Raw genomic sequence first — 110,866 nt, 5'->3', positions numbered from 1 at the left:
GCTTGGCCAGGTGCACCTGAGGCCGCGCAGAGGCCGCGCAGGTGCCCGATGAAGCTGGGAACGGAGGCCCAGCCTGGACGCCGCGGCGGGGTCCCAGGACTGAGCCCTGGTGTTCTCCTAAATCAAACGGCAGAGGCGATGGCCACGTTTTCAGTTGCTATGGAAGTGGGGTTTCCCTCTGGCTCGGCTGGGCTGTCGGTCAAGCCGGCGGGCGTCGGGAGGTCCCGGCACCTGCTCCAGAGCCCACTCGTTCCGGGACGCCCTGAGGACACAGGGTGTTCTCCAGCCGGGGGCTCCTGTCCCGGGGACACACAGCTGGGGGGAGGCTCTCCAGGCCCCAGGCAGGCCCCCCGCCCCAGGGCAGGGCCGCATGCTGGGTGGGGCCGTGCCTGCTGCAGCTGGCGTGAGACGGGAGCTCTGTGATGGCCCTGGCGCTGCCCCTGGAGTGGGTCCCACGGGTGCAGGATGCCCTGCAAGGGGGCCCAGCCATGGCCGTGACTCAGGGTGGGTGGACGTGGGCCACCTGGGAAGGTGAGGCCCGGGCTGTCACCCTTGGCCACGCTGAGGTGGGCAGGGGTGGGGACCCCCGTTTGAGGATGTGGTCCCAGGCTCATGTGACATCAGCGCCCTCAGTGAGGCAGCGCTGAGCGGGCGCCGTTGCCAGGTGAAATCCCGTTATTTTCCCAAACAGTGAGCCATCGCACTGATGTCATAGGGCCTGCGGAAGGCCCAAATCAGATCGGTTCTGGTGCTGGTGCGGCTTCCTGTAACACGACCCCAGGCCGAGGACAAGCCTGGCCCGCCCCCAGAAGCAGTGTGTGTGTGTGTGTGTGCTGCGGCCTCCAGGTGGGGGGCCCTGTGTGTTTCTGGGGTCCCCTTTCAAAATTGCCCATGCGGAGGAGGGAGGAACTTAGCTAGAATACCCCCTAGGGCACCAGAAGATGGTGTTTCTGTGACCCTGGGTGCCCACCCACAGAGCCGCCTGGCCCCGGGGCGGGGGGAGGTCCCAGCGAGACCCAGGATGGAGGCGCAGCCCGGGGGGCACCCACCCCACAGCGGCTTCAGGCCTGGCTGAAATCCAGTCCCCATTCTTGGGCCCTCCTGTCTCGGCCTCACCGCGCCTCCCAGGAGCTGAGTCCGTCAAGCCGTTTCCCTTCTCTTACCCCAGAGGAAGGACCTCGGCTGATGAAGTCATGGGAAAATGCAGCTCCCTTTGCCCCGACAGCACTGGAGCCGGAAGTGAGCTCGCAGCCGCCCGACGTCCAGGCCGCTCGGCCAGGCCGTCCACGCGCTCCGCGCCATCACTCTCAGGTCATTCTGCAGACGCCGAAGGTGGGACTCAGACCTGGGCTCGGCTCCAGGCTGTAGAGCCAGCCAGTGTAGCCATGGCCAAATCCAGCCCCCATACGAGGACCCCACACCACCGCCATGAACATTCACCGGGTTCACCGCTGCTGGCACAGGCTGAGGGTGGGGAGTGAGCCCCGGCGTCCTGGAAGGCGGCGACCTCCCCGCTCTGCAGGGCCGACTGCCGATTCCTGCTGGTTGTCTCTGTGTTCTCAACGACCAATTAAACACCAATCCCTGTCTCACTCTCAGCCGGACACAGAGGTGGACACTGGTGGTCCTGTTTGCCCTTTTGGTAAGAATCACATTCTTTTTCATTTGAAGATTTATTTTATTGGGGCTGATGCTGTGGTGTAGCAGGTGAGGCTGTTGCCTGCAGTGCCCACATCCCATATGGGCGCCAGTTCGAGTCCCGGCTGCTCCTCTTCCGACCCAGCTCTCTGCTATGGCCTGGGATAGCAGTAGAAGATGGCCCAAGTCCTTGGGCCCCTGCACCTGCATAGGAGACCGGAAGAAGCTCCTGGCTCCTGGCTTTGACCTGGCCCAGCACTGTCTATTGCAGCCATTTGGGGAGTGAACCAGCAGATTGAAGACTCTCTCTCTCTCTCTCTCTCTGTCTCTCTCAAACTCTGCCTTCCAAATAAATAAATAAATCCTTAAAATTTATTTTATCTACTCGAAATACAGAGTTACAAAGAAAGAGAGGGAGGGAGAGAGATCTTCCATCCGCTGGTTCACTCCCCGATGGCCCCAGTGGCCAGCACTGGGCCAGGTCAGCCCAAGTCCAGCCTGGGAACAGAGCTGATCCTGCCCTGCAGAAGCAGCAGGGCCCAGGGATCCCCCCACATACACTCAGAGACCCCAGAAGCCCCTCTGGGCCCCGAGAGGGTTCAGGCCAGAGCCAGTGGGCTGGTTTTGGAGAGAAACCCAGATCCCGTGGGCGACAGGCACTGCCCAGGGCCATGGCTGGCGCCAGCTGCACCCAAGCCTGCCCCCAGCCCCGAGTCCTGTGTTGGGGGCCCTGACTCTCAGCGGCAGGGAGTCCTTTATTGCCTCTTTGGTTACAGACACGCTGCCCGTTAGGACAGGAGAGACGGCGCCAGGAGGCGGAGCCAGCCAGACTCGGGGCGGGGGGGCCCTGAGGCAGGCGCGCCCACCCTGGTGATGCTGCTGCGTGCTGGCTGGATGCCACTTCCCTCAGGGGCTGCTGGGAGCCCCCCACCCGCGCAGAGCCCACGAAGCCACGGTTTTGTGCCCCTCACTGTGCAGACAGGCGCTCTCCTTGCCCCAGGCCCGCCACCCCCTTCCCAGCTGCTGTCCTGGGCACCTCCTGGGACCCCGGAAGCAGATTTGGCAATGGCACCAGCTCTGGGGATGGTGGACGAGCAGCCTGAGCCCAGTGCTGCCCCCACCCCAACAGCCTCAGCCTCCGAGGCCACTTCCAGGGCCCCGGGACAGGAGAAGACGAGAATTTGGAGGGCGCTGTCTGGACCCCCGGGCTCCCTCCTCTGGGGTCTCCCGGCCCCTCCCCCGTGCTCCCAGCCCAGGCCCTGCTGTGGGCAGTGGGGCGTCCGCTGTGGTGGCTCCAGAGACCAAGGCTGCGTCTCTGAGCGTGCCCTCGATGGCCCCTGGTGGCCAGAGCCCAGCTGAGCCCTGGAGCGGGCGGCGGCTGCGGGAGGAGACCAGACCAGAAGGTGGGGTGCGTGGGGCAGGCCCCGCCTACTGCTCCTGGGCGGGGCTGAAGGGCTGAGTCCACTTGGAGACGTCCAGGAAGACGGCCGAGGCCCCGTGGTAGAGCCAGAGGCGGGGCAGGGCGCCGTGGCGCGTCCAGGCGTCGCGCACGGTGTCGTAGGCCTCCATCTCCACGCGGTAGTCGCCGTCCATGCCCTCCCAGCGGCCGCCCGTCACGTACAGCGCGTCCCCCAGCGGCACCAGCGCGCCATTCTCGTGCAGGCTGTGCTGTGACTGTACCTGAGCAGGGCCAGTGGTCAGTGTCCAGGGGCGGGAGCCCGGCCCCACCCTGGGGGGCGCAGGGACCCCGCCTGAGGCCGCAGGCCCAGCGCCCCCTGTCCAGCTGAGCGGCCCAAGAGGTGCTCCAGCCCCCTGGGGTCCCAGGGGCATGGGGAGGCTGGGCCTGCGCCTGTCTCGTCTCCACACAGGATGGCGGTGGCAGCTGTCCCACCCCCAGGCCTGGAGAGGGCCCAGGGGAGACCCACACGGGGGCTGGGAGGGCCCGGGGGAGCTCGGCCTGGCAGGGCCGGCCTGCACCTGTTTCCCGCAGTCCCGGGGGCCCCAGGTCGGCGGGGTGCTGACGCCAGGGGACAGCTGCAGGCAGCAGCGTTGCGCAGGCCCTGCTGTCCGGGCACTGGGCAGGGCCCCTGGGCACTGACCCTCTTCCCCAGGACAAAGGCCAGGTGGCTCACGAGCAGGGGCAGGGGCAGAGCAGGATGGCGAGGGGGTGGCTCCTCCCCGCCTTGACTGCCCCCCGGGACAGGAAGCTCCCTCCTCCTGGTCACTGCAGCCCGTGGCTGCCCCGGGAGCACCTGCCGCTGTGCCCAGTTTTGCCACTCGAGGGGAGGACGGGCCATCCCTCTGGGACACTGGGCCTGCAGGGGACAGAGCACTGGCCGTGGCTACCACGCGCTCTCTGGTCACAGGGGCCAGGCCTGTGTGTGGGCCAAGCCTCGCCCCAGCGCGCAGGCCTGGTGCGGCGGGGGTGGGGGTGGGGGGCGCTGGTCACGGGGAGGGGCTGGCGCGAGGGGGGCTCACCTTCTGCCACAGGTTGGCCCCCGGGTCATACACGTACACCTTCTTGGTGTTGTCCCCGATGAGGTACAGCGCCCCGTGCAGGGCGGCACAGCGAGGCGACGACAGGTACTTGGGCAGGAAGGGGGAGGCGATCAGGCTCCAGGCATCTGCGGGGGACACGGGCGCGGGGTGGCCTTCACGGTGGCCTTCACCACCAGGGGGCCGGGGAGGTGCCAGGCCTGGGTGAAGCCAGCTGTCTCAGCCCTGGGTCGGTGCCTCGGCCCCGCCCCCGGCCCGGGGCCCACCTGTGACTGGGTTGTAGCACTGCAGGGCCAGTGCGTTGTACTTGCAGGCGCTGGATCCCACCAGGTACAGGCGGCCCCGGCAGCCGGCCGCCGAGAAGTTGCTGACGTACTTGAGGGCCGGGCTCACGGGCGTCCAGCTGTCCGTATAGGGGTCGTAGCTCTCCACCTCCACCACGTCCAGGGTGGTGCCTGTGGGGAGGGGAGGGCCGCAGGGCTGCAGAGGGCTGGGGTGCGGGAAACGCAGGGTCCAGGCTATGTAGGGCAGCAGGGTCCGCCCTGGTACCCAGGAGGTCTGGGGGGCAGTGAGCGGCAGGGAGCTGTTCCCACCTATAGCCGGTGGTGCCCGCGGCCCCAAGAGGGCAGGCTTGCCCACGGAGGCCTGGAGGGGCAGCGGACCCAGGGAGACCCCACCCCAGGGTGCGAGACTCCCTGCCACAGCCACAGCAGGGTGGGGCCTCCCTGGAGGAAGCAGCTCCAGGGGCGCCGGTGGGGAGCGAGGCCCTGGCCCCGAGCAGCAGCCCACAGCCCTGCCCCTGATGGAGCCTGCAGGTGACGGTGACAGGAACCTGCCGCCAGGAGAGGACGGTGACAGGGACCTGCCGCCGGGGGAGGCCGTGCCTTGCTGTTCTCAGGGACCCTGCTCTTAGGCTGGGGATGGTTGGGCTGGGGGGAGCAGCCTCCCGTGGGTCATCCCCTCCAGAGCTCCGGGGCTGAGGACACGCGTGGCCGTCCTCGCTGGTGGCCTGAGGCCCCAACTCCTGCTGGACGCCGTCCCGAGTCCCAGCATCGCCCCGCTCCATGTCTGAGGAGCCACGCCCAAGGCAGCAGTGGGGGGCAGCATTGCCACGGCCCCCTGGAGGGTACGGGGTGCAGGGGTGCACAGGGGGCCTCACCACCGATGGCGTAGATCTCCCCGTTGAGCGCGGCGCTGGCGTGGTTCGTGCGCGCCTTCCGCATGGGCGCCACGGGCTTCCAGGCCGCCTCCTTCAGCGGGAAGCACCAGGCCTGGGTGGTCGACCACGTGTCCGTCTTGGTGCCCCGTGAGCCACCTGCGAGACAGGATCTGTCCACATGGGTGTCACCAGCCAGGGGCCTCGGGACCCGTGGGGCTAGAGGCCCCTCCCCCCATGCCCTGCCCCACGCACAAACTGGCTGCCAGGCCCCTGGGGGCGCCCTAGGCCCGGTCCCTCCACCCCCACAAATTGGGGCCACACCCGTGGTTCCAAAGCCCCGAGCATGGAAGCTCCGCCCCCCAGGGAGTCTGAGTGTGTGCGACGCGCAGGAGTGGGAGACCCACCCCCGACACGCACCCCTCTGGGATTCAGCTTCCCTCGCTGGGGTGCTCGTTCTCGGAGCCCCCAGCCGCCCACCTGTCACGTAGATGTGGTTGTTGAGAGCCGCCAGGGAGAAGCCCCACTTGTGGTAGTCGGGGAAGTCGGGGAGCGCCATCCACCGCCCTGGCACGGGGAGAGAGCGAGGGCTCAGGGCCAAACCCCAGCCTCTGTTTGCCCATCTGCAGAGTGGGCGTAATCCTGGCCTCTCAGGGAGGCGTGAGGACACGTGGGGACGGCACGTGTGCCACATGGGAGCTGCTCTGTGGCTGGGACAGAGGCGACTCCGGCTGGCCTTTGTGGAGCGCACGGGGTGAACCGCGCAGGAGGGAGAGGGCACTGTGACGGTGCAATGCTATGCGTGGACACATTGCGCGTCGGGGTGCCCGGGGCACTGCCAACTGCTCACGGGGCTCTGGGCGGGCGCTGCGGGCAGGGACGGAGTGTCCCCCTGACTCATGTGTGTGTCACCCGAGGGTGGGGCTGTCCAGCGGCCAGCAGCCCTTCACCTGCCAGCACCCCCCACGCCGGGGGATCAGAGGCACAGCTGCTCTGTGCTGACGTCAGCCCCAAATCCCTGTGGGGCAGCCCCTGCCTGGGGCAGCCAGCCTGCTAGGGTGGACACTGGCCAGTGGGCACCCGTGCCTCCCAGGAGCGTCCCCGGGGCCAGTGCAGCCCGGGGGGGCCTCCCGCCTTTGCCAAGCGGGCAGAGGAGCCCATGTCTATCTGTGCGCAGGCCTGGCCTCAGCCCCTCCCACCGAGGCCAAGAGAAGCGGGGACTGGCGCTCCGTGCCGGCCGGCCTGGAAGCCGGGCCTCACGGCCTGGGCTGCGCCCTTTCTCCCCCGGCCCAGGCCGGGCAGCCAGGCCGCCCCCCGCCCACGCAGTGCCGTCTGGCGTGGCAACCTTGACACCAGCCCCCCAGGATATAGAAAAAGACCCGGGAGGCGCCGCCAGGTGTGGGAGGCACGCAGGGCGAGGCCAGGATGGGCGGCTACTCACGGGCCTTGGTGTCGTAGAAGGCGAAGTTCCCGGAGTGGGGGGCGGGCTCCTCCCCGCCCTCCTCGTCCTCCAGTGCCCGCCCCCCGACCACTACCAGCACCTCTTCCAGCTTCTGCGGGAGGGCAGGCAGCACCTGTGGACAGCAGCGCGGCTCAGAGCAGCCTCTGACCAGCACCAGGGCCTCTGTGCAGCCCCCTGGGTCAGGGGGCCAGGTGTGCATGTGTGTGCATCCATGGGTGCACGTGTGCCCTGTGGCCAGCCTTGCCATGGCTGGCGACGGCAGCGGAAGGGCCAGGCAGGGAGGGCCCCACGCTGCCCCTGCACTGACCTGGGCTGACCCCCAGGACCTGTCCCCAGTCTCCCCATGAACCTCCCCTGCCCTGGAAGCCCCTGCGCCATGGCCGGCCCGCAGCAGGCTGCACCGGGTGGCCCCGGCCAGCTAGACCCCTGGAAAGCGTCCATGTGGAGCCGTCAGTAAGCAGCTGCTGCTCAGAGCCCCCAGGCTCTCAGGGTCCCCCACGCTCCACCCCGGTCCCTCCGGCACTAGCAATTGCGTGGACCACCTCGCAGGGGAAGACCCCAAGCCAGCCCAGCCCTAGCCGGGCCTCGCCTGTGGGCCTAGGGTCCTGCCTGCCATAGGCCGCCCTCGGCCCGAGTTGCATTTTCATGACCAGATCTGACCCCAGAGGAGGCCCCAGGAGCGGCACACGGCAGCCGAGCCGCCACCTCTGGCCCTGTCTCAGCCACACCCGCGCCTGTCACCTCCCCGGGAGGCGCCTGCCCTCTGGGCCTGCTGCCAGCGCAAACTGGAAGTGGCACCCTATAAATTCTGGAGCAGCTTCCTCTGTGCCGTCTTCCTGGGTGCTTTCCTCTCCTGTGCCGCCTGCTGAGCTGTTCCTTCTCTAAGAGCCTGCCTCTTCCAGAGAGCCCTCCGGGACTGCAGCCCCTGCCAGGAGCCCCCAGCCTCTGCCTTCAGGACAGGGTGTGGCACACACAGGGACACGATCCATACTTGAGGGGTGACCGGCTCCAGGCCACCTCGAGGATGCCCACTGCTTACCCACCCCCACGCAGGGGGAGCTCTCGGGCCCCTCTGCCTGCCCCCCCGGGTGGGAGCCCCCCGGCCCCTCACTCACCTCCCCATGGCTCTGGGACAGCGCAGCCCGGCACGCCTCTGACGCCTGGATCAGCGGCTCCGTGGCCAGCAGCTGCTGCACGCAGGGCTTGGGCACAGCGTCCAGGCGCACCAGGCCGAGCAGCTCAGGCAGGTGGGCGGCCCGGGCCGGGGGATCGTGGCGCACCCAGCGCAGCAGGGCTTCGAGCCGGCTCTGCTCCGCCTGCACCTGCAGCAGGTCGCTGGCCAGGCAGGTGGCCAGCCGGTCCCGGGGCAGCTGCAGGAACTCGTCCTCGCGGGCCACGGCCTCGAAGTTCTCGCGCAGGAAGGCCCAGGCCTTGGCGGCCACTCCCAGCAGCCCCTGCTGCTCCCCGAACTCGCAGATGCCCAGGCAGTTGGCGGCGTCCAGCTGCTGCTGCAGGTAGCGGCCGCAGACCTTCTGCACGGCCGGGAAGTGCAGGCGGGCGGCCGTGCGCGTCAGCGCCTCCACGTTGGCCTGAGTGATGGTCAGCCGGCCCGTGTACACGAAGTCCACCAGCTGCCCCACCACGGCTGGCTCCACGTCCTGCAGCTCCACGCGCGCCGAGAAGCTCTCGGCGAAGTCGCCTGCGAACATGGCGTGGAAGTAGGGGCTGCTGAGGGCCAGGAGGCCGCGGTGGCAGGGCAGCTCCCGGCCGCCCACCAGCAGCGTGAGGTCGGCCAGCTTGGGCTGGGAGCGCAGCCGCTGGAGGCCGTCCAGTGTGTCCTGGGCGTGCGAGGGCAGCCGGAAGTCCAGGTCGTCCACGGTGCGCACCATGCTGCCAGGGTCAGGGGCCTCCTGCGGGGCGGGGATGGCAGCGTGAGCCAGGCGCCTGTCCGGCCTCCCCAGCCCTCAGGGGACCCAGGAGCCCACAGGGACCCCCGGCTCTGGGCTGTACCACACAGACCCCAGGGCCTGGGACCCGCGGCTCCCAACCCCCAAGAGGCCGCCTCTGTGCTGGACTCCTCATGGCGGGGACATCTGAGGGGTTCCTGCTCCTCTGCCTGCTGCGACCTTGCTGGGTGACCTTGGGGGGCCCCAGTTCCCTCATCTGCTGATGGCTGGGGGCGTCAGGGGCTCAGACCTCAACCCCCACGGCCACGCGGGGCTCCCCGCAGGCTGGGTCTCATCCCTGGCCCGCCCCACAGGAGCCCTGGCAGGTGGGCGCCACCCTCACTCCCTTTACGGCGGGGAAACTGAGTCCGGGGGGCTTGCGTCTCGCCCCACAGGTAGGAAGTGGTGAGGCTGGGATTTGAACTCAGAGCCCCTGTGTGACTCCTGCCGAGCGTAGCTGGTAGAGACGCAGCCAAAACAACTTCTGGAGGGAGCGTCCGCAGCCCAGCGTGCATCCCAGCATTCCTGGCGGCTGACCGCGACGGCCCTGGGCAAACCCCCCAAACCCCGACCGCGGAGAAGCGGCTTGTCCACCAGGGGGCGCCGTGCGGACCCCTCAGAGGGAGGAGAAGCGGCTTGGGAAACCGTGACAGCAGCAAGAGCAGGCCCCACCCCGGAGCCGGCGAACGTGGACGCTGTGGCCTGGGATGGGCAGGGCGCCGGAGGCCCTTCCGCTCCCAGCCTCTGCCGGGGCAGGCGCCCACCTGGGCCTGGGCTCGCAGCTGGCAGGGCGGCGGGGAAGGCGGCCCGGTCTGAGCGTCCATCCCGCCTGCTGGGCCTGTGCGGCCCGGGCTGTCCCTGGGCTCCGCCCGCAGCCTCGCATTCCTGTCATTCTTGCGCTCCCTGGGCAGTGGTGGCCAGCAGGCGGGGGAGGGGGTGCCCAGCCGCCCTCCCCAGGGGCCGGGGTGCCTGCTGACATCCGCTGCCCGAGGTCCTCGCCTAGGGAGGGGGTGTCTACAAGGTCTCTGAGCCTCCCACCCCCACGCCCCCAGTGTCTGTTTAGCTGGGAGGGGAACAATGAGCCCCAGGCCTGACCCTGCTCCGGCCGGGACTGACCGTGTGGCCCTGGCTGCTGAGGCGTGGCCCGGCCCCCGGCCCACCCCCTTGCCAGAGCCCCGAGGGAACCATATTTGCTGTGCCCCTAGCCTACCCCAGGGCCAGGCTGGGCCTGGGGGCCCTCAAAGCACTCAGGCTGGGACCCCCAGGCTGGCAGGACTGCCCGAGCACAGCCCCCCCCAGCCCTGCCTCCCTGTGGCCCGCGCCCCCTTGGAGACCCCGGCTGTACCTCTCAGTGGGCTTGGGAGCCTGTTGTGGACAGCAGACCAGAGAGCAGGACTGCCCAGTCAGAGCGGGCGGAGGGCTGCGGTCTGGGCACCACGTGGGGAGCCAGGGGGTATTTTTAGCCACCAGTCTGCATGGGGGGGTCCAGGGAGGAGGGAGGCGAGGCTCCGCCCAGGCTGTCTGCTCTGAAGGCCCCACTGGCCAGGCCACTCTCGGCGGGGGTGGGGGAGGCCTGAGGTCCTTCCCGAGGACCAGGACAAGCTGGGCAGGGCGGGGTTCTGCCCCTCTGGGGAGACGGCGAGGTGGGGCAGGGGAGCCTGTGCTGGGGACCTGGGGGCTCGCGGGGACCCCAGTCCCGGTTGGACCCCTGACCCCCGACACGTGCTGGCCTGGGGGACGGAGGTGGCCTCTGGTTCTCGGGCCGTTGGGAAAAGCAGCACCGTGAGTAGTGGCAGGCTGATCACGAAGTCTTTCCAAGCCGGGGGCTGGGCGGTGGGGGCTGCCCTGGGGCAAGAGGGGTGCCCGGGCCCCCTGCCAAGCTGGTGCAGGGATGGGAGATCCCGGGCCACCTTCTGGGGTATCACGACCACGGCGTGGCCCCAGCGCTGCCCTGGAGGCCACACTCGACGTGAGTGCCAAAGACGGCGAAGAAACAGGGTCATCTAAAAATACGGCCACCATGGCTCGGGGCCTGTGGCACGGCGCTGGGCCCAGCAGTCACAGGGGCGTCACCACCAGCTATGAGCGCGGCTGAGGGGTGCCTCCGGGCATTCCTCAGACCAAGGGTCAGACACAGCGGCCTGGGGGGCCTCACCTCTCAGCTTCTCTTCCATCACCCACAGATGCACTTCCGGGTGCAGCCCAGCCTGACTGTGGCCTCCCTGTGCCCCCTGGGCATTGGCTGTGCTTCCAGACCCCAGGGGCCTGCTCTGAGGGTGTTGGGGTGTCTGGACAGCCAGGCGCCGGCTCACACACTCCTGCCCCACCAGCCGCTGGGGCAACGGCTGGGAGCTGGGGACCGCGGTGCCCACTCCCGTAGGCGCGTCCTCGTGCACATGTCACAGTGACCGTGAGCCAATTGCAAGGTTGCAAAGCGCTTCCAGCCTCCCTTCCACTCCTCCCCCAAATCCAGCGCAGCTGTGGCCAGCCCTGCCCCTGCTCGCTCAGCCCCAGGACTTCCTCCAACTTTGGGGCTGCCCAGGGATGTCCTCAAGTGTCACGTGTCCAGGAGCGCCGTGGGACGGGAGCTGGAGCCGGGAACAGAGGGGTCGGGTTGTCCACCGTCCCCGCTGCTGGCGGCACACGGAGGGTTCATGCACTGGTCTGGGGGGAGCGAGGACAGGGGCTGCCGCGGCTGCTGTCGCCGGGAGCTGGCTCTGGGCAGGCGCAGTGCTGTGCCAAGCCTGCAGGGGAGCTGGGACCCAGCGCCTCGGGCGAAACCCGACACCAGGGGCTCAGCTGGGATCCTCAGTGACACAGGCTCCCGGGGTGCAGTTTCTGTTCAAGACGATAAAAATAATGCTTGTTCATTTTGGAAAACACGGAAGACGTGAAGCACAAACCCCCCCCGAGAAAGGCAATGGCCGTCAGCAGAGGACGATGTCACCATGCGTGCGTGTGTGCGCGTGTCCGTGTGCGTGCATGGGTGTGCACACATGTGTGAGTGCATGTTGTGTGCATGCCCGTGTGTGTGTGTGTGTGTCCCTTCATCACGTGCTGCTCTGTCCTGGGCACTCCTGCTCTGGTCAGCATGTGAAACGTGCTTTTGCTTTTCACCTCGGTGGGGACACAGCTACTTGCCGGAGTCGGAAGGGACGATGACAATGACGGTGCGTCACCTCTGCGGTCCCTGTCCCAGATCAGCCTGAGTAAAACCCTCACGTTAAAATGTGCAGTCATTTAAGAACAACCCAGCCACGCACAGAGGGACACTCGGCGTGGGGGCAGCCGTCTCCTTGCTGGCCCAGGCTGCCGGACGGCCACGTGCTCTGCTGGGCTGGCCGGCCTGGCCCAGCCACAACATCTCCTCTTCCGAGAATTGTTGGGGCTCGGGGTGCCTGCCTCAAGGTCTTATCCTCCCCCCAAAATGAGGGGAATGTCAAAGTGTTTGTGGGAAATTGAATTAAGGAGTAAGTTTATGTTGGTGCAGACAACTGTGAAATCCGTGCACATTTTCCAGGGACTTTTGGAGCCCCTCGCGTGTTCCGACCCTCTGGGCCTCCACCCAGCCCCCGCCGAGCCCGGCCGCTGCTGTCTGGGCTGTGAGGAGTCGCGCCCGTAGCCTGAGCGGTGGACCTGCCCGGGCACACTCGGGGTCGGGTCCAGCTTGCCCGGTGGGTGCCTGCTTCGCCGCGACCTCCCTGAACGACCAGCCTGGCTCGCCCTCCCGGGCCGGAGCAGGTGTCGGCGGCTGCGTGACCGGTGGCTGCATGACCAGCGGCCCCCGCTTCCAGTCTCCTGGAGCCACGCTCACCCTGAGCTGCGCCAGCCTCCTGCTTCCGCTGAGAGTGTCCGGTCAGGTTGCACCAAGCCTTTGTCCCAACCGCAGTCACTTTTGGCTGGGCTGGGCAGGGCCCCACAGCCTCCCCACACGCCTCCAGGGCACCCCTGACATGCAGGCCGAGCAGGAGCTGGAGCTGCAACCTCCATCGCCCAGTCACGTCACCCCCATCACCCAGTCACGTCACCCGTCACCAAGTCACATCACCCCTGTCACCCAGTCACATCACCCTGTGTCACCCAATCACGTCACCCTATCACCCAGTCATGTCACCCCATCACCCAGTCACATCACCCCGTCACCCAGTCAGCATCACCCTGTATCACCCAGTCACGTCACCCCCGTCACCCAGTCATGTCACCCGTGTCGCCCAGTCACATCACCCCATGTCACCCAGTCACGTCATCCGTCGCCCAGTCATGTCACCCCTGTCACCCCGTCTCGTCACCCTGTCACCCAGTCACATCACCCCGTCGCCCAGTCAACATCACCCTGTATCACCCAGTCACGTCACCCATGTCACCCATTCAGCATCACCCTGTATCACCCAGTCACGTCACCCTGTGTCACCCAGTCACGTCACCCTGTGTCACCCAGTCATGTCACCCCATCACCCAGTTACGTCACCCCTGTCGCCCAGTCACATCACCCTGTATCACCCAGTCACGTCACCCTGTCACCCAGTCATGTCACCCTATCACCCAGTCACGTCACCCCCGTCGCCCAGTCACGTCACTCTGTATCACCCAGTCACATCACCCTGTGTCACCCAGTCATGTCACCCCATCACCCAGACACATCACCCCTGTCACCCAGTCACGTCACCCGTGTCACCCAGTCAGCATCACCCTGTATCACCCAGTCATGTCACCCTATCACCCAGTCACGCCACCCTGTGTCACCCAGTCATGTCACCCCATCACCCAGTCACGTCACCCCTGTCGCCCAGTCACATCACCCTGTATCACCCAGTCACGTCACCCGTGTCACCCAGTCAGCATCACCCTGTATCACCCAGTCATGTCACCCTATCACCCAGTCACGCCACCCTGTGTCACCCAGTCATGTCACCCCATCACCCAGACACATCACCCCTGTCACCCAGTCACATCACCCTGTGTCACCCAGTCATGTCACCCCATCACCCAGTCACGTCACCCGTGTCACCCAGTCAGCATCACCCTGTATCACCCAGTCATGTCACCCTATCACCCAGTCACATCACCCTGTATCACCCAGTCACGTCACCCTGTGTCACCTAGTCATGTCACCCTGTATTGCCCAGTCACATCACCCTGTATCACCCAGTCACGTCACCCTGTATCACCCAGTCACATCACCCTGTATCACCCAGTCACGTCACCCTGTATCACCCAGTCACGTCACCCGAGTCGCCCAGTCACATCACCCTGTATCGCCCAGTCACGTCACCCGTGTCACCCAGTCAGCATCACCCTGTATCACCCAGTCATGTCACCCTATCACCCAGTCACGCCACCCTGTGTCACCCAGTCATGTCACCCCATCACCCAGTCACGTCACCCCTGTCGCCCAGTCACATCACCCTGTATCGCCCAGTCACGTCACCCTGTGTCACCCAGTCACGTCACCCTGTGTCACCCAGTCACGTCACCCGTGTCGCCCAGTCGGGGTGCTGTCCACGGCCCCTGCCTCATTCTGAGGGACATCGCGGTGGGCGGGGTGGATGCCGTGGCTGCCTGGAGGAGGCTGGCGTCCCTGCTGCCCTCGCTCACTTTCCTCTTTGCATGAACCTCACAAAGCCCGCTGGGTGGCCTCAGGGTGCTGGCTGTGCTCGTGAGGAAGCCTGCATGCCCATGGGTGGGGCCAGGGCCTCCTTTCTCCCGGGTGCTCCCGGCCCCTCGCTGAGGTCCAAGGCCTCCGGGGGCACAGAAAGGGGCTCCATGGCCTCGGGGCCTCGGGACCGCAGATGGACAGGCAGCACGCAGCCCCTGCAGCCCAAGTGTGGCCTCGCACACTGGCCCCGGCCTGTTCGGGCTCTCAGGCTGCTAAGAGAGCAATTTTCCCAGAATCCCCAGGGCGGCTCCCCCAAGCAGCCTCCACCTTACCCCCTGCCCAGCACCCCCCCATCTCCAAGTCCCCCTGGGGCCTAGGAGCTTGTGGGCTGCCCCCGAGCTGGGAACATGAGGCTTGGGGTCTGTGGAGGGGCTGCCCGAGCCTGGGGGGGCGCCCTGACCTGGTGAGGAGCCCCCCCCGCCCGGGAGCGACGGGAGGTCAGGCTCTGTGCTTGCTGCCAACACCGGTCACCTCCTTTGCAGGGCCTTGGAACCCCCTGTCCAGCAAGGGGGCTCCAGGAGACACCGGAGTGTCCACTCTGACACTCCCACCGCAGGGCTCCCCAGTCCCCTGCCAGCCCGGGCAGTGGCTGTGCCCAGTGGACCCTTCATCCTCCTCTATTGGGTGCAGGTTACAGCCAAGAGCCAGGACCCCCCTCAACGACCAAGAGAGGCCATCCGGGACGCTCTCGTGGGCACCCTGCGTGGCAGAACCTACCCTCTGGCTGTCTGAGATGCCCACGGCCCCCAGTGGACACGGGGGACCTGTCCACACCCCCCCGGGGCAGGCAGACCACGGACTCCCCTGTACCCTGTACGGGCTCGGTGGGCCTGGGCTGCCGTCCTGGCGCTCTGGCAGGGTGAGGGTCAGCCAGGTAGGGGGTCTTTAGCAGGTGCAGGTGCTCCATGGCGAGTGTCCCCAGCAGGAGGAATCCAGGGGAGCCCGGCCCCTGGCCAGCCCACTGCAAGCAGGCCCTTGGAGGACAGCCACCAGGCACTGGCTGACCACACTGCCCTGCGGGCCTGCCAGCCCTGACCGCCCAACGCCTCTCCCGACTCCGTATCTCCCTGGGAGCACCCCCTCCTTGCTCTGACAGCGCCCAGGAACCGGGGCTCCCCTCTCCCCAGCAGCAGTGGGAGACGCAGCAGGGGACTCCCGAGGGGGCCTGTCCCTGCCCCAACTACCTCTGTCCCACTCCCTCATTGTCCGTCAAGGCTGGCTCACACTCGCAGCCCCTCCCCAACGTTCCCTCGGCCCAGCCCTCCTGGACCCCACAGCCTGGGTGGTGGCCCACCCTCCTGACGGCCACCGGGAGCAGGGGACAAGCCACACTGCACAGTGAGTGCCCAGCTCACGTGACGCTGCACACAACCCCACGGCACCCTCTGCCCACGTGGGTGAGGGCTGCCCCAGGGACAGTCAAGTGCTCATCAAGGTGCAGCCCATGTGTCCCACCCTGTTGTGGGCTGTCCCTGGGGGCCGGCGGCTGGCCTCTGAGAGGGGGGCACTCTCTAAGGACCACATGCAGCCCGTCTGTCCTGTGGCCCTGGGAGGTGCTGGCAGCTGTGGGCCGGGCAGCCACATCTCTGAGTGCCCTGGAGCAGGGTCCCCTCCCAAAGGCCCTCTCCTGGCCTGGAGACCCGGGCAGCCCGGCCCCACCTGGTCTGACCAGAGGCCCATTGAGTCCTGTCCCCTCCACTGTCCCCAGACGGAAAAGAGAAGTGTGGGAGGGGCCGGGTTGTGGCCCAAGTCACCAAGACAGGTGGTGGCAGGAGGGCCCAGGGCTGCCGGCCCAGGCTCTGCTGGACAGTGGAAGGCAGACCGAGCCTCAGGGCCAGCAGCAGGGAACCGACGGACAGGGTGCCGGGCAGTGCAGGGCTGGGGAGGGAGGGGAGGCGGAGGAGGCTGGTGTCCCAGGTGCCCAGGGGATGGCCCCAGAGGGCCAGGCCGGGACGGCAGCCCCTGGCTGCAGGGTGGACACAGGGAGCGAGGCGGTGTGAGCGGGGTGGGTGGCTGAGCCCCCGCCCAGAGGACCTTGTGAGCAGGCCCCGGCCAGCCTTGCCCTGGCCACCAGGCGAGAGAAAGGAAGAGGCCCCAGTCAGTCCCCGAAGCTGAACATCTCAGCTTCCTTCTCCTTCCAGAAGGCAAAGCTCCGGTCGATGTAGCCGCAGATGTCCTCGCTGCTGAAGCTGCCCCACCGCGAGCCGGAGCCCAGCCACCGAGCTGCCGGCTCGGGGCCGGGCGCCGGCGGCCGCGGCCCCAGCGGAGTCAGGCCCGACTTGCGGCCCGGCTCCGAGTCCCAGGCGGGACCCCGGCCGGAGCCGAAGAAGCGGGCTTTGATGTCCTCGAAGCCATCGGTCCAGGCACGGCGGCCGGCAGCCACCTCATCGGTCACGGCCTTGTGGAAGGCTCGCACCGCCTCCCAGCCGTGGGCGCCCAGGTGCTCGAAGACCTCGAAGCAGAGCAGGTGGCGCATCTTGCGCTCCTCGGCTGGCAGGTCGCACTCCAGGAGCTGGAAGTAGCCCAGCATGAAGAGGTCCAGCGACAGGCTGCCGTAGGGCACGGGCGCCCCGTCCACGTGGGGCAGGAACTGCTCGGGGGACAGGGGCCCGCGGGGCTGCCGGCTCAGCCGCCGCAGCTGCCGCGCCGGCACGTGCGCCATGATGGCCTTCCAGGTGCCCAGCAGGTGGGCGATGATGCTCCTCTGCTGCCACAGGTGGCTGAGCCGGGGCTCGCGGGGGCCCCCGGCTGCGCGGCGGGCCTCCAGGGTCCTGCAGGCCGCGGCCTTGAGGGCCGGCGTGTCGGCCGACCTCTTCCAGTGGCTCAGGAAGAGCGTGACAATGCGCTCCTTGCGCAGGCTGGCCAGGTCCGGGCTGGAGGCCGCGCCCGCCTCTGACACCGCCTCCTCGCAGCTGATGCCCGAGTCGCTGGCCTCCTCCGCGTCGGCCGGCCCGCCCTGGGGCTGGGGCTGGGGAGGAGCCGCCCAGCAGCCTCGGGGGCACTGCCCAGGCACGGCTCCCGGCTCACAGGGGCCTGGGGCTGAGGCGCAGGGCGGGCCGGGCGCCGACTCGAAGTTGCCGCGCAGCGTGTGCACGGAGACGCCCCACTCCTGGATCTCGCGCTGGGCCTCGCTTCGAGGGGCGCCGGCCGGGGCCTCCCTAGGCGGGGGCTGCGGGGGCTGCGGGGGCTGGGGGCCTGGCGTCTCCTCGGCCTGCACCAGCCCGTTCACGCCCTTCAGCAGCAGGGACAGGCTACGCACCAGGCGGCCGGTGTGATTGCACCAGAAGGGCAGGGGCTGCCCGCCGGGCGCCGCCTCCGCGGGGCCCTGGAGCACGCCGGCCAGGGCCGGGGCCTCCTCGCCCTCGGCGCCGGGCGCCCGGGGCAGGAAGCGGCTGTTGACGGTGATGCTGACCAGGGGCTCGGGCAGCAGGGCCTGCAGCTCGGCCGCCAGCCGGCCCAGCTGGCTCTCGTACTCCTGGCAGCGGCGCCGCAGCTGCAGGTCCGTGATCTGTTTCTCCAGGTGCAGCAGGTCGTCCTCGGTCAGCAGCTCCCCGAAGGGGCCCAGGATGGCCTGGTGGGTCTGCGAGTAGCGCCACGCCGCCTGCTGCGCGGGGCCCGGGCCCCCACCGCCGTCCTGGGTGCGGAAGGGGCGGGGTCACACGCAGGACAGGGCAAGTTTGTGCTGGACACCAGCTGGCCGGCTTTGCCCTCTTGGAAGTGGGGCGGGGAGGGGGGCTCTGCTCTGCCCTCCTCCCCACATCAGCTCAGGCTCCATCCTCAGCGCCCTCCCAGCCCCTTCCCGCCCACTCCCGGCAGGCTGGGCAGCCCCAGACACTCGCGCTCCCTGTCCCCCTTCCCCTGCCCCCAGCAGCACCGGCTGAGCTGTGACGGAGCCAATACCCCCAACCCCTTCAGCCTGCCTGCCTGTTTACTTCCCCAGGTGCTGGGCATCTCTGCAGGTCCTTGGGCCCTGCCCACCCCGCCTTGCCCAGCCCTCAGCCCCTGGGGCTCCCAGCCCCTCTGGCCGGGCCAGGCTGCAGGCGTTAGCCCCTGTGAGCAGGTGACAAGCAGGCCTGTGCCTCTTAGTGAACTCTGACTGCGCGTGGCTGGAGCCATGGCGCTGGACAGGACAGCTCCAGAGAGGGCTGTGGGACACACGGCTAGGGCTCCAGGGTCACAGGCGGGGGCCACCGCCCTCCGCAGCCAGAGGGGGCTGCCGGGATCCAAGCTGACACAGCCCAGCTCTGCTCGGGTGCTCGCTGCTGCCAGCTTCCACTGCCACCTCACCCCGCCTAAGCCCCCTGCTCAGCCCGCCTAAGCCCCCTGCTCACCCCACCTGGATCACCTGCTCAGCCCCACCTTGGGACACCAGCTCAGCCCACCAAGCCACCAGCTCAGCCCACCTTGGGACACCTGCTCAGCCCCGCCTTGGGACACCAGCTCAGCCCACCAAGCCACCTGCTCAGCCCGCCTCGGGACACCAGCTCAGTTCCACCTTGGGACACCAGCTCAGCCCACCAAGCCACCAGCTCAGCCCACCTTGGGACACCAGCTCACCCCCACCTGGGACACTAGCTCAGCCCACCTAAGCCACCAGCTCAGCCCCACCTCGGGACACCAGCTCAGTTCCACCTTGGGACACCAGCTCAGCCCACCTAAGCCACCAGCTCACCCCCACCTCGGGACACCAGCTCAGCCCACCTAAGCCACCAGCTCACCCCCACCTCGGGACACCAGCTCAGCCCACCTAAGCCACCAGCTCACCCCCACCTGGGACACCAGCTCACCCCCACCTCGGGACACCCGCTGGCCTGAGCCCCTCCCTCATTTCTTCTGCCTCCAGCTCAGGGTCTCGGGCACAGAGGGCACCAGCCCTCCCGCACACACCTGGGTGCACCTGCCACCTGTCTTCCTGCTGCAGAGTGCCAGGCGAGAACAGCACCTGGTCCTGGTGGGCAGCTATGTGAACTCCATAGGTGGGAGGACAGTGGGACTGGGACCCTGGCCCCTGAAGCTCAGGACCCCGGACCACATCTAGCCTCCTCGTGTGGCACAAGACAGAGCTGAGCCCTAGAGGGGCAGGGAGCGTGCGCTTGGGGTACAGGTCTGGGCTGGGCACCCCCCCACTTCCACCTGCTGGGACACGGTCTCTGCCGCCTGCCCTGCCCCCAGCCTCATGCTGCCCCTCTCTGCAGGCCCCACCTGGGCCTGGGGCTCCGGGTCGGCGCCCAGGCGTGCCTGCAGCTTCCGCACCATCACCTGCCGCTTCCACTCGGGGATGGGCTGGCCGTGCTCGTCCTGCGTGGGCACCAATCCGTCGAGGTCGCCAGAGGGCAGCTCGTCTAGCTGCAGCCCGGCCAGGCCTTCGGGGACGTCCCTTGCTGCCATCTCTGGCCCCTGTGCAGAAAGGGGTCAGGTCACAGGGGCCCCGAGGGGAGGGCAGACCCACCGGGTGGGGGTGGGGGTGTGGCCCAGGGAGTCGGGGAGCAGGGGCAGTGGACCCCTCCTGCAGTGGCTGCTTCTTTGCGGTCACAATGGCTTCCAGGGGGCACGGCCGTCTCCGGTCCGGGGGTGGTCTGGGCAGCCAGACTCTGGGATGATGGACGAGGACCTGCGTTTCCTGTGGTGGGCGACAGCTGTGGCCGCCCCACTTTCCCGCCCCTCAGAACTCTGGGCGCCAGCAGGGGCCAGCGGCACTATCCAGGCTGCGGGCCTGGGGCCACGTCCAAGGACACGACACGGGACGGGCTGGCTGGACGTGGTGGAGGCGGGGACGCACCGTGGAGGTGGCCGGGGCACTGGTGGTGACCCTCGGCAGGGCTTCGCAGGTTGTCTGCTCCCTCAGTGGGGGCTGGGCCGGCCAGGTTGGGCTGAGAGAGGCAGCTGCAGAGAGGAAGGGGGATGGAGTTGTGGGGCTTCCACTGAGGCCGAGGTCACAGGGCTGGAGGCCTCTGGCATGGAAGCAGCCCTCCTGCCAGTGTGCAGGGCTTGTAGCCCAAGACCCAACCAGCCCTGCCCAGCCTGTCATCCTGGGCCTTCCTCCTGGGGGACATCATGAGTCCACGCCAGGCCCCTTCATCCACCCCACAGACCCTCCTTGGCCCCCTGCAGACTGGAAGGAGCTGGGAGGGCAGGGGCAGCCCAGGCAACCCCACACGGTCACCTCCTCACTGCCTCCCGTGCCCCTGCACACAAGACACACACACACCCGTGCCCCAACCCTGAGCCAGAAACACAAAGACACACACACATGCACACAATATCACATGGCCACACATGTGCACACATAGCCCTGCAGAAACAGATACACATTCATATATACACAGCCCCACATGGACACTCCCACAAGGGCCCCGCAGGTGCAGCAGGCCCCATGGACTCACGGCTGGGGCTCCTGACACCTGAGCTCCCTCTTCCTTCCTCCTCCAGGGAGTGCCTGGCAGCGGACAGCGGAGGTGGTGGGAATGGCGGGGGCGGGGGCGCCATGAGCAGGGGCACCTGCTGGGGGTGGGCGGCCTGGTCAGCAGGAGGGCTCCGTCCAGCTCTGCCAGACAGGGGTGAGGCAGGCGGGCGAGCCAGGGAGCTGTGTGGCTCAGGCAGGGCTGGGGGACTGGCGAGGGTAGCCCAGCCCCGCGGTCCCCTCGGCTCCCCGCATGTCTGGAGCACCTGTTTGAGGGCAGACCCACCACCTCCAGCAGGAGACCCCTCCCGCGGCCAGGTCTGGCTTGTGCTCCTCTCTGTGGCCCTATGAGGACACGTGCATGTGCACCCACACGTGTGTCCCCCACCGTCCGACTCGTGCTGACCTCGTCCTGGGGTGGTTCGGGGAGAGCGGGGAGGAGGGGGGTGGGCTGGGAGGGGTCCCTGGGTGCCCAGCGGAGCCTGCTCCTGGCCTGAGACCCAGCCACCTCCTGGCAGGGGGCTGTCAGGGCTCTCTGCCCCCCTCGCCCCCCCGGGAGGACAGCGGTGCAGCCAGGACACAGAAAGCAGCCTCGGCACACCCGGAGGCCTTCTCAGCCCATCTGTGAGAGCCGTGTGGGCGGCACCTGCCACTCACTGTCCAGGACTGTCACCTAGAAGTAGGGACCACCAAGAGGCACCACGCCCTGCCTCTGCCCTCCACGCCTGGCCGGGGCCACCTGCCCTGTCCTCAGACCCTGACCGCTGGACAGCCACAGAGAGCCCTTCACTTGAGCCCTGCTCAGCCTGCACACCGGGGTCTGACCCAGGGGGTCTGCAGCTCTTGTCTGGGCCAGGCCGTGGAGCCAACCGAGGTGAGCAGGCGCCTGCCCGCCTCCACCTGGTTCTGAGCTGGTTCTGACCCGAGACTCGGAGGCTGGTTTGGCCCTGTCTTGGGTGCACACTTGGGCTCCTGGCCGTGCCCCCGACACCCGTGTCTCGCAGCACAGCCACAGGCTGCCGTGTCCCCTCAGGCACACCCACCTGCCCACCAGGGCAGCAGAGCCGGAAGAGGCCGCCGGCATCTCCCACGGATGCTCATGGGCCCCCCGAGGGCTGCAGGGCCCCAGCTGGACTCTGCGTGTGTGGCCAGGACCCACGCTGCGGCTCAGCCTAGCACTCTGCTGCTCAACCCTTGCTGAGCCGGAGCCCGGACCAGTCTCCCGCCGGGGTGAGCCCTGGGCCTCCCCGGCCTCCCTCTCCCACCTCCCAGCACGGAGCACATACAGCCCCTCCGCCGGATGCTGGCCGGGATCCTCTGCCCACCGGGGTACAGGTTGGGGAGCACAGCCTGAAACCGTCTGCCGCCCCACACACCTCACTCCTGGAATCTGCGCCGACAGCCCAGCAGCCCTGGCACGCGCAGGTTGGGAGCCAGTGCGGGGCTCAGAGCTCGGGAGCTGGGAGGGCGGGCGGGGGCTGTCGAGGGGGCCGCCCCCAGCAGGAGGTACCACATGAATATTTAAAGGCCCCAGTGTCAGGTGGCCAGGCGGGCTGGGCAGCTGTGGATTCCCTTACCACCTGCCTTAAGTCTCCATGGGGTAGGGCTAGGGCCAGGGGAGTGGGCCCTGGGTGGGGAGACGCCGAGATCCCTGGGCCTCATGGGAAGAAAGAACACCCGGAGGAACCCCCTCCCCACCCCACCCCACCCCAGCTCCCTGGGCGCAGCTGGGCAGACCAAGGCCCAGAGAAAGCGAGGGCCCCCCGAGGCCCCCAGCTGGGCTGCCGCAGGGCTGGAGTCAGACACCGAGAGGCCGCAGCCCATGGCTCCGTGGGCTCCGTGCGTGGATGTGCCTGCCAGTCTCTCCCCTCCGTCCCAGGACAACAAGCCCTGGCGGCCTTCACGGCCATTCTCAGGGCTCTGTGCAGGGAGCCGCCCGGCAGGACGGTGCCCACGATGGGCACAGGACGCGTGCTCCCTGCCGTGCCCCCCAGGCCAGCAGCGGGCAGGCTGGCCGAGGAGCAGGATGGAGCTGAACCCCAGAACAGATGGGCACGGCTGGAGAAGCTGGACACGAGGCCACGGGGCAGCCCCTCACCCTCAGGACACAGCTGGGGGCCTGGTGGGCCCTCCACCCTCCCCAAGTGGGATGTGGGGCCACCCCTCTCCTGTGGCCCCGGGGAGAGGCAGGAGGTTGGGGGGGGGCTCCCTGGAGCACCTGCAGGCTGCCCCGCTGAGTCCCTGGGGCCTCGCCAGCGAGTGGCCGGGAAAACGAGGGATTGCGCGCTCACCGGGCCTGGCCGAGGCGGGACGCCCTCGCCCCTGTCGTCAGCCCTGGCTCTGTGAGGGCCTCTGAGTGACAGGGAGCAGAGTCGGCTACGCTGTTTCCCAACCCCCACATGAGGCGCGTCCACGTGGTCGGGAGCAGCAGGTGCCAGGGTCTCGTCCCTGCGTCCTACCAGCTGCCCGCGCGCTGCCCCAAGCCCGGCATGGACAGGGCCCTGAGGGTGGCCGCTGCCCCTGTGCTCCTGGGGAGATCTGAGCAGCACTGCCGGTCCCATGCATTATACATGGAGGGCAGCCGTGGGCAGCCGGGCTACAGGGCTGTAATGCACCCGGCCGAGAAAATCATGACCCAGAGACGAGAGCCGGACACCCAGCGCGCGGCTGAGATTCCGTGACTGGCCCAGCAGCCCGGCTCCACGCTGCCCAGGGAGTCCTTGGCTCTCTCAGGCCTCCGTTTCCCCGTCTGTAAAATGAGGGGGTCCGAGGGCCCAGCCGGGGCAGGCACCTCGCTCACTCTCAAAGCAAAAGTTCTGCAGCCCCACTCTACAGACAAGAAGACCGAGGCTGAGAGGCATGTGCTGGGGCAGAGCCAGCTCTGACCCCGGTGGGCACGGGCTCAGAGGTGAGGGTGGGGATGAGCAGGTCGGCCCGGGGCCTGGGAGGTGCTGGGGACTCGACGTTCACGTGTGGGGACTACACGGTGGCACAGCTGCAGCCCAGTGCCTGGTGCCTGGCAGCCCAGCAGCCCAGGTCAGTGAGGCCCAGCCCCTCCCCGGCAGAGCGAGGCCTGGCTTTGCTGAGCCCCAAGTGCTGGCTCCCAGCTGGGCCACGAGACAGATACGTGGAGGGCAATCCCGCAGGCGCCGATGGTCCAGCCTCAGTCCCCCAGCCGCCTCTCCCGACACCTACGCGTCCTCGAGGAGGGGGCACAGACCCGGGCTGGGTGTCAGCGGACAATGACGGATTCCAAGGCCGACGTGAGTAGAGGCCAGCGCCGGCGACCTCTGCGTATCACGTTTCCATCAATACTGCATCAGGCGGCTCACCTACCTGCCCGGCCCGCAGCTGCCGGCCTGCCCCCTCGCTGAGCAGAGGCGGCCGAACCCGAGGCAGGTGGCCTGTGGGGACAGCCCGGGCAGTAGGGGAGGCTGGCACCCCTGCCGTCACTCGCACTTGCTGAGGGAGAGGCAAATGTGGCTGCAGGTGTTGACCTGCGTGCCTAGAGGCTCCAGTGAGCCCCAAGGCTGAGGGTCCGGTGGCAGGAGCTGAAGGGGCACCCCAATGCGGGCAGGAAGGGGCTGCGGTGGGAGAGGAGGGCACACCCGACGTGACTTGTCCCCACCTCAGGGGAGGTGGCCCTGACCCCATGAAAGCCAGGATGGAGAGACCCCAGGTGCCCAGGGACCCAGCTGTCGGCTGCCGACATGCCGAGGTCTGAGTGGGTGACTGTGACCCCACCTGGACACAAAGCCTCGGCCACAGGCGGGACAGGGCCAGGGGTCTGGTAGCAGGTGCTGGTTGGGTGAGGCCGCTGGCAGACTGGCTGGCTGCCCACCTCCTAGTCTGAGCTGCCATCCCCGGGCAGGGGGACAAACAGGCACCCAGAAAAGGCCCCACAGCAGACCCAGGAGGCCAGCGTGAGGGCAGGGCGCTGGGCCCTTCGCAAGCTCGTGGTTGTGAGCCTGTGGTCTGCACCGAAAGCCGGCCGAGTGCCACCAACTTCTCGAGCCCACGGCGGGGCGGCCTTCCCCTGCGCAGTGGCCGGTGGGGCCTGGGTTCCTGCTCCGGTGAGAGGCTCGCTTCTGAGGCTCCTGCGCCAGCACGGCCCAGGGCCCCCCGTGCCGCCCCAAACCGCAGCAGGCCTGGTGTGGGTTTCAGCTGGCGGCCCTCAAGGGAAGAGGGGGTGCAGCAGCCCCTCGGGGACAGCCAGGGCTGGAGGCCAGGGTGCCCTCAGCTGAGGCCGGGCCCAGCAGTGGGGCAGGCAGCGACCCCAGGGCTCCTTCTTGAAAGGAGTGTGGCCAGCGCTGTGGCAAGTGGGGACGGACATCCCGGTGGTGCCCCAGGGCTCGGACAGCGAGGGCACGGCCTCCACCACACCACCAGCCACCCGGTCCTGGCCATCGCCTGCTCCGCCCACCACCAGGCGCCCGGCCCTCCGCCCGTGCTCTGCTCTGCCAACCCTTCACCAAGCACGCGAGGAGCCCGGTCGTGCGCAGGGCTGGCACAGGCAGGAGAGATCGCGTCCTTACGGATGGGGGTGGTGGGTGGGCGCGAGGAAGCGCGAGTCCGGGAGTCACGTGATGAGCTGCCCCACCCCACCCCACCCCCACTGCACCAGGCTGCCCGCTGCTGAGGCCACCTCGGCTGGGGCCTGGGCCCTGGAGCTGTGGTTTCTGGGGCCCAGTGATGGGCGTGACCTGGTCAAGTTCCAGCCACAGCCAGACCCTGGCATAGCCTGGCCACAGCCTCTGTCACGGCCCTGTCACGGCCCCATCGTGACCCTGTCACAGCCCCCACAACCCCTGCCATAGACTCCACCACAGCCTGGCCTCAGCGCCTGCCGGCAGCTGGTGGCGCTGGCTCCCTCTATCCTGCCCCGGCCCCTGTTCGTGGCGTCACGTGGGGCTCGGTGTGGGCCCAGGCCTTCCTCCCGCCCTCCGGGACAGATGGGACCCTTACCGGCCGGGCCATCTCCCGCAGGAACTGGGCACACTCGCGGTGTCCGTGGTACTCGGCCAGGTCCGCCGCTGTGTAGCCGTCCTCATCCCGCAGGGAGGGGTCCACGCGGTGGGAGACCAGGGTCTGGCAGCACTGTGGGAGGAGACACCGTGGGAGACAGGCTGAGGCTCGGGGCTGCACAGCCACACCCACAGCCACGCTGCGCAGGGTCCTGCCTGCCCCACCTGCTCCCGCCCAGAGGCTGGCTCTCCCGTGAGGGCCCAGCGCCCGTCCACCCTCACCACCGAGGCTTTCAGTGCGAGCGGCTGCCATTCTCACAGCCACTCTCAGAGCTGTGTGTCCCTCAGTGCAGCCCTGGGCTGGGGAGCCCCGCCCCCGACCACGCCCAGGACTCCAGGCCCTCCTCTCCCCACCCAGGCCCTGGCCTGGAGGCGAGGAGGCATGGACTGTGGGGTCCTCACTCTGCCCCAGGCCCAGGCAGCTCCCTGAGGCTTCCGCAGCTCTCTTTCCCTCCCTCCGTCACTCCCTCTTGCTCTGCCTTTCAAATGAATTTTTTAAAAAACTTTAAAAAACAAGCAACTCTGTATGACCCAAATTTCCCAAATTTTAATCCTAATTCATGGCATAACCTAAAAACCAAAATCCAACCAGGATGGAATAAGAAAGGGACATTATAGGCCAAGTTTACTTAAGAATAATAGACCAGGACCAGTGCTGTGGCGTAACGGGTAAAGACGCCGCCTGCAGTGCCGGCATCCCATATAGGCGCCGGTTCTCGTCCCGGTTGCTCCTCTTCCATCCAGCTCTCTGCTGTGGCCTGGGAAAGCAGTAGAAGATGGCCCAAGTCCTTGGGCTCCTGCACCCACATGGGAGACCTGGAAGAAGCTCCTGGCTCCTGGCTTTGGATCAGCACAGCTCCGGCTATTGCGGCCACCTGGGGTGTGAACCAGCAGATGGAAGACCTCTCTCTCTGTCTCTCTCTCTGCCTCTGATTCTCTGTAACTCTGCCTTTCAAATAAATAAATAAATCTTTAAAAAAAAAAAAAGAATAAATAGACCAAAATCCTCAACAAAACATTAGCAAGTTAAGTTGAGCTACACAGAAGGAGCGCTAACTACGCCGCGACCAAGTGGGATTTACCCCCGGAGTGCCAGGCGGCTTACCAGGTAAGAAGTAATGGGGTGAATGTAGCGATTCTACTGGGTTCAGCGGGGCCAGCACGAGCCGTAGGGGTCAAGCTGCCACCTGCCGCTGGGGGGGAGCACCCGAACACCCCCGAATGCTCAGGGGACGCAGTTGGGACGCCTGGTCTCCACAGGGAGGAGCGCCAGCCTGAGTGACAGAAGCGTCATGAGGTCGGGGACTGCGGACCCCACTCCCGCGAGGGAGCAGGAGGTGGACGGGAAGCAGTGCGGCTGGGAGGGTCGGGTGCGTGGTGGGGACAGAACTCCAGCTCTGTGAGGAGGGCAGGTTCTGGGGATCAGCTGCGGCATGACCGCACCCGGCACCCCCAAAACTGCACGCAGAGAACAGTGACAGCAGCAAACGTAGGGGACCTTTTAGTATAACCAAAAATTGTAAAAGCCAAAATCAATGTAATTCATACCACTCCAAGACAAAGACTGATACAGCGAAATATAAAACACACTGAGCCCCTCTGGGGCTGCTAGGCACCGAGCCATTCTTGTTTTAAACGTTTATCTATCTGAGAGGCAGAGACATCCAGAGGTCTCCTGTCTGCTGGCTCACTCCCAGATGCCTGCACTGGCCAGGCTGGGTGAGGCTGAGGCCAGGAGCGGCGGACTCAACCTGCTTCTCCCACGTGGGTGGCAGGGACCCAGACACTGGAGCCACCCCTGCTGCCTCTCAGGGCGTATGTTAGCAGGGAGCTGGAATGGAGGTGGTGTCAGGGCTGAACCCAGCACCCCGACGTGGGAGGTGGAGCCGGGGCTGAACCCGGCACCCCGACGTGGGAGGTGGAGCCGGGGCTGAACCCGGCACCCCGACGTGGGAGGTGGAGCCGGGGCTGAACCCGGCACCCCGACGTGGGAGGTGGAGTCGGGGCTGAACCCGGCACCCTGACATGAGATGCCAAGTGCTCCCCCTTGTTTCTAAAATGGGGGAGGACCTGTCCCAGCCAAGAGGAGTCCAAGGAGGCGTGGCAGCTGAATGCCGTGTGGGCTCTGGGACAGAGAGGGGTGGTGGTGAAGGGCCTCTGAACAAGTGGCCTCAGCTGGTAACACTATCAGCTGTGGATCAGTACCCGCACAATTCCCTGAGCCATTAAGGAGAGGAGGGATGGGTGTGGGCCACTGGGAACTTCTCAACTTCTCTACAAGCCCCAAACCACTGAAAACGGTTCCTTTTTTTCTTTAAATAAAAAGTAATGTTATCTCACCTTTTTGAAAGGCAGAGTGACGGCGGGGTGGGGGTGGGGGGGTGGATTTTCCACCTGCTGGTTCATTCCCCAAACGCCTGCAAAAACCAGCGCTGGGCCGAGCCAAAGCCAGGAGTCGGGAGCTCCGTCCGGGCGGTCGGCAGAGGCCAAGCACGGAGCCACCACCTGCTGCTTCCCAGGGGCAGCAGCAGGGAGCTGGGTCAGCAGCGTGGGCCCGGGCCGGAACGGGCGCTCTGGTAGGGACGCGGGGTCCCAGGCTGAGGCTCGGGGCTGCACAGCCACAGCTCGGCGTGGGTTCCACGGTTTTCTGCACCCAAATGAACTCACCTTCCAAACCCGCATCCCATCACCTCCCCAAGTCCCTCACGCTCGGGGCACGAGAACGTGGCTCCCTGCTCCCTCCCGGGGCAGCTTCCGGGTTCCACGGAGCATTTAAGAGGAAGAAGCCCTGGCTCGGAGGCGCCGTGGGTTTATCTTCCCACGAGGGAGGGGCGAGCCAGAGCACTCGGCTTTTCTATGAAACGCTCGGCTCCTACAGAACATTTCACTTGAAAACAGATCTTGCTGCTTCAATGAACACGTGTGAGAACCCTGCCCCCGCCCCCACTCAGGAGGCCCAGCTGGGTCCCCCAAGAGGCTGCCTGGAGCCACAGAGCACTGGGCTCAGAGCCCTTCCTGCCGCCAGCTGCCCGTGGGGCCGCTCTTCCCGCCCTGGGCATCTACTCCCAGACTCTTTGTCACTTCGCAGGACAGGGGCAGGGGACAGAGCTGGAGGGGCCGAGCTGGGGCTGTGAGCTGTGCAGGGCTGAGGGGTGAGGGCGGCTCAGCCTGAGGGTGGGCAGTCAGGGAAAGACCACCCCCACCCCGGCGCTACTGTGGCTGGGATCCCAGCCCCCATCACCTGCTCTGTGCATGGTCCTTCCAGCTCCGACCACTGAGACACGCCCACCTGCCCGGGATACCTCGGGTTGTGGCTGGGAGCTGCTCCCAGACGTCTGCCCCGGGCATGGGACACCCTTGGCCCCTCCAGTCACAAGGTGGGGGGAGGCCTTGGAGTCGGGTGGGGGCCGGCTGTGAGCGTCCTGCCCGTGCTAGGTCCCTGGGTGCTCTCTCCTTGAGACTGCGCCAGGGGAGCTCCCAGACTGGTGTGGATGGGAGCAGAGGGGCTGACATTGTACCCCAGCCGCGCAAGGCTGAGCCCGCAGCCCAGGTGCCACAAGCCCGGGCCCCAAGCAGGCAGCAGAGGGAGGGGACTCTGCACGGGGGGAGCGTGGAGTTTGGATCCTGCCACTTGGCCTTGGGCACAGGGCTCAGTGCCTCTGAGCCCCGGCGTACCATGTGTCAAAGGGGAGCGGCAGCCGCCGGGCCCGGGGCTGCTGTGGGGGTCTGAAGGCGCGTTGACAGGTGCCTGCCCTACCTCCATGTGCCCGTTCTCTGCAGCGTCGTGGAGGGGGGTCCCGCCCCAGGAGTCTCTCAGGATGGGGGCGCCCATCAGCAGGAGCCGGTCCAGGATGGGCGTGTGGCCGCCGCGAGCCGCGAAGTGCAGGGCCGTGGCCCCCTCGTTGTCCCGTGCCATCAGCCCGACGTCGGTGAACGTGACCTGGGGAAGCAGGTGCCAGAGGCTGGACACAGGGTGCTGGCTCCGGGGAGGTGGGGCCAGAGGGAGGGGAGCCCAGTGCGGAGGTGAGCGTGGCCTTCGGGCAGGGCAGGGCCGGCTCACATGTCCCCTGGGCATGCCCCTCTAGCCCCAGGGCAGCGTGTCACCCATGGCCAGCACGGGTGACACGAGCAGCAATGATTTGGAGACCCCATGGTCCCCGGTCTCAAACCCAGGGTCATGTCCCACGGACAAACGCCGCCCCTGGCTCCTGAGGACAGTAGGGCAGCTGGGGGCCCTGAACTGGGCTCCAGCAAGGGCGTTTTGTGGGAGAAGGGCTGTGGGCCAGGAGCTGGGGACCCCAACAAGTGCCAGGCCAGCCCCCAACTCCCGTCAGCCCTCAGGTCCTACCCCGCAGCACCCGGCTTCTCGGGGTGTCGGAACCAACACCCACACCCGGCCTTCTACAGGCCAACTCTCTGGCTCACGTGCGGTGACAGCCATTGGCCGAGCTCTGCCAAGGAGATACGGGCGCTGCTGGATCGATCCTGCCTCCCTGATGGAGGGGTGGATGGGTGTGTGGCCGTGGCATCTCCCCACACGGGGCAGGCCGTGGGCATGGTGAGTGTCGCGAGCATTAATGACTGACCCCATACGCTAACGTGCTTGCGAGGGCCAGGATGGCGGCCTGGGCGTGAGGTCCTCCCCAGGCAGCCCTGCCCTTTTCTGGCCCCGACCCCTCTCCCCAGGACAGGTCACTCAAGCCTCGGCGGAGGCCCCTGCTCCCTGCCAGCACCTCGACCCCCAGGGCTGCTGCTGTGTCCCCTGCACAGCCCGTAGCTCGAGTCTGTCCACGGGGCCAGTGATGGCAGCAAGGGGACCAGGCACTGGAGGACTGAGTGGGGGCAGGGCCTGCACAGGTGGGGTGCTGGGGGGCTGCAGGTGCTGCCAGGGAGGCCGGCAGCCCCGCCGGACAGCATCCTGGGGCCGGGGCAAGCTTTGCTCTTCCTGCGTTGGCTCATCCATCCAGTGAACACCTCCTGAGCCCGACTGTGGGCCCGGCACTGGGAGTGCAGCAGGTGGACAAGGCCCCTGTCCTCACAGAGCTCCTGGGACTACACTGCGGGGTGGACAGAGACAGCCGCCCAGGCAGAGTCAGGCGCTGGCTTTGTGGAGGACGCCTGGGAGCTGGGCGGACATGCAAAGGCCCTGAGGCAGCAGTGAGCTGAGGAAGAGCTGGCTTTATGGGTGGAGGGGACTCAGGAGAGGAGCCCCATGTGTCGTGGGGGGTCTCAGTGGAAATGGAGCCCCTCTGGGATGACAGGGTGACTCAGAGCCCTCCACAGCAGCTTCCGTGGAAGGCACCCTCAGGCAAGGGGAGCCCTGTCCTCCCTGGCTCCTCCACCCCCAGGCCCCCGGCCAGACTCTTCCGCCTTTGTGTGAGCTGTGCTTCCTTCTGGAAACTTTGAGGCCCCCCCACTTGTCCCGCCCCCTCGCCCGAGCGGCCCTCCCCTACTCCTATCTCCACGGGTCTCTCTGAGGGGCTCCTGGAGCTCCCTAGACCCTGCTTTCCCGTGGTGGAGGTAGGAGCCCCCCCACCCCAGCCACCTTGTGCCCTGGGGTCTCAGGGTGGGGACTGGTCCAGGGATCTGAACATGTGACCAAATGGCATGGGCCAGGCACTGCCTGTGTGGGCACAGGTGACAGCAGTGACCCTGAGAGAGCCCAGGAGACTGCCCAGGGGCAAGGGGACCTAAGATAGCTTGGAGAGGGGGCTGGCATGGCCCCCAGCCCTGCAAGCTCTCGAGTTGGAGCGGAGGCTGGAGGCACAGAGCAGGTGTCCGTGCTGGGGGCCCCGGCCTGGCACATCAGATGCCCTGTGTGCCCCAAGTTCACCCAGGCTCTGTTTGCTGCAGGGCTGACTTCCCGGCATCCCCCTCCCCGACCCTGGCTCCCCCTTACCAGCCAGACGACGAGCGAGTAGTGGCCGCGGGCGGCTGCGGCGTGCAGGGCGCTCATGCCGTCGAGAGCTCGCAGGTGCACGTCGGCGCCGCAGTCCTTCACCAGGAACTGGGCCAGGTGCAGGTGACCCTCCTGGCAGGCCAGGTAGAGTGGGGAGGCACCAGTGCGCGTGCGCCGGTTCACGCTGCTGCAGGGGAGGCAGGGCGCGGAGTGACTGGCCAGGGGCTGGTGGAGCCAGGGTCCCGATGGAGGGGGCTGGGGTGGCCTGGCCACCTGGCCCATGGATTAGTGCCCCACCTCCCTCCTCCATAGCCAGCGAAGTGCACATGCTGTGCACCACCCAAGGGCACCGGCAACAGGGGTTGGGGGTGTCCTGGCCGCTGGACTCCAGCTGTGCCCATCCCCCATCAAGCTGGCCCTCACCAGCAGGGGGCACTCTGCAGGGCTGGTGAGCACAGTGGGGCCTGCAGGCTTCCCCCAGCCCCAGGGCATGGAGAGCAGGCAGAGCTCGGCCCCCCTGCGGCTGTCAGCCCCAGGTGTGTCCTTGGTCCCCAGCGGCCAGTCACTGGTCCCTTGCCCAAGGCTGACCCTGGCTCCCCTCTCCTTATGGACTGGATCGCCCATGTTCCTTCAGCTGCTGCCCAGGCTTTCGGGTCCCCTCCCTGAGCCGGGTCCTCGCGTGGTCCCGCACGCCTGTCTCTTCTCCCTCCTTTCCTGGGTCTGGGTTACTAACATCAGCCAAGAGGGTCACAGTTTCAGGCTGGTGCGGACTTGTCAGTCGTCCCCAGAGGCACAGAACTGACACCAACTCTCAGTGAATGTTCCGTGGCTGGAGTGTCCCCACCACAGGAGAGCAGCTGTGCTGGACCAGGGCTGGGTCACAGTGCCACACAGAGGGCAGGAGCCACAGGGCCGCCGAGCTCGGCTCTCCAGGCTCCCACGTGCTGCACACCCAGCCTCACCCCGGCCCAGCCCCTGTTCCCCGGGGGCCCTTGAGCCTGGACGCCTCTCCTGAGCCCCCAGAGCTCACTCGCCACTCCTGTCACATGAATCCCAGTGACCTGGAGCTGCCCCACCCCCAGCAGAGCACGTGGGCCACTCATCCTGGACAGCCACAGGCCTCAGCCAGCAGAGGGGAAACAGAGGCACAGAGCTGCAGGATTTTCCCCACTCCCCAGCACCCCCACCGTAGTTCCTGCCAGAACCTGTGCCTGCTCTCCTTGGCTCCCAGCGAGGGCACAAAGGAGCCGGTGGTCAGCGCCTGGCCTGTCGGGCTCTGGGTGTCCACTCCAGGAACGCACCCTAAGGGGCAGCACACGCACATCGGTGCCTTTCACGAAGGGAGGGTGCAGCTTCCACCCGACCGTGCCGGGGAGCCGTGGCCGGAGCCAAGGTTGGGATAAGCAGCTGCCAGTGCAGCAGCCAGCAGGCCGGGGGCCCTGGAGCACACACACTGTCCCAGCTGCTGCGGTCAGGGCCAGGTAGGCTGTGGGCCAGGGCCAGGGTCTTCCCTCAGGGTGTGTGCGTGAGCTGCTCCGTGACTGGCTAGGCTGGGGGGCGAGGTGGACACCCTGGGGAAGAGCTGCAGAAGCGAGTCCCAAAGGCCTTTTGGGTCCAGAATGGGGAGACCAGGCACAGGAACCCTGTCCCACACAAATGTGGGGACGTCAGGTGACTAGACTTCCAAACGGGGTGCTCCCTCAAAGAGAGGTGGCACAGGCCAGCGCCGCGGCTCACTAGGCTAATCCTCTGCCTGCGGCGCTGGCACTCTGGGTTCTGGTCCCGGTTGGGGCACCAGTTCTGTCCCAGTTGCTCCTCTTCCAGTCCAGCTCCCTGCTGTGGCCCGGGAGGGCAGTGGAGGATGGGCCCTGCACCCGCATGGGAGACCAGGAGGAAGTACCTGGCTCCTGGCTTCGGATAGGTGTAGCTCCGGCCGTGGCGGCCATTTAGGGGGTGAACCAACAGAAGGAAGACCTTTCTCTCTGTCTCTCTCTCTCACTGTCTAATTCTGCCCGTCAAAAAAAAAAAAAAAAAGGCCGGCGCCGTGGTTTAACAGGCTAATCCTCCGCCTTGCGGCACCAGCACACCGGATTCTGTCCCGGTTGCCCCTCTTCCAGGCCAGCTCTCTGCTGTGGCCCGGGAGTGCAGTGGAGGATGGCCCAAGTGCTTGGGCCCTGCACCCGCAAAGGAGACCAGGAGAAGCACCTGGCTCCTACCTTCGGATCAGCGCGATGTGCTGGCCACAGTGCGCAGACCGCGGCGGCCATTGGAGGGTGAACCAACGGCAAAAAGGAAGACCTTTCTCTCTGTCTCTCTCTCACTATCCACTCTGCCTGTCAAAAAAAAAAAAAAAAAAAAAAAAAAAAAAAGAGAGAGAGAGAGAGGAAGCGTGGCCAGAGGCAGGGGCTCCTGGGGGGTGTGGAGGCTCCTCTCTGAGCCGGGACACAGCCTGGGCACCCACAGTGCACTGCAGTATGGAAGTGGTCCTTGCTGCAGTGGGCTGGGCCTTCGTGCAGGACAAGGACCAAGGACCAGGACAGGCGAGGGGTCCTACTGCCCTTGGCTCGACCAGCCTGTCCAACCCCGGCTCCCTTCCTGGCACGACCAACTCCTAGGTGACAAGGCCAGTTCCCAGCCCCAGGGGTTCCCAGTTCAGGTGACGAGGCAGTGTGAGGAGGGAATCAGGGCTGGCCGGGGTGGCCTTTGTGCCCTCAAGCCCCCTGAACCACCTCTGCTCCCCTCGGCCGAGGGCAGGTGTCCACAGTGCCACCGGCAGGCCCGTAGTCCCCGCAGTCTGCAGCCCCGAGATGCCCTAGGGGCTGGGAGTTGCCCTTAGCACCCAGAGTGCCCCAGCCATTCCCACTGCCCCACCGAGGCCCCTTGCACGTGCCACGTGTCCTGCTGGACCCGGCCGAGACTCCCCTGCTCTGCTCCTGCCCACCCTGAGGCTTCAGACTGACTTTATGGTCTCTGCATGCTTGCCCCCGGGTCCTCCTTGGTGGAGGCGCTCAGTGGTCAGCTGGCCGCCGGGGCACCACCCCCACCAACCCGGGTCCTCCTTGGTGTAGGCGCTCAGTGGTCAGCTGGCCGCCGGGGCACCACCCCCACCAACCCGGGTCCTCCTTGGTGTAGGCGCTCAGTGGTCAGCTGGCCGCCGGGGCACCACCCCCACCAACCCTGGTCCTCCTTGGTGTAGGCGCTCAGTGGCCAGCTGGCCGCCGGGGCACCACCCCCACCAAGGAGGGTCTCTGGGCTCTCACCTGCTGTGGGCGGCCGTCAGGAGCTTCAGGCAGGTCAGGTTCCCACTGACAGCAGCGTGGTGCAGAGGCAAGGCCCCCTCTCGTGTCTCCAGGGTGGCCGAGTGGCCCTCGTGCAGCAGCCACTCCACCAGCGTGGGGTGTGCAAAGCGGGCGGCCAGGTGCAGTGGGGAGACGCCTGAGGCATCCTGGTCCTACTGAGGCACCGGCAGAGCATGAGCTGGGGGCAGACCCCAGCCCGCCTGTGCTGGTGGCCTGGGGCTGGCCGGGGCGCAGGTCCTGCTGCTGGACAGAGCAGGGCAGCCTGCTCGAGGTGAGGCAGCGCCGACTCCAGTCCAGTCTTGGGAGTCCCACACCCGGAATCCTGCCCATCCCTGCCCCCATGGCCCTGCCCACTCTGCTCGTGGTCGGTCAGAAAGCCCCCCTTGCCCACACGGTCCCTACACTCCCGCCTCCAGGCCTCTGTCCCTCCCTCTCCGCCACGGGTCCCTGAGGCCCGGGAGCATCTCCAAGTGGGTGCTGAATGTCCAGGAGACCTGGGCATCCCCCCAAAGGCCCCATGATCCCAAACGAATCCAGAAACAGGCGCAGGTCCCGCCACTGCCTTGGGGTCATGGCAGGAGCTGGGGGTCTGACCCCAGCGTGGGTGCCCTAGGCCTGCCTGAGACGGGCTCAGCATCCTCCCGGGATGGCAGCCAGAGCGACCCACAGCGCCACGGTCCTTTGCCTGCTTGAGGGGGACTGGGCAGGGGGAGGGGGGAGCCCTGGTGGAAACGCCCTGGACAGGATAGTCCCTGAGCCCTGAGTGCCTCCTCCTCACTGCCCCCACAGCCTGGCAGGCCTCCCCAGCCCGACCTCACCAAGCACTCTCAGTTGTGCGGAGGGGTGGGAAGTGCCTGGGGGGCGTCTCTGTACTCAGCTGCGGCAGAGGGGGAGATGGGAGGTGGTCTTCCCTCCCAAGGGTTTTGCAATGTTTGGGAGGATGGGGAGGGGCGGGGGGTGGACACCGCCCACCAAGTCCCTGAGAGAAACAGGACCCAGGGCGACGGGCGTCCGGCCTCCTGGCCCACCCTTTTCTCGCTCCACCCCTGTGGGTTAGAGAGCAGCTGCCAGGCTGTCCCCTCCACTCACCTGCAGGCCGCAGCCCCCATCACGGACGAGCCAGCACAGCTCGGCCAGGCTGCCTGTGGCAGCGGCGTCGTGCACCGGCGTGGCCCCGTTGTGGGCCCGCTGGTCGCCGGGCAGCTTGGCCTGCTGCACCAGGAACTTGACGCAGTCTAGGTGGCCAGTCCGAGCGGCGTGGTGCACCAGGCCGGCCCCCAGGGTGTCTGTGATGCCCGGGCCCAGGGCACCAGCCTCCAGCAGCCGTTCCAAGGTGGCCACGTCCCCATCCTGGGCAGCCTCCAGCGCCCGCTGCTCCTCCATGCTCCGGCCAGGCTCTCGGCGGCAGCTCATGGCCAGGCCCGGCAGGCTTCCTGTTTCAGGCGTGGACGCAGCTGCTGGCTCTGGTTACCCGATAAGCAGGCACAGGCAGATGGGAGGCGGCAGCAGGAGGGGCCAGGCCCTGGGGACCGGCCCTTGCAGCCTTGCCCAAGCTATTGCTGGCGCCCACGGGCCAGGTGCCCAGAGCTGGGGGGTGGGAGGCGTCGGAGGGGAAGGGTCTGCACCAGGTTGGCCAGAAGAGGGAGGCGCGCCCCGCGGCCCAGATGTGCAGTGGCTGGGACCTGCCTCTCACTCCCACTGCAGAGTGGGAGTAGAGGGGGCGCCATCAGGTGTCTCGGCATGGAGGGACTTCCAGCAGGGCGACGCAGAGGCGTCCACAACCCCCTTCCTTCCAGAAAGCACAGCCCCCGGAGCGCCCCCCTGGCAGCTCTCACAGGCTCCCTCCAGGTCTCAAGGGAGGCAGACTCACCACAGTGCCCCTCCTTGGTGACATCATCACCAAGAGAACCGAGGGCCCCTGAATCTACGCTGGGATCCTGGTTGTCAGCCCTCGTCCCTGCAGGCTCCCAAGACCCTCCCGGGACGCGGGAGCCTCTGTGGGGCCTGTGATGGGGACAGGCAGGCCTCTGGGGGGAATGGGAGTCCCACGGCTCGGCCTCATCCCAGCCTCTGCCCCCAGTGGCCGAGTCTTTGCGGCTGCAGCCAAAGGCCCAGGTGAGCCCTGATTCCAGACTGTTCTCTTCAAGGGTCTGGGCGGGCCAAGGTGCTTTGCTGGGGAAGCCAGGGCCGCACAGCCTCTTCCAGCGCCAAGAGGCTGGGGGCCCCTGGAGATTACAGTTAGACAGGAGCTGCTGCACCCCTGCCACCTGTGGCTCAGCCCCAGGGGAGCACCTGCCATGCCCACCAGAGAAACCCGGACACGGCCACGCCAAGTGTGGAAACCATTTATTAGCTCGCCCCATTTCCCACGGGTGGTTCCTCGGTGACAGCACGTGGCTCTCTGTGCCACAGAGTATGCATTGGAACTCTCGGCCCTGACGGTCACTCCTATGTCACATGTCAGAACTGTCAGCCATGACGGTGGCTCCTATGTCACATGTCAGAACTGTCAGCCATGACGGTGGCTCCTATGTCACGTGTCAGAACCGTCAGCCCTGACGGTGGCTCCTATGTCACGTGTCAGAACCGTCAGCCCTGACGGTGGCTCCTATGTCACATGTCAGAACCATCAGCCCTGACGGTGGCTCCTATGTCACGTCAGAACCGTCAGCCCTGACGGTGGCTCCTATGTCATGTGTCAGAACCGTCGGCCCTGACGGTGGCTCCTATGTCACGTGTCAGAACCGTCGGCCCTGACGGTGGCTCCTATGTCACGTGTCAGAACCGTCAGCCCTGACGGTGGCTCCTATGTCACGTGTCAGAACCGTCGGCCCTGACGGTGGCTCCTATGTCACGTGTCAGAACCGTCGGCCCTGATGGTGGCTCCTATGTCACGTGTCAGAACCGTCGGCCCTGACGGTGGCTCCTATGTCACACGTCAGAACCGTCGGCCCTGACAGTGGCTCCTATGCAAATCCCCCTAGGCCGCAGGATGCTGTGTGAAGATGAAAGTCCTTCTGCAGCAGGGTGGGGATGAGAGCCGGGTGGGGAGATCCGATTTCCCACCTCGGGAATGGCACAGACACCGGCCACCCACGCCAGTCGAGCAGATCGGAAGCGGAGCCAGGAGAGGTGGTGGCTCGGGGAGGGGAGGTGCCCAGTGACCTGCAGCCCACATGGCAGCAGAAGGTGCTCGGCCACCAAGGGCGCGTCCTGCCCTGGTCGAGGCAGGGCCCACCGAGGCGGCAGGGAGCCCCCGGAGCCAAGCTTCCTATCTTCCTGAGTGGCAGTGACTTATCCGTCCCTGGGTTTTATCTTGCAGATAAAAACGCCGCTTCCGGGCAGGCGCTCAGGAGAGGCTCACCGATCCCTCGAGGGGCGTGGGTGTGGCTGCAGCCTGTCCGCTCCAGCCGCTGCCCGTGGCCAGGGGCCGTGGGGAGGGCTGTCTGTGCGCCTGGCAGACCCAGTCCGTGGAGGAGGCACTCGCACCAACGCCCATGCTTCACCACGCCACGCCGGGGCGGGATGGGATGAGGAGAAGCCAGACGGCTGGCGGGGGACTCCCACGAGCGGCGCGGCCCGGCACTAGGCCTGGCCCTCCAGCCGGGCCACGGCCTGCTTCAGGTCCTGCACGGCGAGCTCCACCTCGGCCCTGGTGGTGCTGCGGCCCACGCTGAGGCGCAGCGCGTTCTTGGCCACCGCGAAGGGGATGCCGCAGCTCAGCAGCACGGGCGACGGCCTGGGGACGAGGCGAGGACGTGAGACACTGCCCACCGTGCTCTCGGCCAGGGCGAGGGTGCCCTAAACCTCTCCCACAGGGCCAGGCCACAGCGTGCCCATCACGGCTCCAGCCCTGCGAGTGGACGTCCTGGACAGGGCTGCGGCCAGCCTCATCTCGTGGGCCTCTCCCTCTCTCATCTCCATGGCTAAGACCACAGTTTCTGCATGTCAGTTTTCTCTTATGAGAGACAGGCGACTACAGAGCCTGCAACGCAGGGCCTTGGGGGACGAGCCCTGAGCGACAGCCACCTCAGTGACATGAGGGGTCCCTGTGCCACAGGCGGTCTGTGCCTCTCACTTCCCCATCGTACTCCGGGCTGGCCTTGGCCTCTCTGCTCCTGCCGGTGGCTCCTGGACTCACCTGCCCTCCACGTGGTCCCTCGAAGCCCTGCCCACCTTCCCTCATCTACTGTGTGGGCTGGGCTGGGCCCACCCACCCCTACCTGCCCCACCCACCCCTACCTGCCCCACCCACCCCTACCTGCCCCACCTCATTTCCCACAAGCCCCACACAGCCCTCCCAGAGCCTCCCACCCCAGCCCAGCCCCACAGGCACCTCACCCTGCAGCAAGCCAGGAAGTGACCTCGCCTGCCCCTAGGCGGTTCCACTGCTTGGTGCCCACATCCCCAACCCCACAGCACTGGGTGTGGCGTGGGGGTACTTACTGGTCCCCGAGGTCCGAGTGGCATGCGGCCCCCACGCTGGCCAGCAGCGTCCGGCACTGTGCGAGCACCAGGCGGCCTGCGGAGACAGAGCGTGGCCTGCTGAGACAGGGCCGGGGCAGGCTGCCCTCTGCCCTGCCCGGGGCGGTGTCTCCCCGGCTCTCAGGCCAGTGTCCTGCTCCCGCGGCAGGCTCCAGGCAAACACACACGGCAGATTCCTCTGCCTCACATGGCCTGGGAGGGGAGTCTGCTGCTGGCTTCTGAGCCAGAGACCCCGGGAGCTCACCCCCCGAAGCCAGAGGCTTCTCCCTCTTTTCTCAAGGACAGAAAGGGAACATTAGAACGCCTACTGCTGACACAACTAAAATGAGAATCCCTGGGACTCTCAGTGAGACGAACCCAGTGGCCACTGAGCAGGGGCTGCTGGGAGGAGCCGGGGAACCCACAGGCTCCTGGCAGGGACGATGCGTCAGGGCAGGAGGCACCAAGGCTTCTCCAGGACCCCAGGGTCCCTGTGTTAACCCAGGAGCCTGAGGGGCCGCCATCCTCCCCTTCAAGGAAGACCAAAGCCTGAATGCAGCCACGTCACATCTGTGCCCCTGACAAGCCCCAGCTGGCCAAGGCCTGGACTTGGGCCCCCAGCGAGCCCTAACTGCTCCTGGCGTGCAGGTGGAGCTGCAGGAAGAAGGAAACACGTGGGCTTGGCTCCGGCCGGTTTTCCTAGACACAAGGATGACTTGTAAAGACTGCTGGCAGAGGTGGACAAGCAGCCTGGAACGCAGTCCATCTGTTTTCCTCCTGGGGGCCCCAGCTCGGCGACAAGGACCGGTGTGCGACCCGCACGCGTCCACACTCAGCACCTTAGTGCAGAGCTCAGGCAGGGAGAAAGCGCGGTGACAGGAGCCCCGCGGGACAGCGACCCAGGGCCACGGCAGCTCTCGGTGCAGACCCGGGGGAGCGGTGTCACAGCCAGGGCAGCCATGGGCGAGGGGGAGGTGCGGGCTCAGAAGCAGCTCACGGCACAGGAGCAGCACGTGCTATGGGGGGGCAGGGGAGACAGGCAGTCACCTTGAAGCTGGGGTCCCCGGATGGAAACGTTACAGGTGTTCGGCAGCCGCTCGGCCCCTGGAAACCGGTTATTGAAATGGATTCTCTTTTTACCAAATTCAGCCTGAAAAAAAAAAAATGTGATTGGGCGACAGCTTCACAAACCCCTCCACTTTATAGCCTTTGCTAGAAAACAAAATCCAACATGCACGTTTCTCTGATCAACACGCATCCACGTGTACTAGTTAGGGACAGACAGGCTACGTGAAGCACGGTTAGGATGCAGCGTTCTAGATCCCTACGGGCCTCCTGCACCCAGCCACTACACACATGATCTCTGGTGTGTTTTACCGGGCTCTGTGGTGACGGTCCTGCTGGGCGAGGGACCTTCTTCGGGTGTCTCTCAGCGACCCCCCACTCCAACACTGTGATGCCCACGCTCTCACTGCCCATTTTCGCCCGGGCAGCCTGGGCCCCCAGGAGCACCCCCTCCAGCCTCCCCGCTCACCTCCAGCCTCTCCTCTAGGTAGTCTCGGACGTCTCTCATGTGGGCCTCGTAAGCCTCACAGTTCTTGGTCACCAGCTCAGCGGCCTGGGGAGACACATGGCAGCGTGGGGAAACCCATTCAGTTACTGCAGAACAGGGGATCATGACTTCAGACAGCACAGAGACACCCCGGGAAGCGGCCCCTCCTGGGACCATCGCAAGCAGACACAGCGTTTGGGTGGTGACAGTGCCAGGGGCTGTGACAAACGCAGGGGGGAGCCACCTGCCCTTCCCAATGGCTTCAGGTATTGGAGACACGGCAGCAAATAAGCCCCCAAAGGATCCCCTGGGAAGTAGGTGAGAGTGGGGGGGCACAGTAAGGGAGGAGGTGCATGAAGGCGGGGGGGGGGGGTCTGAGAGGGGCTGCACAGGGCATGGGGAATCGCCCAGCACAGACAAAGGGGCCATTAGTGGTGAGTGGGCAGCCAGGGACAGGCACTGCAGTTGGATCCGAGTAAGGGACAGGTGATCATTTGCGCGTTAACGGCCACGGCGGCTGCTGTGCACAGAGGCTCAGTGGCCAGGGCAGGCGTCCACAGCAACAGGCAGGACTTGGTGGTGGCCACGCGAATGGACGAGGCAGGTCCTTGCTATCTTCCAGACAGAACACACAGAACGCTGCTACATTAGGCGCGGGCAGCAAGACACGGCAGGGGCCGAGGGCAGTCTCAGGTTTCTGAAGACCCTGCGGGGTGGGGGTCTTCAGGGTGAGAGGGAGGCTGGGGGACAGAGGCTGGAGCGTGTTCTGGAACCGGTGGAAATGTCCAGTGTGCGGCAGGGAACACAGGCATCCGGGAAGGGTCAGGACCCGCCCTCCAGCCCTGCGAGGCCGGGTTCGAAGGCAGGGGCAGGGGCTGGTGTTACGGTCACAGACCAGCAGCAGGGGTGAAGAGCCACCGGCTGGGCATGACGGCAGAAGGGAACACGGAGGGAGGGGCGTGCCGGAGAGGGCGGGGCCTGGCTGCAGCCAGGGTCTGCCACGGCCAACGCTGAGGCTGAGAACACGGCAGAGGCTGAGGAGCTGTGACGTGGACGTGGCCTCAGTGTGGACACGGACCCAGTCCAGGTGGGCAGGGAGGGAGGGGCTGAGACTGAGCCATGCCTTGTGCAGGTACCTGGGAGCCAGGAAAAGGTCACGGCTAAGGAGCCGCCAGCCGAAGCTTTGTCTGGGAAGCGGCCACTCCAAATCCTACTGTGCTGGCAGGCACAGCACGGGAAACCTTGACCAGGGACGTGAGCCCGGTGTCTCGGAGCCCGTGGGCCTCGTCTCTAGGAGCCGGTGCTGGGCTCCCACAGAACACATTGACTCCCAGTGAGTGCAGCCGTAGTTATCACAGCACAACGCGGCAGCCAGGTAAGACCGCAATCCCGAATGTTCCGAGTCACGGTGCACGCACGCCCCTCCGAGCACCTGCCATGTGCCAAGGCCAAGCCCCTGCCCGCGCACAGCTGCTGGGGCGACAGCCAGGAGAGACACAGACGCTGGCATGCTGCAGGGAGCAGCTGTGTAGGGTGGGGACTGACACGCCAGCGCTGCACACTGCGGCTCCTGACGCTGGGAAGCACAGGGAGGCCACAGGTAGCTGGGTTCCCGCCGCTCCCCTGGGAGGCCTGGATGAGTCCCTGGCTCCCACCGTGGCCCTGGCCAGTCCTGGCTGTTGTGGGCGATGGGGTGGGGGTGGGGAATGAACCAGCAGAAGCCCAGACGGGGAAAGAGGAGGGAGGGGCCTGAGGGAGGCAGAGGGGCCGCTCTGCCTGAGCAAACTCCAGGCCCCCCACACCCTGCTTCCCGTCACGACCGCCGTCTGCTGCAGCTGCGCCTGGGCCCGGCCCGGGGAGAGCTGGCAACGGGCTGCCCTTGGCCAAGATGGCCTCAAGCCCTCCAGGTGAGCCAGGGCGCAGGGGCTGCCTGCAGCTGCGGGAAGGGGCCGGACGGCCTGTTGGGAGGATCTCACAGCCGTTCCTTGGGAGGCTAGAGCGGAGAGCCTTTTCCTTTGGAAGGCTGCGCATGTGCAAGCTGCCTCCCAGCTCTGGGAAGGGGGCTCTCCGGGCGGATAAACCAGCTCCAGGCTTCTCCGTGAGTCCTGGTGCCTGTGGCCATGCAGGGGCCCCCGCGGCGAAGGCGCCGTGGCTTACCTTCCCAAGGCCGGCAATCATCGGGGTGTTCTCCGTCCTGCAGGTGGAGCGAGAACAAGTGCACGTGAACATCGCCGTGTCAGAATGGAGACAGCCACACCTCGGCCCCCCAGCCTGCGCCACCCAGGCACCCCGACGGCGCCCCCAAACCATAACCCTCTCCGCGGCTTCTCCTCCTGGCCCAGTGACGGCCACACGGCCCACGGGGGTGACACACCTCTCGACGGTCCCTACAGCGTCAGGTAGGACGGGGCGGAATCCTCTGAAGCAGGGGTGAGAACCCTCTCCTGCCGCGGGCCGTTTGGATATGGACCCCATCACCCGCCTGCTACAGGTGCGCTGAATTCCAAGCCGGGCCAGACCCAACGGCTCGGCAGGGCCAGACCCAATGGCTTGGCAGGCCTCACACGGCCTGTAGCCAGATGGCCTAAGGCACCAGCAGACAAGACCCGTGTGCGGGCAGCAGAGGGGCGAGGGACCGACAGACCCGTGCTGCTCATACTGTGACCTGAAAGACTGCGCATCGGAGCGCTTCTCCCTACTTTTAAGGGGAAAAGCGCACTAACGTTTACTTCTGAGTAAAACCTCTCCAGGCCCTTGGAGCTGGCTGCCGTCTGGACTTTCTGGTCAGCGTGGGTGCCGACAGCGCCCTGTGGCCGGCATCTCCCCGGGGGCGGGCGCTGTTGCACACGGTGTCACGTGCCGGCTTAGCTAAAATGGGTATCTTCTCTGGTGAGAAGTCCCCTGTGTCTTTTGCCCATTTTCGGGCAGGTTTTCTTTTCCTGTGGAGTTCTCTGTGTTCCAGATCCCTCGTCAGATGCGCTTGTGTGGCTTATCTTTCCTGAAGCAAAAGTTGTATTTTCAGGAGGTTGGATTTTTCCTTTCTTGGATGTTTGATATTGAGTTTAAGAACTCTGTCTCATATACACACTGAACATTTCCTCTTTTTTCCCAGAAGTTTCAAGGCTTTGTGTTTTACATTTAACTTCCTGGTCTATTCTGAGTTAATATTTCCTTAGGTCTGAGACTTCGGGAAAGTTCAGTTTCCCCCCAGGATGTCTAATTGCTGACACGCTGTCGCTCTCCAGTCACCTGGGCTCATTTCTGGTGTCCGACCTGTTCCATGACGTCCCTTGCTGGGGTTTCGACAGACATCGCGTTGGGCCTGGATAAAAACCCGGCCTCCTCACTGAGTTGGATCTGCCGCCCATCTGTTTACATCTTTGCTTTCTTTCATCCACGCTGTGTAGTTCCCAGCCCACAGGCTCAGCATTTTGTTGGATTCACATGAGCATTTGTACTACAGTTGGTATTGTTTTCACTGTCCATGGGTTCATTACTGATACTGAAAGCTACGGCAGATCTGCGACTTGGCTACGCTCACTGATCGGCGCTAGTTTTCTTGCGCATTGCTCGGGACTTTGGACGGGCAGTATCGCGTGAACGGATGAGGGACAAGCGCGCCTCCTCTTTTCTCATCTGCACACCTTCGCTTCCTTTTCTTGCCTTACTGCTCCGACCAGGAAACTCCCAGGCTCTCCTGCGCGTGGGCCTCGCCCTCCTTCCCACAGAGGGAAGGCAGTGGGCTCTCACGGAGGGCAACGTCAGCTGGAGGTCTTATTTAGTTCTTTGCCTTCATTCTGAGCATTTTTTTTTTTTTTTTTTGACAGGCAGAGTTAGACAGTGAGTGAGAGGGAGACAGAGAGAAAGGTCTTGCTTCTGTTGGTTCACCCTCCAAATGGCTGCTACGGTCAGTGCGCTGCGCCAATCTGAAGCCAGGAGCCAGGTGCTTCTCCTGGTCTCCCATGGGGTGCAGGGCCCAAACACTTGGGCCATCCTCCACTGCACTCCTGGGCCACAGCAGAGAGCTGGACTGGAAGAGGAGCAACCAGCACAGAATCCAGTGCCCCAACAGGGACTAGAACCCGCCGGCTGAGCGTTCTTCTTTCTTACGGTTGCTTTGTCTGTGCCGGATTCCGGACATTCCCGTAGCCCCTTGTCACCTGAGAAAACATGAAGGCAGTTAGGACTTGCACAGGGATAGCGTTGAATCTGCTGATGGCTTTGGGGGAGTGTCTCCGTCTCACTGTCCACATGCCCAAGGCAGCTTTCCGTTCATTTCAGGTGGTCCTTAATCTCCTGCAGTAATGTCTTGTAGATGTCGGAGTGTATGTCTTGTAGATGTTGGAGTGTATGTCTTGTAGGTGTTGGAGTGTATGTCTTGTAGGTGTCGGAGTGTATGTCTTGTAGGTGTTGGAGTGTACGTCTTGTAGGTGTTGGAGTGTATGTCTTGTAGGTGTCGGAGTGTATGTCTTGTAGATGTTGGAGTGTATGTCTTGTAGATGTTGGAGTGTATGTCTTGTAGATGTTGGAGTGTATGTCTTGTAGATGTTGGAGTGTATGTCTTGTAGATGTTGGAGTGTATGTCTTGTAGATGTTGGAGTGTATGTCTTGTAGGTGTTGGAGTGTACGTCTTGTAGGTGTTGGAGTGTATGTCTTGTAGGTGTCGGAGTGTATGTCTTGTAGATGTTGGAGTGTATGTCTTGCACTTCTGCTGTCTTGGATTTTCACTTTTCTTCAGTTCAACGTGTTGGACCCACAGATTATTTAGAAGTGAGTTGCTTGTTTCCAAGTGCCTGGAACTTTTCCGATTATTCTTCCATTACCAACTTTTACTTTGATTCCATGGTGGTCAGGGAAAACACACTATATGATTTCAATTCTGTTCAAAAACATTTTAATGAATTTTATTCATTGGAAAGGCAGGGAGATGGACAGACAGACAGATGGGGGGCATGGAGGGGTCCCCCACTTGCTGGTTCTCTCCCTAAATGCCTACAACAGACAGGGCTGGGCTAACTCAAAGCCAGGAGCCCAGAACTCAATCCAAGTCTCCCACGTGGGCAGCAGGGACTTAAACCTTGAGTTATCACCTGCGGCCTCCCAGAGCGTGTGCTGGCAGGAAGTGAGTCAGAAGCAGGGTTCCGGGGCTTGAGCCAGGCGCTCTGATACGGGACTCAGGCACCCTGAGCGGAGACTTAACTGCCGGGCCACACACCTCCCCCCGACAACTTTCAGAGTTCCCTTGGCGAGAGCTGGGTCTCCTTTTATGTTCCTTTACCTTCGCCTTTCTGTATCTACGTTAAATACTTCCTGTATTTATTTCTAGGACCCCATCAGGCATTATGACAATTTTGCTTATCAAACAGAATTTAGAAAACTGGGGAGGGGAGGTCACCGCTGTGGGACAGCAGGTTAAGCTGCCGCTCGCCACGGGGGCACTCTGTGTCAGCACTGACTCGAGTCCCGGCCACTGTGCTCTGACCCAGACCCCCAACAATGTGCCTGGGAAGGCAAGGAAAGGCGGCCAAGCTCGGGCCCTTTTCACGCACGAGGGAGACCAGGCTGCAGCTTCCTGGCTCCTGCAGCCTCTGGGGAGTGAACCAGGCAATGGAAGACCTCTCTCTGTCTCTGTCTCTCTATCACTCTACCTTTCAAATGAATAAACAAATACATCTTAGAAAGGAAACTGAAGAGGAGAAGGAAGACGCTCTGTACTTGGGAGGGAGCTGCTAGTTTTTCCTTCATCTCAGAGTGCCTTGCTTCCCCGTCAGGCCAGAAGGGTGCACCTGCTGGGTCCAGGGCTCCGGGACAGGACACCTTGGAGCGCCTGGCAGACACTGACCACTTTCTTCCGGTCTCCGTGTTTCTGACGACAGACTCTCTGCTTCCCCATCGGGGAAGCCTCACTTCTCTCTGGGTGCCTTCAGCACTTCCTCCTGTCTCCTCCATTTCGAGAAGTGCGGCTGTAAGTCCTGGCATGGATTTTGTGGTGGGGGGTGGCTTCTGTTTGGGGTTGCTCAGCTCCTCAGCACGCGTGTGCGTGTCTGCCGAAGCAGGGGCGTCTCCGGCCAGGATTTCAAGTCACTTTTCCAGCCCTGCCCACGTGTTCTCCTGCAGGGCTCCCGACAGCGCAGTGCCCAGCTCCCAGCGGCTGCACACGTCTCTTCCAGTCTCTGTCTGGCGCTTGGACTCCTGTGGTCTTTCATTCCACGGATTCTGACCTTTGTCCTCCCACCCTGCTGTCTAACCCATCCGCTGGGCGCCGTTACTATACTTTCCGGGTATACAATCTCCACTTGGTTCTTTGCTGCCCGTTATCTGTAACACTTGCTGCTTCTTTTGCTTCACGCGTGTTCTTGGTTTCGCACTGAAGCGTTTTTATTGTTTCCTGTTACAGATTTGTCGCAGAATTCCGGCACCGTCTCCTCTCAGTGAGCCACGCGGTCTTTTTTCACTCAGTTCGCAACCTTCACAGTTCTTGGTATAGCTGACGCATGTGACGCTGGGACTCTCTGTTTCCGACACAGGGAAGGGGTCTTCCCAATGCTGCCAGGTGGAAGGATCGGGGCAGGCTCCTTCCCTGCTACCCACATCCTCACGTGGTTCTCCCAGCACCGTGGTGCGGGTGCTCACTCCCAGCTGCTGGGGTGAAATGGCTCCCATGCCCCTCTCTGCCCTGGCAGGGGTGTGGGGCTGGCTGGGTGCAGCCTGGGGCACGCGGGAGTCTGGCCTCCTACTCGGCCCATGTGAAGGGGAGGGGGCGACAGTGCAGCTTCCTCTGTGGTGCCCGGGCAGAGCAGGTTTTCCCTCGAGAGGCTGTGCCCTCTGCTCTGCAGCCACAGAGTGGGTCCCTCTAGGGGGGCGCTTCCTCTGCCCTCGCTGGTGTTCTGGGCTGCGGCTTCCTTAGCTCTAAGTGTGAGAGACAAGAGGCAAAGAAAACTCAGGGCTCGGTGCTGTGGCACAGTGGGTGAAACTGCCGCCTGCAGTGCCAGCATCCCCTATGGGCGCTGGTTCGAGTCCTGGCTGCTCCACTTCCGATCCAGCTCTCTGCTAGGGCCCGGGAAAGCAGTAGAAGGTGGCCCAAGTGCTTGGGTCCCTGTACCCGCGTGGGAGACCTGGAGGAAGCTCCTGGCTCCTGGCTTAGGATCAGCCCAGCTCCGGCTGTTATTTGGGGAGTGAATCAGTGGCTGGAAGACCTCTCTCTCTACCTCTCTCTCTCTCTACCTCTCTCTCTCTCTCTCTCTCTCTGCCCCTCTGTAACTCTGCCTTTCAGATAAATAAATCTTAAAAAAAAAAAAAACTTACAGGACTCCCCACCTTGCCATTCCCGTTTCTCCCTCTTTCTTACTATGAAGTTTCTGACAAAGCCTGTGGTGCGGTTACTCATTTCCAGATAAAAGCATCCAGGCACATCCAGGGGACACAGGAGCAGGCAAAGGGAAGCCAGGATGCTTCTCCGCGGCCCCGCTGCTCCCACCATGGAGAGCACAGCAACGCGTCCCGCCACGAGGCCACGAAGGGGCCAGCAGTGTCCAGCTGGTGGGCTGGGGCGTGGAGCGCTCCAAGGAGCCCAAGGAGACAGCTTTCCTGTGCTGCTGTGAATCGCTCCCGAAGACGGCACATCTGGGAGCCACAGTGCAGGAGTGAACCGGAGCCACCTCTGATTTGGTCACGGTGTCAACGGTGCCACACGGCACTCCCAAAAGGCAGAAGAAACTGCACAAGGTCGTGTCAGGACATCGCTGCTCCATAGGCAAACAGCCTGGCCAGCGTGATAGAGACCGTGAACTTCTACATTACCCTGGCCTGAAATTCCGCTCTTGTCCACCTCCAAACAGCATGGGGTACAGAGGGGTGAGTTCACCGAGCCCTCGGACATAAAGCGCGCCAATCCTGGGGCCGTAGAACTGGAAAGAAAAGTCAGGCAATCACTCAAACAGAAGCCTGTGGCAGCCTGGTCTGCACAGAGCTAAGTGCTCAGAGCACAGACACCCTCCGTGACATGTGGGACTTCCTGTGAGCCCGAGGCCACGCCCCCACTGCTCCTGCAGGTGCACGGTGGAGCCCCAGCCTCAGAGAAGGGTGGGTGCTGGTCCCCAGCTCTGTGGCGAGCAGAGCCCCTACACACCGCACGATGGAATTTGTACACAGAGAGGGGTTCAAAGCAGGGCTTTTCCTGCACCTGCGTCCGGGCTTCCAGCTGATGGGATGTGAACTGTAAGTGCCCCACGTCAGGCCGGCACACACTCCGTGGAAGTCACTGAGGCTGGTGCTTCACACAGAGTACAACGGCACCTGCCAGGGCTCAGGGGGCAGCACAGGCTCTTTCCCCAACTTCACTCAAAGACAGAGTGGCCGGCACGAGGCCTCGGCACTGGGGAGGCATGCTCACCACGCGTGAGAGAGCCACGGTGCCGGAGCTGCACACGGCCTGTCTGCACGAGCACCCTCTGCAGAGGACGGCCACCACTCCCTCCTGCCCCGAGGTCCCCTACCCCTGGGCACCCCCCGCCCTGTCGTGGCACTCGTCACACGGCACCCGAGCTGCTGCTGGCCCCTGCTCTTAAAGTGCCCGAGGGCAGGGGCCGCAGGTCGCTGGTGGTGGCCAGCAGGCTCTGCCCCGAGGCCCGGCGGCGTCTCCCCCAGGAGGGAAGCGACCGCTGCAGACCCACCTTGTGCCCCACGATGGTCAGGAAGTCCACACCCAGGTCCTCCACATCCACGCGCCTCTTCCCCAACGCCTGCGCGGCGTCCGTGTGCAGCAGGACGTGGGGCAGCCCGGACGCTGCCCGCTTCTGGTTCAGGGCTGCGATGCGCCGGCTGATTTCGGGGACCGGCTGAAGCGAGGGAAAACACACGGCTGAGCGCGCAGCTTTGGCGTCGGCAGCAAGTGCGGGCGGACAGAGGAGAGGCCGGAGCAGAGCAGCATGGGGGCAGCTCCAGCGCCTGACACTTCTCTGCCCCGGGGGGGCTCCAGAAGGGAGGGGCTCACCATGATGACGCCAGTCTCGTTGTTGGCCAGCATGATGGTCACCAGGCACGTGGTGGGACGGACTGCGGCCAGGACGTCGTCTACCTCCACCTGCCCGCTCACCTTGGACACTGGGACAAAGGTGACCGCTGAGATGCAAAACACAAATATCCAAGTTAACCACCAGAATAGCTTCTGAAATCCCACTTAGACATAGTTCAACAACACCATTTTCTACAGTTGTAGACATAACAGCGGTGGGTTTGGGCCAGCAGTCAAGACACAGGTTAAAATGACCAAGCACCAGGTCGCAGTACCTGGGTTCAACACCCCCCTCTGGCTCCTGACTCCAGCTTCCTGCTAGTGTGCATCTTGGGAGGTAGAAGATGATGGCTCAGGTAGGTGGGTTCCTGCACCCATGTGAGACCTGGACTGGACTCCCAGCTCCAGGCTTTGGCCCTGGCTGGGGGCCACTGTGGGTGTTTCGGGGAGTGAATCAGCAGGTGGGAGCTCTGTTTTTCTGTCTCTCAAATGATTAGATAATTTTTTCTTTCTTTTTTTTTTTTTTTTGACAGGCAGAGTGGATAGTGAGAGAGAGAGACAGAGAGAAAGGTCTTCCTTTTTGCTGTTGGTTCCCCCTCCAATGGCCACTGCTGCCGACTCATCGCGCTGATCCGAAGCCAGGAGCCAGGTGCTTCTCCTGGTCTCCCATGGGGTGCAGGGCCCAAGCACTTGGGCCATCCTCCACTGCCTTCCCGGGCCACAGCAGAGAGCTGGCCTGGAAGAGGGGCAACCGGGATAGAATCTGGCGCCCCGACCGGGACTAGAACCCAGTGTGCCGGCAACGCAAGGCGGAGGATTAGCCTGTTAAGCCACGGCGCCAGCCAGATAATTTTTTCAAAAAAATAATTTTTGATCAAAGTTCAGAGAACTATAAAGGAGCAGAAACCACCCAGCCTCACCCCAGAAGTGACCCCTGCAGAGGAGCCCAGGTGCAGGCAAAGGAAGCCAAGCTCCCAGCTGAGCCTCGGAAATGCTCGCGACACCGAAGAACGGGGGTCCTACAGTGACATCACTGCATGCTCCCCACACCAGAAACATTCTCTTCAAGTCCTCAACTACGAGATGCAGGGACTGCGGGAGCAGAATTCTTCTACAGCTTGACCATAGAAACAGCAACCTGTCTGGCTCAAAGTGAGACTCCGAGGGGCCTAGGGGGTGGGAGAGAAGCTCAGAAGTTGATCACTGAAGTAAAGGTTTACACGTGGCATTTTTTTTTTTTTAAGATTTATTTATTTATTTGAAAGTCAGAGTTACACAGAGAGAAGGAGAGGGAGGGGAGGGAGAGGGGGCTTCCATCCGCTGGTTCACTCTCCAGATGGCCGTAACAGCCATAGCTGCTCCAATCCGAAGCCAGGAGCCAGGAGCCTCCTCGGGGTCTCCCACGTGGGTGAGGAGCCCAAGCACTTGGGCCATCTTCCACTGCCTTCCCAGGCCACAGGAGAGAGCTGGATTGGAAGTGGAGCAGCCGGGTCTTGAACCAGCGCCCATATGGGATGCCAGCACCAAAGGTGGTGGCCCCACCCATTAATAGGGAGAGGAACAGCCTCAGTAGTCTGAGGAGGTGTGTGGACACACTCCCCAACAAAACACCCATTCAACATCTCTGCAAATAAAAATCAACACCCATTTTGTCTCTGGAAATCACCCCGAAGGCACACAGCAAATGAGACATTCACTCCAGAAAACGGACTGACATTTGGTAATCAGGGCAGAGTCTGTGGCACCTCCACCATGGTGCCTCTCAGTCCCCCACCAGCCCCACATCTCAGCCCCAGCTCCGCTTCAGCAGGGCATGGCCAAGCCCCCGGGGCTCCTGTGCCCCAAGCACCCAGGCAGGGGCTATGGTTTGGGGGACAGGCTGCCAGCACTCCCCTCTCTGCCTCCCAGCTCTGTGTGGCACAAGGTGAGACCCAGGAGGTGAGGTCCAGGGGTAGGGGACCCCTGCTCCCACTCGTGAGGGGGGAGGGCCTGGGCAGAGCCCGCTGGCCAGGGACTGCCCACATTCCGACTCGCAGCTGCAAGTTCCCTACTGCAGGGAAACTGAGGCCAACACAGCCCTCACGGGGCAGGGGAGGGGCTGACAAGCAGGCTGCTGTCCCCACCCCTACTCCAGGGGTTTGCCGAGGGAGAGGTAAAAGTTCTCCCCAAAAGAAGTGATTGCCATCAGACACGAGGGGAGTTCAAACCTAGAAGTCTCAGGAGCGAGAGAGCAGTCGGGTAGAAAGATGAGCAACAGAAACCGCCCACGACCCTGCTTGGAGGAGTAACGGAAGGCAGGATGACAAGGTGTCATCAAACAGGGCTGTCAGTGATGCAGGACTTATGGGAATTCTGGGACTGAGAAGTAGGAGAGTACTTCGTACTTCACGGGAGGAATGGAATTAAAGGTAAGTTTAGGAGCGGGCACCAGGGGCAGCAGGTGAAGCCACTGCTTGGGATGCCCGCACCCCACGTCAGAGGGCCCAGGTTCAAGTCCCGTCTCCACTCAGGATCCACCTTCCTCCCATGTGGTCCTGGGAGGCAGCAGGTAACTCCGACAGCTGGGTCCCTGATGCCCAGTGGGAGCTCCAGGCCCCTGGCTTCAGCCTCGTCCAGGCTGGCTGCTGTGGGAATCTGGGAAGTGAACCAGGATGAGCGATCTCTCCCTCTTTCTCTATCAAATAAATAATTAAATATACATTTTTAAAGATAAGTTCACACAGGTGTAAAAAAATTGAAATTATGCATTTTTTCATAACATACATTCTCCATGAACCTCTGAAGACTCCTTGTACAATAACTGGTATGAAAAATTCACTACAGGAGCTCAACAGATTGGACCTCAAGGAAAAAATAATCCACAAACTTAAAGACAGATTGCCAGATTTCGTAATCCCACATCAGAGAGAAACAACAGGAAAAACCAACAAAGCCACAGAGAAGTGTGGGTGCCGTGAAGTCCCAGTGCACACAAAATGGTATCGTGGGAGGAGAGGGGCGAGACGGGAGAAAGGCGGTATGAAGGAAGGACAGCTGAGACTTTCCAAGCTACACACCTGAGACGCTCAGCAGGTTGTAGGTGGGACAGACGCAGACACACAGTAGCAGGCACGTGGAAAGGCCCGGAAAGCTGGCCTGACAAGACGACCTGGCAGGTACAGGTGAGCCCAAGTGGGACAACAGCTGCCTTCTCATCAGACACACCGGCGCTTAGAAGGCAGGCTGGGGGGGCTCAGTGCCGAAAGAAACAGCCAAGCAATAAACCTTAAATTAACTTTTTAAAAATTTATTTGAGGGACTGGCACTGTGGTATAGTAGGTTAAACCTCTGCCTGTGGTGCCAGCATCCCATACGGGTGCCAGTTCAAGTCCCAGCTGCTCCACTTCTGACCCAGCTCCCTGCTAATACACCTGGGAAAGCAGAAGATGGCCCAAGTCCTTGGGCCCCTGCACCCAGGTGGGAGACCTGGAAGAAGCTCCTGGCTCCTGGCTTCGGATCAGCCCAGCTCTCTCTGGCCATTGTGGCCATTTGGGGAGTGAAACCCAGTGGATGAAGGCCCTCTCTCTGTCACTCTGCCTCTCAAATAAATAAATAAATCATTTAAACAAGATTTATTTGAACTGGTGGGAGAGCGAACTCTCCCCTCCATTGTTAGTTTACTCCTCAAATGGCCACAGTGGCTGAAGCCAAGGCTGGGAGCTAGCTCCTCAACCCAGGCCTCCCATGTGGGTGGCAGGAAGCCAGTCCTGGAGCCGCCACCACTGCCTCCCAGGGTCTGCACTAGCAGGGAGCTGAGTCAGGAGCGGCACACAGGGACTGATCCCAGGTGCTCGGAGTGGGAGTGGGTGTGTTAACTAACATCATAACCACTGGGCTGAACACTGGTCTCCAACCAACACTTTTACACCCAACAAAATCACCTTTCAAAAACAAAGGCAAAATATAGGCATTCCGAGATAAACAAAAAAGGAGGGGACCCAACAGTGGTGCGGGGCTTACAGGAAACACAAAAGGGAGTTCTTCAGGTCACAGCAAGTGGCCCAGGAGAGCAAACTCCATAAATACACGCTGTCTGTTTAAGATAGTTGACTGAAGTTAAGTAGTCAATTGTAACAATGGATGGTTCAGTTTGTAACAAATGAATACAATATCAACAAGAGGAAAAGCACAAACACAAAAGTAGAGGCAGCGGAACTACCCAGAGGCAGCATTTCTGGGTACTGGGAGGTGAGCTGGTATAAACCTGCAGCAGGAAAGTTAATGTGTAAATGAGCAGCCCTGGAGCAGTCACTAAGCAAATAACTGAGCTCTAAAAAGTGAAAAGAGAATTAAAAGATTTAAAGTGTTACACCAGAAAATAGAGAAAAAACAACAAAGGAGAAAAAAAGAAACCAGAACACAGGGCACATCCAGAAACACAGTGTGCAGGTGTGAGCCCACCCGCGTCCACAGCCACGGGAAGGGTGAACAGGTGGAACAAGGCCGGGCTGCCCACCCAGACAGAGCAGGGCCGTGCCAGGGGCTGCCCACCCAGACAGAGAGGGACCATCCCAGGGGCTGCCCACCCAGACAGAGAGGGACCATCCCAGGGGCTGCCCACCCAGAGAGGGACCATCCCAGGGGCTGCCCACCCAGACAGAGAGGGACCATCCCAGGGGCTGCCCACCCAGACAGAGCAGGCTGTCCCAGGGGCTGCCCACCCAGACAGAGAAAGGCCGTCCCAGGGGCTGCCCACCCAGACAGAGAGGGACCGTCCCAGGGGCTGCCCACCCAGACAGAGCAGGGCCGTCCCAGGGGCTGCCCACCCAGACAGAGCAGGGCCGTCCCAGGGGCTGCCCACCCAGACAGAGCAGGGCCGTCCCAGGGGCTGCCCACCCAGACAGAGCAGGGCCGTCCCAGGGGCTGCCCACCCAGACAGAGGGCCGTCCCAGGGGCTGCCCACCCAGACAGAGGACCGTCCCAGGGACTGCCCACCCAGAGAGGGACCATCCCAGGGGCTGCCCACCCAGACAGAGAAGGGCCGTCCCAGGGGCTGCCCAAGCTGACAGAGGGCCGTCCGTGTGCTGTCTGTGGAGGCCTGTGTCCTGCTCTGGGCTGGCCATGTCCCCGTGTGTCCTGCTCTGGGCTGGCCGTTTCCCCGTGTGTCCTGCTCTGGCCGTGTCCCCAGGGGCCCAGCTGGCAGTGAGGATGAAGCAGCATCACACGGCGCAGACGCAGGAGCAGGCCAGTGCAAGGGCCAGATATGATGAGAGGTCAGACGGCCACGGACCAGGAGAGTGTCCGGCCAGAGTTCGGGAACTCCTCCTACACTTTCCCATGCCTGTGTCCAGCCTGGGTTAGCTCCAGCTGCTGCTCTCATAAGGCAGTTTGAGCTTGTGTTAAGGCTCAGGACGGCTGCATGTGTGCAGGGGGTGGAGTCTCCTGCAAATCCACAGGCCAGGCTTTCCCAGACCAAGCGGCACACCCATCACGTCTGCCCGGAGGGCGTCGGAGCAGGCCTGCGGCTATCCTTAGCCTCTTTTGTTAAGATTTTATTTATTTACTCGAGAGGTAGAGTTAGAGAGAGAGAGAGAGAGAGAGAAAGGTCTTCCTTCTGCTAGTTCACTCCCCAGATGGTTGCAATGGCCAGAGCTGGGCTCATCTGAAGCCAGGAGCCAGGAGGTTTTTCCGGGTCTCCCACGTGGGTGCAGGGACCCAAGGATTTGGGCCATCTTCTACTGCTTCCCCAGGTGCGTTATCAGAGAGCTGGATTGGAAGAGGAACAGCCGGGACTAGAACCAGTGCCCACGTGACCGAGTGTGAAGACTGGCTTAACAGCTAAAGATCGATGAATGGAATACAGCATTATCAACAGAATCCACGACAAAATCATGGCATCACATCAAGAAATGCAAATAAAAGCATTAACAAAGCTAACGCCTCCTCCTAACAAAAGCTCTCGACAAGACGGGGCGGAAGGGAACTTCCTCGGCTGAAGAAGAGCGCCATGGGAGCCGCCACTCACGTCCTTCTCAGTGATGAGCCAGGGAGCAGCGCACGATGCCTGCTCTCGTCCCTGCTACCCAACCTGCTCACAGGTCCCATCATGGGAGCCGGGCGATAAAATACAACCCAGGAAAACAAGACGTCAAACTGTCCCTGCACATCATCTTCTACAGAGGAGACTTCCCAAGGAACCCAGTAAAAAGGCATCAGAAGTAACAAATCAGGTCAGTTAGGCTGCAACGCTACGCTCCTCCGAGATCCACATACAGTCAACGGGACTCATGTACGCTGGCAATGAACAGCTCAAAGACAAAATAAGAAAACTCCACCTAAAACAGCACCCAGAGGGTAAAAGAGAAGGGGATACATTTCACAAAAGTACAAAACTTAACTTGGAAAAGCACAAAACCGGAAGGAATTCAAGTTGGAAGGCAGCCCACGCTCGATGACCAAATCCGTCCACGGATCCAGCAGAGTCCACACCAAATTCCTAGCTAGATTGTATTTTGCAGAAATTAACCCGCAAATCCTATAAATCCTTGAGGAATTCAAGACAACTAAAATAGCCAAGACAATCTTGGAAAATAAGAACAAATTCAGAGGCCTTGCGCTCCCTGGTTTCAATTCACGACAAAGCTACAATCAAAAGTAGTTTGGTATCAACAGAACAGAAACGCAGATCAACGGAGTAGAGTTCAGAGTGCAGAAGTAAACTCTCACCATGTGGCTGCTGGCCTTTCACACCGGTGCAAGACCACTGATGGGGGAAGAAGACTCCGACAAATATGCTGGACCCCTGGACGTTCACATCCAAAAGAAGTCTGGGCTCCTCCCTCACACCACACACACAATTAACTCAAAATGTAGCAGAGACATAACTATAAGAGCTAAAACTAAAAAAAATTTTTATATAAATATAAATAGAAGGGCAAGGGCTGTGCACAGTAGGCTAGGCCTCCACCTGTGGTGCTGGCATCCGTCGTGGCGCCAGTTCCCGTCCTGTGCTCTACTTCCAATCCAGCACCCTGCTGACGGCCTGGAAAGGCAGTGGAAGATGGTCCAAGCACTTGGGCTGCTGTACCAGCGTGGGAGACCTGGAAGAAGATCCTGGCTCCTGGCTTCAAATCAGCCCAGCTCTGGCCATTTGGCCATTTAGGGAGTGGAGCAGCGGATAGAAGACCTTTCTCTCTGTCTCTGCCTCTCTCTGTCTGTAACTCTACCTCTCAAATAAATAAATAAAATCTGTAAATGTATTTATACAAATAAATCTTCATGGCCTTGGGTAGGACAAAAGTTTCCTAGATATGATACAAAGGTCAGAAAATAAAAAAAGGCCATTGAGGAGCTGGTGCCATGGCATAGCGGATAAAGCTGTAGCCTGCAGTGCCGGCATCCCATATGGGCGCCGGTTCGAGTCCCAGCTGTTCCTCTTCCGATCCAGCTCTCTGCTATGGTCTGAGGAAGTAGTGGAAGATGGCCCAAGTGCTTGGGCCCCTGCACCCCTGTGGGAGACCTGAAGAAGCTCCTGGCTCCTGGCTTTGGATCGACTCAGCTTTGGCTGTTGCTGCCAACTGCGGAGTGAACCAGGGGATAGAAGACCTCTCTCTCTCTCTCTCTCTGCCTCTCCTTCTCTCTCTGTGTAACTCTGACTTTCAAGTAAATCATTAGATCTTAAAAAAAAAAAAAGGTCATTGAAATTAAAAGCTTGTTTTTCAAAAGATACTATCAAGAAAAAAATTTCACAGAATGGGACAAAACACTTGCAAATTATATATCTGGTGAGGGACTAGTGTCAAGAATATGTACAAAGAACTCTTAGAACTGAATAAAAGGACAAGTTGTCCAGTTTCTAGAAGGGTAAGGATTTGGATAGATATTTCTCCGAAGACAATATATGAGGACATGCAACGATGCCACTGAGGAAATGCAAACCCAAACCCTCCACGAGATACCACCTCACCCACTAGGAGAGTCCTAATAAAAAAGATGGATAAAGAATGTTGGTGAGGCATGGAGAAGCTGTAACCCTCGTAAGCTGCTGACCATAACACAAAATGGCTCAGCTCCTCATCGTCGGGAGAGCAGAGGCTTGGGTCAGGCAGAGTCGTCGCAGAATAGAGTTCCATGGCCCTACGATTCCACTCCTGGGTTTTAAGCCAAGAGAAATGAAGACGTATGCCCGCGGGAGAACCCCCACACCAGTGTTCAGAGCCTGTCATTCCTAACGTCAAAAACATGGAAACAATCTAAATGTCCACTACTGATAAATGAAATGGGCATGTCCGACGAAACATGACCACCACAAGTGAGCTCCGGTTCTGCCCGGCCGCCCTCCCAGGGCCCTGGGTCCACTCACCGGCCACTTGCTCCTTTGCCAGGTGCTGCAGGGGCAGAGAGATGGAGTCGTGCTCCACTGTGCTCGTGATGAAGTGGGGCGCGGCCCCCTCCACCGGGCTGGGGTGCTCCACCGCGCCCCCTCTGGAGGCTTCGTTCTCGTGGAAAGTTCTCACGGCAGAACGGATCACTAAGTTGTTGGACTGCAATAGCAGAAAAGGCACTTAGAGGGAGCGGTTAGAGTGATGCTCTCTCTTGCTGTCTTTTGTGGTTACCGCAGAGAACAAGCAAACAAAACCTCAAAGAAATTCAACTTCTCGCGCTGCACCTTTGGAAAAGCTGAACTATAAACATGTTGAGGCTCCCAGGCTTTCCGAAACCCGAGAATTCATTTCCAGTCCATTACATCTTTGTTGTCACGCAGCATTATGAACTTTTAAATTTTATAAGTCTTTCAAAAAAGAGTGTTTCCCCGGGCCCCCACGGCCTGTGGGAGAGCGGCTGGCGCAGCTTCTGGGAGGGGCCGCCTGGGTACCCAGCACACAGCCCAGGTCACCTGTCAGGGTGGTCACTGCCTGGCTTTCACTCCGACTGCTCGGTAAGCACCTCTAAGTGATCTTGTTGGCCTTCATGTGAATGGAACTGGACTTCACTTAAAGATTCAACTGTTCACATATCTGAACGCATCCCACGGCAGAGCCTTGCTGGTGCCGTGTGTCCTGGGCTGGGCCACACACACATGGCCAGGCTGTGTGCAAAGACTCAACATGTGGCTGCCAGCCCCGGGTCCACCTGGGGACCAGCTCGGCAGTTTCTTCCCGATCTGAGCTGCTTCAAATCAGACAAGGGGAGGGAAGGCCAAGGTGCTGAAGCCGAATAGTTCCTTTAGAAGTCCACGATGGGGCCAGCGCCGTGGCTCACTAGGCTAATCCTCCACCTTGCGGCGCCGGCACACCGGGTTCTAGTCCCAGTCGGGGCACCAATCCTGTCCCGGTTGCCCCTCTTCCAGGCCAGCTCTCTGCTGTGGCCCGGGAAGGCAGTGGAGGATGGCCCAAGTGCTTGGGCCCTGCACCCCATGGGAGACCAGGAGAAGCACCTGGCTCCTGCCATCGGATCAGCGCGGTGTGCCGGCTACAGCACGTCAGCCGCGGCGGCCACTGGAGGGTGAACCAACGGCAAAAGGAAGACCTTTCTCTCTGTCTCTCTCTCTGTCCACTCTGCCTGTCAAATAAATAAATAAATAAAAGAAGTCCACGATGCCCCCCACAGTGACTCTGGGCCCTACAGCCCCATGGAAGGGGGCCCTCTGGGGGGGACAGTGAAAAGAAGATGCAATGATGGGGACGTTCCGGGCTCCCCCCACCCCCACCATCAGCTGAGAAGCAGCCCAGGACCCCACAGTGACCTGGCAGGATCCTGTGGTTCCCAAGACACCTGGCATGGTGGCCGGCCCTGTGGACTGTCTAAGATGCAGCCACGTCCTCCCAGGCCACAACACTCCAGTGCCTGGCCCTTCCCGGAGAGCCACCAGGAGTCTAGGCCACCACATTCCACCAAGCCATGCAGCCCTGTCCCGCCAGGCACAGCTGAACCGTGTGTGTGTGTGCAGCACTGGGAGCAGAAGTCCAATGCCAACATCAGCAGTGAGGGAGCGACTCTTCCTCACTCCAGGTGGCAGCCACAGCCCTCGGCTTTCCTGGGTGGTGGACACCTTGGCCCCACCTCAGCCTCGCGCTCTCTCGGCCTCGGCCTCCCCGTGTCCAGCTCATTCTTCTGACCCAGTTCCCTCACTCAGCAAGCAGCGGTCCATCCGTGTCGTGCAGAGCTGCGTGGCCTGTCCACTCTGCATCACTCGTCTTCCCGGGACAGAGGCGCACACCCCCGGGGGAACCACTGGCTCAGAGTGGGACAGGGCTTCAGCCCCACTGCACAGGCCGGCCCACTTTCCGACACGGCCTTCCAGCCGTGACCTCCATGGTCAGCATGGAGGGTCGCCGCTGGTGTCCCTGACCGTCCCCTTCCCCACCGTGATGGCCGAGGGGAGGGGCCTCGCTGTCGCCACGCCTTTGGTCTGAGGCCGAGGGGGAAGCACTGGGTTCTCTGTGAACAATGCAGTTGTGTTTCCTGTCCGTCTCTCTAGCGGACTGTCTGCTTTGGGAAGAGTTGGGACAGCGGCTTCATGCCCCAGGTGCCGGCCTCTACCCCTCTCACAGGTGTCTCGCTGGTTTCGGCTCCTGCGTGCCAGGCGCAGGTGTCTCCCCACTCACAGGCCCCTGTGTCCTGGTGCCGGCCTCTCGCTGCTTGGCCGTTGTAAGTACGTCCTCCTGCTCCCCTGTCTGCTGCTTCCTTCAGTGTTCGACCAACGTGCGCTGGCTGGTATGACAGACTCCGCCAACGTTATTCTTCATGGTTACACTTTACAAAGGCACCACTCCAACACCACAGAGTGTCATCTTGTCACCTAAGAGCTTCAGGAGCGTTAGCCCCAGTCTGGCCTTCTCCAGCTGAGTTATCTCTGGGGTCCAGGCAGAAGCGCAGGGGCTTCCTCTCTGGGACTACTCAGCTGTCCCCACACCACGTAGAAGACCCCACCCTCGGCCACAGCACTGTCCTTCCTTGGTCACACACGAGGCTCTTACGACTGCTTGAGGCAGGAAAACTGGCGAGCACTCGGGCCTGGTGCCAACTGCGCCCAATCCCAGGTGGGTGCTGGAGCCGTCCTGGGCTCCCTCAGCACACAAGGGCCCGATCACGCACGGCCGTTTCTGGGCCCCTGCCCCAGAGCCTCCCTGCCTTAATCGGCAGGGCTCCGTGCAGACTTGATTGGCGGAGCGAGTCCTCTCACTGTGCTGATCTTCAAGAGGTCCTGGCCTTTAGTTTCCACATCAATCACTCAGGGCGCCTCCACCCAACAGGTGTCACAGCTTTGCTAAAGGCCACACCGAATCCAGAGATTAATTATAACACTGAGGCTGCTGGTCTGACCAGGATACACTGCTCACTCACTGCAAACTTTGAAGGCTCAGCAATGTTTCTCCTTCCCTACATATGGTGGTGGGGGTGGTGAGCGGGTGTCTTACAAATCCTGTGTTGCCAGACTTATTTTCTAAGTATTTGATCATTTTTGAATACTCTAACTTGTTGCTGGCACATATAAAAACCCAACAGGGCAGGGCCAGTGCTGCAGTGGAAGATGGCCCAAGTGCTTGGGCCCTCGCACCCAAGTGGGAGACCCAGAAGCTCCAGGCTCCTGGCTTCGGATTGGCCCAGCTCTGGCAGTTGTGGCCATCTGGGGAGTGAACCAGCAGATGGAAGACCTCTCTCTCTCTCTCTCTCTCTCTGCCACTCTACCTTTCAAATAAATAAAAAACAAAAACCTTCAACAGGGCACGGGCACCTGGCTTTGTGGTTCAGACACCTCAGCTCCATACCGAGGTGCCTGGGTTCGATACCTAGCTCTGGCTCCCAACTGGTGTAGGCCCTGGTAGGCAGCAGTGGTGGCTCAAGTTCCTGGGTCCCTGCCACCCAGGTCGGAGACCTGGACGGAGTTCCCAGCTCCCAGCTCTGGCCCCTGTGGGGCCGACTGCCGCTGCAGGCATCTGGGAACTGAAGCAGCTGGGGTCGGCCTCACAAAACCTAAAAGCTGTGTTTTCTTGTTAACACTAACAGTTTATCTGCAAACTCTCTGGGGTTTTCTACACGGATGCCATGTCACCCGTGACAGCCATTGTGCCTTCCTCCCCAGTGTCACTGAGCAGAGGCTGGAATGCCCCTGCACCGACTTTCTATTGAAAACGAAACCCTGGGAGAAGGCCGACCTCTACCAATGCGGAAGGGATTCGAGGGAACGGTTCGTGGGGAATGATGGGAAACTCTCTATTGAACTAGAGATGCAAAGCAAGTCACTTTACACCTGGACTACAATATGCGGCCAGCCACCTGGAATTCATTTACAGGATAACAGGAGACTTTAAAAAGTTTGTGGAAATGGAGTTAAGATAGAAATTAAAGATGTAAGTTTCATGTCTCAGCATCAGCTCCACCAAGTTCAAGACAGCAGGGGCCAACTCAGGAGCAGACGGTGGCCGCCTAACCACTTCCCACCGAAGCCCCGGAAAGACTGCGTGGAGGCCTCCCTGGGGAAGCCCTCCCTGGCCTCTGCTGCCAGGCCTTGGCTGCTTTCTCCAAACACTCGCCTAACAAGCAGTGTCCCCGGCCTCCAGAGTCACAGGCAGAACGCTGAGCACCCAGAAAACTGTTGCCGTGAGCCTGGCTCTTGCCCGGTCTGCTCTGGTTGGGGCTGGACTGCGTCCGCCATTGGGAGCCAATGCTTTGGCTGTGTTTCGTCTTCAGGACCACTCTGGTGCAGCGCGTTTCTTCTCCTGTTAGTTCTTCAAGGAAATGCATCAGGGTCCGGGCGCCCGCTGGGGAGGAGGCTGGCTCCGGAGCTGGGAGCTGAGTGACTGTCTGTGGTGCTGGCTGCTCTGCTGTCAATCATCAGGGCACAGGCTCCGTCCAGCTGTTCACTGGCACTGCCGTGGACGGTGCGGCGCAGGCTCCGTCCAGCTGTTCACTGTCACTGCCGTGGACGGTGCGGCGCAGGCTCCGTCCAGCTGTTCACTGTCACTGCCGTGGACGGTGCGGCGCAGGCTCCGTCCAGCTGTTCACTGGCACTGCCGTGGACGGTGCGGCACAGGCTCCGTCCAGCTGTTCATTGGCACTGCCGTGGACGGTCTGTGGCGCAGGCTCCATCCAGCTGTTCACTGGCACTGCCGTGGACGGTGCGGCACAGGCTCCGTCCAGCTGTTCACTGTCACTGCCGTGGACGGTGCGGCGCAGGCTCCGTCCAGCTGTTCACTGGCACTGCTGTGGACGGCGCAGGCTCTGTCCAGCTGTTCACTGGCACTGCCGTGGACGGTCTGCGGCACAGGCTCTGTCCAGCTGTTCACTGGCACTGCTGTGGACGGCGCAGGCTCTGTCCAGCTGTTCACTGGCACTGCCGTGGACGGTCTGCGGCGCAGGCTCCATCCAGCTGTTCATTGGCACTGCCGTGGACGGTGCGGCGCAGGCTCCGTCCAGCTGTTCACTGGCACTGCCGTGGATGGTCTGCGGCGCAGGCTCCATCCAGCTGTTCATTGGCACTGCCGTGGACGGTCTGTAGCCACAGGCTCCGTCCAGCTGTTCACTGGCACTGCCGTGGACGGTCTGTAGCCACAGGCTCCGTCCAGCTGTTCACTGGCACTGCCGTGGACGGTGCAGGCTCCGTCCAGCTGTTCACTGGCACTGCCGTGGACGGTCTGCGGCGCAGGCTCCATCCAGCTGTTCATTGGCACTGCCGTGGACGGTCTGTAGCCACAGGCTCCGTCCAGCTGTTCACTGGCACTGCCGTGGACGGTCTGTAGCCACAGGCTCCGTCCAGCTGTTCACTGGCACTGCCGTGGACGGTGCAGGCTCCGTCCAGCTGTTCACTGGCACTGCCGTGGACGGTCTGTAGCCACAGGCTCCGTCCAGCTGTTCACTGGCACTGCCGTGGACGGTGCAGGCTCCGTCCAGCTGTTCACTGGCACTGCCGTGGACGGTGCGGCGCAGGCTCCGTCCAGCTGTTCACTGGCACTGCCGTGGACGGTGCGGCGCAGGCTCTGTCTTCAACGTCGCTTCATCTCTTCTTAAAACAGGTTGTTCACTGCACACTGGTGAGTGTCTGCAGCCCGTGAAGCGCCCCTAAAGCAGCAGTGAGTTCACCGTCTGCCCAGACCTGACGCTCTGGTTCCAGCTTTGACCAGAACTCACGGTGTTCTGGCAGAGGTCGTTTTCTAACTCCTGTCTTTCCCTTCTGAGCGTCTCAGGTCAGACCCTGTCAGACACACTGTGACAACTTAGTGTGAGCTTATGTTGGTGCAAAAAGAATTTGAAAGCCATGCATTTTTAAAAAAATATGCATTTTCTGCGTTTTGCATACACCTCATAGTGGCTAATTCGCAAGCTAATTTTCAACGCAGGAAGATCAAGCATTACTCTTTTTTTTTTTAATAAGCTTATCTTTTTTTTTTTTTTTTGACAGGCAGAGTGGACAGTGAGAGAGAGATAGAGAGAAAGGTCTTCCTTTTGCCGTTGGTTCACCCTCCAATGGCCGCCGCGGTAGGCGCTCTGCGGCCGGCGCACCGCGCTGATCCGATGGCAGGAGCCAGGTGCTTCTCCTGGTCTCCCATGGGGTGCAGGGCCCAAGCACTTGGCCATCCTCCACTGCACTCCCTGGCCACAGCAGAGAGCTGGCCTGGAAGAGGGGCAACCGGGATAGAATCCAGCACCCCAACCGGGACTAGAACCCGGTGTGCCGGCGCCGCAAGGCGGAGGATTAGCCTGTTGAGCCACGGCGCTGGCCTAAGCATTACTCTTTCTTAAAAACAAAAACAACACCTGGAGCACCACTTCCGCCTTTCATCACGACGCACGGCTGCGGTAACGCGACGCCGGGAAGCTCACCTCAGTGCCCCCGGAGGTGAAGACGACGTCTCGAGGTTTCCCTCCTATCATCTTCGCCACGTGTTCCCGCGCTGTGTTTATAATGTCCTTGGCCTTCCGACCTTGAGGGACCAGAAAGGAAACTCATGAGCGCTGGTGCCAGTCTGACCGGTACACGAGACCTCTACAGTACGCACAGGAGCCAGGGTGCCGAGCGGGCAGCTCTAGGAGAACACGCCCCATCGACGAGAACACGACATGCTACCACCTAGACACGACGCGGCGGGGCAGCGGTGAGCTGTCGACCAGTGACCACCGCTGGGGGTAAGGAAATTAGTGGGAGCCAGAAGCAAGCTTGGAGGGGGGCCTGGGAACCCCAAGGTCCCTAGGACGTGGCTTTCTTACCGCATGCTAGGAGAGGGAGCTCTGGCCATCTGCCTCACTTCCCGTCCATCAAGACGGGAGAATGAAAGGGCGGGATAATTTGCTTAGGATCAAGCTGCAAGACAACAAAAACAGGCAACGCAGGACTCAACACACAATCCGACGGCACGTCGCAGCCGGGCAGTCACCGTGTCTGCTGGGGACACACCTGCACCTGCGGTCACACGGGGCTGTGTGCCTCGTGGCTGCAGGGAGACAGGGCCGGAGGCTCGGGAGGGAAGTCCTGGCGCTTCGGTGGCCATTCCTGGTCCACAGCCCGGAGTCTCTGGGCCTTTCTGACTGCTCATTCTCATTTGCAGAAAAAAATGTGAAGAAGTATCACTAAAATATATGCCATAAAACAGCATTACAAAGAGAAAGGCGGGGCTGGCGCTGCGGCCCAGCAGCCACTGTCTGCAATGCCAGCACCCCACACGAGGGCAGTTCAGGTCCTGGCCACTCCGTTTCCAGTCCGGCTCCCTGCTGGGATCAAGGCGGATCAAGTGCTGGGACACATGTGGGAGACCCAGACGGAGTTCCAGGATCCTGGCTCCTGTGTAGCCAAGCCCTGGCCGCTGTGGTCATTTGAGAAGTGAACCAGTAGATGGAGGACCCCCTTTGTCTCTCTCTGTAACTCTGCCTTTCAAATAATTTTTTTTTTAAAAAAAGAGAAATGTGAAAACAAGCACAGTAATCCTCCCGGTCCTTAGCACCCCACGTGGATTTTATGTGGCGAAGGCCTGCAGCATCGAGGAGAACCCAGGCCATCTTCATCAGGGCAGGCACTAGGTCGCGAGACAAACACGGGCAGCAGTGCCACCTGGCACAGGCCCTCCTCCCCTGGAGACGTGGCTCCGAGTTCATTCGCCAAATGCATTTCCAGTCCTCCAGGTCCTGCTGCGAAGCCACCTCCCTCACCCTGAGAAGCCAGGAGCTGACGCCAAAGCAGGCCCCGCCCCATCTCCTGCCACACCGGCCTCCGGGGGCAGTGGCAGGTGTCAGCGTGGTGTGTAGGCCTCCGGGCTTCCTGGACCCTCTTACACCTGCTATGCAGGGTTCTTATTTTAAAAACAGGCCTCACAATTTACAAGGTGCTTTGCAGACACCTCCCTTACCCCACTTAGCAACAACCCACCCACAATCTCCGGGGACCTATCACACTGGCCTCCAGGTGGTGAGAGTTGGGGGTGGGGTGGGGGAGGGAAACTCTCACTGGCTGCCAGTGAGAGCAGAGAACGGTGCAAACACCTTGCAGTGGGCCGGGCAGCTCCTTACGAGAGGAGGGAGCCTCGTACTCCTAGGCACTGGTGGTCAGTACTGTGTACGGGGAAAAGACTGCAGGTGCCCACCCAGCGGCTGGCCATGGACGTTCACAGCAGAGTTACTCGCCATAGCCCCAAACTGGACACAGTGCAAACGCCCACCCCGGCTGAATGCATTAACACCGGTGGTAGTGGCACACACTGCTCCTCACCAAAAGGAGACCCAGGTTGAGATGGGCAACAACACGGAGGAAGCAAGGATGTGGCAAGGAGCCACATCAAAGCCATTCGTGAGGTTCCATTTTTAAAAATATTTCTTTACTTGAAGTAAGGCAGTTATGGAATGAAAAGGGAGGGAGGGAGGAAGAAATAGAGAGCGACCTGTTGGTTCAGTGCCCCAGTGGTCCCAGTGCTGGGGCTGGGTCAAGCTAAAACCAGGAGGCAGGAACTCTGTCCGAGTCTCCCACGTGGGTGCAGGAGCCCAGGCACATGGGCCATCCTCTGCTGCTTTCCCAGGCACACGAGCAGGGAGCTGGATGGGAAGTGGAGCGGCTGGGACTGGAACTGGTTCGCAAAAGGGATGCTGGCGTCACAGGCGACGGCTTCACCCACAGTGCCAGCCCCGAGACTCCAGACTTCTAGGAAGGCACGCTACTACCACAGCGAGAGGGAGCGCGGGGAAGCAGGCCCCCTCTGGGAGTAGTGGAGTGTCCGGTGCTCGGGCAGGGGCACTGTGCTGTCCACACTGATTCTAGTGAGGCAGAAGCGCTGGGGCGAAGCGTCAGCGGCTGGCGGTGGCGGGGGAAGGGAACGCAGGTGTGATGTCTTCCACACACCTGCAGGCAGAGTTCAAGAGAAGCCCCAGGACCACGCTCGGCGCTCGGCTTCCCCCACGCGCGATCATGCAGGCTCATCTTTCTCAAAAAGGCAACTTCCCTGGACAGGGATTGAACTTGGCGGTTACAATGCCTGTGTCCCACTCGGAGAGCCTGGGAGGCACTGGCGACGGCTCCGGAGAGCGGCCCACAGAATCGACACTGCTTTCACAAGGGCACTAGGACGTCACCTGCCTTTTGCACACGCATTTCTCACAGCGAACGGTGACGTCGCCGGGGCTGCAGGACGCACACGCTGCACACAGCCAGAACCCGGCTACCTTCGTCTAGAGCCAGACGTTCAAGACTGCCGAACGACAACCGTCCGATTCCTCCCACCAGATGTGTTCTCTTTTAGGAAGCCGGCAGGTAACAGGTGTGTCGTTGTTGATGAACTACTGACTTCCGACTCCCAATGTCTCCCAGCTTTAATTTCTAGCGTGGCGGACGCGCACACGGGCAGCACGCACAGACGAGCTTGCTGGAGCCCTTTGCAGGTGTTTTCGTGGGAAGTGGCCAGAAGACCAACACGTTTGAGAAGGCTAACCCGCTCCTCCCTGGCCCAAACCCTCCAGGCCTCTTCATGGGGTGAAGAACCCTAGGCCCTCACGGGGCCTGCCTGGCTCACGAGCCCCCCACCCCGCCCAGTGCTCTCAGCACCAACCCAGCCTCCCCCCTGCAGCACTTCCCTGCCGGCCCCACCTCTCATCTGTGGCACAGCCAGTTACCAGAGAGTTTACCCAAGGTGCAGCCCTGGCACTGCCACGGCCCCGGCCCTGCCGCACGGTCCCCTAGGACCCTCTCCACCTCACATCTTTCTGCTCGTTTGCTTGTCACCTGTTCCCCAGACCCTCGGCCCAGAGAGCATGAGACGCCGGGCCATGCCAGGACCTGCCGATGGCAGTGCATGGCACTTGAAGGCCTGAGCTGCACCCTGCCGGGCTGTCACACAGCGCGTGCGGATGCAAACCTCACTCACTGCACACTGGTGGACATCCGCCCCACGCCTGCCCGTCAAAGGGCGCTTGTTGGAAAACAGTATCGGCAATGACTACGACAGAGAAGCCAGAGCACACTAAAGCACGTGAAGACCGGAGAGAAGCACCGGGAAGGAGTGTAGAGGCAAATGCAGTTTGCCAACTGACGCGGTTAGAGTCTGCCTCCCGAGCTTGAGGGCCGGCGCCGTAAACGGTGGCCTCAGCACACTTCTACTTCTGTTCCCTCAAATGGCCACAACGGCCGGCGCTGGGCCGATTGAAGCCAGGAGCCAGGTGCTTCTCCTGGTCTCCCATGCGGGTGCAGGGCCCAAGCACCTGGGCATCCTCCACTGCCCTCCTGGGGCCACAGCAGAGAGCTGGCCTGGAAGAGGGGCAACCGGGACAGAATCCAGTGCCTCAACCGGGACTAGAACCTGGGGTGCGGGCGCCGCAGGCAGAGGATTAGCCTATTGAGCCGCAGCGCCGGCCCGTAGATAAACTTTTGAAGAAAGGAGACAAGGGGCCGGTGCTGTGGCACAGGGGGTAAGGCCGCTGCCTGCAGTGCCGGCATCCTCTGTGGGCACTGATTCAAGTCCTAGCTTCCAATCCAGCTCTCTGCTGTGGCCTGGGAAAGCAGTGGAAGATGGCCCAAGTCCTTGGGCCCCTGCACCCATGTGGGAGACCTGGAAGAAGTTCCTGGCTCTGGATTGGCACAGCTCTGGCCATTGCAGCCAACTGCGGAGTGAACCAGCAGATGGAAGACCTCTCTCCTTCTCTCTGTGTGTAACTCTTTCAAATAAATAATAAGTAAATCTTTTTTTTTTTAAAGGAGACAAAAAGAAAACGTTCAAGCTCCCATGACCCCCTCCTCGGAGGTAGGTGCTGTGATGGATCTGGCACAGCCCAGCTGAGCTGGGGCTGCCCACTCTCCCTCCCTACCAGGGGTCACCGGCACACCCAGGGCCCAGAATGAAGACTGCATCTCCCAACTTAAATTGCAGTGAGCATGGCCGTGTGAACAAGCTCTGGGCAGGGTGATGACGTGAAGCTTCCAGAAGTGTCTTTGAAGGACACAGCCTTTCTCCTCTGTGTCCTTGGGACTGCGGACAAGGTGCCTTGGGCCGCAGCAGCCATCCTGACCACAAGGGGGAGCTGTTGTTGAGGATGGAAGAAGAGTGACCCAGAAGGGGCGGGGTCCTGACAGTGGCAGAGGGACCACAGGGGCCCCAGACTGCGGGAGACACATCAGGGGTAGGTGTTTAGGCCACCGGTATCTTGGGTCTCCTGTGTTTCAGAACAAAACTATATAGCACTGTTGCCATATTTGCTGACAACTTCTGTTGGGGGCGGGGGAGGGAAAACAAGGCCTGCTTGACAGTGAGATGCAAAGGCCACCTTCCCTGGCCAGCAGAGCCCCGCCTTCCCGCCCCCCACCCCCACCCCGGCCTCGGCAGAGCCCCGCCTTCCCGCCCCCCACCCCCACCCCGGCCTCGGCAGAGCCCCGCCTTCCCTGGCCAGCAGAGCCCCGCCTTCCCGCCCCCCACCCCCACCCCGGCCTCGGCAGAGCCCCGCCTTCCTGCCCCCCACCCCCACCCCGGCCTTGGCAGAGCCCCGCCTTCCCTGGCCAGCAGAGCCCCGCCTTCCCGCCCCCCACCCCCACCCCGGCCTCGGCAGAGCCCCGCCTTCCCTGGCCAGCAGAGCCCCGCCTTCCCGCCCCCCACCCCCACCCCGGCCTCGGCAGAGCCCCGCCTTCCTGCCCCCCACCCCCACCCCGGCCTTGGCAGAGCCCCGCCTTCCCTGGCCAGCAGAGCCCCGCCTTCCTGCCCCCCACCCCCACCCCGGCCTCGGCAGAGCCCCGCCTTCCCTGGCCAGCAGAGCCCCGCCTTCCTGCCCCCTACCCCCACCCCGGCCTCGGCAGAGCCCACTGTGGCTCCACCGGCTCCACCATCAACTCAGCAGCGCTGAGGCCACGCAGTCCTGCTCACGGGCAAGGCCACACCAAGTGCCCACACATCCTCAACGTTCTCCTCAAGCCCCCTCAAAGGCTTCAAACCATAATATTGTGAAAATGAGTTGTTCTACGATAAAGTGATTTTTCCCCTTTGTCGTTTTTTATGTCTAACTGAATATCAACAGGAAGTAAATTGTAATTCACTTTTTGGATTTTTTTAAAGATTTATTTAATCATCTATTTGAAAGGCAGAGCAAGAGAGAGATCTTCCATCTGCTAGCTCATCCCCAGTGGCCAAGTCTGCGCCAGGTTCAGGCCGGGCGCCAGGGGCTGCACCTTGGTCTCCCAGGTGGGTGGCAGGGGCCCATCCCCCACTGCCTCTGCAGTGGCCATGGCCGGCGGCTACACAGCGCTGGCTCTTAGCTTGCCAAGTGACCCACAGCCGCTGTCGCCCTTCACGCAGGCCCAGAGGGCTCCTTCTGCCCGGGTCTCACACCCAAGCTTATTTCTACTTATTCTCCACATTCCCGAGTGAGAAAGTTCCATTTCACCAGGAGAGAGATTAGACTCAGGGCAAAGCCCAGAAGCTCTGTCAATAAATAAGTTAACGAGTGATCAGTGCCTGACCTCGTTTTTAATTATCAAGCTGCTGTGAAACTTCTCGTGGACAAACAGAACCCTCGGCGGTGCACAGGTGGCCGCAGTCCCAGGGCTGCACAGCGTTCTGTCTGAAAGTTGCTTTAGCTCATCCAGATCTGCAGGTGAGATACTCTATCTGCGTCCCGGTGAACAAAGCACAGATGTGAGGCTTCAGGCTGCCCCTGTCCGAGAAACATGGTGAACCGGCCACACAGCCTCCCCTGGCGACAAACCGCCCACTTGGTGCTCCGCAGGAACAAACCAGGAACAAGAACATCGCCACTTACTCAAACTCAGTGCGACAGGAATACATTTAAAAGGCCAAAGCTGCACGTGATGCAGGCAGTTGAAAAGACTTCCTTTGCAAACTGTGTGAGGCCCAGCAGGGCCAGCTACAGGGTCTGTGCTCAGTGGGACACTTCACGTAGATGAGGGTGCAGAGGGCAGGTTAAAGATTAAACCCAAGGCTGAGTTTACAAATGGGAGCTGTGCAGAGGAAATGAAGTACCAAAAGTTCCAGCTCAGCACTTGGAGCTGACAATCATGCAAAATGAGGCCGCCAGAGCGGTGCCCGAGCCTGTGCCCCTGCGGCCTGGGGCTCGCGTTCCCGTTGTTACCTGCGGGGTAGGAGCTGCTGGGATTCCCCCAGGCTTCCTGCATGGCCTCCATCACGGCCTGGATAACTGCTGGCTCCAGGGGCGTGGTCGCGTTGTAGTCCATGTAAATCTTCCTGGAGGGAGGACACACAGGGCCGTGAGGGAGCAGGGGACGGGGCGCACCTGTCAGAGGGGCACACACTACCCAGGGTGCCCCGGTCCTGGAGGGAGGACACACAGGGCCGTGGGGGAGCAGGGGACGGGGCGCACCTGTCAGAGGGGCACACCCTACCCAGGGTGCCCCGGTCCTGGAGGGAGGACACACAGGGCCGTGGGGGAGCAGGGGACGGGGCGCACCTGTCAGAGGGGCACACCCTACCCAGGGTGCCCCGGTCCTGGAGGGAGGACACACAGGGCCGTGGGGGAGCAGGGGACGGGGTGCACCTGTCAGAGGGGCACACACTACCCAGGGCGCCCCGGTCCTGGAGGGAGGACACACAGGGCCGTGGGGGAGCAGGGGACGGGGCGCACCTGTCAGAGGGGCACACACTACCCAGGGCGCCCCGGTCCTGGAGGGAGGACACACAGGGCCGTGGGGGAGCAGGGGACGGGGCGCACCTGTCAGAGGGGCACACCCTACCCAGGGCGCCCCGGTCCTGGAGGGAGGACACACAGGGCCGTGGGGGAGCAGGGGACGGGGCGCACCTGTCAGAGGGGCACACACTACCCAGGGCGCCCCGGTCCTGGAGGGAGGACACACAGGGTCGTGGGGGAGCAGGGGACGGGGCGCACCTGTCAGAGGGGCACACCCTACCCAGGGCGCCCCGGTCCTGGAGGGAGGACACACAGGGTCGTGGGGGAGCAGGGGACGGGGCGCACCTGTCAGAGGGGCACACCCTACCCAGGGCGCCCCGGTCCTGGAGGGAGGACACACATAGGGCCATGAGGGAGCAGGGGACGGGGCGCACCTGTCAGAGGGGCACACACTACCCAGAGCGCAGCGGTCCTGGAGGGAGGACACACAGGGCCGTGGGGGAGCAGGGGACGGGGCGCACCTGTCAGAGGAGCACACACTACCCAGAGCGCAGCGGTCACACACATAGGGCCGTGAAGGAGCAGGGGACGGGATGGGGCGCACCTGTCAGAGGGGCACACACTACCCAGGGCACAGCAGTCTTGGGTGAACCCCGCAGCCTTAGGGGCCTGGGCTGGTGGGGTGGGGTGGCACCCAAGGTGCAACCAGCACTCACACGGCATCGGTTTACCGGTTTACCGGTTTACCCCGCTGTGCCACAGGCGGACGCAGGGGCCCTGCTTATCAATGCAGCATCTTCCTGTGAGCCGTGTACTCACCCAATGGGGCCCAGGCTCTGGGAAGCTGGACCAGTCTGCTGTTAGTACTAACGGGGTGGGACCAGTCTGCTGTTAGCACTAATGGGGGCGGGACCAGTCTGGTGTTAGTACTAACGGGGCGGGACCAGTCTGGTGTTAGTACTAACGGGGCGGGACCAGTCTGCTGTTAGTACTAACGGGGCGGGACCAGTCTGCTGTTGGTACTAACGGGGCGGGACCAGTCTGCTGTTAGTACTAACGGGGCGGGACCAGTCTGCTGTTAGTACTAACGGGGCGGGACCAGTCTGCTGTTAGTACTAACGGGGCGGGACCAGTCTGGTGTTAGTACTAACGGGGCGGGACCAGTCTGCTGTTAGTACTAACGGGGCGGGACCAGTCTGGTGTTGGTACTAACGGGGCGGGACCAGTCTGGTGTTGGTACTAACGGGGCGGGACCAGTCTGGTGTTGGTACTAACGGGGCGGGACCAGTCTGGTGTTGGTGTTGGTACTAACGGGGCGGGACCAGTCTGGTGTTGGTACTAACGGGGCGGGACCAGTCTGGTGTTGGTACTAACGGGGCGGGACCAGTCTGGTGTTAGTACTAACGGGGCGGGACCAGTCTGGTGTTGGTACTAACGGGGCGGGACCAGTCTGGTGTTGGTACTAACGGGGCGGGACCAGTCTGGTGTTAGTACTAACGGGGCTGGGACCAGTCTGCTGTTGGTACTAACGGGGGTGGGACCAGTCTGGTGTTGGTACTAACGGGGCGGGACCAGTCTGGTGTTGGTACTAACGGGGCGGGACCAGTCTGCTGTTAGTACTAACGGGGCGGGACCAGTCTGCTGTTAGTACTAACGGGGCGGGACCAGTCTGGTGTTGGTACTAACGGGGCGGGACCAGTCTGCTGTTAGTACTAACGGGGCGGGACCAGTCTGCTGTTAGTACTAACGGGGCGGGACCAGTCTGCTGTTAGTACTGGGCGGGACCAGTCTGGTGTTAGTACTAACGGGGCGGGACCAGTCTGGTGTTAGTACTAACGGGGCGGGACCAGTCTGGTGTTGGTACTAACGGGGCGGGACCAGTCTGCTGTTAGTACTAACGGGGCGGGACCAGTCTGGTGTTGGTACTAACGGGGCGGGACCAGTCTGGTGTTAGTACTAACGGGGCGGGACCAGTCTGCTGTTAGTACTAACGGGGCGGGACCAGTCTGGTGTTAGTACTAACGGGGCGGGACCAGTCTGGTGTTAGTACTAACGGGGCGGGACCAGTCTGCTGTTAGTACTGGGCGGGGTGGGGGGCGGGACCAGTCTGGTGTTAGTACTAACGGGGGGTGGGACCAGTCTGCTGTTAGTACTGGGGGGGGGGCAGGACCAGTCTGGTGTTAGTGCTGACGGGCGGGATCTCCCTGCGAGGCAGGAAGTTTGCATCCTGCGCCCTTAAATCTGTTCTTCCCTATAAACAGAGTTGGGGGCACCCGGGCCATTGGGTCAGCTGACTGCCTGACCCAGGCTCTTGGGTCTGCGGCGGCTTGGCGGCACTAACTCACGCCTTGGCGCCATTTGCTGCTCTGGGATGCAGCGCGGCTACCGGGGACTCGCGTACTCTTCCCGTTCTGGGTGGGGAGCCTCAGAAACCTCCCCAGTAGAAAGGACTCAACACCTTCCAGGGCTGGAAAGGGCAGACACAGATGCCAACGCGCTCAGCCTCTCCCAGCCCCGCGGCCCCGGGGAGGCGGTGCCAGCCGCAGCGGCCACCCCGCTCCCCGCACCGCGCGCCCCGGTCATCCAGCTTCCCCGGGGGAGGAGGTCCCACCCGCCGCGGCCACCCCGCTCCCCGCACCCCCGGTCACCCCGCGCCCCCGGGGAGGCGGTCCCAGCCCGCACTGGTCACTCCGCTCCCCGCACCCCCGGTCACCCCGCGCCCCCGGGGGAGGAGGTCCCAGCCCGCACTGGTCCCGCTCTCCGCTCCCCGCACCCCCGGTCACCCCGCGCCCTCGGGGGAGGAGGTCCCAGCCCGCACTGGTCACCCCGCTCCCAGCACCCCCGGTCACCCCGCGCCCCCGGGGAGGAGGTCCCAGCCCGCACTGGTCCCGCTCTCCGCTCCCCGCACCCCCGGTCACCCCGCGCCCCCGGGGAGGCGGTCCCACCCGCAGCGGCCACCCCACTCCCCGCCCGGCTGCAGCGCGACAGCAAGCGCGGGGTCCCGGTCCTGAGAGGTGACAGCGAGGGCCCGCGTCCGCGCCTTTCTCCAGGAATAAAAGGCGAGCGCACCGCGCACCGCGCTCCCACCCGGGCCCGGCCCCGCGTCTCCGTCAGCCCGCCCCTCCCGGCGCGCACCTCTCCGGCGGGCTGTCCTCGCGGCCCCGCGCCGTCGCCGCCTCCATCTCGGCCGCCCGCCGCCGCGCTGCCGGAACCCGCGGCGCCCGCCTGGCAGCCCAGCGCCGCGGGGCGGGGCGGGGCCCGGGGCGGGGCGGGGCCCGGGGCGCGTCGGGATTGGCTCGGCGGCGCAGCCCCGGCCAATCCGCGCGCCTCGGGGAGGCCGCCTCCACCCCGGGGCGAGGCGCGCAGGCTGAGTGGCCGCGCGCGGTCAGGTGACCGGCGGGGGGCGGAGCCTGGGCTAGTCCCGCGGGGCCCGGCCGAACGCGCCCCGAAGAGCAGGTTCCGGGAGCCGGCGGGGCCTGGGCCTGCGGGTGGCGGGACACCGGAGAATGTCGCCGAGGAGGAGCGGAGCCGAGTGGGGAGGAGGCAGGGACTGCCGGGAGCCGGGCAGGTGCTAGGGGCGCAGGGAAGGGCGAAGCCCCAGCGCGGGAGCCCCCGCGGCCGTTCCCGCTGGGCCGGGGCCCGTCCCGCTGCCACCCAGTCAGGGGACCCGGCTCGGGAGCAGCGCGCGACCGCAACGGCCATTCGGGCGCGTTCTGGGGACGTTGGATTTCAGCTGGCTGTCCCTGCAGATCTGAAAGTTGGGGTGGGGGGAGAGGTCCTCCACCTGCTGGTTCACTCCCCAGATGGTCACAATGGCCGGGGTTTGGGCCAGGGTGGAGCCAGGAACTTCCTCCAGGTCTCCCACGGGGGTGCAGGGGCCCAAGGACTTGGGCCATCCTCCATTAGCAGGGAGCTGGGTCGGAAGTGGAGCAGCCGGGGCTCGAACCTGCGTGGCAGGCAGCGTCCCCTTCGCTGGCTGTTGATGGAAGTTCTGGGTTCCACCTCCCGCGCACGCGCAGAGGCCGTGGGCTTTGCCGGCAGGGAAGCCTGCACAGTTATAGGCGCTCATTTCCCTTCCTTGCAGGCAGACAGCAAAGCAAACACCAACATGTAAGAAGCCGATGGGGCCCCGGGCTGTGTCCCAGCGGGTAAAGCCTCCCACCTGCAGCTGCTCCAGGTCTGTGGGGCCCCTGCACCCATCTGAGAGACCTGGAGGAAGCCCCAGGCTCCTGGTTTAGGCCTGGCCCCAGCCCCAGCCATTGCAGCCACTTGGGGGAGTGGACCAGCCGATGGAAGACCTCTCTCTCTTCTGTAACTCTGCCTTTCAAATAAATAATAATATCTTATAAAAAAAATTGGAGGCACAGGCGTCTACAGCTGAAGTGGAGGGAAGGGAATTGGGTCAGAGAAACAAACAGCACAGGGCTCAGGAAACCCCCGGGTTTCATGCAACGACTCGGAGGCCCTGACGCATTTATCGAGAGACGTACAGGAGGTGGAAGTTAGAGGGCAAAGAGCTGAGGGCCGCATGGCACAGGGCGGGATGGAGGATGGAGCGGCTGAGAGAGGAGAAGCTGGCCGGGCACAATATCCTGGGGACACAGAGACCATGTGTGGTTACAGGCTGGAAGGCAAAGAGCTGAGGGCCGCATGGCACAGGGCGGGGTGGAGGACAGAGTACTGAGAGAGGAGGAGCTGGCCCGGGGACACAGAGACCAGGGAGGAGCTGACCGGAGGGAGCTGAAGCCAGAACGGAAGAGATGAGGGCGGTGAGAGCAAACGTGGCCGGGGAAGTGGAGAGCCGAGTTTGGCTGTAAACCCACGCCAAGGGTGTCCAGGAGGGGAGCTGGGGGGGACACCCAAGTGCTCCATCTCCAGGGCTCTTTGGACCAGGGGGCAGTGAGAGTCCTGGGGGAGGCGGAGACAAGGTGTTGTCCCACGTGGCTGGGGGTGGCCAGGAAGAGCAGAGATCAGTGCTGAGACGGCCCAGCTGGCCGTGTACTCAGCTTCTCATCATTCTTATGGAGGGTGTGTGGGGCAGGCTTTTGGCGTAGTGGCTAAGGCTCCACCTGGGCTGCCTGCATCCCACCTCGGCACCCGACTCCAGCTTCCTGCTAATGTGTGTTCAGGGAGGCAGCGAGTGCCGGCCCAAGAGCTTGGGTCCCTGAAGCCCCTAACCCCTAACCCTGGATCAGGTTCCCAGCTTCTGGTTTGAGCTTGGCCCGGTTGCACGCATCTGGGACATGAACCACTGAGTGCCAGGTGTGTGTGTGTGTGTGTGTCCAGCCTTCAAAATAAATATTAAAAGAAAAAAGTGTGGGGCTGGCGCTGTGGCATAGTGGGTAAGCTGCAGCTACAGTGCCTGCATCCCACACAAGCACTGGTTCTAGTCCCGGCTGCTCCACTTCTGATCCAGCTCTCTGCTCTGGCCTGGGAAAGCAGTAGAAGATGGCCCAAGTCCTTGGGCCCCTGCACCCACGTGGGAGACCCGGAAGAAGCTGCTGGCTCTTGGCTTCGGATCAGCGCAGCTCCGGCTGTTGTGGCCATTTGGGGAGTAAGAAAGATCTGTAGGGAGATCAATAGATATTTCATTTAACAATTTTAAGAAGGTCAGGCACTTATGAAACCAAAAAAAAAAAAAAAAACCCATGAACAGGAGATGTTGGGCTTTAGAACTGCAATGACTGCGGTTTTGCCAACAGCTACCAGGGGCTACCAAGGAGGGAGGGGTGAAGAGGCCCATTACAGGTTCTGTAGGGCACGATGCCACACAGACAGCAGACGCCTACCACGTGTTGTCAAAACTGACTCCACAACCAGGAGTGGGCTCAAACCAGGGACTCTGGCTGCAATGAGGGGTCAGAGTCGGTCCATCAGTTGTGACACCTGCACCTCTCTGATGGGGCTGGGGGAGGCTGCTCCTGTGTATGACGTGTCCACGTCTGGAGACTTGTGGTCGTTACAGCCAAGAGGGGGCTGCTTCTGGATTGCGGCAAGTAGAGGCCATCTATGCTGCTAAGCATCTGCGGTGTGGATGGCTGCCCCGGCGACGAGGGCCCACAACATCAACAATAGCAGATCTGAGAGCCCTGACGTGGGCTCCTGACTTGATAGCAACCCTTCTGCCCGAGGACTTTGTTCAGTTTCTCGTAGTTGCTGGTCTAATGTGGTGGAATGAGAAGGCCATGCCAAGATGGCCACTGGCAAGCGAGTGTCAGTTACTCAGGAATGGCTTCAACACCCACCTTGCAATGGAGCCTGCCTGGCAACAGGCTGTGATTGGATGGCTTTTGAAACTGCATGGCAATGGAGCCTGCCTGGCAACAGGCTGTGATTGGTTAGGGCATAGACCGCCCCTTGACCAGATTGGCTGCCTCGGCTGTATAAGCTGCTGTACCAACTGAAATAAACGAGTCTGCGGGCTGCTTGCCTCAGGCCTGCTCTCACCCGACTCCCGGGGTCTGTGTGGTGACTCCGCGCCTCTTGTCCCCACCACACTGCTCCTCTCAGGAACGAATCCACAGCAACAGGGTCCTATGCTGTTTTTGACATGTGTGTGTCCGTGTACCCACGACAGTCAAGATAAAACAGTTCCATCATGACAAGAATTCCTAGCATCACTCTCTAGTGAGACACCTCCCCACCTGCTCCCGTCCCAAGCTCTCTGATCGAGTTGTGAGAATGCTTTATGTACTCGTATTATTTATGTACTCGTGTACCTATCACATTATTCACAAATATTTCTCCCACTTTGTGGGCTGTCTTTTCACTTTCTCAGTGTTGTCCTTTGAAGTATAACTTTTTTAAAAGATTCATTCATTTATTTGAAAGTCAGAGTTACACAAAAAGAGGAGAGGGGGAGGGGGGAGACAGAGGTCTTCCACCCACTGGTTCACTCCCCAACAGTATAAATTTTTAAATTCTGATCAAGTCCAAGTTACCTTTTTTCTCTTGCTGCTTGTGTTTATGTGATATCTAAGAACGCTTCACCTAACTCAGGTTCACATAGCGTACTCCTAAGTCCTCCTCTAAAAGTCTTACATGTTTAGCTCTTACATTTAGCTCTGTAAGTCCTTTGGCTTAATTTTTGTATGTGGTGTCAGGAGTCCAGTTTTCCCAGAAAGCTGTTGAAAGACAGTTCTTCCCACTGTCTGCCTTGGTCCTTATTAAAACCAACTGACTCTGTGGATTTACTTCTGGCCCCCAGTGTGTCTCTCTGGTCTGTCTGCCGTGGTGCCCTGCCGTGGCTTCGCAGCTCTGGAAGGAAGAGGATGCTCTTCAAACCTGTCCCTTGTCAAGACTGTTTGGCTACTGAGGGCCCCACAGATCTGCAGTAGGTTGACGTGTTTGCACTGAACCTGTGGCTCGACTTGGGATGTATTGCCATCTTAACCATATTCAGTCTTCCAAGCCAATGAACACAGAATGGCTTTCCACTTATTTAGGTCTTTCATTTCTTTGCTGGTGTTCGTTTTCAGTCTTTTATGTTCTTTTAATCAAGTTTATCACTATTTTTATACTAATGCAAATGACCTTGCTAACTTCATTTCTGAGTTGCTCACCGCAGTGTACATCAGCACCCCCGTTTCTGGGTGCTGCTTTTGTATTTTGTCACCTGGGAAAAGTACTGCTGTCCCCAGCGAGCCTCCACTCAGCTCACTGCTGCCGTGTGAGCAGGGTCTTCTGGGTACTCCCAGATGTGCTGTGATGACACCTGTGGGAGTGAGGCCGGGAGGGGCTGCGGCTCTGCACTGGACACACAGCTGTCCATTGTGAAGGGTACTGTGGAGGTGGAGAGCGGGGATGACATCAGTGTGCGTCCCAGATGCCCCAGACCTGGGGCTGGCGTAGGGTACAGCAAGTTAAGCTGCCAGTTGCTGGCATCTGGTATGAGGGTCAGTTCCCACCCAGCTACTTCACAGCCCAGGTGAGGGTCAGTTCCCACCTGGCTACTTCACAGCCCAGGTGAGGGTCAGTTCACACCCAGCTACTTCACAGCCCAGATGAGGGTCAGTTCCCACCCGGCTACTTCACAGCCCAGGTGAGGGTCAGTTCCCACCTGGCTACTTCACAGCCCAGGTGAGGGTCAGTTCACACCCAGCTACTTCACAGCCCAGATGAGGGTCAGTTCCCACCCGGCTACTTCACAGCCCAGGTGAGGGTCAGTTCACACCCAGCTACTTCACAGCCCAGAAGAGGGTCAGTTCCCACCCGGCTACTTCACAGCCCAGGTGAGGGTCAGTTCCCACCCGGCTACTTCACAGCCCAGGTGAGGGTCAGTTCACACCCAGCTACTTCACAGCCCAGATGAGGGTCAGTTCACACCCTAGATGAGGGTCAGTTCCCACCCAGCTACTTCACGGCCCAGATAAGGGTCAGTTCACACCCGGCTACTTCACAGCCCAGGTGAGGGTCAGTTCCCACCCGGCTACTTCACAGCCCAGGTGAGGGTCAGTTCCCACCCTAGATGAGGGTCAGTTCCCACCCAGCTACTTCACAGCCCAGGTGAGGGTCAGTTTACACCCGCTACTTCACAGCCCAGGTGAGGGTCAGTTCCCACCCGGCTACTTCACAGCCCAGGTGAGGGTCAGTTCCCACCTGGCTACTTCACAGCCCAGGTGAGGGTCAGTTCACACCCAGCTACTTCACAGCCCAGATGAGGGTCAGTTCACACCCTAGATGAGGGTCAGTTCCCACCCAGCTACTTCACGGCCCAGATAAGGGTCAGTTCACACCCGGCTACTTCACAGCCCAGGTGAGGGTCAGTTTACACCCGCTACTTCACAGCCCAGGTGAGGGTCAGTTCCCACCCGGCTACTTCACAGCCCAGGTGAGGGTCAGTTCCCACCCGGCTACTTCACAGCCCAGGTGAGGGTCAGTTCACACCCAGCTACTTCACAGCCCAGATGAGGGTCAGTTCACACCCTAGATGAGGGTCAGTTCCCACCCAGCTACTTCACGGCCCAGATAAGGTTCAGTTCACACCCGGCTACTTCACAGCCCAGGTGAGGGTCAGTTCACACCCGGCTACTTCACAGCCCAGGTGAGGGTCAGTTCCCACCCTAGATGAGGGTCAGTTCCCACCCAGCTACTTCACAGCCCAGGTGAGGGTCAGTTCACACCCGGCTACTTCACAGCCCAGGTGAGGGTCAGTTCACACCCGCTACTTCACAGCCCAGGTGAGGGTCAGTTCCCACCCGGCTACTTCACAGCCCAGGTGAGGGTCAGTTCCCACCCGGCTACTTCACAGCCCAGGTGAGGGTCAGTTCACACCCGGCTACTTCACAGCCCAGGTGAGGGTCAGTTCCCACCCGGCTACTTCACAGCCCAGATGAGGGTCAGTTCACACCCTAGATGAGGGTCAGTTCCCACCCAGCTACTTCACGGCCCAGATAAGGGTCAGTTCACACCCGGCTACTTCACAGCCCAGGTGAGGGTCAGTTTACACCCGCTACTTCACAGCCCAGGTGAGGGTCAGTTCCCACCCGGCTACTTCACAGCCCAGGTGAGGGTCAGTTCCCACCCGGCTACTTCACAGCCCAGGTGAGGGTCAGTTCACACCCAGCTACTTCACAGCCCAGATGAGGGTCAGTTCACACCCTAGATGAGGGTCAGTTCCCACCCAGCTACTTCACGGCCCAGATAAGGGTCAGTTCCCACCCGGCTACTTCACAGCCCAGGTGAGGGTCAGTTCACACCCGGCTACTTCACAGCCCAGGTGAGGGTCAGTTCCCACCCTAGATGAGGGTCAGTTCCCACCCGGCTACTTCACAGCCCAGGTGAGGGTCAGTTCACACCCGGCTACTTCACAGCCCAGGTGAGGGTCAGTTCACACCCGCTACTTCACAGCCCAGATGAGGGTCAGTTCCCACCCGGCTACTTCACAGCCCAGGTGAGGGTCAGTTCCCACCCGGCTACTTCACAGCCCAGGTGAGGGTCAGTTCACACCCGGCTACTTCACAGCCCAGGTGAGGGTCAGTTCCCACCCGGCTACTTCACAGCCCAGGTGAGGGTCAGTTCCCACCCGGCTACTTCACAGCCCAGATGAGGGTCAGTTCCCACCCGGCTACTTCACAGCCCAGGTGAGGGTCAGTTCCCACCCGGCTACTTCACAGCCCAGGTGAGGGTCAGTTCCCACCCGGCTACTTCACAGCCCAGATGAGGGTCAGTTCCCACCTGGCTACTTCACAGCCCAGATGAGGGTCAGTTCCCACCTGGCTACTTCACAGCCCAGAAGAGGGTCAGTTCACACCCAGCTACTTCACAGCCCAGGTGAGGGTCAGTTCCCACGCTAGATGAGGGTCAGTTCCCACCCAGCTACTTCACAGCCCAGGTGAGGGTCAGTTCACACCCGCTACTTCACAGCCCAGGTGAGGGTCAGTTCCCACCCGGCTACTTCACAGCCCAGGTGAGGGTCAGTTCCCACCCGGCTACTTCACAGCCCAGGTGAGGGTCAGTTCCCACCTGGCTACTTCACAGCCCAGAAGAGGGTCGGTTCACACCTGGCTACTTCACTTCTGACCAGCTTTCTGTGATGTGCCTGGAAAGGGAGCAGCACACAGCCCTGGTACTTGGGCTCCTGCCAGCCAACGTGGGACAAAATCTGAGATCCCGGCTCCTGGCTTCAGCCTGGCCCAGACCTGGCTGGCACAGCCATCTGGGGGGTGAACCAGCAGATGGGAGATCTCTCTGCCACACTCCCTTTAAATTGATTTCTTTTTTCCTTTTTAAAACACGGACCACTTTATTCTGAGATTTGGATACTTTTCCTGAGTAAATGTTTTGGGTTTTGGTTAATTTCCAAAGTTCTGAAAACGCTGAGGAGAGTATGACCAGACATTCTTTGCCAACCCCACTGAAACTACTTATTCACACTGTCTCTTGGTGTGTCTGTTCAGTTCCCTTACTGGTAGCTCTGGGAAATGCGTCATCCCTCAGAACCCATGAGGGGGTTGGTTCTGGAACTTTCTGAGGAGTTGCTGCTTGTGCAGAGCTGTAGGCTGCACTATTCAGGGAATAAAGACAGTGCCCATGTTCGGTACAGATTCACCTTCTAGATATTTCCCATCTGTAGTTGGTTAAATCCACGGATGAGAAACCCATGGATGTGGAGCCTGGGGACACAGAGGGCTGGGTGTGCCGCTTATGAGTCTACCAGGACTGTGTCTCACGGCTTCAGAGGAAGGGAGGGAATCCTACCTGCATCTAGTTCGTTCTTTCTTTATTTTTGACAGGCAGAGTTAGACAGTGAGAGAGAGAGAGACAGAGAGAAAGGTCTTCCTTTTTCTGTAGGTTCACTGCCCAAATGGCCACTACGGCTGGCGCGCTGCGAAGCCAGGAGCCAGGTGCTTCTCCTGGTCTCCCATGCGGGTGCAGGGCCCAAGCACTTGGGCCATCCTCCACTGCACTCCCGGGCCACAGCAGAGAGCTGGCCTGGAAGAGGGGCAACCGGGACAGGATCGGTGCCCCGACCGGGACTAGAACCTGGAGTACCAGCGCTGCAGGCGGAGGATTAGCCTAGTGAGCCGTGGCGCCGGCCAGTTATTTCTTTAAATACCATTGTGCTGAACATCAGTATCATTTTTCACTAATCACCATGTGTGATTTATATCGATTCTTTTGAACTATAATTTCCTTTGCTAGAACTCTCGTGAGCCACTCTTTACAAGGAGGTCTGGCTGTGTGCTTCCTCCATAGCTTCACTAACTGCTGAGAAGGCTCTGCCGGCTGTCTTCCTTCTAGCTTTGGCCACAGCACCTGCCTCCGCGGTTTCTGAGAGCCTGTCCCCTGCGGGCCTGCACCGTTCTCCTCTGACGACGAGGTCTTTCCCTTTCAGCTCTCATAAGTTAACTTATGTTTTTGCTGTTTGTTTGCTTAGGGTGCGTTCAGCCTCATGAATCTTTCTTTTACCGACTTTGGGAAGTTTCAGCTCTATTTCTTCAAATCCTTTTTGGGCCCTACCCACACACTGTTGGGACTCAGATGTTGCATGTTTGTTATTGTTTTGTTCAGTCTTCAAGGCTGTTTCGTCTTTGTGTGTTACGGTTTTTGGTTGTCAGATTGAATTCTTTTTTTTTAAGAACCTGGCCTTCCACAGGTTCACTCTTTTTTTTTTTTTTTTTTTAAGTATTTTTTTTTTAAAAATTTTTTTTTTTTGACAGGCAGAGTGGACAGTAGAGAGAGACAGAGAGAAAGGTCTTCCTTTGCCGTTGGTTCACCCTCCAATGGCCGCCGCAGTTGGCGTGCTGCGGCCAGCGCACCGCGCTGATCCGATGGCAGGAGCCAGGTGCTTCTCCTGGTCTCCCATGGGGTGCAGGGCCCAAGGACTTGGGCCATCCTCCACTGCACTCCTGGGCCACAGCAGAGAGCTGGCCTGGAAGAGGGGCAACCGGGACAGGATCGGTGCCCCGACCGGGACTAGAACCCGGTGTGCCGGCGCCGTAAGGCGGAGGATTAGCCTGTTAAGCCACGGCGCTGGCTCCAGATTGAATTCTATTAGCACGTTCTCACACTTACGCAGCTTCTGCTGTTTCCACTCCACTCCGGAGCCGTCAAGGAGGCTTGCTCAGCTCTGTCCTTGCATGTTTTACTTCTCTTTTAGAAAAAGATTTAGTTGACAGGCAGACAGACACACAGAGGCAGAGAAATCTCCCATCCACTGGTTCAGTCCCCTGTGACTGCAATGGCTGGGGCTTATCCAGGCTGAAGCCAGGAGCCGGGAATTCCATCCAGGTGTCCCGTGTGGGTAGCAGGCTCCCAGGCACTTGGGCCACCTCCCCCTGCTGTCCAGGCAGCTGGACTCAGACCAGTGCTGTGACAGAGAAGCCAGCGTGGCCGAGCAGTGGCTTAGCCCACCGTGCCACGGCGCCGGCCCTGCGTATCTCTAATCCACCTGGTTTCCTGTACATTCTATATCCATGTAGACTTTGTATTTTTGTATTTGTTTCAAGACAATGCATAACCAGTTGTGAAAAATTTTTAAGATGGGCCCTTTGGAATCCTATGGTACTTCCAACATGCGCTGACTGGTGGCCTCTTCTCACGTCCTGGTTCCTGCAGTGAGGCGTGGTTTTCACGTGTGCCCTTGGCTCTGTGTCTAAGGGGCCTGAGACTTCTCTTAACTCTAACAGGCAACACCCTGTTTCGGTTTGGTGCCCAGGTGCAGCAGAGTTGTGGTAGTGTTTGGATTGCTTGGTTTCTCTGGCATTACCGCCCCCCCCCCCCCCCCAGGCCACCTGTCTGTGAAGGGGACCTCAGGCCTGCAGGGACCAAGGCTTGTCTGGGGGCACCCATGGAAGACAGGGTCGGGGGGACTGCCCCTTGGTGCTTTGAAGCCTCCCTAGGGCCCCGGTGGAGTCTCAGGCCCTGGCTGGGCCGAGGGTTTGGGCCAGGTGCTGTCTGGCACGGGGAGGCAGTCCCAGGCCTACAGGCAGGCTTCCAGGCTCGGCGGCTTGTGTGGCAGTCTGGCATGTCTTTATCTCTACCGCGATCTGGGGCTCTGCATGGGACGCACTTTGGACCGCGGGCTTGTTTAGAAGATTCTCGGGTGGGACAAGCAGTGTTTGGGTTAATTCCCTGTTTCTGAGTCACTCTGTGACAAGGCTTGCACTCTGGCTCTCCAGAACATGGCCCTTCCCCGGGCTCTTCCCCGGCCTCCGGCAGCGGTCTCACAGCACATCCTCGGGGCTTGGCCGCGGACTGAGGCCCCCCACACTCCTCTGAGAAGCCTGTGCTGCGCGCTCTGCCCAACTCCAGCTCTCTGGCCTCCATCTCCAGTCCGACAGCCGGCTGGCTTCCACCTGCGTCTCTGTTCTCTGGGAGGGGACCCTCCTCACTCAGGGACCACGGTCCTGCCCCGACGTCTGCACACACAGTGGACCCTCCTCACTCAGGGACCACGGTCCTGCCCCGACGTCTACACACACACAGTGGACCCTCCTCACTCAGGGACCACGGTCCTGCCCCGACGTCTACACACAGTGGACCCTCCTCACTCAGGGACCACGGTCCTGCCCCGACGTCTACACACACAGTGGACCCTCCTCACTCGGGGACCACGGTCCTGCCCCGACGTCTACACATAGTGGACCCTCCTCACTCAGGGACCATTGTCCTGCCCCGACGTCTGCACACACAGTGGACCCTGCTCACTCAGGGACCACTGTCCTGCCCTGATGTCTACACACAGTGGACCCTCCTCACTCGGGGACCACGGTCCTGCCCGACGTCTACACACACAGTGGACCCTCCTCACTCGGGGACCACGGTCCTGCCCCGACGTCTACACACACAGTGGACCCTCCTCACTCGGGGACCACGGTCCTGCCCCGACGTCTACACACACAGGGGACCCTCCTCACTCGGGGACCACGGTCCTGCCCCGACGTCTACACACACAGTGGACCCTCCTCACTCGGGGACCACTGTCCTGCCCCGACGTCTACACACACAGTGGACCCTCCTCACTCGGGGACCACGGTCCTGCCCCGATGTCTGCACACACAGTGGACCCTCCTCACTCGGGGACCACGGTCCTGCCCCGACGTCTACACACACAGTGGACCCTCCTCACTCGGGGACCACGGTCCTGCCCCGACGTCTACACACACAGTGGACCCTCCTCACTCGGGGACCACGGTCCTGCCCCGACGTCTGCACACACAGTGGACCCTCCTCACTCAGGGACCACGGTCCTGCCCCGACGTCTACACACACACAGTGGACCCTCCTCACTCAGGGACCACGGTCCTGCCCCGACGTCTACACACACACAGTGGACCCTCCTCACTCAGGGACCACGGTCCTGCCCCGACGTCTACACACACAGGGGACCCTCCTCACTCGGGGACCACGGTCCTGCCCCGACGTCTACACACACAGTGGACCCTCCTCACTCAGGGACCATGGTCCTGCCCCGACGTCTGCACACACACAGTGGACCCTCCTCACTCAGGGACCACGGTCCTGCCCCGACGTCTACACACACAGTGGACCCTCCTCACTCGGGGACCACGGTCCTGCCCCGACGTCTACACACACAGTGGACCCTCCTCACTCGGGGACCACGGTCCTGCCCCGACGTCTGCACACACAGTGGACCCTCCTCACTCAGGGACCACGGTCCTGCCCCGACGTCTACACACACACAGTGGACCCTCCTCACTCAGGGACCACGGTCCTGCCCCGACGTCTACACACACACAGTGGACCCTCCTCACTCAGGGACCACGGTCCTGCCCCGACGTCTACACACACAGGGGACCCTCCTCACTCGGGGACCACGGTCCTGCCCCGACGTCTACACACACAGTGGACCCTCCTCACTCAGGGACCATGGTCCTGCCCCGACGTCTGCACACACACAGTGGACCCTCCTCACTCAGGGACCACGGTCCTGCCCCGACGTCTACACACACACAGTGGACCCTCCTCACTCGGGGACCACGGTCCTGCCCCGACGTCTACACACACACAGTGGACCCTCCTCACTCGGGGACCACGGTCCTGCCCCGACGTCTGCACACACAGTGGACCCTCCTCACTCAGGGACCACGGTCCTGCCCAACGTCTACACACAGTGGACCCTCCTCACTCGGGGACCACTGTCCTGCCCCGACGTCTGCACACACAGTGGACCCTCCTCACTCGGGGACCACGGTCCTGCCCCGACGTCTGCACACACAGTGGACCCTCCTCACTCGGGGACCACGGTCCTGCCCCGACGTCTGCACACACAGTGGACCCTCCTCACTCGGGGACCACGGTCCTGCCCCGACGTCTACACACACAGGGGACCCTCCTCACTCGGGGACCACGGTCCTGCCCCGACGTCTACACACACACAGTGGACCCTCCTTACTCGGGGACCACGGTCCTGCCCCGACGTCTACACACAGTGGACCCTCCTCACTCAGGGACCACGGTCCTGCCCCGACGTCTACACACAGTGGACCCTCCTCACTCGGGGACCACTGTCCTGCCCCGACGTCTGCACACACAGTGGACCCTCCTCACTCAGGGACCACTGTCCTGCCCCGACGTCTACACACACACAGTGGACCCTCCTCACTCAGGGACCACGGTCCTGCCCCGACGTCTGCACACACAGTGGACCCTCCTCACTCAGGGACCACGGTCCTGCCCCGACGTCTACACACAGTGGACCCTCCTCACTCAGGGACCACGGTCCTGCCCCGACGTCTGCACACACAGTGGACCCTCCTCACTCGGGGACCACGGTCCTGCCCCGACGTCTACACACACAGTGGACCCTCCTCACTCAGGGACCACGGTCCTGCCCCGACGTCTACACACACACAGTGGACCCTCCTCACTCGGGGACCACGGTCCTGCCCCGACGTCTACACACACACAGTGGACCCTCCTCACTCGGGGACCACGGTCCTGCCCCGACGTCTACACATACAGTGGACCCTCCTCACTCAGGGACCATGGTCCTGCCCCGACGTCTGCACACACAGTGGACCCTCCTCACTCGGGGACCACGGTCCTGCCCCGACGTCTACACACACACAGTGGACCCTCCTCACTCGGGGACCACGGTCCTGCCCCGACGTCTACACACACAGTGGACCCTCCTCACTCAGGGACCACGGTCCTGCCCCGACGTCTACACACACAGTGGACCCTCCTCACTCAGGGACCACGGTCCTGCCCCGACGTCTGCACACAGTGGACCCTCCTCACTCGGGGACCACGGTCCTGCCCCGACGTCTACACACACAGTGGACCCTCCTCACTCAGGGACCACGGTCCTGCCCCGACGTCTACACACAGTGGACCCTCCTCACTCGGGGACCACGGTCCTGCCCCGACGTCTGCACACACAGTGGACCCTCCTCACTCGGGGACCACAGTCCTGCCCCGACGTCTACACATACAGTGGACCCTCCTCACTCAGGGACCACGGTCCTGCCCCGACGTCTGCACACACAGTGGACCCTCCTCACTCGGGGACCACGGTCCTGCCCCGACGTCTACACACACACAGTGGACCCTCCTCACTCGGGGACCACGGTCCTGCCCCGACGTCTGCACACACAGTGGACCCTCCTCACTCAGGGACCATTGTCCTGCCCCGATGTCTACACACACAGTGGACCCTCCTCACTCAGGGACCATTGTCCTGCCCCGATGTCTGCACATACAGTCCGGGGTTTGCTTGCTTCAGATGAGAGTGAATCCAGTCCCTGTCACTGAAGCTGCGAGCACCAGCCCCATGCAGCCTCTGTCCTCTGACGGTGTTCGTGTTTTCCTCTGCGTCTGGGACAAGTCCTGTTTGTCCGCATCGTCGGCCCATGTGGTCAGCGTCAGCCTGCCCTGCCCAGTGCAGCTGTGGATGGCACTGGTGGTTTCGTTTTCACGTAGGCCGTTTATAACTTCCTCTGTTCTTTTCACTTTAGCCGCCGTCCACTTGGGGCCTTCTAATTCCGGGTCAAAGGTGAAGTTCACGGCACTGTCCTAAACACGTGGATTTTTCCCTCTGAGTTTTTTTGATTCCGTACTTCTTTGCCAGAACCAGGCTTATCCTGTCTCCTGGATATTATTTCTTCTTTTTCTTCGGTGCGACATCTTCCCCACAGCTTGGTTTCCTGCCGTGGACGGAAGGGCACCCAGCTTCAGGATGCCTGCCCGAGCAGCCTTGTCCTGAGCCACTGTGCTCTCCAGCCCGTGTCTGCTCCACACTAACCGTCCAGGCACTGCAGAGGGCCACTCCCGGTGCCGACGGACACCTGGGAGAGGCAGGAGTGCTCAGGCGAGCGAGCGTGGGCCTCACCCGTGGTGACCCGGAAGCCTGGAAAGAATGCCTCCTCCATCAGCGGCGCCGCTGGACTGAATCTTGAACCCAGCCCGTGGGAAGCTGTGCTTCTTGGGAAAGTGGACTTCATGTCAGCTGTGCACGCACTCCTCTGGGGCCAGGGTCCTCGGGCCAGAGGCTGCCTGGATGAGGCTGCCTGGACGTGGCATGGTCCAGGGTGTGCTGACACCTGGCGCAGTGGGGGTCACCACGCCCTTCCGCTTGTGTTGGTCTCTCCCGGGTGTGGAGCCAGCTCTTCCCTCGCCTACTGCGTTTCTGTCACCATTACTGCCCTGGCAAGGCACGCAGCTCGGGGCGTGGACCCGTGCAGTCACTGGGCTCCCCTGCGTCTCCTCCAGGGCGAGCTCATCAGCGTTCCCCAGGGAGCACTGCCGTCCTCTCAGCGTTACTTGGGGGCGAGGCCCCTCGGCTACAGGAAACAGCTATTTACCCACAGCGCCACACCCAGTGGAGGGCCCTCGGCTTCAGGGTGGTGAGGGGAAGGAGACGGGTTAGCAGGGCCACCGGGGCTGGAACGCATTCTGAGGGACCTCTTCTAACACAGTGTTTGGGACAACCTAACCCTCCAATACGGAGCACCATGCACCGCCCGGGCTGTGAGCTGCTAAGCTGAGGGAGGGTGGACATTGGGGTGATACAAATCCAACAGGGAAGAAATAAAACAAATAGAGCAGAGCCTAACTGGGCCACAGAGGCCGGCAGAGCGGGGGAAACACCCAGTATAGACGGTGCACACTGCGAGGCACTAAGCACTCTGGCTACCTTCACTCTCTCCTGGTGACGGGAGCCGCTGTTCACAGCTCGCTCCACCTCCAGCACCGGGCACCACAGGGCACGCACCGTCTCGTCCAGCTGGCCCTGACAGGCTGAGCATACCAGGAATTTGGCAATAGAAACAAAGGAGCCCCAAGCGAAGTTTTCTGAAGAGACAGCCCAGCTCTTTGACTCAGTGTGAACAGACCTGCTCAGCAGTGCCAGGTCCCCAAACGCCTCCATCTTTTTTTTTTTTTTTTTTTTTTTTGACAGAGTTATAGACAGAGAGAGAAAGGTCTTCCTTCCGTTGGTTCACTCCACAAATGGCCACCACAACCGGCGCTGTGTTGATCCGAAGCCAGGAGCCAGGTGCTTCTCCTGGTCTCCCATGCAGGTGCAGGGCCCAAGCACTTGGGCCATCCTCCACTGCCCCTCCCGGGCCACAGCAGAGACCTGGACTGGAAGAGGAGCAACAGGGACTAGAACGCGGCGGCGCCCATATGGGATGCCGGCGCCCCAGGTGGAGGATTAACCAAGTGAGCCACGGCGCTGGCCCCGCCAGTCTTAAAAAAAAAAAAAAGGTCAACCCCGGTAAGACACGGAAGCCAGAGTAAGAGAAGGTAGATGGGCCAGAGACTCGCACCTGCCCCGGGATGGAGGTGTAGAGACAGGGCCACCGGGCAGGGGAGGGAGGACGGGGTGTGAGCTGACTGCTCACTCGGTTCTCTGGCAGAGGGAAAGGGGAACTGGTCAGTAAGTCTACGTATTTACAGTGGACTAGACACGCTGTATTCCAGAACAGTCAGCTGCACAACCCCAGAGGTGAAAGGTTTCTCAGGGGCTGAGGACACACGGCGAAGGAAGCACCTGCTGGGAGAGGGCAGGTTGACAGAGCCTGGTGCCCACAGGAAGTAGAGACTGATTTAGACCATCCTAGGGCAAACGGAGGCCCTGCTCGACCAGGGGAGGCCAGTGCCACGGGGGTCACAACCGATCCATTTTAAACCTCAACATCTTGGGAATTTTTCAGTGCCCTTTACACAGAGGGGTGGCGGCAAGGGCAGAGCAGCTCCAGGGAATGGCGGGCGCTGCCCACTGCAGACAGACCAGAGCGTCTGGTGGCCACCACTGCCTGCCAGTTGGCCTGCAGCTCTGATTTTTAACCTCTGGAGCTCGGCAGGAGGGCTTGTCGGTCTCCTGGTGGCCTCAGGTTGGGCCCAGAACACCACGACGGGCCTGGCTGTGGCGCAGCCACAGGGAAATCTGCTGCTGCCCCTACACAAGTGTGTGGGCCCTAAGGACACGTAACTGAGGACAGACGTGTACTTGGGCTTTGCAACACCTGCACTGCAAATCCCGCACAGATCTAAGAGCCTGTGTGTTCACAACGTATCAGCCACCGGAAACAGTGTCAAGCAGGCTCTGCGAGTTCCTCCCTGAACCGCAGTCTCTCTGGCAGGGGCACGGCCACCTCAGGTGCTGGCTGGTGGAAACCAGTGAGCAACCTCTTCGGCTGTCAGGGCTGGAGATGCGGGCAGGCCAGTGAGCCATGACCCAAGACCTGCCCCTGGGGGCTGCGCTCTCAACACCGCCACCCCTGGTGAGCAGCAAGGCCAGGGCTGCTGGGAGCGCCAGGATCCACAGGCATGGGACCCGGGCTCAGCATCCGAGAGCGCTCCCCCTGCCTCGGCCCTACCCGGAAGGTGGCAGAGGTCGCCTGTTGCTAATGTTTGCGAGCTGGTTTTAGAGGGGTCTACCTGGCAAACGTTTCCTTCTGACGGCAACCAGAAAACATGCAAGGTGCCCACCAAATTCTGAGCAGCTGAGTCATGGAGACTCTCCAGAGCGCAGCCGAGCGCCAGGTAGCTCCACCCCCTGGGAGCTCCACCCCCAGGCCTGCCCGTGCCCACCCGTCTCCAGGCCCGGCCTCTCTGGCGGAGTGCAGGCACTGCCAGGTGTATCAGAAGTCAGTTGGCACCAGGCGGCAGGTCAGATCACACAGACCAGAGGCAGGAGTGCTGTTCTGGCCTGAGATTGGGGAGGAGACCCCAGAAGCCTTTAAGAGGTCAGAGGTCAGCCAGGTCCAGGCACCACCAGGCCCCATGGGCTATGTATGGGCAAGCAGCCAGCTCACTACCATGGGCGAGTCTGAGTGGCTCCCACGGCGGGAGGGGACCAAGAGCACTGAAGGATTCCCACCGGGCACAGCAGGCTGCCTCTGGTACTGGAAATGTCATTTTCAGAATTAGCGAAGTGTTTCTCACTCTGCAAATGCTTTGGGGCCAGGATTGCTAACTGATCCTACTGCCCCCGGTGTGACCCCGGCACACCTTCACCTGCAGTGAGCAAATGTTGCCAGTGACCAGGGGTGTCGGCATTTCTTCCAGAGAAGTGCTCTCAAGAGAAAGACCCACCACCACCGCCACCGCCAGAACCACAGCCAGGCAGCTCTGGGATGTGCCATGACTCGGCTGGGGACTGGCACTGGGAGAGCTGCACCCCCTGGGTACCGGGGCAGAGTGAGCTGCTGGCCGCTGACCCTCGCTGCTGGGGCAGCGAGTCCAGGGGTAAGTGGCAGCACCGGCCCAAGCATTCTTGTGCCTCTAGACAAGCCAGAGCCACCAAGACGCCACAGGTCACTTCATCTGGGCCCACTGCCTGCTCTCTGCACCCAGAGCAGCGGCCCACCAGCTGGAGGCACCCTCAAGTCCAGTGGGCGTAACTCCCGATTACTGACAGGGAGCAGGGCTCCATCCCTCAGTGACAGGCGATGTAAGGAGGTGGAGTCTCACAGGTGGGGGGGGGACTCCCATCTCCAGGACAGACTGATCTCAGAATGACAGGCGATGTAAGGAGGTGGAGTCTCACAGGTGGGGGGGGGGGGGGGGACTCCCATCTCCAGGACAGACTGATCTCACAGTGACAGGTGATGTAAGGAGGTGGAGTCTCACAGGTGGGGGGGGGACTCCCATCTCCAGGACAGACTGATCTCACAGTGACAGGCGATGTAAGGAGTGGAGTCTCACAGGTGGGGGGGGGGACACCAGACTGATCTCACAGTGACAGGTGATGTAAGGAGGTGGAGTCTCACAGGTGGGGGGGGGGACACCAATCTCTAGGACAGACTGATCTCACAGTGACAGGTGATGTAAGGAGGAGGAGTCTCACAGGTGGGGGGGGGACACCAATCTCTAGGACAGACTGATCTCACAGTGACAGGTGATGTAAGGAGGAGGAGTCTCACAGGTGGGGGGGGGGACTCCCATCTCCAGGACAGACTGATCTCACAGTGACAGGTGATGTAAGGAGGAGGAGTCTCACAGGTGGGGGGGGGACACCAATCTCTAGGACAGACTGATCTCACAGTGACAGGTGATGTAAGGAGGAGGAGTCTCACAGGTGGGGGGGGGGACTCCCATCTCCAGGACAGACTGATCTCACAGTGACAGGCGATGTAAGGAGGTGGAGTCTCACATGGGGGAGGGGGGGACTCCCATCTCCAGGACAGACTGATCTCACAGTGACAGGCGATGTAAGGAGTGGAGTCTCACAGGTGGTGGTGGTGGTGGTGGTGGTGGGGGGGGACACTCCAGAGTGCTGGGAGCCGGCGGCTGGGCTGCAAGGGAACAGCACTTACCTGGCTTTGACCTTGCTGGCTCAGCCGTCTAACCCCGGCGCAAACCCCCTGCTCTCCTCAGGACCCTTCCTCCGCCGTGAACCGACCTGACCCAGGTGCGGCGGGAGCCACGGCAGATTCCTGGTTTCCAAGGCCCACCCCGGCCCAGCCCCTTCACCCCGGCCCGCGGGGAACCACTCCAGCCAGTGTCTCTGGACAGCTGTGGGAAGGGGCTCCTGCCTTTTCTTTGTTTTTAGTGTTATAGTCCGGATCTAGCTTCCGCTTCCAACACGTCCGTGCCACATCCGGACGTGAGAGCAGGGGCTGGTTTAGGGCCAGCCTCCCGCTGCACTGGACAGGACGACGGCCTGTCCCGCTCCTCTGCACTTCTCGCCAGCAGGTGCCTGACCCAGCGTCTTCCCTTCTGCTCTACACAATGAAAATACAGACTGAGTGAGAACAGGAAAAACTAAAGCATTGAATTGTACAAATCACAATCTGTTCCAAAATATACTTACATTAAATAAAATACGCATTTCAGAAAGAGAGCTACAGGGAGGGGCTGTGTCTGGGGGGCCAGCATCCGAGGAAGACGCCAAGAGGGTGTGATCCAGTCACAGTCTGTGGCGGGTCCTCACTGCCCATGTGCAGTTAACTGACCGCACCGCTAGCATCGCTAGCATCCCTCGTGCAGGAAGCCCACTCTGGGGAGAGGGGAAGCAAGCTCTAGCCTCAGCTTGGAGTTCAGGACACGTCTCACTTCACCGACAGCCCGCACAGTGAACCCGGCAAGGCAAGCAGACGACTCTAGAACCCAAACACATTTCCTGCTGTATTTATGTTGGATTCTCCATCTACAACGGGCAGTCATGAAGATGGTCTTCTCAGGGCCACATAGCCACAGGACGGGGACAGTCCAGGGGGCCTGAGAGGGAGTGTGAGGATGGGGGAGGGGCGGCTGGCGGCTTTACGTCAGAAACTGCACGGCTGTAGCACGCGGTCCTTCATCATCTGGCGTAGCGCTTGATGTAGTCGTCCACTTTATTCCGGAAGTCCTCCTGTGCAGGGAGAGTGAACGGGTGAAGCAAAGCTTCAGGGACGGGCCAGAGCCACCAAAGCAGAGGCCCGTGTGCAGGCCTGGCCTCTGGCCCCAGGCGGCAGTGACCAGAGAGCTGGCTGAGTCAGCTCGCTTCCCCATGACACTGCTGCCTCCTGGGTGGGAGACTGTGCTGGGGGCGGGGCACACAGGAGGGGGCCTAGGACAGCACCTCCACCGCCCCCTCTCTGCCAGAGTGTGGGCAGGTTACAGCCAGGATGTTCCTGCACACACTGGTCTGAGCCACAGCTGCTCTCGGGAAGAGGCTGCTCCTAGATCTCTCCCAGAACGACCACCCTGGACCCTGCTGCACACGTAAAGTGTGTCCACCCCTCCTGGCCCAGCGACAGCCCCCACCCCCCAAGGCAGCCACACTGAGCAGAGGTGGTGGGCACGCTACAGGCCCCATTCCTAGCCATCGGGAAGCCTCCGATGACAAGAGGTTGTGTGGACCTAGGAATCGCCCGGGCCATGGTGGGCGGGAAGGCCTCTCGGAGCTGGTCACTGCCCCGCGTTTGCCCTGGGTCCCTTCTCCCCGAGGTTAGGAGCCGCGTTCTGTGGGACTGAGCCCTGGGACTGAGCAGAGCCCTCCTGCTCCTGCAGCGCAGCTGTCGGGTCCCCGACATCCCCGCAGCGGCACACGGCTCTGGCCCCGGCAAGGCCACGCAGGAAACAGGCCCAGGGCCTCAGTCCTCGGCGGGCACACTTCCACTCCTTCAACAAAGCTCTCAGGCCGGGGCCCACCCGCCCGTCCCCACAGGGGCAGCCTGCAGGAGCACAGGCATGTGGAGAGAGGAGGGCGGCCTGCCCGGAGGGGCAGGGCAGGGGCTGGGCGAGTGCTACTCCTTCTCCCGAGTGCCTGGGCTCTGAACAAGGTCAAGGAGTCCTCACCTGTTCTAAATCCTCATGCTGAATTCTACCTGAAAATCACAGCTAGTAAGAGCCTCTTCTCGCGGACCTTGGATAAAACACGTCTCTAAGGGCACACACATTTACCCCAACACATTATTTATGAATCGCTTCAGATCCCAGTCCTGCATCCCACCATTCCTCCAGCCCGGCACAGTCACCATCGGCCTGGGCACGCCTGACTCACCTTGTCCCGTAAGTGATGCTCTGCCGCTTCAATGTTCAGTGGATCGTCAAAATTCAGAAGATCCTTAAAGAGAGAAACTGCGGGTGAGCGTGGGAAGAGCCTGGCTCTGCACCTTACTTGGCAGATGAAGCGAGAGTGGGGCCTCCCCCTGGGAACTCGGGCTCTTTGGTGACTGAAAGAAGTCAGGGATATGTTTACATAGAACTGTTTACAGTTTGGTTAAAACAGAAGAAACAGCAACCACGTTTATTTCTGATTTTCGTTTATTTATTTATTTTTTTAATTTGAAATGTAAAGAGACAGAGATCTCCCATCTGTTGGTTCATTCTGCAAAATGTCTCCAACAGCCAGGATTGGGCCATGCGGAAGCCAGGCGCCAGGAACTCAATCCAATCTCCCACATGTAAGCAGGAGCTGGAATTGAGAGAGCTGCTGGGACTTGAACCCAGGCATTCCCATAGGATGCAGGTGTCCCAAGCAACACCTTAATTGGTACCAGGGGCCGGTGGTATCGCATAGTAGGGCAAGCCTCTGCCTGTGGCTCCAGCATCACATACGGGCAACGGTTCGTATCCCAGGTGTTCCTCTTCCAATCCAGCTCTCTGCTTATAGCTTGGGAAAGCAGTAGAGGATGGCCCAAGCAGAAGCTCCTGGCTTCTGGCTTCAGATGGGCCCAGCTCCAGCCGCTGCAGCCATTGGGGGAGTGAACCAACGGATGAAAGACCTTTCTCTGTCTCTGTCTGTAACTCTGCCTCTCAAGTAAATAAATAAAAAAGACCCTTTTTAAAAAAAATTGGTGTCAAATACCTACCAAAAATAATGCTATTTTTGGGCACTGGAGAACACCCATTCTCTTTATGAGCATTTCCAAATTAAAAATCCTGTTCTTTTTTTATAAAATTTCATTTTCTCCTAGCTTATTGATGGCTTCGCCTCCAGGAGTCATGGCTGCTGCCCTTCCCTGGGCTTGCTGTGTCTTGTGGCCACCTCACGAGCTCCCTGATCAGCCCAGCAGGGACAACCATGCGAGCTGGGCCCAGGAGGGGCAGACTCTCCACCTGACAAGCCCTGGCCTGACCACGCTGCTCTCCCAGGAAACACACCCGGCCTTTACACTGTGCATTCCCCCTTAGCAAGAGCTGTGAGGAGGAGCACAGCTTCCAAACCTCCCCTCTGGTGGATCATTACAAAGACAGCTCTGTTTCCAAGCCTCCCCTCTGGTGGATCAATACAAAGACAGCTCCGTTTCTCTTCAGGCATGAGGGTGTATCTGGGAGTGTATTTCTGATGTGGAAATAAATGCAGATATGACCAGTAATACTCCGTAAATATAGCAAGCTGTAGATCCCCAGGCTCACTCACGCTCGAGTGTCTCCAGAGAGCCGAGAAACAGGCAAGAACGTGAAGGGCTACGTGAGACAGCCAGCGTGGGAAGACTGCTTTGGGGTCATCCTTTCCACCGTGTGCGGCCCGGGATGGAGCGAGTGCGGGGATGACCACCGGAACTGGGAAGGCTCAGCCACGTGCAGCTGGGGAGCACGGGGGCTGCACCCGGCTCCCCCAGAAGATGCTCCAAGGAGCCAACGTCTATTCCCATGAACCCCGCGGACCAAGCTGCCAGTCAAAACCTTTTCCTGGCTGAGGGCCCTGGGGCAGAGAGGACCCAGCGAGTGGCGGAGGACGGCGACGGCAGCGGCCCTGTTGGGGTCTGCGCTAGCTCCTGTCCTCTTTGGTCCTCTCAGAGGCCCAGCATGAGAGTTTAAGTAGAACTTCACTCACTCCAATGAAAAAGGCAAAATGGAGCCACAGTACGATGACGGTGACCAGCAGAGAACCGTCCAGATGACTCCATCAGGTGCGAGCCTTCAGAGTCCGGAGACCCTGGACGCACCCAGGCGTCGGTTTCTTTGTTGTGATGTGAGCGTCTGCTGGTGGCGCCCGATGAGAAGGCGAGAGCAGACAGGGGCTGGCAGTTTAGTCTGGGGCTCCGCTGCTTTTACTTTGCTGAAGACAAAAGCAACACTGTGCCTTCAGACACCCAGCTGAGGCAGAGCCAACCCACCTGGGTCGTGCAGGCACATCTGCTGGGGGCGCACCCAGCACCCCACAGGACCCCGGCCAAGGCGGCTGCCCTGAAACGGCCTGGTCGCCCTGTAAGGTGGTGACCTGTTCAAGATGGGCTCAGTTTCATGGAAGGACCTCAGGTTTTACCAACAGTGGCAAAACCTTTTTTTCCTCACAGGCAGATCCCTGAAACTTCTTTTTTTAAAAGCTCTATTATGAACCACTTCGTGAAGATGCAAAGAACAAATGATCGTGTGAAGAAGTCCAAGGGACGCTGGCAGTGGGGTCGCGTCAGCTTCTTGCCCTGGAGCCACTGCCTGAGAAGTGCTGTGTTCCCAGAAGGGCAAAGGTCAGCCGCTGCGGCGGACGCTGGGCTCACCGCTGGCAACGCCAAGGCTCCGGGTTTGTGGAAAGCCTTGAGGCTGGACGGTCACATAATCACCCAGCCAGACCAGGACATCTGGGAGCAACCAGTGCCACCAACTAGGATGGCTGGTGAGACACAGGAACAAGGCACAGGCCACCTCACTGAAGAGGCTAACGCAGTGGAACCGGCCTTTCCCTGAGGGGCAGGCAGCCACTCCAGCCGGGCCCCCACACTCCCAACCCCTCCCCACATGCTGCTCCAAGGCCCCTCAGCCCCTGCGCCCCTGCTCTACTACTGACTCTAGTAAACAGCGACAGCCAAGAGGGGAAACTGTGTGTGTGTGTGTGTGTGTGTTTGACAGGCAGAGTGGACAGTGAGAGAGACAGAGAGAAAGGTCTTCCTTTACCGCTGGTTCACCCTCCAATGGCCGCTGCGGCCGGCACACTGCGCTGATCCGAGGCCAGGAGCCAGGTGCTTCTCCTGGTCTCCTATGCGGGTGCAGGGCCCAAGGACTTGGGCCATCCTCCACTGCCTTCCCGGGCCACAGCAGAGAGCTAGACAGGAAGAGGATCGACCGGGAACAGAATCCGGCACCCCGACCGGGACTAGAACCCGGGGTGCCGGCGCCGCAGGTGGAGGATTAGCCTAGTGAGCCGCGGCACTGGCCTGTGTGCTCTGTTTTTAAACTCCCTCTTAAGATGATGCTTAAACCTTCAGTCAAGGAAGCAAAGAGCACTTGGGAGTCTGGTCAATATACTTACAGTAAATAGAGAGTTTAATCCCCAAACAACATCCTGAAATGAGAAAGAAAACAAACACTTCAGGCTCCTGTCCACACACAGTCTTTTAAACCCACGACCAAGGGAGGCATCGAGCTGGATGTCAAACCTGTCTTCAGCACGCGTTGCTTCTCTGGACAGGAAACTGGGAACCCGCTCTTAGTGCACTCACCAGCTTGGGAATGCGAGGAGCAGTGACAGGCGTGAGCGCAGGACCGAGGAGACCAACTGCCCCCAGTCCACACCAGGGCCACTCGCCGCACAGGCCAGCGTGGGCATAGCGCTCCACCTGTCACCTGTGCAGCACCCCGGAGTTCCGACCCGCTGTCTTTAACACCTGTAAATACGCTAATCTCCACGGCTCCTCTGAAGCTTTATATAATGTTGCTGTAGTTACACTGACCCAGCAGCTGCCAATCAGAGTCTTCCTCCCCGACTCCTCATCCACCCAAGACTCTCCTTACAGGGCTGGTTCTCATGTCCATTCCACACTCTCTGCTAGTTGGAAATTCTACTCACCCCTCTGCTTCCATACACCCATCCACCTACCCACCCACCCATCCATCCACCCACCCACCCATCCATCCACCCACTCGTCCACCCACCCATCCATCCATCATACCCATCCATCCACCCATCCATCCACCCATCCACCCACCCACCCGTCCATCCATCCACCCACCCATCCATCATACCCATCCACCCCCACCCCCCACCCCCTAACCCTGGTGTGAGCCAGGCCCAGGGCCAGAGCTGGCGGTGAAGATGAGTGCCTGGCGATGCATGTCCATGAGATGCGTCCCCATGGAGCACCCACGGGGGGGGGGGGGGGGGGGACAGAGGCTCCAGAGGGGAAGTGGCAGCTGTGAGTGGGGCTGCAGGGGAGGGTGGCTCCAAAGGGGAAGGAGGGGGGAATGCTGGGGAGCAGGCCAGGCCAGAGCCCATGGTGGCACAGACCATGGCTCAGGAGGACCGCGGTCACACTGTATGAAGTCTGTTCCTGTGCTGCTGCCCAACACGGCTCCTTGTGATGGACGCTCAACACCTGACAGTCCTTGCTGGCCCCAGGGAACGGCTGCATGCCAGTGTGCAGCTCTCTCTCCAATGCCTGGTGGCCAGAAGGGTTCAAGACATCACTGTTGAGCAAAGACCAGGAGGCTTCCTGTGTTGGCTCAAGATGCAGCTCTGAATCCTACAGTCCGGGCCCGTCGGTGGTTCTGGACGGGTGCCTGGTGATGACTGACAAGGACACTCCCCCAGGCAACGGACAGGGCCTCAGCTTGGCCAGCAGCACTAGGAAGTGAGTGGTGGGGATCGGAGGGAGCAGGGAACCCTGGGCCACCCCTGTGAATGCCACAGGCAAGGCCCTGTGCCGTTCTTACGTGGGGCAGGTGCTCAAGGGGGAGGCCTGTGGGGAAGACTTAGAACCCAAAGGGGCTGACCCTACCTTTAATGTCCTCGTGGGAGCCCAGCCCGTGCCGTCAATCGAATGTTCTCTCAGTAAACTGCAACAGACACAAACACGCTGTCAGCAGCACAGGTGCACTGTGGGCCACAGTCGCCGACAAGTGCTCACGGTGTGTTGCCTTCACCGCGACCTACAGGAGAGCCACCTTCTCTGTCCCTCCCTGGCTCGCTGAGTGACGAAGCCTCCTCCCACACCCCAAGCTTGCACACACACTCGGGGGATGACAGTCACCATCCTGCACATGGAAGCTTTATGTGGGGGGACACGCTTCAAACACACAGAGCTTCTGCCAATCAGAGATTCGGAAAACGCAACTGCAGCCAGCATGGCGCGGGGACTGAGGCTTCGTGCTCACCGCGTGCGTGCCGGGCACAATCCCAAGTCCATCACTAACGCCCACAACCACCCATGGAGGAGGCAGGGGAGATGTGCCCGGGGCACAGCCCTGGAGAGCCACCTGCCCTTCAAGCCCGGGCAGCTGACGCAGAACCTGTGACCTGCTGAGAACACACCAGTGTGAAGTCCTAGCAACTGACAGTTGTTGAAACTCAACGTCAGGATAAAAGCTGGTTAGTGCGGAATTCCGGACAGCTGCCCCCTCGAGGGGAGGGCCACGCTCAGGGCAGCGCATCCGGCTTCAGGGATGTGGTGAGGGCCCATGTCTTAGGCTGGTGCCCGAATCACTCTTGTTACTGTTCTGTCAACTCTAAGTGCACATCATACTCACTCATAAATGATTACTGTGAGTACTGGGTTTTAGCGGCCATCGTAATTGTTATCTGTGACAAAACTTTTCTTTTTTTTTTTTTTTTTGGACAGGCAGAGTTAGACAGTGAGAGAGACAGAGAGAAAGGTCTTCCTTCCGTTGGTTCACCCGGCGCGTTGAGCCAATCCGAAGCCAGGAGCCAGGTGCTTCCTCCTGCTCTCCCATGTGGGTGCAGGGCCCAAGCACCTGGGCCATCCTCCACTGCCTTCCCGGGCCACAGCAGAGAGCTGGACGGGAAGAGGAACAACCGGGAGAGAATCCGGCGCCCCAACCGGGACTAGAACCTGGGGTGCCGGTGCCGCAGGTGGAGGATTAGCCAAGTGAGCCTCGGTGCCGGCCTTTTTTTTTTTTTACGTGACAAACCTTTTCTAAGAGTAAATTCAAATTCACATGACATCAATTTAGATCACGAAAACTATAAAGATACAATCAGGTCAAAACTAATTCTAATTGATTGTCTATGAAGATCATCTTGAAAAAATATAGCCAATCTTAAATCGGCCATTAAAGTTTACTTGGAGCTTTGAAAAGAAAAAAGGAAACTCAAATCATGCTACTAACCAAGCGGGCCTCTTTTCTACCCTCTGGACGTACCAGCGGCTTCTGCATTTGAAACTTCCACCACTTGGAGTAATGCACTGTCCCACCCGAGCGACTCTTAGGATCCGGTGACATGCACACAATCTGCAGCCGAGTGCTGTCCTTCTCGCCTCCAGGGAACACGCCCCACAGAGCGGGGAATGCGGACGCCCTCCACACCCGGGCTGTTGGTGCCCTGAGGCAGCACAGGGAGCAGATGAGCCAGCTCGGGCTAATCAGCTGACCTGTCCCCCAGAGAGGGTCTGCACCGAGGCAGGTGATGGCGCAAGTGCCACCACACCCTGACGGCACGCGTCTGGACAGAATGAGGGCCACTAGGGGTGTGGCCTTCCAGTCACTGTGGACGTCGCGGGCTGGCCTGGGCAGAGGGCAAGGGAGCTCAGGTGACAGACCCTTGGCCACCAGGAGATTACCAGGCAAGGAATTACCAGGCGGGCACCCCAGGTGTAACATGCTGGGAGCCTGAGCCTGGCCCCTCCAAAACCAGAGAAGCTTTGACCTTGTGTGCGGAGCAGGATGACGGCTCTGGTGAGACCAGGCAGCCCCGTGAGAGCACGGAGGGCCACAGGGCAGGGGGCCACAGGGCAGGGGGGCCACAGGGCAGGGGGCCACAGGGCAGGGGGCCACAGGGCAGAGGGCCACAGGGCAGGGGGCCAAAGGGCAGAAGGCCACAGGGCAGGGGGGCCACAGGGCAGGGGGACCACAGGGCAGGGGGCCAAAGGGCAGGGGGCCACAGGGCAGGGGGGCCACAGGGCAGGGGGGCCACAGGGCAGGGGGCCAAAGGGCAGGAGGCCACAGGGCAGGGGGCCACAGGGCAGGGGGGCCACAGGGCAGGGGGCCACAGGGCAGAGGGACACAGGGCAGGGGGCCACAGGGCAGAGGGACACAGGGCAGGAGGCCACAGGGCAGGGGGCCACAGGGCAGAGGGCCACAGGGCAGGGGGCCAAAGGGCAGAAGGCCACAGGGCAGGGGGGCCACAGGGCAGGGGGACCACAGGGCAGGGGGCCACAGGGCAGGGGGGCCACAGGGCAGGGGGGCCACAGGGCAGGGGGCCAAAGGGCAGGAGGCCACAGGGCAGGGGGCCACAGGGCAGGGGGGCCACAGGGCAGGGGGCCACAGGGCAGGGGGGCCACAGGGCAGGGGGCCACAGGGCAGAGGGACACAGGGCAGGGGGCCACAGGGCAGGGGGGCCACAGGGCAGGGGGGCCACAGGGCAGGGGGCCACAGGGCAGGGGGCCACAAGGCAGGGGGCCACATGACAGAGGGCCACAGGGCAGGGGGATACAGGGCAGGGGGCCACAGGGCAGAAGGATACAGGGCAGGGGGACACAGGGCAGAGGGACACAGGGCAGGGGGCCACAGGGCAGAGGGATACAGGGCAGGGGGCCACAGGGCAGAGGGCCACAGGACAGGGGGAAACAGGGCAGGGGGCCAGAGCAAAGCTCTCTGGAGGAGGAGGTGCTCCTGTGCACTGGAGATGACACTGAGGTCCTGTGGAGCCCCTGGTGCCACTCGGTGCTGGTTAGATGCTGCCCAGCGATCACCGCCAGCCAGAAGCACGGCCAGGCTCCTCTCTCCCTGCAGCCAGGGGACGGCGGGGATCCGTCACACACTAAGCCACGGCAGAGGACGTCCTCTCTTCACTGGAGAGGGGGTCCTCGTACAGAATCTGCACATCACTACCTTAGACTGAAGCCCTAAAAGTACACGGGATGAGCTATGGGCAGACAAGGGGCACGCCACCCCGGGCCTGCTCCTGTCTGCCAGTGGCCCCTCGGGGACCCATGAGACGGAACGTCTCCCAGATTCCCCTTTGTCAATCACTTGGAGCTGATGCTCACTTTGCCAAAGGAAGTGTCCATCTTTTCCATGACAACTGCTAAGTACTACTTATAGACCAAGAATATTCATTTCTTTCTCTTTCAAGTTTCTGCTTCTGTGTTTTTGTTAATAGGGCCCAGTCTGACATTTTCCAGTTTCTGTACCGGGATACTGTGCTAGTTCTTGCCACACTTTGCTAATAGTCTGACTGCAAAGACAGCAAGATGGCAAGAGGAATTCCTACTCTAGGCCTACGTCCGCCTGAGGCAGGGGAAGGAAGCAGAGGGAGGTGAGTGCCCCAGGGGCAGCGCTGGGCAGCGCTGGGCAGGGCTGGGAGGGTGCTGGTCACAGCCTGCAAGTGAAGATGGGGTGTTTTCACATCAGCACTGAGGTGTCTTTCTAAACAGGGGGGCAGGATTCAGCCCAGCATTGCCGGCTGGGACCCCACATCCCACACTGAAGTGCGTGGGTTTAGTTCCCAGCTCCGCTCCCAGCTGCAGCTTCCCACTAACGCAGACCCCAGGAGGCAGCAGGTGATGGCTCAAGTGGCCCCTGCCACCTCTGTGGGAGCCCTGGATCGAGTTCTCAGTCCCCAGTGCAGCCCAGCCTGGACCGCCCCCCCCAGCCCAGGACATCTGAGTAGCGCACCAGCAAATGGGAGCTCTTTACCTCCCAGATAAAAATCTTCAGAAGGTCACCTGCATGAGACATTCTGACTTTGAGAAATGAGGGTGATGTGACGGCAGCAGCACATACAAAACACGCAAATGGACACTAACACTGTAAAAGGAGATCCTGATGTGAGACTTAAACATTTTCTTTAAGATTTACTTGTTTTTTTTGAAGACAGAGTGATAGAGAGGGAAAGACAGAGACAGAGAGAGATTGTCTAATGGTTTACTTCCTAAATGGCGACAACAGCCAAGTCTGGGCCAGGCCAAAGTCAAGAACCACAAACCGCATCTTGGTCTCCCACGTGGGGGCACCTGGGCCATCCTCTGCTGCCTTTCCAGGTGCATCAGTTCAGAGCTGACCAGCAGGAGGCTCGAACGGGCACTCCGACACAGGTACCAGAGCTCAAACGGGCACTCCGACACGGGTACCAGAGCTCGAACGGGCACTCCGACACGGGTATCAGAGCTTGAACGGGCACTCCGACATGGGTACCAGAGCTCGAACAGGCACTCCGACACAGGTACCAGAGCTCAAACGGGCACTCCGACATGGGTACTAGAGCTCGAATGGGCACTCCGACACAGGTACCAGAGCTCAAACGGGCACTCCGACATGGGTACCAGAGCTCGAACGGGCACTCCGACACGGGTATCAGAGCTTGAACGGGCACTCCGACACAGGTACCAGAGCTCAAACGGGCACTCCGACATGGGTACCAGAGCTCGAACGGGCACTCCGACACGGGTATCAGAGCTTGAACGGGCACTCCGACACAGGTACCAGAGCTCGAACGGGCACTCCGACACGGGTACCAGAGCTCGAACGGGCACTCCGACACGGGTACCAGAGCTTGAACGGGCACTCCGACACAGGTACCAGAGCTCAAACGGGCACTCCGACATGGGTACCAGAGCTCGAACGGGCACTCCGACACGGGTATCAGAGCTTGAACGGGCACTCCGACACGGGTACCAGAGCTCAAACGGGCACTCCGACACGGGTACCAGAGCTCGAACGGGCACTCCGACATGGACACAGCAGCTCTAACAGGCACTGACGTGGACACGGCAGCTCTAACAGGCACTGACGTGGACATCACCAGCTCTAACAGGCACTGACATGGGATACTGGCATCACAAGTAGCGCCAATACCAGCTCCCAACGTAAGACTGCAGTGTGGGTGGCCACAGCTTGTGTGTTTCCTACACACAGAATGTGTTTACCAAGAGGAGACGAAACACAAAAGAACACACAGAGTCCGAGCCTGAGACCTGCCCGAGGTCCCAGTGTCCCAGGGTGACAGGAACAGAATGTGCCAAGGGAACACATCTGCCTACTTCCAAGGCTTGTCTGAGTGCGGGACCTGCAGTGGGAAGCGATCTGCCCTAGTCCCACGGAGGCCTGCAACCTACATCATCACCTTCGGAGAGAAGGGGCGAGACCAAGCCATACGGCACGTGCCGATTTCCTTCCTAAGCAAACAGACCCACGCATCCTCTCAGGCCTCTGCACCAGCAGCTGGAGAGCAGCAGCCACTGGCCCCTGCATCCTGCGACGGGCAGGGGGACACAGCCACACAAGGCTCCAGGGACCTGCCTCGCCCCACAGTGCTCCCACGCACAGCAAGACCGTGCTCGGCAGAGAGCACGCCTTCCACACGCGTGGCCCCAGTGTGCACGGGCTGACACGGGCCTGTCAGCTACGTCTGCCCTCACGGGTTCATCTGTCTTGTTCTCCCCTCTTAGCTACAATCAGCCAGCTGGAGGGCAGTGGCTGCTGACTGAACCAGGAAAGGAGAAGGGGACAGCGCCACAGGTCCATCCCGGTGGGCAGTGGGTGGGCTGGGAACTAGCAGGACCCTGGCACGCAGGTGGCAGAGGGTGCTCTTTGTCCGGGGCAGGGCTGGGAGGCTTAGGGAGCAGCAGGGCGACAGCAGCTTAGCTCAGCCCAAACCTTCCCTCGCACTGGGCACATCGCACAGCGTTCTCGGGGGAGCTAGCACGCTCACACGCGCTGGGCACATCGCACAGCGTTCTCGGGGGAGCTAGCACGCTCACACGCGCTGGGCACATCGCACAGCGTTCTCGGGGGAGCTAGCGCGCTCACACGCGCTGGGCACATCGCACAGCGTTCTCGCGGGGAGCTAGCACGCTCACACACTCTGGGCACATCGCACAGCGTTCTCGGGGGAGCTAGCACGCTCACACACTCTGGGCACATCGCACAGCGTTCTCGCGGGGAGCTAGCACGCTCACACGCGCTGGGCACATCGCACAGCGTTCTCGCGGGGAGCTAGCACGCTCACACACTCTGGGCACATCGCACAGCGTTCTCGCGGGGAGCTGGCACGCTCACACGCGCTGGGCACATCGCACAGCGTTCTCGCGGGGAGCTAGCACGCTCACACGCGCTGGGCACATCGCACAGCGTTCTTGGGGGAGCTAGCACGCTCACACGCGCTGGGCACATCGCACAGCGTTCTCGCGGGGAGCTGGCACGCTCACACGCGCTGGGCACATCGCACAGCGTTCTCGCGGGGAGCTAGCACGCTCACACGCGCTGGGCACATCGCACAGCGTTCTCGCGGGGAGCTAGCACGCTCACACACTCTGGGCACATCGCACAGCGTTCTCGCGGGGAGCTAGCACGCTCACACGCGCTGGGCACATCGCACAGCGTTCTCGCGGGGAGCTGGCACGCTCACACACTCTGGGCACATCGCACAGCGTTCTCGCGGGGAGCTAGCACGCTCACACGCGCTGGGCACATCGCACAGCGTTCTCGCGGGGAGCTAGCACGCTCACACACTCTGGGCACATCGCACAGCGTTCTCGCGGGGAGCTAGCACGCTCACACGCGCTGGGCACATCGCACAGCGTTCTCGCGGGGAGCTGGCACGCTCACACGCGCTGGGCACATCGCACAGCGTTCTCGCGGGGAGCTAGTACGCTCACACGCGCTGGGCACATCGCACAGCGTTCTCGGGGGAGCTAGCACGCTCACACGCGCTGGGCACATCGCACAGCGTTCTCGCGGGGAGCTGGCACGCTCACACGCGCTGGGCACATCGCACAGCGTTCTCGCGGGGAGCTAGCACGCTCACACGCGCTGGGCACATCGCACAGCGTTCTCGGGGGAGCTAGCACGCTCACACGCGCTGGGCACATCGCACAGCGTTCTCGCGGGGAGCTAGCACGCTCACACGCGCTGGGCACATCGCACAGCGTTCTCGCGGGGAGCTAGCACGCTCACACACTCTGGGCACATCGCACAGCGTTCTCGGGGGAGCTAGCACGCTCACACACTCTGGGCACATCGCACAGCGTTCTCGCGGGGAGCTAGCACGCTCACACACTCTGGGCACATCGCACAGCGTTCTCGCGGGGAGCTAGCACGCTCACACGCGCTGGGCACATCGCACAGTGTTCTCGCGGGGAGCTGGCACGCTCACACACTCTGGGCACATCGCACAGCGTTCTCGCGGGGAGCTAGCACGCTCACACGCGCTGGGCACATCGCACAGCGTTCTCGCGGGGAGCTGGCACGCTCACACGCGCTGGGCACATCGCACAGCGTTCTCGCGGGGAGCTGGCACGCTCACACGCGCTGGGCACATCGCACAGCGTTCTCGCGGGGAGCTAGCACGCTCACACGCGCTGGGCACATCGCACAGCGTTCTCGCGGGGAGCTAGCACGCTCACACACTCTGGGCACATCGCACAGCGTTCTCGGGGGAGCTAGCACGCTCACACACTCTGGGCACATCGCACAGCGTTCTCGCGGGGAGCTAGCACGCTCACACACTCTGGGCACATCGCACAGCGTTCTCGCGGGGAGCTAGCACGCTCACACGCGCTGGGCACATCGCACAGTGTTCTCGCGGGGAGCTGGCACGCTCACACACTCTGGGCACATCGCACAGCGTTCTCGCGGGGAGCTAGCACGCTCACACGCGCTGGGCACATCGCACAGCGTTCTCGCGGGGAGCTGGCACGCTCACACGCGCTGGGCACATCGCACAGCGTTCTCGCGGGGAGCTGGCACGCTCACACGCGCTGGGCACATCGCACAGCGTTCTCGCGGGGAGCTAGCACGCTCACACGCGCTGGGCACATCGCACAGCGTTCTCGCGGGGAGCTAGCACGCTCACACGCGCTGGGCACATCGCACAGCGTTCTCGCGGGGAGCTAGCACGCTCACACGCGCTGGGCACATCGCACAGCGTTCTCGCGGGGAGCTAGCACGCTCACACGCGCTGGGCACATCGCACAGCGTTCTCGCGGGGAGCTAGCACGCTCACACGCGCTGGGCACATCGCACAGCGTTCTCGCGGGGAGCTAGCACGCTCACACGCGCTGGGCACATCGCACAGCGTTCTCGCGGGGAGCTAGCACGCTCACACGCGCTGGGCACATCGCACAGCGTTCTCGCGGGGAGCTAGCACGCTCACACGCGCTGGGCACATCGCACAGCGTTCTCGCGGGGAGCTAGCACGCTCACACGCGCTGGGCACATCGCACAGCGTTCTCGGGGGAGCTAGCACGCTCACACGCGCTGGGCACATCGCACAGCGTTCTCGCGGGGAGCTAGCACGCTCACACGCGCTGGGCACATCGCACAGCGTTCTCGCGGGGAGCTAGCACGCTCACACACTCTGGGCACATCGCACAGCATTCTCTGGGGAGCTAGCACGCTCACACGCGCTGGGCACATCGCACAGCGTTCTCGCGGGGAGCTAGCACGCTCACACGCGCTGGGCACATCGCACAGCGTTCTCGCGGGGAGCTAGCACGCTCACACGCAGGGACACTCACCTTAGACAGATCTCCCCTGTCTCTGTGATGTTAGGGTGCCACATCCTGGTCAAGCATCTCACTCGGGGAGGCTGCGACAGACAGAGAGAGTCATGACCACAGTGTCTGCGGGCCACACCAATCCACAGCCTTCCCGTGCCCCATCGGGTCTCGGTTTTGTGGCGTGTGACTCACCTGGCACGTGCTCCACCCTGAACACTACTCCCATCGGCTACTCAGCCACACAAGTTTGTGTGTGCACACCACACCGCCACTGCTCCTCTTACTGGGAATGTCCGCCCACGAGCCCAACCTCAGGTCCTACGGTCGACTGTGCCTGGACCCAGCCACCACCCCGTCCCAGCGCATCCTTCAGGCCCCAAGCTCCAGCCCGCAGGCGGCTCTGTGCACTCAGCTGGCTGAGCTCCCACCCTCGGCTGGATGCTTTGAGGACGCTGCCGTCAGACACTGTCTTACAGGATGGAGAGAGGGTGAAAACAAGCACACGGAAAAAGTACATGACACTATCTATGCTTGGCTCGTCCAAAGTTGAAGTCCTTTTAATACCTATTATAAAAGCGATCTGTATTTGGGAAGAGACAACAAAAATGAAAGGAAATATATATTGTGTATATTAATAAATATGAAAAGTTTGTTTGTATAAATATATATTGTGTATATTAATAAATATGAAAAGTTTGTTTGTATAAATTTATGCTTTTATGTCCCTCTCATTTTTATTGACTTTTATGTATGTATATATCCCGTAACTCTACCCAGAAGCCATCTCTCTCGACACCTGATACGCATTTTCTGAGCCGGTTTCCTAGGTTCTATGGATATTCATTTCTTTACACAAGCAGGAGAACACACTCTACATTTTTCCTAGTTATTTCTGCAACTGTCTCAAAGGCTTCTCTGTAGAACTAACAGTCATCCCACCACTGCGGTCACTGTGGTCACTCCCACGGCTGGACGCTGGGCACCAACACCGGCACTGTGGTCACTCCCACGGCTGGACACTGGGCACCAGCACTGGCACTGTGGTCACTCCCATGGCTGGACACTGGGCACCAACACTACAGTCACT

General features: G+C 61.8%; 4 protein-coding genes across 9 annotated transcripts in view; all 4 read right to left on the bottom strand.

Annotated features, from left to right (window-relative positions):
• Positions 1 to 1,673: 1,673 nt before the first annotated feature.
• On the bottom strand, positions 1,674 to 11,029 carry KLHL30 (kelch like family member 30). 2 transcript variants are annotated; one of them, XM_062202676.1, is made up of 8 exons: positions 10,854 to 11,029; positions 7,868 to 8,662; positions 6,732 to 6,864; positions 5,771 to 5,857; positions 5,294 to 5,449; positions 4,401 to 4,589; positions 4,117 to 4,262; positions 1,674 to 3,318 (listed from the first exon to the last, which is right to left on the bottom strand). In XM_062202676.1, the coding sequence occupies exons 2-8, from the start codon at positions 8,639 to 8,641 to the stop codon at positions 3,067 to 3,069; spliced, it is 1,737 nt and encodes a 578-aa protein (XP_062058660.1). In that variant the 5' UTR covers positions 8,642 to 8,662; positions 10,854 to 11,029; the 3' UTR covers positions 1,674 to 3,066. The 2 variants fall into 2 exon arrangements, with proteins under 2 accessions (XP_062058660.1, XP_062058651.1); XM_062202667.1 differs by lacking the exon at positions 10,854 to 11,029 and adding an exon at positions 10,044 to 10,119.
• Positions 11,030 to 16,452: 5,423 nt separating this feature from the next.
• Positions 16,453 to 36,359, bottom strand: ESPNL (espin like). The gene is made up of 9 exons (XM_062202656.1): positions 36,066 to 36,359; positions 34,938 to 35,128; positions 31,678 to 31,864; positions 29,536 to 29,718; positions 25,720 to 25,851; positions 20,738 to 20,852; positions 20,134 to 20,237; positions 19,557 to 19,751; positions 16,453 to 17,988 (listed from the first exon to the last, which is right to left on the bottom strand). Exons 1-9 carry the CDS (start codon positions 36,357 to 36,359, stop codon positions 16,453 to 16,455), a joined length of 2,937 nt encoding a protein of 978 aa, XP_062058640.1.
• Positions 36,360 to 37,305: 946 nt separating this feature from the next.
• Positions 37,306 to 75,253, bottom strand: SCLY (selenocysteine lyase). Of its 5 annotated transcripts, none has more exons than XM_062193873.1 (13): positions 71,531 to 71,619; positions 70,902 to 71,049; positions 65,192 to 65,285; positions 64,808 to 64,908; positions 58,347 to 58,527; positions 49,985 to 50,112; positions 49,665 to 49,829; positions 48,793 to 48,899; positions 43,150 to 43,186; positions 40,975 to 41,058; positions 40,488 to 40,590; positions 39,423 to 39,498; positions 37,306 to 38,715 (listed from the first exon to the last, which is right to left on the bottom strand). In XM_062193873.1, the coding sequence occupies exons 4-13, from the start codon at positions 64,856 to 64,858 to the stop codon at positions 38,562 to 38,564; spliced, it is 1,086 nt and encodes a 361-aa protein (XP_062049857.1). In that variant the 5' UTR covers positions 64,859 to 64,908; positions 65,192 to 65,285; positions 70,902 to 71,049; positions 71,531 to 71,619; the 3' UTR covers positions 37,306 to 38,561. The 5 variants fall into 5 exon arrangements, with proteins under 5 accessions (XP_062049857.1, XP_062049859.1, XP_062049856.1 ...); XM_062193875.1 differs by lacking the exon at positions 70,902 to 71,049 and adding an exon at positions 65,379 to 65,518 and having other exon boundaries at positions 71,531 to 71,617; XM_062193872.1 differs by lacking the exons at positions 65,192 to 65,285; positions 70,902 to 71,049 and adding an exon at positions 75,179 to 75,253 and having other exon boundaries at positions 71,531 to 71,643.
• Positions 75,254 to 95,070: 19,817 nt separating this feature from the next.
• UBE2F (ubiquitin conjugating enzyme E2 F (putative)) overlaps positions 95,071 to 110,866 on the bottom strand; it is a 56,971-nt gene continuing 41,175 nt past the window's right edge. The window contains exons 6-10 of the mRNA XM_062193871.1: positions 109,798 to 109,868; positions 101,101 to 101,158; positions 99,636 to 99,668; positions 96,444 to 96,506; positions 95,071 to 95,309 (exon numbers count right to left, since the gene is read on the bottom strand). Coding sequence (XP_062049855.1) covers positions 95,259 to 95,309; positions 96,444 to 96,506; positions 99,636 to 99,668; positions 101,101 to 101,158; positions 109,798 to 109,868 — 276 coding nt within the window. The 3' untranslated portion in view covers positions 95,071 to 95,258. The remainder of the gene's footprint in view (positions 95,310 to 96,443; positions 96,507 to 99,635; positions 99,669 to 101,100; positions 101,159 to 109,797; positions 109,869 to 110,866) is intronic.

The sequence above is a fragment of the Lepus europaeus genome, chromosome 1 (genome assembly GCF_033115175.1).
Source record: "Lepus europaeus isolate LE1 chromosome 1, mLepTim1.pri, whole genome shotgun sequence".
Lineage (NCBI taxonomy): Eukaryota > Metazoa > Chordata > Mammalia > Lagomorpha > Leporidae > Lepus > Lepus europaeus.
This window is presented reverse-complemented; position numbering and strand designations above follow the sequence as displayed.

Coding starts and splice junctions, on each gene's coding strand:
- ESPNL (XM_062202656.1), bottom strand. CDS start 36,359: ATGGAGGAGCAGCGGGCGCTGGAGGCTGCCCAGGATGGGGACGTGGCC. Junction 20,238..20,737: donor AGGTGTCAGGAGCCCCAGCC/GTGAGTCCATGG, acceptor TCCTCTCTGCAG/CTGCCTCTCTCAGCCCAACC. Junction 19,752..20,133: donor GTGCCCCGGCCACCTCCACG/GTGCGTCCCCGC, acceptor CTTTCTGCACAG/GGGCCAGAGATGGCAGCAAG.
- KLHL30 (XM_062202676.1), bottom strand. CDS start 8,641: ATGGTGCGCACCGTGGACGACCTGGACTTCCGGCTGCCCTCGCACGCC. Junction 5,450..5,770: donor CAACCACATCTACGTGACAG/GTGGGCGGCTGG, acceptor CCTGTCTCGCAG/GTGGCTCACGGGGCACCAAG. Junction 4,590..5,293: donor GGAGATCTACGCCATCGGTG/GTGAGGCCCCCT, acceptor CCCTCCCCACAG/GCACCACCCTGGACGTGGTG.
- SCLY (XM_062193872.1), bottom strand. CDS start 75,225: ATGGAGGCGGCGACGGCGCGGGGCCGCGAGGACAGCCCGCCGGAGAG. Junction 64,909..71,530: donor CAGCAGCTCCTACCCCGCAG/GTAACAACGGGA, acceptor TGGTCCCTCAAG/GTCGGAAGGCCAAGGACATT. Junction 40,591..40,974: donor ACCTAGAGGAGAGGCTGGAG/GTGAGCGGGGAG, acceptor TTTTTTTTTCAG/GCTGAATTTGGTAAAAAGAG.